The 143,417-nt window shown below is 42.5% G+C and overlaps 6 protein-coding genes across 12 annotated transcripts; 3 read left to right on the plus strand and 3 right to left on the minus strand.

Annotated features, from left to right (window-relative positions):
- Positions 1-2,252: 2,252 nt before the first annotated feature.
- Positions 2,253-49,502, minus strand: sfmbt2 (Scm like with four mbt domains 2). Of its 6 annotated transcripts, XM_022749137.1 has the most exons (22): positions 49,354-49,502; positions 44,985-45,051; positions 42,864-43,038; positions 40,454-40,548; positions 34,755-34,995; positions 30,840-30,860; positions 18,994-19,082; positions 18,586-18,835; positions 17,712-17,809; positions 16,266-16,367; positions 15,132-15,362; positions 14,482-14,608; positions 14,157-14,270; positions 13,991-14,033; positions 12,661-12,728; positions 9,048-9,187; positions 8,387-8,496; positions 6,367-6,542; positions 6,024-6,193; positions 4,224-4,496; positions 3,792-3,914; positions 2,253-3,254 (listed from the first exon to the last, which is right to left on the minus strand). In XM_022749137.1, exons 3-22 carry the CDS (start codon positions 42,952-42,954, stop codon positions 3,114-3,116), a joined length of 2,703 nt encoding a protein of 900 aa, XP_022604858.1. In that variant the 5' UTR covers positions 42,955-43,038; positions 44,985-45,051; positions 49,354-49,502; the 3' UTR covers positions 2,253-3,113. The 6 variants fall into 6 exon arrangements, with proteins under 6 accessions (XP_022604858.1, XP_022604856.1, XP_022604857.1 ...); XM_022749135.1 differs by lacking the exon at positions 44,985-45,051; XM_022749136.1 differs by lacking the exon at positions 44,985-45,051 and having other exon boundaries at positions 49,040-49,502.
- A 3,500-nt stretch (positions 49,503-53,002) lies between these two features.
- On the plus strand, positions 53,003-64,095 carry LOC111224592 (store-operated calcium entry regulator STIMATE-like). Its single transcript, XM_022749141.1, has 8 exons — positions 53,003-53,545; positions 56,040-56,088; positions 56,523-56,618; positions 56,707-56,828; positions 57,865-57,977; positions 59,189-59,272; positions 59,396-59,527; positions 61,923-64,095. The coding sequence occupies exons 1-8, from the start codon at positions 53,356-53,358 to the stop codon at positions 62,049-62,051; spliced, it is 915 nt and encodes a 304-aa protein (XP_022604862.1). The 5' UTR covers positions 53,003-53,355; the 3' UTR covers positions 62,052-64,095.
- A 687-nt stretch (positions 64,096-64,782) lies between these two features.
- itih5 (inter-alpha-trypsin inhibitor heavy chain family member 5) lies at positions 64,783-79,233 on the minus strand. Its single transcript, XM_022749090.1, has 14 exons — positions 79,090-79,233; positions 78,965-79,009; positions 78,120-78,283; positions 77,192-77,278; positions 75,636-75,889; positions 75,091-75,260; positions 74,394-74,510; positions 71,858-72,029; positions 71,256-71,565; positions 68,589-69,271; positions 67,520-67,573; positions 66,522-66,638; positions 65,954-66,331; positions 64,783-65,042 (listed from the first exon to the last, which is right to left on the minus strand). Exons 1-14 carry the CDS (start codon positions 79,219-79,221, stop codon positions 64,783-64,785), a joined length of 2,943 nt encoding a protein of 980 aa, XP_022604811.1. The 5' UTR covers positions 79,222-79,233.
- A 1,577-nt stretch (positions 79,234-80,810) lies between these two features.
- On the plus strand, positions 80,811-90,280 carry itih2 (inter-alpha-trypsin inhibitor heavy chain 2). The gene is made up of 21 exons (XM_022749163.1): positions 80,811-81,039; positions 82,218-82,250; positions 82,552-82,590; positions 83,553-83,725; positions 83,814-83,918; positions 83,999-84,161; positions 84,252-84,359; positions 84,801-84,929; positions 85,044-85,160; positions 85,305-85,473; positions 85,594-85,719; positions 85,902-86,083; positions 86,249-86,434; positions 86,553-86,692; positions 86,975-87,147; positions 87,271-87,426; positions 87,524-87,637; positions 88,233-88,431; positions 88,522-88,694; positions 89,339-89,450; positions 89,602-90,280. The coding sequence occupies exons 1-21, from the start codon at positions 80,944-80,946 to the stop codon at positions 89,747-89,749; spliced, it is 2,841 nt and encodes a 946-aa protein (XP_022604884.1). The 5' UTR covers positions 80,811-80,943; the 3' UTR covers positions 89,750-90,280.
- On the minus strand, positions 89,836-92,704 carry kin (Kin17 DNA and RNA binding protein). The gene is made up of 12 exons (XM_022749164.1): positions 92,465-92,704; positions 92,278-92,372; positions 92,147-92,190; positions 91,943-92,065; positions 91,604-91,788; positions 91,458-91,506; positions 91,315-91,366; positions 91,089-91,215; positions 90,868-90,996; positions 90,676-90,775; positions 90,476-90,576; positions 89,836-90,144 (listed from the first exon to the last, which is right to left on the minus strand). The coding sequence occupies exons 1-12, from the start codon at positions 92,576-92,578 to the stop codon at positions 90,085-90,087; spliced, it is 1,179 nt and encodes a 392-aa protein (XP_022604885.1). The 5' UTR covers positions 92,579-92,704; the 3' UTR covers positions 89,836-90,084.
- Positions 92,705-93,303: 599 nt separating this feature from the next.
- atp5c1 (ATP synthase, H+ transporting, mitochondrial F1 complex, gamma polypeptide 1) lies at positions 93,304-97,874 on the plus strand. Of its 2 annotated transcripts, XM_022749774.1 has the most exons (9): positions 93,304-93,395; positions 93,958-93,992; positions 94,684-94,815; positions 94,921-95,128; positions 95,533-95,676; positions 95,787-95,851; positions 95,937-96,092; positions 97,074-97,170; positions 97,731-97,874. In XM_022749774.1, the coding sequence occupies exons 1-9, from the start codon at positions 93,355-93,357 to the stop codon at positions 97,732-97,734; spliced, it is 882 nt and encodes a 293-aa protein (XP_022605495.1). In that variant the 5' UTR covers positions 93,304-93,354; the 3' UTR covers positions 97,735-97,874. The 2 variants fall into 2 exon arrangements, with proteins under 2 accessions (XP_022605495.1, XP_022605494.1); XM_022749773.1 differs by lacking the exon at positions 97,731-97,874 and having other exon boundaries at positions 97,074-97,174.
- The last annotated feature ends 45,543 nt before the right edge of the window (positions 97,875-143,417 follow it).

The raw sequence follows: 143,417 nt of genomic DNA on the forward strand, positions 1-143,417 counted from the left end.
AGTAAGTCTCAAAAACTTAAAAAACAACATAGTATAGTAAGGCATAAAAAGTCATATTAACAACATATTTTAGTAAGGCATAAAAAGTCATAAAATATTCATAGCGTAGTAAGGCTTAAAAACTCAAAAGCACGACATATTATAGAATGGTCTAAAAATTCTAAAAAACGACATGGTATAGTAAGGCAGAAAAAGTCCTAAAAACATCATAGTATAGTAAGGTATAAAAACGACATAGGATAGTACGGCACAAAAAGTCATAAAAAAGTCAAGGCATAGTAAGTCTTAAAAACTCAAAAAACGACATAGTAAAGTAAGGTATAAAAAGTCATAAAAACAATATAGTATAGCAAGGCATACAGAGGCCATATTATAGTAAGACATAAAAAAGTCATAGTATAGATTGGCTTAAAAACTCCAAAAAACGCCATAGTATAGTATGGCGTAAAATTAAAAAAAAACAACATAGTATAGTAAGGCATAAAATCGACAGTATAGTGAGGTATAAAAAGTCATAAAAACGACACAGTATAGTAAGGCATAAAATCGGCATAGTGTAGTAAGGCCTATAAAGTCACATTAACGACATATTATAGTGAGGCATAAAAAGTCAAAAAAACGACATAGTATCGTAAGGCATAAAAACTACATACTATAGTAAGGCAAAAAAACGCCTTAGTATACAGTAAGGTATAAAAAGTCATAAAAAGGTCATAGTATAGTAATGCATAAAAAGTCATAAAATCATCATCATATATCAAGGTATGAAAACACCATATTATTGTAAGGCATAAAAAGTCACAGTACAGTAAGGTATAAAAAGGCTCCTGCTAGCAGCCTGACTGGTTGCCTACAGAAGACAGAAGCCAGGGTTCGCTTGTTAGTTAACACTAGCAAACATGGTTAAATAACATCATTTGTAATTTTTCAACAGTGGAAAGGCTGATGTTACGTACCAGTACGATATTCTCACATGACGTGAGCCCTTAGATAGCCATCGCCCTTGCATCAATCACTTGCTAGCATGCCTAAATCGGTTGTCTTGGAGACGTAGCCATTGGGAGGGCACATTGGAAAGATCTGTTATGACTTCTCTTCAAACACAGAGCAAACGAGTTCACTTAAATGTTGGTAGGGAGAATTCTGTCCTCCCAAGATATCGGTAGGGACATTTCCTTACCGTCCATGTGCAAACTTATGACCTTGGACCTCTTAAGGTGGTTTGGTTGTAGTGTTCATTTGTTACAGCTGACATACTGTAGACATACTGTACGTATGTGTGTTTGTGTGTGTGTGTGCATATATGTATTCATCCCCCTGAGAATCACTGATACTGCACTACTCCTTCCCTGTAAAATAACAATATTAATCAAATTTAAAAAATAAATACATTTAAAACATTAAGAATGCATATTAATACAGATTGAAAGCACAGTTTTCTGTTTCTATCCATTTTCCATCCATTTTTATTTTAAGTAATTCCAAAGCCATAACAGTTAATTAAATGACTTGGTTGTCACTTTACTGTATTAACACTCTGTTCGGAACAGTTAATAATTCAACTGTAACGTCTAAATGAAGGAAGGTTGTGTTTGATTGTTTCAACAGAGCAGCAGGAAGGTGTGTGGTTTCTCTTTAAGCTGTGACTCTGTGCATCGCTCTGCGTTTGTTCTGTTAACCACAGTGAGGCCTGACTTCCTATATCTCACCATGCAGCACCGTCAACCCTTCCCCCTCCACACAGCTGTGGCTTTAAATATATACATATATATATATATATATATAAATGTGTAGCTGAAGATGTATCTTTAGTTTCTTTGGGGTAATTCTGTTCAATGTAGTGATACTTCAAAAATAATAAATATTCATAAAATAGATAAATGTGTTTGTACTGTTGCTAAAAGGCCCAATATATATAATTGACTAAGAGGCTGCAAAACATGATAAAATGTTAATTAATTAGAAGAAATTTGAACATTTACATAAACTTGAATCATGATAAATTACATTACATTTGAAATCCTGAATGTTTTGTCAAATGTTCTTGTTCTAATGCTTTTATAATTTATACCTCATAGCTAATAATGAGGCTCAGTGCGTCATCCTGTGAGTCACTTTTGCAGCGACTTCATACAAGAAATGCAAGTAAGTGGCCTTTGAGTCACAAACAGTAATGTGAAATGCACACAATTACATTTTCCTGCAGGTACAAACAATTAGTGGTAAAAGGAGGAAGAAAAGACAAAAAGAGATAAAAATCAATAGAAATTTATTTTCTTACTTATCAAAAATATCTGCGACACCTTTGCATAGATGGACACAAAATAGCTTTCATGATTGTTTCATGTGATTGTAACAGTGAGAAGAAGCACTGGGTTTGGATTATTTTGGAGGGTGGTGACATGGGACATCTTTCTTTTCTATTTTTTTTCTTCTACAAACAGAAACTGAGATGTGAATCTAAACAAACACAGATAGTGGCTTGTGTTTGTGAAATAACATGTATATCATTATCATTATTTTCTCTGCATCCAAATAGACAGATTCCTCCTTATAAATAAGGATTACAATAAATATTCCAAATATATTACTTCTTGGGTTGTTAAATACTTTTCAAATATATATTTTTTTTAAACCAATTGTGTCACACAAAAAGGGGAAAAGTCTTTATGATTCATTATTATTTTAACTTAAATGCTATAATGCTCCTCTATCACAAATAAAATGGGAATGAAAAGTAAGAAATAAACATAAAAGTCTTCAGAAACAGAGTCTGCAGCTTCTCAAAATGACTTCTTCACAGATCAGGAAAGCACACGGATCCATTCCCATGTGTTTGGTTTGAAGTTTATGTGGGTTCTGCGTCACATTCTCACACCGACAGCGCCCAAGAAATGAATCCTTCAGCTCCTCGTCAGAAAACGTCCTCCAGCAAATTCACGTTCCCAAAAACAAAAAAAAAAAAAATCCTTCTTCTTGCAAAGTTGGAAATCCGCACAAACTCCACAAGTTTTCCACCAGGAGGAGGGAAGCTAATCCAACACACATTTGTCCACGTCGTGCACAAACACAACTTGTCTCCTCTCAGCTGAGCAGCAGACGTTCAGTGGCGCTCAGTTGGCGTACTGTCTGTAGAAGGCGACTTTGACGCGCTCAATCTGGTGACACAGTTTGATGGCGGGGCCGAGCTTCAGGTCCATACACTCCTGGACTGTGGGCAGAGTCAGCAGCAGCAGCGCCTGACCGTCGATGTCCTGCACAGGAGATAACAAATCCAACTTTCTTTAATTGCATTTTTACACTTTTAAAACTAAATTCACAGATTGTTTTAAGAGAAAAAGATTCTATTTACAGGAACCTACGTAACAAAGGGAGATAAGCCTTTAAATAAGTAAGAAAAACCAACAATAAAAGAAATATGTTGTGGTTAAAATCCAGTTTAAAAATCAAAATACCGCCTGACAAGTTTTCCAGAATTCTGACATTTATTTTTTTTAAATGAAGCAGGAAAAAATGAGCTGTAACCATCAAAGAATAAAGAGGATTTTGATCGTCGTGCTGCAACTGATTCATCTGACGTCACGAGGTGAATAAATATCTGATCACACACGACTCGACTGAGCGCCTGAGATCTGAGCGCTGACACAAGACAAATATTGGCTCAACGTGTTGTAAGGTGGAAAAGCAGAGGAAAAAGTAAATTTACCTTTTCCTGCTTAGTGTGTGTGTGTGTGTGTGTGTGTGTGTGTGTGTGTGTGTGTGTGTGAGTGTGTGTGTGCGCGTGCATGTACCTGCTCCTGGAAGATGTTTGCCAGCGACGCACAGTCAGTCGAGTTGATGAACTGAACCACTTCGTCTACCGTCCACTCGAGAGGGTTTCTGTCCAAAACCAGCTGCCCCTCCTCCTCCTCCACCTGACACACACACACACACACACACACACATATTAAAGACACACTTACTTACACAATAACATGCCAACACCTGTGCAGCTGTTCTTTGCACATAATGCTGCTGCCTGTCGACTGATGTACAGTTAATCATAGTGATTAACCTATTGATCATCACAGAATCGCCACCAGATGAATATGTTGTTGTGTGTCATGGACTCTAATGTTCAACCAGTAAACGATAATTAGTCACAGATTTTATCCTTCACTTTGGGATCAGGTTAACGTCTGCTGTAAGTGTTTAGAACCTGCGTCTCACTCCTCCTGTCTCACCTGCACGTCTTGTCCTTTGGGCGGCTGGTACTTGCTGTCGCTCTGGTTGTAGGCCGACAGCGAGCGGGTCGACCTCCGGCGACCCTCGGAGGCCTCCTGGCTGGACCCCGTGGCGTTTACCATGCTGACGGCCCTGCGCAGCGTCGCGGCCCGGCGAGGGCGGCTGCTGGTCACCTCCACCGAGGAGGCGTCGGTGTGGTCGTCGCGGGGCTCCGAGCTGTTGCCCTCACTGCCCGACTGCAGCGCCTCGTCCTCCTCTCCCTCGTCGCTGTCCTGAGGGAAGTCAGACGGCTCAGAGTCAGAGAGGTGAGGCCACAACCTCAGACTCCGCTCACTTCTTCATAACTGTGTCAGGAGCCACTTCAGCTCGTTTTAAAAGTTTTAATTAAACGTTTAGATTCAGAGATTAGGAGCTGTTAAAATAACTTAACTAATTACACTCGTTAACTATATTTTTATTCATTCAACAAACAATCAAAATAGATTTTCATGAATTCTCAGAGACTTTCAAACCGTTAGTGTTTTGTGACATATTCTCTGTACACTGTCTATAAACTAGCTGATGCTTATCGTCATATATGGAAATGCCATAATCTCATTTCTATTGTTGTTCCATTATGAACCACTTTCACAATAAGAGCTGCACATATTTCAATATTATCGTGACAACATGCAGCCAACCTGTCTCTGCTGACACTGAACTTTGTGTCTGAATAATAAGAAGTTCGCTTGAATCTGAACAGGAAGTGAGTGTGAGCGTCTTCTTCTGTTTTTTTTTGTCCATTTGTTTCTACATTAATCAGTTTCTCGTCCCATGAACAATGTATTTCTAAATCTTTTTATATGATGTTTGTTAGCGGTCACGCTGACGGTCAAACCTGACCACTTCCTCTGATGTCACACAGGAGGAGACATTTGAGCTGGACACACACACACACACACACACACACACATACACACACACACACAGGTCTGGAGTCTGAAGTTCCCCGTCAGTGACGTTAATCATGACTCATGTTGTCTTCAGATTTTCAAGTTTCCGCTGACTCGAGGATCTAAAAGAGTTCTGGTTCCAGTCTGGTCGGATTCTCACATTCAACAAACTGCTCGTCATTAAAAATGTACAAAAACACTTTAGTCATTTAGTGGAAAGTAAATACAAACAGGGAAAACTTGTTTTGATTCTTTGAATGTTAATATTTAAGTTGTTAAGTTCTTAAATATGAAGTTTATGATTGATAACTCTCGTTGTTAAAAACGGATGAAAACTGAAAACTTTAATACATGTGATGTAGGATTCGTTCAGTTAAATCCACCTTTTCTTGATTGATTGATTAGTTCCTTGGTCTTTCAAATTAAAGCGACAACTACAGATGTTTCGTTTTTATCCAAAACACAAAGATTCAGTTTGCAATAATATAAAACAAAGAAAAACATTTTCTAGCATTTTTGAGCTAAAAATGACTCAAATGTTTAATTAATACTTTTTTGTTAATCAGCTAATCAATTAAGGGACTAATCATTTCACCTCGACATTATTTTAGAGACCCAAGATCAATACAATCAGGTGCAGCTCAGCTCCTGATTCATCTCAGATTTGTTGAGTTCGAACTTTTTCTTTGTACAACATCACACAAAAAAACCCGAGCACATATTGAAACTGAACTTCCTGCCTGCGCCGCTCCTCGTCCTCCTGCCTGTGTCGTATTTATGGGTGAGTTTGTTTATATTTACACACTGTAATGTGACGCCCGCTGACACAATCCGAGAGAGGAAAGAAGACGAGACGTGTTATCTAACCTGCGGTGAGCCAGCAGGAGTGTAGTCCACGGCGGATGAGCGTCTCTTCTTCTGCACAAAGATAGCTTTCCTCTTCTTCCTGCGGCGCGTCGGCTTGGCCAGCTCCCCCTCCGCCGCCTCCTCTCCTCCCATCGGCTTGGACAGCTTCCTCTTCTTCCCATAGTAATAAGCACTGCGCACACACACACACACACACACACACACACAGACAGCAGACGTTTAAAAACAATGCATCCCAGAAACAAAACTCAGCCTCTCATTCATCAGAGGCAATTACCCTCTGATTTACGGCGTCTTCATAGCTGTGGCGAAGGAAGTGATGCGTGTAATTACAGAGACTCACTGTATTTGGTTTTGGTCTGAACGGAGCAGTTCTCCGGGCACTTGTCGGTGACGAGGACGGGGCTGAAGAGGTTCGGGCAGCACTGCAGCTTCACACACACCTTGCGGCAGAAGTCCGGGATCTGGTCGGCGAGGCGGACTATCCTGATGGTGGAGCGATAGGTTTTCCCTTTATATCTGGGAGCGAAACAGAAAAGGAAGGAGGAGAGCGAGAGGACGTTATTTATGAGAACAATGGATGGATAATTAAACAATCTGTAATCCATCATAGCGCTCAAGAGTGAGTGATGACCGCCTGTGAAAGTGATGCTGTGAAAGTGGCTGACGGTCTCGTTGATGAGGGCGACACAGGAAGAGGGGGAGTGACGCAGGGTCAATGTCAGAGCTAACGGCTAAGGTCAGCTGAGCTGAGCCGATCTGTCGGCGCCGATCAAGGACGAATCTGATGCTTTTCTGAAGTCGGTCTGAACTCAAGCGACTTCTTCAAACTGTAAATAAATTCCCACGAGAGGAGAGATTACATCCTGTGACTGAACCTTTAACAACACAAAGTTTTAAGAGTGAGTGCGCAATAAAGAAGAGAAAGAAAAGAAAAGAGCGATTTGATGAAAACAAAAGAGTCGAAATGGAGAGAAAATTATTAGTTGCTTAATTGTTCAATCAGAAAATAAATCAGTATTCTATTTAAAATAAAAGGTTTTAGTCATTTTTCAGGCAAGAAAGTCAAATATTTTGAAAAAAAAGCTAATATCTGTTAAAGTGTTTGCTTTATTTTGAAAATTTTCACAGCTTTATCTTGCCGTCAAACAGCCCTTTACTTTGAAACTACATTTTTTTCAACCCTTGAACTACCGTATTCCTACGTTCTGTTCTGTCTGATGGGCGTAGTAATACAGTAGTTCAGCGGCTGGGAAAAATGTAGTTCCAAAGTAAAGGGCTGTTTGACAGCAAGATAAAGCCGTGAAAATTTTCAAAATAAAGCGAATACTTAAATTGATATTTGCTTTTTTTTTTTTTTTTTTTAAGTGAATCTACTGCAGGTAATCTACTGACTATAGATAAATTACCTCACACAACCCCACATCTAATATCCCCAACTCTCACTTCCACCATCCGGCCGTCAGGTCACACCAGATTTCCAGTTTCTATCATGTGGGTATGAGACACGTTGACTCCCCGGCCTCATCACATCTGAGTAGACTGAACAGAACTTGGAACCTGGTTCAGGTTCCTTTGTAAAAACAGCTGAAAATCATCTAAATATTATAAATGGTAATCAAAAGGAAAGAGGACAAACAAACTAATTATCCCATCACGCTGATACTGACAGATATATTTCCCTCTCATGTTTGTTTTGTTGGGATGAATTGAGTTGTGTACTGAGCCTCCTACACCGCAGACACCAGAGTCAGAAATAAATTGGCTCTTTGGGCCATAAATGCCCCAGAAAATTAAAAGCAGCCCTCTTTTTTTGTTGTGAAATCAAAACATTCATGCATGAATGTGATCACTCTGCTCCGCAGGCCACCGCAGGTGACTCACTACAACTTGTTAGCGGCCGATTCTTATTCGTTTTCAGCCGGAAAAACGGGGCCAGTTTTTGATTAGAAAACACCAAGCGTGCAGCCTGAAGCTGTGGAATAATTTGGCTCCGTGCAGCTGGTGGTCGCGGTGGTGGAGGGAAAAACGCAGACCTCACACAACAACAAAAATCAAATGATCAAAAAATTAAATGCTAAAAGGATTTGAAGGGACGAAGAGTAAAAAAGACAACAACAAAATAAAAAAGCAGGTTTTTCTGTGAGGTCTGGTAATGATTTTAACAGTGGGAAAGATGTGATGGTTTCTCTGATTTATTATGATTTAGAAAACATTAAGCATGAAAACCAATAGGGGGTGAAATTTTAGGGCTTCATAGTTGAATAAAATTGCCCCAGATCCAGTGAATCTCCAAATCGAATGGGAAAAGAATCTGTTCTGGCCTGTCGTGGTGCTCAGTGTTTGTACTTTGGGCTCCTCACTTGGCTTTGAGGGTCTCCTCTTGGCAGTCCCAGCTCGGATCCTCCAGCTCCTGCAGCTCCTTCAGGACTCGTCCGGGCTTGTAGGCGGCGTTGATCAACATGCTCAGCAGCTGAGGGCGAAAAAAAAAGAAAGAAAGAAAGAAAAACGAAGCACAACTCAGATTAAAAGAAATAAACTCCTCGTTCAACTCAACAACTTTCAGGAAGAATCACGAGCGAGCGCACACAAACAAACTGGAACGGACACAAACACACAGATCACGCTCGTCTTTACAAAACTGCAAGCTCGCTCACACACACACACACACACACACACTCACACACACACTCACACATAAACAGAAAATGCGAGTGCACGCACAAACACAGTCTCTGGAGAAATTAAGAGGTTGTTTTGCTGAGCGGTGGTGATGGTGTGTATGTGTAAACACACTTGACTGACAGCTCCTCACATTAAAATGAAGGCGCCGCTGAGAAACGGCAGGTGGTTAACAAGACATCGCCGTCTCGCCCTCCATATTTCACCTCCTCCCCCTTTCAATCTCCGCCGGCCCTCCTCTGCCTTTGAAAGTGTCTAACTGTTTTGATTAACGCTGCTCCGTCTCCTCCCCCTCCCCCCCCCCCTGCCCTCCCCCCCCTCCCTCTGCACACACACACACACCTCTTTGAGGACCAGCGTGCATTTTCCGGGTCCGACGGCCTGCGGCAGCTCCGCGATGCGTCCTTTGTTGAGGTAGGGTCCTGAGAAACAGCGGTGGTTGACAAAGATCTTGGAGCAGCAGTATCGGCCGTTGGCGGAGCCTGAAAGACCGTGAACAGGACGGTTAACCAGCAGCAGGTCATTAATTACCCACCCTCCCCCCCCCCCCTTACCTCCACATCATCGCACCTGCTTTATTATCATTAAAGGTGAGTCACGTCGAGTCATCTGAAATAAAGAGTCTGGGATCTGAGACTAAAATGAAACAAATCTTTCTGGTTATTTGGAATAAAGATTTTGTGTTTTATTTGAATATTTAAAGACAGCTGTTATACTCATATTATATTTTAGTTCAAGCCCTTCCCTCAGGCTTTACCGGTTCAGCTGCAATAGGACTAAGAACTCCTTTATTCTCATCCTGTGTGCAATAACCCGGCTACATGTGCACATGTAAATAGTCTTTTTAAACTGTTGTGTGTTTTATTGTGTTGTGTATATTTTGTGAATTTATGTTTTTTTCTTTTTTTTAATCTGTTCCCCTGACTGCGAATCAAGCTTTGGGCGTCTTTACGTCGAGCGGCCTTGGTGCAGAATCTCACTTTAAATGCTCCGAAATATTAAAAAAAAAAAAAAACTGAATTCTTCTTTTCTTCTTCTCTGGATAAAGCGAGAAGTTTAACAATACAATCTTCTTTTTGAAAAAAGAAAAAAAACATTTCACTTGAATGTGAAAGAATCTGACAGTAGAATAGATGCTGAATATCTATGAGGTCCTTGGCTACGGAGCCTCTTGACAATGGGACTTTCCCGTCCAGTGCCACAGTGGATTTGACTGACAGACGCTCAAAGACACTTTGTCTCATCCTTTTCTTTTCTGTGGAGCTTAACTTTATTTAAATGAACTGGCAGAATGGTTTTAAATTCATGCCGTCATTTCCTGTTTTAAAGCCTATGAAGTTGTATGTCTTATTGTTTGTTTTTTGTTTTTTTGTAAGTAATTGTATTTATTTCTATTTTTGTTAATATCATTAGTATGTAACCCGTTTCTGTGACTTCAAGGGTCGACTGAATGATGCTGGCAGCCTCCCGACTACCTGGAAGCGCACCACTACTGCTGGGGGTGAATAGTAATCAGGTGAGGGGATGAATATGCATGAGCGAGTGGGTGGTTTTTAAACAGGGAACTTGGGAAAGAGGGCAGGGGTCTCACGGAAACACTGCTCAGCCCCTCTGCTCTATTTGTGCTTCAACATATATGTTGTTTATTACATGTAAATGTACCACAAACACAACACTGTGTCTTCTGGTTTCAGTTGCTCACATGCATCCAGAAATACACCTAGTGTCCACCGCCAATCTTCTAAAGGAAATGAATCATTTTTACTTGAGGTTTGTTGTTTGTTTCTATGTTGTTGTTTTTATTTAAGTTTAATATGAGATATGATGGATAGAAGTATAAAAATAACACTGAAGTTGTTTTTTCTTTAAAGAGAGATTCATTTTAAAACTCCCCTAGTCTAAAGGTCTGTGTCCATGTGTAGTGTGATTATAGATCAGCTCTAGCTTCTATATTAATACTGTGAAAGTATCAAAGCCTCAGTCCACAGAGAAATGCACACAGCCTGTATTCAGAAACTGAGCCTTAAAACCAGCCGTCAGGACTTCTGGAACTTTGTGATGTCACAACAAAGCAGTCACCAAGCCCCGCCCACCTGGACCCACCATCCAAACCTTTACAGGATTTGGTTTCTCTGAGTGTTTTTACCTGAAATCTGCTATATTTTTATTGGATCAGAAAACAGTCAGCCAATCAGAAGAGAGGCTCAGAGCCTCCTCTCTTCTGATTGGCTCACCGACCTGTTGTTACTAGAGCTGCAGAGAGAAGCCTGAGAGAGGAGATGTGAAACTACACTGAGATGGTTTTTGGTTCTTAAAACCACAAATATATATACAGTATCTATCTATTAGATATATATATAAATTTATGATATCTTCTTAAAACTTCAAATAAAAACAGGAAATGTGTAAAATATGGACTTTTAATACACTTTAACATGGTTGGAAAAAAGAGATGCTGCATCCGTGCCTCTCTATTTTTTCCTTATTTATCTTTATGTGGGTGTATTTTTCTTGTTCCAGCTGATAGGAAGCCAAATACAGACATAGTAGTTTCACTACAGCTACAATAACATTTCCTGGCAGAGAAATGTTTCTGTTCTCTAATGTATTAGTGACAAATGAGGATTTCAATAAGCACACGGGGAAATGTTCTTCAGTTGTGCCAAGTAGTTGGACAGTTACACATTTAATCCTCTTCAGGCTCTGTGTTGCAACACGTTTAATTTGACATAAATTAGTATATACTATAATAAAGTGCCATGTCTCAGCTTTGGTTTTGAGCAGGTTTACGTCAGTGCAGAAAGAACTGTGTGAGAGATATAGATATAGTTCTGTTCTGTTATTTTTATATCAAACTGAATGTGCTGAAGCTGCAGAAGAAGAAAAACAAACGTCTAACTGTCCCAGTGAAGAGGAAATGAGACTCAACTGGCCACAGTGCAAAATACAGCCACAAGTTGCATCTTGTTGTAGCGTCTTCAATAATCTTTTGAACTGAATCAGGAATGCACAAACACTCCTTTTCTTTGAACGAGATGAATTACTTCGCTGTCGGTTTGACTTTCATCGTCCTGCATGTAAACAACGGTTGTTTCTCTTTTGGGTCGAGTCTGAATAAGTCACTTTTTTTTTTTTTTTTAACGTGGAAACAACATGGCAGAAGTCTGGAGTGAATGCAGTCAGACTGATGTGAGATTACAACAGCTGAAATACACAGAATACACAAGGAGCACGTCGCTGTAACTTTATCACCTAATTATCATCAGCTTTGCACAAAGGAACTAAATTAATTTAATGAAAAACTGAACTGTGATATAGAGGATCAGTCTATGAAATTACCCCCCCCCCCCCGTGTGATGATTTATTTATTAATTTATTGATTTAATTCAATTACATTTTAATTACCACTGATTAACTTGCCAAGCAGTTTCTTTTCACCACTCCCTGTTAATGCCTCAATCCCACACATGTTAAAACAAGAACGTCTCCGGCCTCTTTAATGCTTCATTAGTGGGTTTGGGATTTTAGTTTAGTTTAAATTATTTATATATATTGTATTTATAATATAACATGTATGTTTAATGTTTAGTTTTGCACTTTACATGTTTTATTTAACACAACAATGAAACTTTTATCTATCTATCTATGAAGAGTGAACGTAGGGGACAACCTCTCTCTCTCTCTCTCTCTCTCTCTCTCTCTCTCTCTCTCTCTCTCTCTCAGTCATTGTCTCATTGATTAAGGGGCTTCAACAGTAAAATAGCTTTTGTAAATCTCGTCAATAACGCAGCCCAAAAAGGATTTTGAAGTTAAAACACAAACTAAAGACCGAGCAGCACAAACCCCGAGGATGTTTAAGAGCGTCTGAAGAGCGGGGGTTTCCCGCTCCCAATCACAGCAGCTCATTAGCGTTAATTACTGGAGATAAATCATGTGCGGCGTGGCTTTTGATTACCTGGATCCATGGCGACAGGCTGGCAGTGGTTGACGGGAGTCATCTCCAGCGGCTGGGACGGCGCCGACCTGCGGGAGAAAGGCGATCAATCCGGTCAAAGTAATCAATGAAATTATCCAACTGATGTAACCAAACAGGAAATAACAGAGGGACAGAGTGATCGCTCGGTCAGCTGATCAATCGACACGGCGGCTGCTACAGTTAGTGTAGGATTTAGAGGCAGGTGGGGGGACGAAGTGATGGCAGAGGGGGAGGGGGGGGGGTATTGATGAACAGATTCCCCTGAAGGTGAGAAATGGAATCAGAGGTTAGACGAGAGAGCTGACAAAGTGCCGGTGAAGACCACATATTTCTCCCGCTCTCGGGGACCCGCCATTTCCTGCGGCCGGCGGTGTAACATGTCATTTGTCAACAAAATCAATCAGCGCCCCGGGGAAAGCAATTTCTACTTTAAAGAGCCACTGTTTCAATTAATGGCTCCGGAGCGACAGAGAGGGAGAGACGGCGAGAGACGGCGAGAGACGGCGAGAGACGGCGAGAGACGGCGAGAGGAGTTTCTGAGGAAAAACCTTCACTCAGGTTTAAAAAAAAAAAAAAAAGACAGAAAACAAAGAGGCGTGAATGAAACTATTTTCCAGCCTCGTGATTAACTGTCGTTCAATACGGGAACAGTCAATTTTACCAGTGTTGAGTAAAAACACAAAGACGGAGGAATTATCACAAAACGTCAGTTTAAGTGTTTTGATGAACTCAGACTCTGTGATCATACAAGGTGCTCAGAGCTCAACCAGAGGAAGCTACTGATTCTTTTCATTCATTAGTCTTTTATTCATCTTTTATTAAACTGTGTCTTTATTTACTCCATAGTGCTCAACGTTAACTGTCCGCTCGGGTTGTGGCGATGGACGATGATATCGACGATCGCTCGTGAATATCAAGGCGATATTTGACTTGTTTTCCCATTAATGTAGTAACTTATTATTTGTTGCATTACATTAAAATTGAAACATATGATTAAAGTCATGATATAAATGGAGATAAAACTATATTATATCTCATGGTATAGAAACTGTGTAGACTTAATGATTATTATCCTGGGTTTTAGTGGATAATCTGAACCGATGGTGCACAGAACTTAATCACTTTCTATGTTGTACTATCTCACACAGTTGTAGCTTCATCTGTAGATACAAAGAAAACAAACCTCTGAATCGCTGCATTTCAGCCTTTGAGACAGTCCAGTAACAGACTCCTGTCTACCTCCAAAAACCCACATCAGTCTTTCTGCACCTGCAGCAACTTTGGGGAAATAAACGTTTGTTTTTCTTACTGTTTCTCTGGCTGCACCACCGCGATCTTCTTCTGCTTCTGGCCTGTGGACGAGACAATTAAAGTCAGACGGAGTTTGTATCGAGGCCGTCGCTCGCTGGGAAATATACAGTGTGTGTGTTTGTGTGTGTGTGTGTCTGTGTATGTGTGTGTGTGTGTGAACATACAGACAGGTTTGAGCGGAGGGGTCAGAGGGTAAGCGTTGGCCTCGCACCAGCCAACAGGGAAGATGTCCATGGAGTCGACGTCCACGATACACTCTGACAGGGGCTTTGCCACACCTGGAGACAGGTGGACAGCAGAGAGAGAGAGAGAGAGAGAGAGAGAGAGGACGGGTGAGGGAGCTGTCACACACAAACACACACCCACACACATACGCACACTGCTTTTTACCTTCACTCTGAGACACACAGCAGGAGTCCTTTGACACTTAATCCTTCTTACACACTCAGCCACACACACACACACACACACACACACAGACGTCTGTACCTTCCAGTCGGAGCCACAGCAGGCGTCCTCTGACCTGTGTGATCTGAGCCACACACACCTCCACCGGCCGGTGAGGGTTCACCGCCTCCAGCCACATGTCCTTGGCAAAGCCTCTGCTCTGCCATGCCTGAACACACACACACACACACACACACACACACACACACACACACACACACACACACACACACACACACACACAGGAGAGACAGAGGTAGAGTTTACTCCACGTCCAGGACAGTGATCTAACCAGGCGTAACCTAAAACTGGAGTCAGATTACAAGATATTCAAACTGATTTAACCCTGATTTTCGCCTTGAAGGCTTTAATACAAGCTGCCGGTTCACTGCGTGTTGCGCTGCGCCAGAGGAGGCCCGACCACGAAATCTTGGTCACCATCTGTGTCGGACCGTACAGTGTCAGTGTTGAGGGAGATTAAGGTTGTGTGATGAGAAGCTGTTTGCTTTGCTCTATTGGCAACATCAGACCTTATCAGACTTGTTTCTGTCGTTGCCGTTTTCACAGACTTTTACCACAATGGAGACGTTCTACGAAAATATGATCACCATCATCCGTGTGGGCTTTTTCTAAATGACCAGGACACTGAAACAAAACGGTAAGAGCGTAAAGTCCGGTCACGCCGCTCTTACGTCGGGGAAGCAGGCGTCAGGAGCTGCTTCGGTCCCGCTCTGCTTCAGGTAGTCGGCCCAGTCGAAGTCCTGGCCCTCGTATCCTCGGGGCCTCTCCAGGCCCACGCCGTTCTTCAGGCACCACTGGACGGGCAGGATGCCCGGCGAGTTGGCGTGACACACCACAAACCGTGGCTTGGCATCGACGGAGAGGTCGTCCAGCGTGACCTGGAAGTAGATCTCGTTGTAGACCTGAAGAGGGAAAAAGACTTTTTAGACATTTTTAAATCAACGTCCACAGAAACATAAAGGTGTGAATCTGCTTCTTCCTTATTCTCCTTCATCTTCTTAAAGAGGCACCTGCTCGAGCTCGGAGGTTACAGGTGTAGAGGAAGATGTTTTCAAGGTGCATCATGGGAAATGGAGCTCGACTCTGGTCTAAAAGTCAGGATGTCTCTGATGACTCTGCTGCTGAAGTGCAATACTAAATATGCACTGAAGCAAACAAGGGCCATAAAAATATAAAATGATAATAATAAACAAAAACTTAACAAATTACAATTTTTAAAGCCAGTTGTACAGTTTCAAAAACTTCTTTTTCACATATTTTTGTGTTAAATTCAAATGTGTTTTATTTAACAGTATTTTTTCATATAATTAGCACGTGTAAATGTACAATCCCTGATTTGTGATGGTTCAAATATCCCAAAATAAATCACCAAACTTTATATTTGTGTTCATTACGAATACAGCATAGGAATACTTTTATTAATCAAAAGTAAACTGCTCAATTATCATTTACAGAGTGATGATGACACGACGATGAGAAGAGCGAGGCCAAAATGTGCTGCTGCATTAATAAAGGCAGCTGAGGAATGCAGGAGGGAGGAGTCCGCTTGGTATTCGTGCCTCCCCCGAGGACATTATGTTTTCACCCGTGTCTGTCTGTCTGTTTGTTTGTTTGTTTATTTATCAGCAGGATTGTGCAAGAAGAAGAAGAAGCCAGAGAAGAAGCCGCCACATTCTGGTGCAAATCTGGTTAAAGAGGCGGATCCAGGAATTACCACTTACGAGAAAGGGCATTTTCTGCCTCGGGGGAGGTATGTGCTCCGCTGATTGCCATTCTAGTTTTAGATATTGTTCTGTGTGATTCACCTTGGTGACAGAAACGGGGCAGATCTTGAGCTGCTCCCACGGAGAAACCATCTCCAGCTTCATCCCCATCTTGAAGGAGTGCTTGGGCAGGTCTACGTGGTCCTGACACAGTAAAGTCAAAACTTTCAGATGAATGTGCTCCACTTCTGATAATTCTCTCTCTCTCTCACTCTCACACACACACACACACACACACACACACACACACACATGCACATGCAAGATAATGTAGGTCACGCATACGCTGCTGGGTGGGCCTGTAATGAAAGAAGCACTCGCTGAGGCAAAGTGTTATTCCCCCGTTTAATGGTTAAAGAAAAGGCAGATGAAGCGACGCCAAACTAAATGTTAATAATTCCTTCCTTTATTTTTTAATTGATAAATCGATAATCTATGATTTAGATTTTGTGTTTCATTGTGCTGCGATGTCTTTTTCCTTTCATTAGGTGTTGACAGAGTTTCTGCCGTCTGCGTCTCCTCCCGCCAATTACCTGATTCTTTTTCTAATCATTTTTAAACCAGCTGCAAAACGTAAACACCACACTTCCCGTATGACGCAGACTTTTGTTTTGTTTCAGGAAAGGCCTCCGGTCTCAGACAGTGAGTGTGCACAACTGTGAGGGAGATAAATAATGATTTTCTTCCTCAGAATTAAGGTGATGATTCATAGGGAAACAGTGTCTTAATGAAAATAGAAACTTACACAACTACTTCTTTTTTCTTTTCTTTTTTTTTATGCCTTTGAGATTAATTTTTTTTTTCTTGTGGTAGGACTGAGTTTTATCATTTGTTTTCGTTCTTATGAAGCTTTTTGTTTCACCATGTTACTCATTCATCTCTCTTGCACAAGCTAGATTTGTCTTGTGCACAGCTCAAAGTTCAGGAGTGTTTGCTTTAATGCAGCAGGTCTCGCTGCTAACACACAAGGTCTGCATGTCAGAATGAGCTCCTGTGTATTTTAATCTTGCATTGCTACTGGCTGATGCTGCTTATATGAAATCAGTATGTTTTAAACACTAATTCATTTATATAGAAATCTTTGTTTTTTGCGCCTGTAATTTCCATTTCTTTGGAAGTTTCCGTATAAAATGTAATAATGATAAAATCTTAAAGGTAAACGTACTATTCACCTTATTTTTAGAATGAAACTTCCCATAATGAATTAAAAAGGACAAAAGGAACAACAGACTCTTGGTTCAGATGGAGAAGTTCTTTCATTGGGGCGTTTTCCAGAAAGTGAAGTATGTGTGAAGTGCGAAGTAATTTACTACAAAGTTCTTCGAAAGGAAACCTTCAATTACCGACTTGTTAAATAAAGCCTCACCGTTTATTATCCACTTTTCACATCATAAATCAATCACCGGCAACAGAGGCAGTAGTGAGTGACACAGTCCTGCAGGCCGGCCGAGCGCCGCACGCCGTTTCTGTGACGGGACGTTCACTCACCTTGAACACCTCGAGCGGCAGCGGGCTCTTCTGTGCGTCCAGCCGAGCGTCCTCCAGAGCCTGCTGCCAGTCGGCGGCGCTCTTCACGGACCGGAGCTCTGAGGGTTAAAGAGACGAGAGGAGAGGAGAGGTTGATGAGCTAGATCGCAATTCTCCTTCTGATACTCAGCAGCTTCTAAGAAACTTTTCCTTTAAATTACCAAGTTTATTTAATGTGTTTTTTCTGCATCTGCTTGTAAACATTCAAACTCTATAGACCATGTTTTTATTAGTTGCACCTTTAAATTCTTTAACTCGCATTTTATGCATCTTTTTTTGTATGAATTTCTCCAAAAGACAATTTTTTTTAAGCACAAATTTTGTTAAATTTACTCTACAGCTGAAATTTATCAGTTTTATCCATTAGCTGAAATGAATTCGGACAAATTCTGCAAAGTGATTCATCATTTAAGTTAATGTTTGGAGCAAAAGTGTGGAAAGATCCACTGGTTCTGATTTCCATGTGTAAATATTTGGCAGTTTTCTTAGTCGTCCATGATAGAAAATAAATCTATTATAAATCTAGTAATCTGAAGAAATTGGGATTCTTCACAATTTTCTGACGTTTCATGGACGAAACTATTAAGAGATTAATCATGAAATAATAAACAGATTAATAGTCCTTATTTAAAGCTGGTGTTAATAAGATCCGACTCCTGTTGGAAGTCTGGGCCAACATAAATAATCAAAAAAAAAACAAAAGACTCATTAAGTATCATTAACTTTCTCATACACTCTGTAATTAGGTTTTGGGTAAAAATCAAAGTTCCCCCTTGTCACCACGGCGGTTTGAGGCTGATGTAAATGAAAAGGTGTGAGCAGATTAGACGATCACCTGTGGGCGGTTCCAAGGTGAGACGGTTCTCCGGGGCCCAGCCGAGGGGCCGGAGCCTGACGTCCAGGTAGAACAGCCAGGTGTCCTGAGCCTGGAGGTCTTCAGAGAGGCCGGCGTAGCGCAGGCGAAGCCTCCCTCCGACGTTCTGGATGACTCGGACAGGCCAGTACAGGAAAGGGTCGGAGACGTCCTGAAGCTCCAAGACGGAGCCCTCGACGATCAGGTCTACTGTGTTCTTACCTCGGAGAGGCTGAGAGAGAGAGAGAGAGACTCCAGATCATCTCATCATCTCAGTCTTTTACTACCATAACATCAGGCAATTAAAATTTGGGGAATTGTCGCAAAATATGAATCTCGGTTCCGTCATAAACCGACGCCCGTCTTCCCCCGTCAGATATTCTCACTCACCCCCTCCAGCAGGTTGGCCGGCGCCGTCCTGGAGCCAGTCAGGTCCTGAACGAGGAACTCTGTCCAGTCGCTGTATTTCTCCTTGATGGCTGCAAAGAGACAAAAAAAAAATAACAAAAAAACAAAAAAAAAAACAAAAAAACAAAACACAGAGCAGAGACTGAAAACACGCAGACAATCGCAGCGTGGAACGTGAGCACATCTTTGTGTCATGTTGAATTATTAAATGTGTAACCACTACAGAGCAGTGTTAAGTGTGGTCACCAGAGAACAGCATGCGTGAGCTCAGTGCATGCGTGTACTTGAGAACACAAACACACACACACACACACACACACACACACACACACACAGCGTTTCTACTGATGCATCTTAAATTAAAACTGCATATGTGCAATATTTTAACACTGAATGTTCATTTTTATGCAACTCAGAAAAAAATTATTCAGTGTTTTTTTTTTTTCCCTGGAAAAGCATCTGAAGCCTCAATGGCTTCATTCACACTGAAAACATTAAAGCTCCTCCAGTGTAAAGGTCTGTGTCCATGTGTAGTGTGATTATAGATCAGCTCTAGCTTCTATATTAATACTGTGAAAGTATCAAAGCCTCAGTCCACAGAGAAATGCACACAGCCTGTATTCAGAAACTGAGCCTTAAAACCAGCCGTCAGGACTTCTGGAACTTTGTGATGTCACAACAAAGCAGTCACCAAGCCCCGCCCACCTGGACCCACCATCCAAACCTTGCAGGATTTGGTTTCTCTGAGTGTTTTTACCTGAAATCTGCTATATTTTTACTGGATCACTCAGAAAACAGTGAGCCAATCAGAAGAGAGGCTCAGAGCCTCCTCTCTTCTGATTGGCTCACCGACCTGTTGTTACTAGAGCTCCAGAGAGAAGCCTGAGAGAGGAGATGTAAAACTACACTGAGATGGTTTACGACTTAAAACCACAAATATATCTTCTTATGGATCAACACTTATATATAATAACATTATATTGTATATATATTACAAATAAAACACAGGAAAAGTCTAAAATATGGGACTTTTAATGCTAAATTTAATCCACATGCAAAAGAAAAGTAGGAAAAGACATCATGTCTGGCAGGTATCTGCACGAGCAAACATCAAAATCAAAAACACTATTCGATGCCATATTGAACTGTGTCGTCTCAGTGTTAATGAGCCAAACAACAGCTGAAAAATAAACTTTTAAATGTGTCTATTTGTGGATATTTCTGCGAGGTCGGTGGTGGGAAGAGAAACAGAAGTTTCATCCAGACTTTCGGGCATCGGAGGTCGTCAGGTTACTTGTAACTTCCTCTGTGAGCAGTAAACGGTGCATTCATTCAAAGTCACTGTTCAGGTCACGCTGCCACGAATTAGATCAGAGCTGAAAATGTCAGATTCACCTCATACCGCAAAATAAGACATGACATATACACGTATATAAACACACATATTTGTATGGGCTAGATCTACATGTCAATATATGAAATTATTCCAATTTTATATACACTTTTTGAATATGTTTCTATTTTTATATGTACTATATTACATTTGTGTGAGGGACAAATGAGGGAAAAAAGAACTGCAACCATGACTGATATGAAACTAATACTAATATTGATGGAAATACTTGTAAAAATGACTAGCTAGACAAAAGATGAAAAAGATGCAAAAGCATTAGCCGAATTTAAAATAGCTCACGTTAGGGTTTCCCCCCCCAAAAAACAACCAGAGCAGTATTAACAGGGCCAGTAGGTTTTGGTTTTCATGCGTCAGAATGAAATATGTTAGTGAATCTGTTTATTTTGAATATTAAACTTTCACACTGTTTTCTGCACTTCCAATTACTGGAAGATTTTTTTTTTCAGCTCCCCTCATCACATGACCTTGTTTACAGTAAAGTGCAGTGAGAGCTTTCACACAGATAGTGAACTATATTTGGGAGCAGAGGGCACTAAATGAGGCAGAACATTTAAATCAGTCTGCTCGTTTTAAAAGATAATATATATACTTGGGTAACGGTCAGAAAAACTAAAAGTGGAATGATGCAACAATAAACATGATATTAAACCCATTATATGTCCATGATAGACGGATGACTGGACCAGATTTGACCCTGAAATCAGGCCTCATGTGTCTCTAAACTTAAATCACAAAGACGAGGACTTTAGACTTGGTCTTGGCTTTTATGAGACTTTAAAAATAAAAATAAAAATATACATACTGTACGTGCAAATATTAGACTTGTGCACTGAAACTAACAAGCCTTGCAAACAGAAATTCATTTTCACTTTGTTATGCCTTGACTAAAGTCGACCTGACTCGGCCCTCGACCCTCAACAGTGTGACTGTGACCAAAGCTTTTAACAACAATGGCTGATGTTGTGGGGACCGGCTGTTTGAGGTGATTCCTCACAACGTTACCGCAACACGAAAGAAATTTGTGTCTAGTTAATATGACTGATAGCACACACACACTGACATACACATATGTGTATATATATATATATATATATATATGCCAGGTGGAGCGGAGCCAGGCTGAGAAGCCAAGTGCTGCTTCCTGTTTCCCATAATGCAGCAGAGTTATATAATTCCTGCTTTGCTTTTCATTTGCTTCTGACTCCTGTTTGTCCTTTCCACTCCTTTTAAAGAAATTCAAGGAGGATGCTGATGCTAACCTTCAGTGTCCTGCATGTTTTATTTTTTTCTTCCTGTTAGTAACTTGGAAAAAAAAAAAAAGCATCCACAAGCTCAGACACTTGCAGGAGCCACTGAAACGTTGCCAAATGAGTCACAGTTACAGAATGACTCCAACACGCTGTGAGAACTGACGTTCCCTGCAGCATTGATTAGCATCAAGCTGAAGTGAAAGTGAAATGCAGTCTGTGTACTGTGAAGCACGCCACCGCTGAGACTGAAAGGAACTTCTGGATTCGAGCTTCTTTGGAACTGTGAAGTGTTTTTGTTGGAACATTTTTTTTTTTTTTGTGTTGTATTGTTTTGTTTGGTTTTGCTGGTGATGAAGATGAGTGGGTGTGTTTCCATGGTAAAGAGCCAGGAGAGAGCACTAGTGTTTGAGGATGTGTCCTCGGTTTACCATGTTTATCGAGCTCCTGTTTGTGTGTTTTTTACTTTTCTAAAATCTTCAGTTAACAGTTAACAGGGAAAAACACCAACCAACATGTTGAGTGGGATTTTTTTTTACAGCAACAGTTTATATTAGGAGAGGTACTTGAAATAACGGCCGGTCAGTTCGTTAAACTGTGGAAAAAAAGATGTTTATTTGATGAGGATTAATAGTTCTTCACTGAAATGTTGCTAAAAAAGGTTTGTTTTGACTTTTTCTACAAACATCTTTGATTCAGTGTGACATTAACGCCCAAACAGAAATCTAATCTATGACATTTATGCCCCTTTATAGGTTTATAACACATGAAATACCCACAGTAAAATTACGCATATATGAACATATATTAAAAATATGACCAATTTGTATATTGTATAACATATTGTTGGCATATACAACATGTTAATATATATTTATTTATATATGCAAGGTTATTAAAACAAGTATTTATATGTTTATATATGATTTTATTAATATCTATCTTGCCATTCTCTAAATGTTTGGACCCTGTTATTTGAAAGTTTTTTAAAAGTTAATTTAATGAGTATTTATACTTCTTAACTGAAACTAACTTTTTTTTAACTTTTTCTATAATAATCTTCAGCTGATAGCAGTTGATTTTGACGCTTTTACTTTGGTAAGAGATCCTGGGGTTGACCCAGAACACACTGGAGAGAGATGACATATCTCCTCCGGCTCGGGAACGCCCCAGGGATTCCCCACAGGATGATTCAGAAGTTGTTTCGGGGGAGAGGTGTGATAAGATAAGCTGTGGCAAAATGAATGGACGGAGATGGACTTTCACTTTAAAGCGTGATTCAAACACTGTGCTTATCAGCGTCTGAAAGCTACATCAGAACTGGGTGGGGGGTGGGTGGTGGGGTGGTGGGGGTCAACAACAATTTTCCGTAACTTTCCAATCTAACAATCACACACTTCACACAGCATCTGGCCAGCTGTGCAGAGGCAGGAGAGAAGGAGGGGTCTTAAACTTCTCTCTACAACTTTCATTCTGTCGCTTTGTCTTGCACACAAAACAAACGCACCTTTTCGAGGCGGGTGGGGTGGGGTTAAATAAAGCGCCATCGTCTACAGAAGTCATATCTGATAAGTGCAAGAAACGATCGTATGATTATGAGATCCAGATCTCACAGCTATCGAACTAAAGCACGTAGGTCAAATTCCTAATCAGGTCACAGAACACCTGTTTCCAGATGTTGCATTTACAGTATGAGACACTAAGTCATTATTATGTTGAATTTGATGAATGCAAATCACTTGTGTAATTATTTGTAGGATTAATCACTTCCTGTCTCTCAGAACAAAGACGTGGTCGTACAACATGTTGTTTACGCTTCAAACCCCCGTCAGCGCTTCAACTCCAACTGGAACCAACATTTAAAGAAACGATTGTTATTTTGTTCACGTCTTCAACGTCTAACTAACCTCCGACACGACCAGCCACCTGACCTTTGACCATTCACCCTCATACTCACACCAGCAGGTAATCCAGAATTCGCAGAGGAGAATCTCCACACAGAAAGGTTCCCGGTTTCCAACCCAGAACCTTGTTTGCTGTGAGGCGACAGAGCCAACCACTGCAACACTGTGCCGCCAAAACTTTCTCTCTTTAACTGCTGTCTTTGTTTTTTTGTTTTTGTTTTTGTTTCCGCGACATGTTTACTTGAAGGTGTGACAGATGTGATCACCACAGCGAGAAGTTGTGGTAAATAAGAAAAAACGAATTCTCATCTTTCACACACACGTAGAGCTTAAACATCGAAACGTTCTCACAAACGTTCTCTCTCTGAAAAAGTAAATATCGAACACGCTGGAGTTACAGTTTCTAGAAACTGAGGGCCAGATGTTTTCCCTCTTTTACACCGTGTAGTTTAGTAAATGTCAGCGACAGCTGTTTCCAAAACAAACTAGAGACGTTCAACAAACCTTCTTACTACAGTTATTATTATTATAATCCCCATTTAAATCACAGATTCCAGTAAATATCTCTGACACTCAGCTCCTCAGCGGCTGCTGAGGATTTTAAACATATAATCGACCAAATCAATAAAACCTCTAACTCACGGCTCCTGACTCCACATGTCCTGCCTGATTCAAACTCAAATCAACAACCGTGGAATTATTCCAGCAAATAATTTGACGTGTCGACACGGGAGAAGCCATTTTTCCTGTGACGCTAACGTGAACGGCGAACGTCTCTGTGGCCCAGGCGCTCACTGTACGGCTGTTTAATAATACTGTTTTTTCCTGTGAGACTATTTTCTTTCTTCGCTGCTGCTGCTGCTGCTGCTGCTACTGCTACTGCTACACACACACACACACACACACACACAAGCTGTACACACACTGCTGTGTTGATCTCGGGTGTGCAGAAATAGATAAACTATTTTTACAGATCCTGCTGAGATTAGTCATGAAGCCAGTTAGAGCTCAGCCGAATGGTTGCAGCAGAAGCTAAAACATGCAAACTTCAACCTCCTTCCTTCACCCCCCCCCCTTCAGCCCTCCCCCCCCCCTCCTCCCCAGCTTGCGGCTTCATTTTGCTGTAGTGCTGCTGTGTATATAAATAATTATCTATTATTCTTCATTTCCATCCTGAAGGCAGCAGACACGCAGAGGTGAAAGCCTGACTTTCACATAACAATAAGTGCATAATTAACCTTGAGGGAGGAGAGATCTTTAAAGCCCCCCACCCCCCCATCCTCCCCCATTCTTCTACAACTGTCCCGGTGCCAACCTCACCCCTCCTCCTCCTCCTCCTCCTCCCCTTTCCCAGAGGCCCAGGCTGCACCAAAGCTGGCTTCAGTCTCCGAGCAAATATCTTAACATTAAAAAACAAACAAGAATATATGAAAGTTGCATATTTGCATATTCCCCCTCTCTTCTCTGTAAACAACCCGGGCTTATTTAAAAGCTTTACTTTAGATAATCAATGTTATAATTAAAGGAGAGAAAATCGTCTCGGTGCTTCAGCCGCGTGATCGCAGCGGTGCAACAGATTCTAATCAGAGTTAATGGGAGCAAATTGCGCCTGATTCCTCGCTCCGTCTTATCCAGTCATTACGCGGCGGCATAGAGATGAGCTGGAAAGCCCTTTGTAATTTAACTCCATTTTAACTGACAGGTTTTCCAAATAGGCCGCGAGCACGTGGGCGCGAGGAAAAAAAAAAAACAACAACAAAACAAAACAAAAGCCTTGTGTGTTTACTGAGCGACGTCCCACTGTCGTGTTGCTGTGTTTGGCCGGGGCGGTTTCATAAGCAATATTGTTAACATTTTTATAGTCCTGTTCATGACAGGGCAGGGAATATTACTGCAAATCTGTGTAAGTATGAATTACCTCAGCGACGTGTTAGCGCTAAGTGCTAAAGAGCCCCGCAGTGGTATTGTCATGGTGTGTGTCTGTTTTGACGTAGACTTCCTTTGATTCTTTTCTCCATTCACGAAAAAAAAAAAAGGTTCTTTTAAAAAGGCGCATACTGCTTATGAAAATGAAGCCTATTCACACACACACACACACACACACACACACACACAAACACAAACAAAAGGCACAAACACACACACAATCTTCTATAGTATACAAGACAAACACAGAACCATAGTGAGGTTATGCAAATGTAGAGGTTGCAGCAGGGAGGGCTGCTGAAATGTGAAGCAGACTAGAGCTGTGTGTTGTGTTGTATCAGGCGCTGCTGCTTCCAGTGTAAAGTTAAAACAGGCGCTGGGTGACGGTAGAAATCATGACATTACTGAGAGAATACTGTATGTGCAAGTCAATATACAGTATATCACTTATGGCAAAGATGTGCAAAAGCTCATATCAAATAAGCGTGGTGAAGTTTCCCACTGTCAGACACCAAAGATATATGTATTAATAATAATAAAGAAGAAGTGGAAGAAGCAGAAAATTAAGAAGAAGAAACATAATAAAAAATTAAGTAGAAGAGGAAGAAGAAAAATATACGCGGTGTCCCTGAGAGCTCACAACATAATGGAAGTGTTTCCAGGGGACACAAAGAAGTGACGCACTTGCATGGATTCATTATAATACATGTGCTATAAAACGTCCATGTGCACTTGTTGTTCAATGCTTTTAACTTCAAAAGTCACAAAGCATCGAAACAGCAAGTGCGTCCCCCTGGAAACACTTCCGCTGTCGTCGGTGCTACTAACGATCTGCGATCTCCTTCAAGTCCCTTCTTATAACTCACTTTTATCCGACAGCTTTTCCTAATTTTACTTTTCCCTTGAAGTGAAGTTTTATTTCTCTGTACTCGTTTTTATTCCCTGATTGTTTTACTTCTATTTGAAATCTACTGCCTTTGTTAAGAATTTAGATTTTGAAAAGAGGCTCTATAATTGAAGATTATTATTATTATTATTATTATTAGCTTGTTTTATGTGCTTGTGTTTTCTTCAGTTGCAGTGCACTGAGCTCTCAGGGCCACCGTACGTAAAGCCCCTCTCTGCACGCTGCCCACTCATTCATTACAACAGCACGTCTGTGAGCTTGTTGCAGCAGAACCAGCTTCCACAGAAACCTGACTCTGGCTCAACGTCTGCTGCAACACCATGTGGCAACGAACAACTGTGTGTAAGGCAAACACACACGTACAAGAATAATGCACATCATGAAAAATATTAAGAGGTTTTGACTGTCGGTTTATGTCTCAAATGTGACTTTAATTATCATTTTTCTCTTTTTGAAGGTGGCAGTTATTGTTGTAGGATTACTTGTAGGGTTTTTGTGCTTGTATGTGTTGGTGTTGTGTTGTTACTGTTGAGTAATATTTATATCTCTGCTTCTTTCTACCTTCACTATGTTCCTACTGTTTTTTGGGACAACAGTGGAAAAGTTTATCTTAAATCCTTAAATCTTAAACTTTTTGGAAGTTTTTCACTTTCAATGCAAATTATTATCTTAAATGGTCGCGATGCTCAAACTGAATCAAATCAAACGATTAGTATTGTTAGTGCACACTGCAGGACTGAGCTAATCTGCTGTTTACCTGCAGAAGTACATGTCTTGCTGCTGCGGACATTTACACTTGGACTGTTGCAAGAGCTGCGATTGGTCAGTACAGGTTTGAAAGTTCAGGGGAGATTACTGATCAAGTAAATTGAGGAAACGCTCAGATTTAGAGGCAGTGACTGCGTGAAAAGTCAAAATTAAACCTGTTTGTTGTCTCTTTATACCACAAAGTAAATCAGAGAATGTAAACAGCTTAGAGTTGAAACCATTAGTCAATTAATCGTTTAGTCGATCGACAGAAAAACTATTTTGAAAAATGCCAAACATTTCCTTATTTTGGCCTTAAGGACACTGTCAATAGGTATTTTATTGACCAAATGATTAATTGAATACTCAAGAAATTATTCTTAAAACACATTTGTACATTTTCTTTGCCGCCGAACGTGGTTTCTTGCCATTGTGTTTACAAGACAAGAGGTTATAATACGCCCTCCGAGCAGCGCCGTGTCTTCAGGGCAGATTGGGAGCTACAGTGACTCGGTATCGGAAAGTGATGAGACAGGCTAGCTGGTTAGCGTGCTAACTAAAGCAGATAGAGACAAGATTTAACGTTGGCATTGGTTTCCAGCTCTTGGTGAGTAAAGGAATAACTTGCAATGTTTCTTCTAGACTAGTAAGTAAACAGCTGCTAATGCTAACGCTAGCTATGTAGCAATAGCAAACCTTACATATACCTCCTTATAAGCAAAGTACGGCCTAATAATGCACCAAATCAAAGGTAAAATATGACCTTTACACTGGAGCTAGAGGCATAGATCCACTTTTCCACATCAGCTGATAAAAGCAGTGTGTCTGGGTTCAGGGGTCGCAAGGGTCACACCCAAACTAAAGCAATGTCAGTCTGATTACAGCGAAACACCACAGCACACCACACTACACACACACACACACACAGAGCAGAAGAAGAAGACAGGTCTATCTGAGCGCGTCATCTCCAGCAGGCACGGTGAATTCATTATGCAAATGAAATCTGTTCGACGAGCAGCTACCTTACCCACATGACCAAACTTGTGATGTAGCCTCAAAAAGATAAAAATATATAAATAACCTCTTTACATGAGCGGCTGAATGTATCACACACACATACACACACACGAGATACCAAGGGAATCCACAGCAGCTCGAATCCGTCTGAACGAGCTTCACGTGCACTAAAAACACCATAAATATGCAAAGTAGGTTGAATTACACGTCACTGTCTGGATCTGTAACCGCTGTTAATTTAACTTTCTGACTTACCTGCCAGAGGATTAGAGAGAAAAAGATTTATTTTCCGAGATCTGCCTTCGCTCGTCAAAACTTAATTTACATTTCTCATGCACCTTCCTGCTTAAAATCTTCGTAATAAAAACACACAAAAACACGAGGTTACCATGTTTAAATTAAGAGTTATTCTCAGCTAATAATCCAAAAGCAGGAGGGGGCATGGAGTCATTACAGGCGAGGTGGAAAAATCAACGCTTTAGCCTGTAAAAATGACTTTTTAAATGTCGAAAAATGAGCAAATTACACAACAGAAGTGCTCGCAATGCTGCAAACGGAGACGCTGATTAACTCGGGCGCTGATTTGATGAGCACAAGCACTTTGCCGAACGCATCACTTAGCAGGGGAGCATCTGAAGTGGAGTGTGTGTGTTTGTAAGGGTGTGTGTGTGTTTGTAAGGGTGTGTGTGTGTGTGTGTGGGCTGAGTTCTAGGAGCGAGTGAGCAAGTTTGACAAGGCGTTTAGGTGTGTTCGTTATATGTGGTTTAGTCCAATTGAAACACTTTAAAACAAATCTGTGTTCTGGTTTCGCACCTTCTCACAAAAGCGAGCAAATTCTGAAAACGGACTGCGGAGTGAGCAGGGAACCAATCAAAAGCCTGCTGTGTACAGTCATTGTGAAAGTCTTACATCTCTTCTTAAAGCTCAGTCTGGTGTGAAGGGTTTATCTTTTTTAAAACTTTTTATTTGACGCTTTTATTCTGAAACAACACTTTCAAAGTGTTTTAAATGTGTTAAATATAAAGTTTGTATTATGTTATAATTCATTTAAGTGATTGACTGGTTGCAGCTTGTGAGATGGTTTTTCTTTTTTGTGTGTTTCACAGCCTGAGCTTTTCCTTAACTGGTTCACCCACATTGTGAAAAATAAAAAACATCTGATGTTATCCAACCGTGAAGACAGTTTTGGTTTTATTTGCCCTGATATCTGAATGAAATTTTTGTGCTGCACACAGCTTTGAAAAACAACTTAAAAAAAAAAAGAGATAAACAGGAACAAACAGAAACAGTTTCCCTGTTACTTCATTAAAGCTGAAGCAACACAGTGATATCAGCAGGATTCACGGGGATGATATGGCGGCGCTCACATTCGTATTCATAAGTGACATATGTGTAAACTGCCCGGCTTCAACTCAAATGTGAGTCGCACACGAACAAGAATCAACAACAATAACGTCGTTTGTGACAGAGCTGCACAAGCGAGCGCGTCCCGAGAGGTCAGCAGACCATACAGATGATAAGGTCGTGTCCCATTCGCCCAGATTTGGTTTGTTCACACTTCAGTTTGGGTCACTTCAGCATTTAATGTGAGTTTTATCTGCGTGGGTCGAAAAGGGCGAACTGAGCCTGTCTCTTTAGCTACACACATCCACAACTTTAAATATCCTCAAACTGCTGGTTTCCAAGGTCAAAGATCGACCTTGAATCTTAACTTTAAGCTAACATGCAAGATTAGCTCTTTAAATACAAACAAGTTAAACATCTCAGCTTTAGCCGCTGAGGAGGAGGATTGTGGGAAACTATCACAAGGTTTGGAGCTGCTACTAACTGAACTACAAAACAAATACAACACTGCTACAACCAGGAGTCCTGAGACGTCCTCTGAAAAATATGTTATGGCTGTCGGGAAAACACGCTGGTCTCATCGGTATGTCTTTTTTTTCTTTTAAATATGATTTTCAGTCATATGACAAACCCAAACACACACACACACACACACACACACACACACCCAAACATGAAAGAGGACAAACAATACACGCAGAGCAAACTACCCTACACATCATTAACATGTAATTGTGACTCTTTTGTAAGTTACACAATTAACTGATTATAAAAAGAAACATGTGTTTATGACAGTTTAGCCACTAAAGAAGTGATAACAGAAACTTCTCAGACACTTTTGCGACACATATTGATCTTATCTGCTCAAACACATTTCACATCCAGCCCGTCTTAAACTCCTGGACCAGTGACCTTCTCTTCCCCCGACACACACGCCTGTTTATCAAAGCGTCACATTTCTGACCGAGCTGCTGCATTTTGCACTAGTTATCATACGAGCACAGCTTGGTCTTAGCAGGCAAAGGCAGCAGCGCGTGCGTGTGTGTGTGTGTGTGTGTGTGTGTGTGTGTGTGTTATCGCTCTGCTAAGACACTCAGCTAGAGAGGAGTCACATGCAAGAAAGATGCAAGGCATGACAACTGAGCTGTGAGGTCACTTCCTGTAGAGAGATGAAAAGAGGAAGAGGAAGAAGAGGAGGAGGAGGAGGAGGAGGAGGAAGCACACTGTACATGCGGCCTAACGTTGACACAGTGTTGATTCGATGTTAGCCACTAGTGAGCCGGGCAGGCGAGTTAGTCAGAGGCGCTGTTAGCGCTGCTTACCTTTTCTTAGGTAAACGTTATCTGAGAAACAAAAACACAAACAAAAAGGAAACAAATAAAACAGGTAACTGTAACACAGGTGTGAGCACTCAAAAACACACACACGCACACACACACACACATAACGCTGCTCTCATATTCCAGATGACTAAGCAACACACACACACACACACACACACACACACACACACACTCACACACAAATATGCATAAAATGATGCAAAGCCTTGAAATGAAGCAACAATTTTTATTTTTTTTTGTGGCCATATTAATAAACTGACAGTATGTTGCAGCAGCCTCTGTGGGGAATATAGAGCCGCCTTCATTACATGATTTATGCTTCGGTTTGCATCATTAAACACGCAGCACTGTCAGCTGTCCATTATTATTATGGAGAGGAAAAGAGGGGAAACAGCGAAGGGAAGAGCTTCCTGAGGGACACAGGAGGAGATGGTTAATAGAGGTGGACATTAGTGGACAGAAACAGCTCATTTTTACAGATTTCTTTTCTTTAACTTCGGCTGAAATCCCTTTTCTCAACTGATATTATGAAAATTGGTGATATATTGACATATATATAAATGTACGTGAGTAAAAAAATACAATATCTTTTACTTTTTTTGGGGGTTTTTTATTTCAGTAAACGGGTGTTTTGACTTTTCTGTCTCTCTCTACTGTCGCCATCAAATAAAAAAGAAGAAATGCAGATGTTGGAGTTGTTGGGATGATTTCAATCTAATCTACCTTCCCTCTTACTTCAATCTACTGAGCGGGTTTCGACTTGTTTGGCACACCTACAGAACGGCTGGAGGATCACGTCGTCGTCCAGTCGACTCTTACAAGGTGCGTATCATAATACACGCCAACAACTTCCTTCACCAGATGTGTTTTGGACGAGCCGTAAATGCTGCCTCACCTGCAGAGAGGCGAACGAGCTCAGGTGTGATTTGGAGACGTTCACACGGCTGTTTTTCTTTTATATATTTACATGGTTTTTCTGTCTTTTTCCATTTCAAACCCGCCTCTGTGAATCTGTGAATGTTTCTTCAGATGAAAACGTCGTCGTTACTTTATATGAGTGTTAATTTTAAGAGAGATTTTCACCTTACGGCAACAATTTCATCACTTGCTGTGCACAAACTGAGAGGATGGAGAGTTTAAACACAAAGTGAAGCCTCATCACTCATCTCTGCTGAGCGTAAACACATTTAAAAACACCACCGCTCAACAAATTAATACTTTTCTGACAAAATCCTGACAATCTGAACTCTTTAACGGATGTGATTTGACATATTTCAATTCTCCAGTGTGAAGCTAAAACAATTAGTCAGTTAATTGACAGAAAACTAATTGGAAAAATCTTTTTTTAGCAAAAAAAAATTTCCAGCTTTTCCCTTCCTCTTCTCCGACTGTAAACTGAATATATTCACGTTTTTTTTGGACAATTAATCAAACAAAACACGTCAAATTGTGATGGGCATTTAAAAAAAATAAATAAAAATCATCCAACAGATTGATTGATGGTAAAAGTAAATCACTCCCTGCTGTCATGTCGTGCTTGGTGACTTGAAATACAAAAATAAATAAATAAATAAATAAATAAATGAAGGCGACTCCACTGCTGAATGAACGTGTCGTTTCCCTGTTTGATAGATAATCCACGGAGACGTGAAAACAGACGTTTATGAATCACCTGCTGCTACAAAAGGGAAAAATGAGTGAGTTGGTGAAGGGGACATATGGAGGCCGGCGTGAGGGCGAGGACGACCGAGTCAGGTGGAAAACATATCCAGGTCGTCTCACCGTCTCCACAACAACAGAGACGCGGGCTATCCATCAGCGGGGGAAAGTGTCGAGTAAAACAAATGGTCTGAACGAGGCTGGAGAAGGTGAGTCATCTATCTAGTGGGGGGGGGGGGGGGGGTGGACGGAGGGGTGGGGGGTGAGTTGGAAATATCACTGTGAGTGAAAAGCTTTGGCAAAAAGTTGTGATATTGTGAAAGGGACAGCAAGAGGAAAAAGGAGATGTTAAAGGTGACGCTTTATTTTGGTGAGGAGTGAGAGGTCCCTCTTTAGAGGGGGGTGGGGAGAGGAGAAGACCCGTCTCTGGCTGTGACCTGGCTGGCAGGTGGAATGACGCTGAGCGAATGTGATGGCGAAGGGCGTGATGTGTCGGTTAGAAAACTGGCAGCGACAGTCAAAGCACTTCAAGGAAAACCTGTCTTTCCGCTCAGTTTATTTAAAGCATTCTTTGTGAGGTGAAGATGGGAGGTGTTCACATGTTTGTGTGTGTGTGTGTGTGTGTGTGTGTGTGTGTGTGTGTGTGTGTGTGTGTGTGCGCGTGCGTTACGGTTAGCTGACCTTTGGTGCGACTACCTAAAAACCCTTAAGTGACTCAGTGTCGTGCCGCAGATTTTCAATCGGATTCCTTCAGGATGGAAAAGATTTTTTGAAAAACCAACTATACGGTCACACCATGTTACGAGCGCATCATCATCAGTGCAAGAAAAAATAAAGTTAAGACTGTTTTTTTTAAGCTACAATAATAACCGCGTGGTGCATATAATAAAGACACAAAACACCCAATTAAAAAGGCAGAAAATCCCCCCAAAAAATACTGGAAAAAAAAATATTTTGCGCAGATTTTCTTCACATCTAAAAGACACTTTTCACCCCTGTTTACAGTAAACAAGTTAATGATCCAACAGGCACGGCTCAGGAAACTGTCTTTTGCTTTTGTTTCTGTTGCCACAAAATGCAAATTGAGCAGTAAATTATCTGACTGAGTCTCTCAGACTCAGTCAGATAATAATTCAGTATTTTTTAAAAAGGTCACATTTTGTATAAAGAAAACCAAAAGAGTCCACCTGCAGTATTTTAAGGAAAATTTACCATTTTCACTTGAGGCTTGTTCTCCTAAATTTTAGCTTTTAATTTTGATTTGACCAGAGGTGAAAACAAAAGACAACGCGCACAAATGTATTTGTACCTGGCAAAGGTCAAAGTGACTGCGGATGATTAAAAACAGGTGAAAATGTGAACATATACATTAATTTTCACTTCTAATATATTATGTACAGTCACTGGTTTACATAGTATGTTTAACCTGAGGGACTGTTTGCATTTGTTAAGTTGAATAATAGATATAATGGATAAAACTACAAAAATAAGATGTGAAAAGTTGTGAAAAAATGTTTTTTTAAAGGTCCATCCAGTGTAAAGGTCTCTGTCCATGTGTTGTTTGATTATTGATCAGGTCAAGGTTCTATATTAATACTGTGAAAGTATCAAAGCCTCAGTCCACAGAGAAATTCAGAAACTGAGCTTTAAAACCAGCCGTCAGGACTTCCTGTAACTTTGTGATGTCACAACAAAGCAGTCACCGCCCTCAGCCATGCCCCAAGCCCCGCCCACCTGGACCCACCATCCAAACCTTGCAGGATTTGGTTTCTCTGAGTGTTTTACCTGAAATCTGCTTTATTTTTATTGTATCACTCAGAAAACAGTCAGCCAATCAGAAGAGAGGCTCAGAGCCTCCTCTCTTCTGATTGGCTCACAGACCTGTTGTTACTAGAGCTGCAGAGAGAAGCCTGAGAGAGGAGATGTAAAACTACACTGAGATGGTTTTTAGTTCTTAAAATCACAAATATATCTTCTTATGGATCAACCCTTCAGGAGCTTTAAGATCCAATTATCACCTTGAATTTTGTTGTTGTCTTGCAAACAATAAATATAAAACCTGATAAATTTCCAGAACATAACGAGCCTTTCATTTAAGTATAATAAAGCTCTGTATCCTCAATTGATTTTGCAGCAAAAAGTTGTGCTAACTTATTAACTGCATGAGGAACCTCCTTCCTATCAGGGATTTCATGTGGCGGCCTGATGCTTCAGATACATGTGTTTTCCTCCTACCTTCAGGGGGCATGAGGGCCTTGTCGTTCTGGGCGCACCAGCCCACCGGGTGCAGCTCGGCCGTCATGACGTCGCACCAGAAGTCGGCCTTGCGGTCCTCGCCATAGCCGCTGAAGCGCAGCAGCAGCAGCTGGCCGCACGTGGTGATGATGGTGGCCACCCAGTACGTGTCCGGGCTGCTCTTATTGGCCACTTCCAGCTTCATACCGGGCTGGAAGCTGCTCTGCAGGCTGATCTCCACCTGGGAGGAGACGGATTGTTAAAGGAAAGGTTGGCGCTACATCGTTGCTTCAGATGTGGAACTAAAAAGGTAATAATCCATCAAAACGTTTGTCACCATTCGCCTTCATATTGATGCTTTTGGTGCTTTCTGATCAGATTTACACAATAGGAAACAGATGTAAGGTATAAAAAGGGAACTCCACTAATTTTACACATAAAGGTCAGTTTATGGGAAGTAATACGCAGCCTGTGGAAGCAGATGTCATCACGGTTAACTTGTTTTAACAGACAGTCGGAGTTACTAGCTGTAACGCAGGATCATGTGTTTTTGGAGCTTGACTCACATTTGAGGCTAAAAGTCGAGATATTTTTGCCTCTGCTGCTTCGTTTTTGCTTTTTCATTTTCAAAATCTCTCCCTATAAATTCCACTAAACTACAACGGTCAAATAATCTTGGAACTAGAATCACCGCCTCGTGGCTGTTCCCTCCGCCGACCCGCCAAGTTGTGGTAAATAAGGTCACAATGTCTCCTTCCTGAGTTAAAGCATTGACTAATAACCAGCGGGGCTTTTGCAGAAAATTATGATGTCACAGTGAAGTTGACCTTTGACCTTTTTGGAAATAAAATGCCATCACTTCATTTTATCCTTATAGACACTTAAGTCAAATTGTGTCATAATTAAGTAAGTGTGAGAATTTGTGAGTTATGGCCAAAAAACGTGTTTTGTGAGGTCACAGTGACTTTTGACCTTTAACGTTTGACCACCAAAGTCTATTCAGTTCATCTTTGAGTCTAAGTGAATGTTCGTGCCAAAATTGAAGAAGTTCCCTGAAGGCGTCATCAAGATATCTCCTCCGGATGCATGAAAATAGATCCTTTAAACTGCAATTCTACAAAGACACTGAATTGCTGTTTTCCACTGTTTTATATGTGACTGTAAACTGAATCTTTTTTTTTTTGTTTGTTTTTCGGACCGTTTTCTTGAGCAAAACAAGCATTTCAGAGACGTCCGTGTGTGGGAATTTTATAGGCTGAACAGTCGATAAACTGAAACGATAAACCAATAAAGAAAATAATTGTGAGATTCAGCCACAACCACACGATTTTAAATCAGAGGAGAACTTTACCTGAGACAGTTTTTAATTCGACTGCAGGCAGCGGTGCTATGAACCGCAGGTGAGAGTTTAATAATCACCGAGCAGAATTAACGAAGACTTTTTTTTTTTTTTTGTCCCCCAAGAGCTGACTGGAACCGGTCCCAGACAACAGCCTTTCAGTTTCTCCTCGCACTGATTTATCGCTTTCCCTCCGCGAGACACTGAATGCAGCACAGCACATAATGCATTTCCACCATAGCCACAGGCTGCCATACAATTCTCGAGAACCCTACGAGCCCGACAGGATGTTCACATTCTACACTCAACACAGACGCACACACTCTCTCGAGTGAATGGAAAAAGCCAAGATCTTAGAAATAAACACAATACAAATGGCCCCGTGACTTCCTGCTGCAACAATGCAAACGTGCTGTATCACTCCGGCTGGCTTATGTAAGAGAGCTACGGGCAGCCTCGGCAGCAAACACTGACTGTGTGTGTAGTGTGTGTAGTGTGTGTAGTGTGTGTGTGTGTGTGTGTGTGTGTGCAGGCCCAAGAGAAATCACTGTTTCAATTTGTCCAGGCACAGAGAGAGAGAGAGAGAGCGAGAGAGAGTGAGAGAGAGTGAGAGAGAGACGAAGGGCTGCACTTTACTGAATCACATTTTTCTGGGGAATTCATGGTCTGTTTCCCAGTGACTCAATCCACTTACCAACAAGGCAATTTAGCTTCCCAGGAGACCTGAGCCGCTCAAATCACCACAGTTTGTCCGACGCCGGGGCCTCGCTCACTAAAAACCAACAGATTCAAATCTCAACCCTTATTACGCTCATCGCTCCGCGTGACGTAAAACACTGAAACACTGACACACTTCTTTAAAATTTTCTTCTTTAGTTATTTAAACCACGGAGCAGACAGACAGGTCGCCGGGCGCCGCCGAGCCTCACCGGGACGGACAGCTGCGCCGTCGGGTCAAAGACGGAGAGTCAGCTGAGGTGGATAAAGACCTCGCATCCAGGATCAACCGCGCTCGTCCCATCTGGCCCTCTCCTGTGATGTAACATGGTAATGGAGGCAAAGCCTGGTAATTGTTTGGTAACGGGATGAGTTGTTTTTCGGAGGAGGATTGAAACTAAAATGACATCAGAGGAGTCTGAGTGTTTTTTAATGAAGTGCTGCGGCTTCACATCGTAACAGGCCAATTAATAGAAACCGGATCAATAATCAGTTACCCAAGACAAATCAAATCAAATCAAATCATGAAGAAATAACAGAAAAAAAATCAAAAAAAATCAAAGACAAAGTAGATTCTGTATTACACCAATCAATCAATCAATCAATCCATCTGTCAATCAAACTGTATCCGCACAGCAGCTCCCACACAGGTCTGTGCACTTCAAAGACCTTCACAGGCGTCGAGACGAGCCAATGATGCGCGTCGAAAATATAAAAAACAAAACATTACTGGAGCTCATGCACACGGAGAAAGAGAAAAGTGAATGACTTAAATGCACAGAGGTACGGGACGTCCCCGCCCCTGAGCTCAGCTTCCAAATCAATACTTTATCTGATAGTTAATATATTCATTTTCTTAGTCTCAATATGTTTTTCTATAAAATAGAAAATAACAAAAAACTAATCAATAACATCAATTATCACGCCACATACATCCACACACAGCATCATTTTGTATTTTAGTATCTTCTGGGATTTTTTAAATCTTTAGTAGAATCTGAAATGGAGCACAGTGGATTAAACCAGTTTGTAATAACTGGCCTGCTGCAGGTCAGAGAGGTTTAAGAGGCTTGAAAGAGAGTTAGTAAAAATAAATAAATAAATAAATAAAGTAAAGTAATAAAGCTGGAGGACAAAACTGAAAACACTGGATCCCACAAACTTCCAGAGAGGACGCTAGCCTTTCATTAAAACCCTCCTCTGTTTGGTAACTCAAGTGATGTCACCCGAGTCATTTCCTCAAGACATGACGTGAAGCTCCACCGGAGACAGAGAAGTCGTCATTCACCTGGTGAGCAGTCAGCATCTTACGTCTAGTGGCACTTTGAGGGAAAAATGATGGAGTATCATACAACATAAATAAACGAGGGAAATATCTAAAGAAGACAGAATGTGACCGTGTTACAGTTGCTGCCCCTGATCCTCAAAACAACAACGGACACAGAGTCAAAATAACATCTGGCCACTTATATATTCAAGTAACTTCAGCTTTGCCTCGGGAAGTTAATTCATCATGATTTTGGCACAGCGGCCGTTCTGCTGAGCTCAGCATTCAGATGACGAACAACAACATTTAGAAGAAAGGGAAACAAAAAAAAACAAACAATTAGCTGATTCAGTATTATTTTTGGAAAATCCCCTTAATTCAGTTACTCAGAACACACACGTGTTGATAACATACAGCAGCTCTTCAGTTGAGCCCAGATCAGATACTGAAGAGAAAAAAACAAGTAAAAACTAAAAGGAAGTATAGATGTCGATTTCCTTCTTATAGATGTTGATTAAGCAGGTGAGTTTTAACTCGTTGATGGCGACACGCGGCTCAGCGGAGCCGGACCGTGATCATCAGTCTGAACTAACTCTGCTTCACTTTGGTATCAGACAGTTTCAACCCGGTGAATCAGAGCGGAGCGCAGATGGCCTGCAGAGTTGTTGCCAAAGGGGGGGGGGGGAGAAGAAAAAAGTACCTCACCCTTTCACGCCACCTCCCCACTCTGCATTAAAGTTTTACATGCAACAGTCTCAGCTCTGATCGAGTGGATACGCTCATCAATACATTCCAAACAAGTTTTAAGTTGTGCGTTAGTTCTTTTCTATCTGATGATTCAGTTTTCTAGAGAATTTAAGCGGCTTCCTGACTCAGATATCAGAGATAAAGATCAGCGGGGGCTGGTTGAACAAAACACCTTTAGTATGAGAACTTGAGGTTTAATTTCTCCTTAGCTGAGCGAGTTACTTGAGGGAGTTGCACAGAATCTCTTAAAAGGTTTTCCTTAATTTTAAACAAAGGGAAAAAGGTGGTAAAATTCTACCGTTTCCACGGAGACCGTTGCTTTGCTGCCGTCAGCACTTGTGATACCTGTTGCCATTTTCTTTATTCATACAAGATAAAGTCAGAGGTACCTTTAGTTTTTCTCTCCTTACTTTGGTCGCTAAGGTCTTTTGTGCAACAGCAGGAGGATGAGATAGCTGCTTCAACAAGTGCTAATGGCAGCTAATCAGCGGTCTCCATGGAAACAGTAGAATTTTAAAATTGTAAAATCTCTTTTACTGCTGTAAATAACTTAACTTTTTTTCTTAACTAACAAAACACCCTTAAGTAACTCCCTTAGCCGAGGAGAAATTAAACTAAGTGTTAAACTTAAACTCCCCCCCCTGTACTTAACCAAACACACACACTGTTAGTTTATTCTGACCCAGATCCACACACACACACACACACTGCCCTGCTGCCCCAAATACTCGCTAGACCACCAAATGTGGATTAATCCGCCGTTGAAAATAGTCCCCTGCGAACACACCATTTCCTCCTGTTTCAGTCACGTTTCCTGAAAAGCTACAGGGCCCAGCTGACTTAGGAAATCACTGCAACCCTTTTAAAAAGTGAAAGTACACATTTGTAACCTAGTTAGTTTGACTTATTATTCTTTCAGAAATTCTCTTTGTGTCTGCGGCAACTGTTAGATGAATACAACCACAACAGAGAAGACAGGCATTCAACAACAACGTGCTCCACAGCAACATCGCCAACACTCGGGGATTAAGTACAATAAATGCAAAAGACACACCTCTCATAGTTACGAGATCGGTTTAACCGAGCTCTACTTGAAGGATTAAAGGATCAGTCAGTGAAAAATACCAAGCAATAAAGCCAAAACTTAGAATATTGTCCACAAATGAACAATAAAAAGGAACCATTGGATGCCTGCCTACTGTGATATATCTAAGCCACGCCCACTTGAGAGCAAGGAAACAGAAAAAGACAGAGGATGATGAGGAATGCTGAAATTAAAAACCATGATCATTTCATCCGACTCTGGAATTTCTGTCTCTAAATATTTTAAAACGACCTTGCCCTGTTTTTGTTTTCATTGTGTTGCTTTGCTTTTGTGCTGCAGTAATTACCCACAAAAAGTGTTTACAGAAGCCCGCAGAGGTTGTCAAACGACTTTTGCGTCACGACGGGGAACAAAGCCAACGGGAGCGCTCCATTGAGCAGCATCATCACCGTGATGCCGAGGCCTGGCTCGCTCCAATGTGTCGTTAAAGGATTTCTGCATATGGTACTTAAACCGAGAGGCTGTATTTAAAGGATCACCGTGGCGATGGGATTGTAAGGCGAAGATGATACGCGGTCACTCACGTGTTTGAAGGTGGTGTGAGGGGCGGCGTTTGCCCCCGTCTCCTCCATGTACTCCTCCCAGTTAAACTCCGCCTCCTCCTCCATGGACTCCGCATCTGGATGAACAAAATGTCCCGTCAATCAAACAGACCTTCGTTCAGGGGAGGGCACGCAGGTGGCAATTACACACACAGGCTTCATGTTTTGTAAATGTAGCCGATCTTACCAAAGCATCGTTGTGTTTCTGTGTGTGTCTGTGTGTGTGTGTGTGTGTCTCTGGAGACTCCTCAGTGTGAAGAGTGTGGGACTGAACCTGCTCTGTCTAATGAGACGGCGCGGTGGGAAGCTGATGTTTTGATTGAGTTTGTTTCTGCTCACTTCTTCTCGTGAACATACACACACACACACACACACACACACACACACACACACACACACACACACACAGACACACACACACACTTACACACATTTGGTAACAAACAGAGCTCAACTCTTATCATCCTGCCGACACATTGTGTGTCAAACATGGCACATTTTCTTCTCAGTTAATTCAAGATGTCAGATACGAACTACTCGAATGAACACCACTTGCTTCTGTGTTGAGGAAAATGTTCCTACAAACTGTCAAACTTTTTTTACGTGATCTTGCAAAGAAATTCAGAAGTTTTCCTTTTCTTGATTGTTTGATCAGAGTGCAAATAGGGACCGTTTGTAGATAATAAACAAGACTTCTTATGGTGCACATTTACCAAAATGTAAAATACAGGCTAAAAGCAGAACTATGTTACTATATACTGACTGTGTGTGACACAGTAGTTGTAAAACAGTCAGTATATTAATATCAACTTACTTTAGCAGGAAATGATAGAATCTACAAAATGTTACTTTGGCAAGGCACTCCCACTTAAACGACATCCAAATATAACGCTTCAAAGGTCCCATATAATATATAGGTCTCTGTCCATGTGCTGTGTGATTATAGATCAGCTCTAGCTTCTATATTAATACTGTGAAAGTATCAAAGCCTCAGTCCACAGAGAAATGCACACAGCCTGTATTCAGAAACTGAGCCTTAAAACCAGCCGTCAGGACTTCTGGAACTTTGTGATGTCACAACAAAGCAGTCACCAAGCCCCGCCCACCTGGACCCACCATCCAAACCTTGCAGGATTTGGTTTCTCTGAGTGTTTTTACCTGAAATCTGCTGTATATATATATTTTTTTTATGAGATCACACAGACAACAGTCAGCCAATCAGAAGAGAGGCTCAGAGCCTCCTCTCTTCTGATTGGCTCACAGACCTGTTGTTACTAGAGCTCCAGAGAGAAGCCTGAGAGAGGAGATGTAAAACTACACTGAGATGGTTTTTGGTTCTTAAAGCCACAAATATATCTTCTTATGGATCAACACTTCAAAATAAAACACAGGAATAGTGTAAAATATGGAGCTTTAATAGTTTTTTCTTTTTAGATTATTTTTGGAGTTTTTTGCCTTTATTCAATCGTCACCAGTAAAGAGGCAGGAAGGAAGATCCACGGCCAGAATCGAACCATGGTCGTTGTGGTTACGTGGCATGCAGTCACCAGAGCGTTCCTAAAAGCTGCTTTCTTAATTCAGGATTGTAAACAAAGCTGTTTTACCACAATCCAGAATTTGTTTTCATTTTTTCAGCTGTGGGCATTTCCTCCATTCCCTCTGTGCAATGCATCATGGGGCATACGACACAACTTATGATCCACCGGCTTTCTTTTTGTAAAGGTAGTGCCAAAATTATATATTATTTTAATTACATTCCATCTTCACCTGAACTGAAAAAGAAAAAAAAAAAAAACACACACTGGTAGTATCTCATAGTGTTGCATCATTTGAACCATATTGATCATTGCCTGTGACACAGTGTAATTACTGAAGGTGTAGTCGCTGGGATTTACCGATCCAGAGAGGGACTCTCATAAAACCACAGCTTTTCTGGAGACTTGACACGAGCTGATGCTGAGAAATAAGACACTAACGAATCCTGATGAGCTGGGGCTCACACAGAAACCTATAGTTGAGGTGTTTCAACCTGTGTGTGTGTGTGTGTGAGAGTGTGTGTGTGTGTGTTTTTCCTCTGAAAACACAGGGACGAAAGGGACGACACTCAAGTTTTTTTTTTCCTAAAAATGCTCCATTAACATTTACAGTACCACACAGTGCTTATGCCATAAGCCTGCAAATAAAGGTAATTAACGCCAATAATAGAACAGCCTGATGCAAAACCTACAACTTCAAAATCTACAACAGACTAAACAGTCAGAGTAACACAGTGTGGAAACAGTGATTTATAGACGAATATCAAACATAGTCTTTCCAGGAGACAGAGATTCCTACGTCTACCTTATCATTCACCTGATCTTACGAGGGTAAAGATGAAGCTACAGGGCCTCACCTGTGTTCACCTCTTCTTCTTTCCCATTGGTTGAGTTGTACGTCTTGACCGTGGCGAGGGCCAATGGCTGCTCCTGATTGCGAGACTGCATCCTCCACTTCCCCGGCGAGTGTTAACTTCAGACCTGAGGCTTTCCAGTTCTTCCTCAGTGCATCCCTCTCTTTCCTCGACGCCCCTGGAGGAGGAGAAAGGTCAATTAATGACCTAATTTGTCCAAGATACTTGATGAGAAACAGTCTCCTCTTACAGTGAAACAACAGTTCATAAAGGCTTTAAAGGGTGCTCAAACAAACACCCACTTCTCAAGTTAGAATTTCCTTGGAAAAGTCATCTGGCAGACAGGAAATGATGCACTTTGCATCTCCAGTTTCTTTAGAATAAACAAAAGAAGAAGTGGGCGGTTTGCATGAGCGGCGGTGGTCACTGTGGCTGCAGAGGGCAGGAAGAAATGAATACAAACCTCCAGAAACTTTAACTCAATCAACACAAGAAGCAGCTGATCTCTCAGAGCAGAGGCCGAAGCGAATAAAACCAAAACAAACAAGTTGTAGATTTCAACACACAACACTCATTTTCAGCATCATTCAAAAAGCAGAGTGAAAAGCCTGTTCCTCTGTCTTCTGCGTTTTGCAATTTCTACCAATGCATACCGTCTGCCGGCCACGTGTATTTGCATACCACAGCAAAAAGAAAGAACGCCGTCAAGATGACCAATCAGAGTCCGACGGAGTAGAAAAACTGGAACGACACGAGCGGGAGAACGAGGCTGGTGAATTAAGCGCGATTTGAAAATGAGGGGAGAGAGAGAAACGCAGAGCTGCAGAGCGACAGCACTGTAGCTGAATACTGGCGGTAAAAGAGGAAGTGTGACAGTAAATATGTATTTGTGACACACACACACTCGAAGGACTTGTCTCCCTGTAAACAACACGATGATTTAAAAACCACCCCCATTTTCTTCTGTCTAATCTATGTGCCATCCCTCAGAATGAAGCAGCTTCCACTCGGTTCTAACTCACTTCAACATGATGGAGAAAAAAAAAACTGGTGATTATCAAACCGACCAATCAACACCTGATTGGGACTGATTGAGGTTGTTAGTCTCTACTTTCCCCAGCAACGTTTGATTTTCATGCCGCTCTGATTAATCACTGTGAGGCAAACGTGTGATGTGATCAGTCAATCAATCGCTCGCAGAGCAGAGCTCATGTGTCTCGTCTCCTAATTAATGTAGTTACAAGTTGGCGGTTCAGTCGCTCTCTCACTCTTTCTCACTTTTTCTTCTTTCCTAGATTCATCTTGTGGCCCATTCGAGGGTCCCTGAACCCCAGGTTGGGTATCACTCATCTACATCTCTTGTGTATAATATTACTTGTAAGTATTTTGAGGGTGTTTTTCTAACTTTTATTCATTAGAGATGGTAGAGATGAGAGAGGAATCAAACTGGAGACGTTGCATCAGGGCTGCAGTCGATTATTTTCATTACTGAATAACCTGCAGACCATCTCCTAGAATCATGCAAGAGTCCTTCTTCACTTGTTTTGCAAACCAACCGTCCCAAATGGGAGAAAATTCAACAACAAATCCTCACACTGATGACAACTTTCGCTTAAACAATCAATTTTTTCTGATCGATTATCCTGTCAGCTCTCATTGCAATCATGGTAAATGTTACAGGTCCAAACCACCATGTCACCAGAAGCCAGAGCACGTCAACAAACCGCACGTGCAATAAACAAAACCGAATGAAACCCAGTGTGTGTCTGAAACTGGCCGGAGTGATCAACACAACGTCAATATGTGAAAATCAGCACCTTCACAACAACAGACCTTGTTTGTCACTTGCCTTGGCGGTTGTCCTCGGCCGTGGAGTCACATCACCAGTGACTCACTCACCGACTTCCACCCACTTTCATCAACCTGGCAATTAACGCCGAGGCTCGCTGCCATCGCACAGCGATCCTCAAAAAAATAAATACATTTAAAAAAGAAAAAAAAAAGAAAATCAAGCCAAAAAACCAGATCCAGATCATCGGTCGTCACGCTCGACTTTGAAATCAATATCCAATAAAAGAGCGGGAAGTATCCTTGTTTTTGATCAGGATCATTGCTGGTATTTACCCAGGCGGGAAAAACAGAAGGAGGGAATCCAACGATCCTCTGATGAAGGTGGAATAAAGTCCTGCGTCTGAAAAAAAAAACACCCTTGAAACCCTGAGAAAATTAAAGCACACAAAACACACTGAGACGGCTCCCGCTGCCGAGTGTGTTTACAGAACTGTGAGGCTACGAGGGCTGTGACAGCCTCCACAACCACCCGAGTGTGTGTGTGTGTGTGTGTGTGTGTGTGTGTGGTGTGTGTTGTGTATGCGTTGTCACCTCTCCACCCCCAGACGTGCCCACAAGTAGCTCAGCATAACATCCATTGCGTAAAAACAACAAGCTGAGAGTAAATTTGGCGTCAGCAGTGACACACTATCGTATTAACCGTCCCACGTCCCTTTCTATCCATCCTCTCCCCACTCTCCCCCACCCCCTCTTCACAGCCTATCACTGTTTCTCAGCTACAATCTCCAGCTGCATTGACACATCACTGTTGTCAGCATGCAGCTCTCATTGAAAGTCACCAGAGTCCACTCAAACGTTACGAGGAGCAGCTCTTCAACACGGTTATTCCCCTTAAAATCCCCCTTAAGTGACTGGTTTTTTTTCCCCCCCCCTTACACTATTACACACACACACACAGATCTTGCGCATCTGCTTCTTCCAACACTAAGTGTGCTACAGCTATGAGGACCAACGTATGATTTCATCAAGCAGAAATTGATGATGAAACAATTAGAAATGTTAAGCTTCTGAAATGTGACAATTTGCTGAGTTTTTCTGTGTTAACGATAAATTTGAAGACGTCTCTTTTGGCTTTAGGAACATTATTCACTATTTTCTGATGTTTTATAAACTAAATAATTAATTGATTTATCAAAGATATAAATGAGTAGATAAATAAATAGTGATTAAAGTGGCTGCAACCCCAATATTCATGCAGTCCTGGTGGAAATTCACAACATTTTGGATTGTTCTGGCTCCACACTCCAGCACATTGGATTTTAACTTCAACAATGACCACGCTGGGTCAAGTGCTGACTCAGAGCTTTAATTTGAAGGTTTCAACAACCACATCAGATGAGCAGTGTAGGAGCTGCAGCCCTGTCATTGTCCTCCTGCGCTGTCCATAAACCGGTCTACTCAATACAGATGTGAACACCATGAAAACTTCCAAATCCAGTGCAGAGCTCCGAGCTCCGAGCCAACAAAACAGGAAATGTGTCACTGTCCAAATACTTATGGACCGCATTGGTCATTTCCCCAAAATTCACCATGACACATTTATTACATTTGCAAACTTTTTGGACGCCCTTTGGAATTTCAAAGGTCACATATTTTAGTCTTTTTTATCAAGTTCCCAGAGGTCTTAAAAGAATGTTTCACAATTCATAAACAAAGAGCTGAACCACTTCTATGTGCACACGAGCAATAAAGAGCCTTTAAAATATATTTCTGTGGGTGGATCCAGAAGGTTTACACAAAATCCACCATTCTCCTTCAAACAACTTATAATAAATCAAGGTGAGAAAATAACATTAAAGTCAACTTTAATCATCTTGTAAACTTCCTGTAAGAGCATGTTGAGTTTCTCTTCATTTGGTCCCTCACTGGTTAAACAAGTTTCATAACCCTCGGGGGCAGAAAAGCATCCACAGGCTTCTTTGTTCAAGAAGGCGGTTGTCAGTGTCGATGTGTTTGTCTCGGTCTTTATCCCTGAAACAAACCATCATTTTGGAGGATTTTTTTTTTTTTTTTTTCATTGCAATCCAGCGTTTTGCTCTTGATGAAACTCACTGGCCTTTCAGCGTCCCGGAGGAAACAGCCCAGATTGGGCACCGGGGGAGGGGGGGGGGGATTAAACTGGTCTGGGAGAGTTAATCTCAGACGCGGGACATTTGTGCCCCTGTGGTCTCAGATTGAGAGGAGGGAGGGATTTTTTTTTTTTTTTATTGATTAGCCCCTGATGGGGCGCTGGGCATCCACGTGTTGTCCTTCTGCCTTTCCCTAAACCCATCCATGCCAAAGATTTAATGGGGGATTTAGGAGATTAACTACCACTGCATGGGCTGGGGTTTTATTGCATTACTCCCTATTAGGTTCTCCTCTTTTAGACCCATCCAAGAGTTGTTTCCTCTTGGCAACAGGAGGCCTTGATGTAACAATTTGTCCTCTGTTTCCTACAGTTTTTAACATAGATGTGCGCACAATGCAGCCTGTGTCTTCCGTGCCCAATTACAACAATCTGATGCTCACTGAAATCAGCTAACTACGAAATGATGAAGGCAAACAGCAACTGCCCCTGATGGACCACAGAAAAACAGAAGAGGAAAACAGTGCAGCAGCCAAGAGAGAGAAGGGGAGTGGGGGGGGGGGGAAACTCCCTCAGCCTGGAGCTTTCTTATTTCAACATCAATGACTGGAAACACCATCCTACGACACGGTATGCACAACAACACTGTCTCAAAGCAGGAGGACAGAGGCTGAACGTGGCGTTTGCCTACGTCCTCCCCTTATTCAAATACAGGCGGCGAGTTAGTTTGCAAACATTAAAAAAAAAAAAAGAGAGAAAGAAAGAAAGAAAGAAAGCATTTCCTGTAAAGTGGCTGCTTCTTTCCTTCTCATTGGCTTGTACAACTCTTATCAAAAACAGCTAAACGATAAAAGAAAATGACTGTTGGGTGGTTCTTGTAAAAGCCAACAGCTCAACCCATCTGTAATATGCAGCAGGAGCCATATTGATCTTTACCAGTGGAGAAAATGGTTCATATATTTTTTTACTTTTATGGCCACGTTTTCATTTTTCCCCTTAAAACGTGCTCTTTTTTTGGGAGTGGGAGGGGGGAGTGTGGTGGCGGTGGTGGTGGTGGGAGGGGGGGGTACCTTTATCTCCAAGACTGCGCTCACCCACCATCCCCTATACTCCGCTCGCAGCAGCTCTAAATATCTATGGAGCAGCAACAACAACAAAAAAGAAGAAAATCTAAAAGCATGACTTATTCATTTGCACATGATGAACGTCTCTGCTTCTGCTCCGTAACGTGCAGTCTTTATTGTTTCTGTTCGTTATGGTGACGAATTTAATCTGGAGGAGGAATCCTGAGGAATAATGCAAAGCTGTAAAACCCCGGATTTGCAGACCGCACGCAAAAAAAAAGAAGAAAAAAAAAAGAAATAATTACACAGATACGCGCGGTTTAACCCAATTATCTGCTTAATCGTTGCAAATTCACCCCGTAGAGAAACAATAGCCGACACTTGGGAGGAAAAATATCTCGCCGGACTGTCCAATCATCAACATAACAATCTAAGCAAAAGGTGGACTGAAATCACCCCGGTGTTGGTTTTAATGGGTGAAAAAACAATATTAATCTGATTAAATTGGCTCCAGAAAGAGACGTATCGAATGAGCTGCAGCATTTTTTGATAAAAGTGAAAGAGGAAACGTTAAGTGCACATCAGGAAGATGAGGCGGTGAGGGGTGTAGCCGACCAGGCAGGCAGGCAGGCAGGCAGGCAGGCAGGCATTCAGAGCTGGCTCTCCGGTCATGTACTTTGCACACTCAAAACTGCAGCGGAAAAAAACTCCCACGGAGTTGCCAAATGCTCACTTTGAATTTAATTGATTAAACCTCGTGTATGTCCATCAAAAGAAACCGAACCGGGCGCGTTATCTGCCGTCGTTTTATTTTTTCCTCGTTCAAAGATTTTAAGGCGCAGTTTTCCCCACACGAGCACCATAACCCGCCATGTTGAAAGTGGTTTGACATTTTGGCAGTGTCCGGTATTTTCCGATGGCTTTTACGCACCTTAAGGTGTCGAAAAAAATCCCACATGACTCATCTATATGTCGGCGATAAGTCATTTCTAACGTTAATCTACGAAAACAACTTCACATCCAACAAAACGTGTCTTTACACGCAGCAATACAACACATTAAAATAACGTTACAGCAGTTATATCGTGCAGGTTTTTTTTTTTTTTTTTTTAAATTAACGTTATTTCCAAGACAGTTAATAACATGCTGCACGCGAAGAGAAAGGGGAAAGAAAACAACGCAATAAACGGTATTACCGAGAGTGCCACGAGACAGCGTCCTCTCCGCCGGTGAAAGCTGTTAATTACGGCGCGTGAGAGACACTTTGAACAACTTGGGCTCGCGAACGAACGCTCGCGACTATTCTCTCGTTTCTACAGAAACCGCCTCGAGAGCACTTCACGGTTTCTTTTCTTTTTTTTTTTCTTTTTTTTTCTTTTTTTTCTTTTTAAAGCGGAGGAGGAGAAAAATAACTCTCCCCGTGTTTATACCGTCGACATAACGAAAATAACAAAACGCAGCAGCCGCGGAAAAAGCCTCCCAGCACCGCCGGAGCCGTCACCTGTCTTACCTGTCCAAGTTTTTTTGTCGCCTCTCCTTCTCGAGACCCCCTCTCCTTTTTTTTCTCTCTCTCTCTCTCTCTCTCTCTCTCCTTCCTCCTCTCCTCGTTCGCGTGAGCCCGAGCAGAGCAACGCGAGCGACGTCTTTCAGCTGCTGCTGCCCCCGTTCCAATATGGCATCTCCCATCTGCGCATGTCCAAAAACATCTACAGATATTTTCAAGCCAACTCCTTCATTGACCTTTTAGTGCAGCAGCAGCAGCAAAAAAAAAAAAAAAAATCTTCAGCCTGATATAAATAGGAAACTTCAGTTCAGCAACGCACCACAGCGTAAAACTATGCAACGGAATATTAGTTTTATTTGCATTTAAGCAAATTCTGATTAACCTACAAATATTATCTTCAGCATATATCAATTCAACATTACTGGTGGTTAAATCGAAATTAAGTCGTTCATTAATTTTAGCATTTACAGGCTGTTTTATGACCCAACACCCAGCATTGTTTCTGTACCTGAGCAGTTTTAACTGGAATAAAAGCCTCTGCAAGCATCAAAACTATAATAAACGTGATAATATTGTTAAGGACAAATATAAAACTATAGCAGAAACCAAACTGTGTCGTCATTACAGCTGCTTCTGAGCACGAAAAGCCTGAAAAGCCAATAAGTTATGATTTCTTATCATCGCCTTCTGCACTTTTGACTATTTCCGTGTATTTTTTGCGTTATTTATTTATTTATTTATTTATCACTTTTCTCCAAACAGCTCTTGAGGAAATACCCAGACATTTTTTTGTTGTTGTTATTTTAATAAACCAGGACCATCTTTTTTATCAAAGTCAACACTATCCTCTAGTGGTGGGAGCCCATTGCACCACTATAGATACATGCAGGCAGTCACAGTTCAAAGGTTGTATTTTATATCAGGTTTTATCTGCTTAAACTGACGGATGATAACTAACGCCACTACCACTACAGGTAGGTTAGCCCCAGTGAGACACGGTAAAGTTTTATGGCTCATAACTGAAGTAAACCTTCAGGGTGGAGATGGCCTTGCGCCTACAGAAAGTGAAACCGTCATGACTCTGTGATACAACACGAGGTTAGTTGGGGGCAATATTCAAAATTAAGCCTCAGTGAAATGAAAGTTGCATGTTCCTCTTTAAACATGGAAGTTCACGCTTGACCTTTTGTGAGAAGTATGCGTAATATAATAATTGCTCAATGGTCAATTGTCCATTTGTTTTAAAGCGCACAGTAGAGTTTTTTGTTTTGTTACGCAGCATTTTCTTTTCCGGGAATCCCCTGAAAAATCACCAAAGTCCCCTGACTTTCACCTAAACAGCAAAGTTCATAAAACAACAAAGCAGTGAAGTTATCACAGGCTTCTATCCTGGCTTCATAACTGTATATCTTTACTGTTAAAGTCAGTAAAAGAGGCGAGCAGACAGGAGGCATGGCGGCTCTTTAAAATGGAAAGGTGAAGATACACACATGAATGAATGAGTAAATAAGTAAATAAAACAATTCAAACCAAACTGCGGTTTTAAAATATTGTTTCTCAGTCTGAGAACTAAGAGACATTAAAGAGTATTTATGTTACACCAAATTCTGTTTATTTTTTTAAGTTTTCTTTCCCAAAGTTTCTCTTTTAATTTGAAATACTGAATACTTTCACCTCTTCAATCCTCAAATAATCAATCTGAAGAGATTAAAATCACTCCAGTTCTTGAGGGATCATAATTATCCTCATTTTAAGGGGCCACGAACCAAAGAGGGATTTCAAAATAAGTAACAAGTAGCCTAGTGACACGATTATAACTGCAAGAATGGATTTTATTTTGAAACCTGTCACGGGAAGTTCGTTGTTGTATTTACGGCGGTGGATCTGATTCATTAAGACACAAAGGAATCATAAAGACAGTGGAGGAGGCGCCGGTGCCGGTGTGATGCCACTGGAGGAACAGATGGTTGAAGCGTGCGCCGCGCTCCATTAATCTGCCAGGGAAGAGGCTTTTCCAAGCGCGCGGGAGAAAGGATTATGCCTCCCTTTTGCACCCACACACACACACACACACACACAACACACACACTTGTGCATGAGCCTGCAGCCTCTCTGCACGCGGCAGAGGACGGGTTTTTTCCCCCGCTGCACTGTTAAATATGTATGCATCTGAAAGCAGGTTCATGGAGCTCCAGTGAACCATTTAGGAACGCGTAAAATTCTCCAAATCATCCAAACAACCAACCATCACCATGTGGAGTAAATATGAATAAATAATTATTTTAAAGAAATTAATGCAAATCTTAATAGCCTATAATCATAATTTACAAGGATGCGTGTGTGTTCAATTGTTGGTGACTGTGACACAACTTTACTGCATGGCTGGTTGGTTACGGAACATTTTCACCATCTTGTTTGGCATCGCAGAATGTGTTGATGTCTCTGCAGCGTGGTGTAAATGTTAAGTTTTATATTTCCCCCTCAATAACATATGATGTGTAACGATCCGTAATAAAAGCCCATTCTAAAACCCTGCTTTATTGTCATCTATCTCTTATTCTAACAAATCGGAGCCTTTATAAAAAACCGCTGATACTCTTTATTGATCTGTAAATTCTCTGGCATGTTGTTTCTGTGGCTGAACACCTGAGGCTCCAGGTATGTAATCCCCTAAAGTCTGTAGTAAATTGGCATAAATCAGATGATTTTGTCATTAGGAATCCAATAGCTACACCTTCTTTGTCTCTTTTGCCTATTTTGAACAGAATGACTGAATGAACCTAAAGATCTCCTTCATTGCATCTTCACATGAGGCAGAGATTTGCCTCGTGCGCGCCTGCCCCTGACATAAACACAAAGGGTCTGAAGCGGTCTCGCGCACATTCAAGGAATTCTGCTAGGAGAGTCGCGCGGACCTGAGTCAAACGAACCGAAACACAACAGGAAGGTTAGGCGGAAAGTCACTTCAAAATAAAACAAAGGTGGAAAACCTATAGTCATCCCTGTAGGGTGTACTTGTGTGCCTACATGCAAGTGTACGTGATTGCATTTACATATGATCTGATAATAAAAATAAAATAATTCCCCCTTAGCATTTATTATATGGAAAATAATTCATGAAAAACAATAGTGGTATTATGTAAATAAACTGGGATTTAAAGGGTTCAAATCCTGAAAATGAATGAATATTTGGTAGTTATGATCAGGACTTTAAAAGTGTTAAAAGTGTGATGTAAATTATTCTGTTGTTTATCCGATTTCTGTCTCTATGTTTCTCACTTATATTGTTTGAGCTGTATACAAATTCTTTTACCAACATGTTTGCTTTTTCTTTATTATTTACAGTCTCAACACTATTGCAGTGAATTGCAGAAATAGTCTGCTTCAATTTTATATTACATTTGAGTTCACCAGGATAATCCACTCAGTATCATTCTGCTTTCCTGGGAGCCCTGTGTTGGCCTACACAGCCTACATTAAAACAAACAATGAAACAATAAAATATATAAACTAGATGCTTAAAAACATATGAAACAGGACAAAAATGTAATCGTATAATTATTTTAAATGTTTATAATGTGTATTGTGAAATAACCTGACACTGTAAAAGGTTAATCTTTATTAATCTCTGTTGTCTATCTGTTAATCTCTACAGCCACAACCTTTTATTTTGAAGTAAAACTACCGGAAGTCGGACTTCCTGTGTGGGCTACTTGATCGTAAGTGTTTTCGTTGTCATAAACATGGATGTGAGTCAGAAAATCGATCGTCTTGTTTGTTCTTCCATCACGAAATGTAGCGTCAGCTTCTGGAAACACTGAAGGGAAACTTAAACTCGAGTCGTTCGCCGGAAAATTAAAAAAACAAAAAATCCCACGGTTTGTTTTTCTCGAGTAAAGAAGGGCTAAAGATAAGCCCCTGTTTGTGCGCCCGCCGAGGAAGTGCTCCTTTTGTCTCCAACGGCTGTTGTTGTTGTTGTTGTTGTTGTTTTTCTTTTAACGTGTCAACATGGACATGTACGGATACAGCGGGGTCTTCTTGGTGAAACGGTTCCTGGATAACTCTCCCTTTGAAGTCACAAACATGTCCGACATCAACAAGGCGAATCCGCACGGCTGCGATAACGGAGCTCTGACGGACAGGTTCGGCGTCCTGATCCAGGGACTCCTGGCCATCGTCGCCTTCAGCACCCTGATGTGTGAGTAGCAAGTTCTCGTCTATGAAAACACCTTTAACATCACCACTTTTTGTTGTTGTTTTTGTTGTTGTTGTTGTTGCGTTTATTCGGGTGGAGGATGCTGAAAACACAACATGCTTTTAAAAAAGATTGCAAGTCCACGTGGCGTTTTGTTGACGTTTGTTTTCGCGGAGCCTCATTAGCTTGCCACCAGATTCCATTGGAAAATATGCTAATTTTAATGTTTTCCTGTGTTTCGGCAATAAGACACGGCAAATAGGAAACTTCTTGAAACATTATCTGAACATTAAAGACCCGATATTAATTTCGGTGTATATTACGTGCTGTATACATAACACATTATTCGGAAAATTTTATATTTTTATGTGACTGGGGTCGCTTCAAACACCTTACACGTCCACAAAATATTCAGTTGCTAGCAGCGGAAGAGATATATGTGAACCATTCATTTTAAGTACATATTTTAAGAAAATTAAGCGGTTTGTGGCATATATATCCAAGCCGAATTGGCCGTTAAGACTCAAATGAAACATAAACAATTAAGGTAAACCATACCACACCGATAAACGTGCTGATAAGCAAAGCAGCGTCATAAATTGCGCTGTTTTTTAACTGAAGTTTCGTCAGCGTCTCAGCTCGTGGCAGAACAGCAGGTTTTGGATCCAGCGCATTCACACTGACAAAAAAAAAATCTCCATTCAGTGAAATTTAATATTCACACACATTGTGCTGCTGCTCAAGGAACATGTCATGCCATGACTGCTTTAAAGAAACTTGAGCTTCTTCAGAGGTGATTATGCTACAGCCTTGTAATCACAGCAGTGTCAGTTCTAAGTGAGATATATATAAATACATATATATATAATTTCAAAAACTTTGACGGTGTGGAGGGAGTGTCTACTTTAAGTGCAAAACAAGATTCTCCTTGCAAACCACAGTGTGGGATTATTCACCCTGAACAACGGCTATTGACTGCTATAAAAACTTGTGACTCTGTGGCAGCTGACTTGGAGAATGTCGGGCATCTCACCAACTTTGGCACCACAGGCAATGCTTAATACCCCTGCAGCAGTTGCAGCTGAAAGGTGTGATTATTCATATTTAAGCTATAGTTAGTTACTTCTTTCCCAATCACTTTCCTTAAATAATTAATGACAGCATTGATATTATGCAGCTGCCAGGTGTCTTGGCTGCCATTTGATATAAAAATAGGTCAGTTATTGGACATCTGAGATAAATGGAAATATTCACTCTATCAAGACTGAATTATATGTGCTTTATTTTTATCTTTTGTTCTGAATTCCCAACCTTTTTAAATGTGCTTATATTGTCAATTCACCTTTTGTGCAGGGTGAATTCATGGCCGCTGATATACCAAAATGCATGGAAATGAAATACAAATGCACGTGCATCCTGTTTAGATTGCATGAAATGTGTTGGCATATGATCTGATAATCAGTGTGCAGTTTTAAAAGGTCAATGCAGCTAATCAAGCAGCCGAGTTCAGAGCAGCTGAATCCTCGGAGCGGGGAAGTGTTGCAGAATTAGACCAGGCCTTGAGGTTGAGTGGGATCAATGAGCTGTAACCTCCGCACGGTTACTTATTAGTAGAGAAATCGATACCTGCCCCCTTTTCCCTTTTTCTGTTCCTCAGCACGCAATGCAAGTGTCGTTCTCGGTGTAGATACATGCATCTGGTAATACACCGCATTATTTATGTGCAGCAGAGCATTAAGAGCCCTTCAGCTGTAATCACAGTGGCGGTATGCCAAGTCACAGCCAGGCCTGCACTATGCATCCCTCTGCTGATCTCTGCTAAGAGTGCTCTTCCTCCAAGCTATTTTAGGGAGTTTCCTTCCATTTGCTCGACATTATTCCTGCACGCACACAATCCAGATACTGGCTTCATATCCAGTGTAGCTGCCACACTTCTTTAATGCAAAGTTTTATATTTTAAAACAGTCAGTTTTGAGCTTTTTTTATTTAATTTCTTTTTTGAGGAGAAAAGTTTGTAAGCCAGCAGACTTTCAGAAAAGTAAAGTTTGGAAAAGTTTAGTGAGAAGTGTGAACAATTAGACTAAATAAACAAGCAATTTAAGCTATATTAAAAAAAAACAACTATTAAATAAAAACCCTGGGAAGAGAGTGGAGTGCACAGATGTAGAACACGTCTGCGGGAAGCCCCAGTCCTGTTTTCACATGCCGAGTCACATTCACTGACCTTGTGAGATGGCGAGATAGAGGAACAGTGGGCCTCTGTTCACCCTGAGCCCGGTGGGGAGGAGTGAAGTGTTGTGGCAGCGCGGAACAAGGATGATACGTGATCATCTCGTTTCATCATCTGTCCTCGCTCCCCCGCAGCCCTGCAGACAGACGAGGACAAACACACTGCAGACAAACTGTGTTACACATCTTTGTTTTCGCAGGATAATCACAAGTCTGACGGCGAAGCTACTGATGAACTGATTACTTTTCTTTTTTTTTTTGTTTACAGTGAAGAGGTTCCGCGAACCTGTTGGGATCAGACGACCGTGGAGGATCTGGTCAGATTTATTTCCTTTATCTCTCTGTCTTATCTTTTTTTTTTTTTTCAGGCCCAGGGCCCCAAGGTGTCAGGGGGCCAAGGGCCAGAGCCCCGATGTGACTGTTGACATTTCTTATTGGAAAGTCAATTAAACAACTACATAAAAGAACCACAGACAGGTGCAAAAGAAAGAATGACTACAAAGAGACACAAAGGGACAGGGACAACAAAAAGACACGAAATGACCACAAACCCAAAATGACCAAGTGCAGAATCCAAACAATTACAGAGTTTATTTAAACAAGGGAAACGTCGGTGAATTTCTCTCATTAATTATTCTGGACAATAAAAAGAAATTAGAATTAGAGATAAAAATGTTTGGAATGATATGTTTAGACATGCTACAGAACAGAAAAGTTAAAAGTTAAACACGACCCTTCGTATCTTTTACAGGTTTTTCGACACATCCAAACAGGCCATCGGTGCTCTGTTCATCCACTTTGCCAATGTCTTCCTGTCCACACTCACCAAAGAAGACCCGTGCTCCCTGTGAGTCATTTATTACCTCAGACAGGTCATGATGAGGTGAGAACGCGGCCATCGCAAGTAATGGTCTTTTACCGTTTTACCATGTCAGGTATCTGATGAACTTCCTGCTTGACGCCACGCTGGGGATGCTGGTCATCTGGCTGGCCGTCAAGTTGGTGTCCAAGCTGGTGGAGTACAAGCAGTGGACGTTGCTCATGTTTGGAGAATATGGTGAGTGACTTCTTTGTGTTTCTAAAACCATAAAGTATCTGAATGTAGGAGCTGGAGGGAAGAAAGGGGGGGAAAAAAAAAAGAAATTTACTTTAGGCTGCAGTTGTGGATTCTGCCACCAGAGGGCGGTGTAGGCGAGCTGGTGAGCAGACAGGGAGGAGAGCCAGCGTCTCCAGCTGCAGCTGAGTGTGGAAAACATTCCCAGTGGCTTCAGAGAGAGAGAGAGAGAGAGAGAAACTCCAGGCCAGTTATTTCACTCGCTCGTCAGTAATGGAAATTTACACTGAAACAACTAAAGGGAGCGTTGTGGTCACTCCTCTCCGAGACCCGGGGTCAAGCTTATACTTGACTTTTCTGGCACTATGACTTCCAGATGGCTGTGTTACAGAAATGCTTCACTTTTCGTATATTCAACAAATGGCAAAAGACGAGCTCGTTTAGACCAGGAACTCTAAACATTAAACGATGATCGCTAGTTTGTGTTTTCGGTTCACTCTCTCTGTCTGCGTCTTTACTTCCTCCTCTTCCTGTCCTAATGACAGACTTGTCCTGCTTTGTGTCTGCTGTGGTGAGACACCTGCATAACAGACCTTTTGGATAGTAGGAGACCACGGGCAGGAAATACTATAAATATGGCCTGAAGTTTCTGTGAAATGTTGTGTTCAAATTACAGAAAAGTTGCAGAATAACTTCTTCACAAGCTGACAATCAAGAAATATTGAATTGAACAGATTTTATAGACAAATTTCATGCAAATATTTGAAATAATTTGCAATTAAAAAATCTAAAAAATCTAGAATAAAATGGAAAAATTAAGCCTTATTTGGGGAAAAAAACAAAAGAAAGTACATAATAAATAAATTGAAGGCAAATATAGATCGTGGTTAAACATAGTCCAAAACAGTTGCTAGAAATAAGAAAAGTGAATGTAGTTTTTCCTTCCTGCGTTTGGTTTAAACCACAACATTAATATGAGCTAGAAATGTTTTTTTTAATGATGTTTTCTGGTGTTTTCTTGTGTTCCTCTGTCCTTCAGGCGACCCTCCTCAGGCAGCAGCCTGGCTGGGTCAGTGTGGCATCTACCTGCTCATCATGGTGCTGGAGAAAGGTGTGATCAGCCTGGTGCTGCTCGTCCCCGGATGGTCCAAAGTAAGCACACGCTTCAGCTGTTTGTGCTGCTTTCAGGTCCTGTGGGAAAAGTGGCGTGCTGTGGCATTATCATACCTCTGGCACGGGGAAAATGTCATTGTTTGACCTGCAAAATAAAAAAACACAAGAGGAGACAGTTGTTTATGAGCATCAGCTGAGTCTGTGACTGGTTCATGTTGGTTTCTAATCAGGTTTTCAGACTTTTTATTGTCACGAACAACATTTTTACATCCAAAACAATCTTTCCATTTCCATTTCGGCTCCGTTTAGTTTGTCGTTTGATATTGATTTCTGGCATCAAGAGATGAAAGAGCAAGAATGAATAAGCAGAGGATGAAAAAGGACTTGTATTTTCATTGTAATGGGAACCCTGAAGCAGCGCTGATGTATTTAAAAGACAGTTTGTTCACATGACATCAGGGATCAAATCTGTTTATTTGCATTAGCCCTTGTCCAAGCAACAGATCCATCTAAGGAATAAAAAGCAGTTTTCTAGTTTACTTCCGGATAGAACAGAGTTGTGTTTAGTGAAGCGCTCTGTGTTATTTGGAGATATTCCTTTTCCTCCACAGAAAGGCTCAGTAAACTCTCTTTTATAAATAGTAAGTGTAGTGGAGTTGATGCTTCTCCCTCAGTCTGCATTTTCATATTTATGTGTGTTTTTGTTGATATTTCTGACACATTTAATATAATTGTTTTATTTTATACAGCGCTGTTTAAGAACTGAAAGAAACGGACAGAATAAAAATATAAAAATTAAATATGGGATATTGGGCAAATTGTTCTGATATGCTAAGAAACACATTTTTGTACCAGAGGTTCAAGCTTCATGCATATATATGCATTGTGAAGAATGTTGTTCATCTACTATATGATGGCATGAAATGATAGTAATTTTTCCAAGCAACTAAGTGTAAATATCAGATGGTAAAAGAAGAGTTATTTCCACAATGAATTGTGAAAGAAATGTGCTTTAAAAAAGTGGAATTTTCTATTAGAAAAGATGTATGAAGGAACTTTTTTAAAGCTCATAGAGTAAAAATAATTAGGAATTTATTTGAGCAGATTCTGAATAAAGTTTAAATAAAATTTCAAATTAACGAATGTATAAAATGAATTATATAATCAAGGAATTTATTGCCAAGAGAGATTATTATTATCCAGAATTTCTAATGTCAGAATATTAAACTTTTATTTTTCTTCTTCTCCAGTTGCAGGAGGTGTTGCTAAGCTACATCGCTAACCCTCAGCTGGAGCTGGTGCTGGTCATGCTCATTGTGCCTTTCATAGTCAATGTGAGTTTCACTCGTCACATCTTATTTAAAAAATAAAAACAATGTAAAGAGTTCAGTCTTATCTCTGCAGTATTAGTAACCCCCCCCCCCCCCTCGGTCTGGTCTCTCTGGCTCCCCCTGCAGTCCATCATGTTCTGGGTGGTGGACAGCCTGATGATGAGGAAGTACAAGACGATGAAGAGCCTGGACGACTCCTGCGACGGCGCGGTGAAGAAGGCGGACTCGCTGCCCTGGGTGAACAGTGAGGAGTCGCGGGTGAGATGCAGAGTGGAACAGCTGGTTATTGTTTTTAGGCACTTGGGTAATTAAACCAGCTGCTTCGTTCCAGGGATGGTTTCTGTTGAACTTCATTAGAGCTGTAACTGGGAAATTAAAACTGAGGATTAAGACATGACTCTGATCCAAACGGTGAAAGTCTCTTAGTAAAATATAAGCTAAGTAAAAAAACAAGGGTGAAAACATTAACAATAAAATGAAATTCCAGTTTTCTAAATCAATCACTAGAATTTAAATCTTAAATTATATTGAAATGCATCAAAAATTAAAATTAACAGAAGCATTTTTTTACATGTTTACTTCAAATTATCTTTGATTTTAATGTGACTAAGCGTAAACAAAAGTGTTTACATGGATTGAAAGTGAGGAATAAAATCTTATGATCAATACTCTGTTGAAAGACGAAGCAGATGACGGGGGTTATGAGATCTCTCAGAACATAGAAGAGGGTTGGATAATCCTCTCCAGGTCCATGTCTGGAACATTTAACAGAACTTTTTTTTCTACTGATTTTCTATTTCCATGTTTTGATTCTTTAGTGCAGGTCACATTAAAATGTCTTAAAGTTTCTAATAAACTCCTCAAAATAAACCAAAACATTCAAATCAGACCGACCACTCTGCTCCGAGAGCGACTCCTCGGCCTGTGACTTTTTGATGTTAGAGAAAAAAAGTTCACCGTTCCCACCGGAATGTCCACGGTGTGTTAAACCAAATGGGCCCCAAACGATAATGTGACGGTTTATTATCTTTTGCTATTTGGTGAAGAGAGCGAGCGGAGACTTTAATGTGTGTGAAAATGGGTGGTGATGGTTGATGTACCCGCACAGTCACGCTGGGTGTCAACCACACCTGTTGTTTTGGGGGGATGAACACAGTGTAAAGAGACAGACACACACACACACACACACACACACACACACACACACACACACACACACACCAATACAGCTTCTCTCTCTCTCTCTACACTTGATTTAATGAGGAACAAACCCAGAGGAGTTCAGTCCAAGAAACACTGAGTCAGACTGCCCCCCCCCCCTTGTTATTGTGGAGTTGGGAAAATCTGGTTCTTAGCGTGAAATTTTGTTATTCTTTAAAATTCATTTTTCTGTTATTTATATTAATGTCTTGAGAGAGTTTTCTTCTTAAAGCACACATTTACAATATTTTCACCAAAATCACAAAAACAACCCCTTTCTTTTTATATCCTTTGTCAGACCCGTCCCGTGTCCATTAGCTGCATTACATTAAAATAAAATAAAATAGTTTTTTTTTTCTGTTTCATGCTTTTAAAATGTTGTAATAATGTGTTTATGAGCACAAGTTAAAAACGCCAATATTTTGGCTCTTTCACTCCAGATAGACAGAATAAACTGCCATTTTTACTGGAACTACTTTCCTTTGAAAAATAAAAATTAAAAAGTCTTTATTAATCTTTTAGTAATAATTGAAATCCATCTCTATTGTACTGGATTCCCAGAAACATGGGCAAAGAGACTCTAAACTATCTGGGTTCTGTAATCTGGGTGCGTGACCCTCGTGTCCAGTGGGATGAGAGTGTTTATCCCTCCCTCCCCCCTTCTGCCTCTCCCTGGTCATCTGCCAGGCGGGCCATAAATCAAGCCTTCATCCTGGGAATAAAAGTGACATTTAGGAGTCGTTTCCACGCGCTGATGTTATGGAAAGCAGAGTGGAGTGGAGGAGGACGACGGACAGAGGAGGGCATTGACTTGGATGAGGTCTTTTAGAGGGCAGGATGGAGGAGAGCGGGTGGGGGGGGTGGAAGCTGCAGCCACAATGCTGTTTGTTGTTGTGGCTGCGGTTACATGCCTGTAACATCAAGATTATGGAGGAGATTATCAGATTCTTGGCTCTGGAGCGTTTATTAGAAATTTTATTCAAACAATTTCTTTTAAATTGTCGTAGAAATTCACTTCAGGTTTTCGGCTTTAGCAGCAGCTAATTGTCACATTTACTATGGCGCTTCCCCAGACACTGTGATGGGCGGTAACGGATGCTCCCAGCCCTGTCTTTATCCCCATATCTGAATCTGTACGGCTCCTTAAAGTGCCCTTTATATCAGCTTTTCCACATGTCATGTGCTAACATAGTGCAACACATGGAAGTTTATAATGCTGTAAATTTCTTATAGCTGTGGACTTTTGCTCCTTGTGGTATTTGAATCCCTGCTGCTGCCGGAGAGCGTCTCCACCGCGGCGGATAAACGGGGATATTTTCCACTTTAGGCCGGGAATGCAGAACCCCAGCTTTTTTCTTTTTCTCTTGGATGCAAAATCCAAAACACACAAAACAGCTGAGAAGCACTCATCTGTACTTTGTCTTTAAGCTCACGGCCTGTGCTCCTCTCTCAGGTCCTGCTGACGGTGGAGACGGACACGGACGAGGCTTCGGAGGGGGAAGAGGAGCCCGGCGATGAGGAGCCAGTCCCCCATGTGCATTACTCAGGGGGACCAGTGAGACCCAGCTGGGTGGTGGTGTAAAGCCAGGTGACGTGACCTCCTACTCGTCCACTCTTAAGAGCCTGAATATGGACAAAAACAAACTAAACAAAAAAAAAAACTTGCATCCTCATCTCCTCAGATTTAAAGGTCTAAATATCCGCGTCTTTGCAAGCACAATTAAAGGTCATATAACCTGTGAATGTGAACACTACAGCCTTAGCTGCCTTCTTCTGCACTGAAGGTGTGAATAGTTATTGTGTGCATGTTAAAAAAATCAAATAGCATTTTGGGAAATTAGAAGCTCTTTGTCCTCTCACCTCGCTGCCTCCGACATCAGAGTAACCACAACTGAAGGTGTGCGGAGAGGGAGATTACAGAGGAGCGCAGCACCCGCGGGGTGAGACGTACGGGTGGCAGTGACGGAGACTGAAATAAATCTCACTGGGGGACTTTTGGGAACGATGTTGCTCTAAAGAGACTCATTTATCACGTATCATATTCCAAAGAGGAGCAAACCAGTGAAGTATATCTATATAAATGCTCTAAAATTTTACTCCGTCTTATATAATCACCTCAAATCCACCTTTTTAATTAAGGTGTAATTATAATCATTCCTGCGTGTTCTCGCTCTGGCTGCTTACTCTCAGTGAAGATGTTGATTCCTTGGACGGACCAAAACATGTTGATAATGTGGTTACATGGAAAAGTTTTTATTCCTTTGCAACTGGCTGCTTTTAAAGATGATGATATGTGGGTGGAACATTGTTTCACGCAATGGCTGAAAAGTGATTTTTATATTAGGAATATACAACAGGATATTAGGACCGATGTAAAATTATATTAAAGTTGTAATTTTATGAGGAAAAAGTTCTAATGTTGAGAAAAAATAAAAATAAAGCAATATTATATGGGAAAAGGTCGGTTTTTATGAGCTTGATTCTCATTTTAGCTTCTTTCTTGCCCAGATTTAGATGAGAACATCGATACGTCTCATGTCAGACACGTGTAGCTTGAGCCAGATGGTTAGCTTAGCTTAGCATAAAGGCTTTAAGCTTTGAGCATAGCTGTAGCATAAATCTTTAACACATTATATCCTGTTTGTTTAATATGAACAAAAATCAAAGTGTAAAAAGGGCACATTGTGGTTTCACAGGGGCCAGCTAGCTGTTCCCCCCCCGTTTTCAGTCTTTATGCTAAGCTAAGCTAACTGTCTCCTGGCTGTAGCTTCACATTGAGATGCGAGAGTCTTGTCAATCTCCTCATCTAACTCTCAGCAAAAAGGAATAAACATATTTTCCAAAAATGGGAAACTGTTCCTTTTTAAAATTACTTTATCTGGTAAGAATGGCCATTTTGGTGGTAATATTTTCAAAATAAAACATCCTTTTTCTCAAAATGTTATGACTTTATTCTTTTTTTTTCATAAATTTAAGACTTTTTTTACATAGTTTTATTTTGTCAATATTAGAACAACAATTATTCTCATAACATTTTGACTTTTTTGTCAAACTCTCCTCTCAAATCTCATTTTCCCCCTTTAATAATGGTCCTAATACTCCTTTGTAGTAACACTCTCTGTGGGAAGATGCAGCAGCTGTTTGCAAGTTATGGCACATTTATTTATTCTGTTTATATTTTATATGTATTTGACTTTATATATTGTGGTCTGATCTGTGGTGACAACAGTGGAATATAAGGTTTTTAGTGTGCAATGTAAACGGGAGAATTTTTCAGATCCATCGCCAAACTACAGTTTTGAGTTCCGAATGAATTGAAGTAGGTGATTGATGTATGTTCCTTTTTTATATATTCAGCAATTTATCACCAAAACATTTCAATTTACCTGTTTACATTTATGGTTTAAAAGCCTGATGGTTTGACAGATTCCGTCTGTAATGTTTTATTTTGTAATCCAATGTAGCTTGTGTATATATATATATATATATTTTTTTTTTTATGAATGAAATGACAAACATGGATTAAATGGCACATCTGTCATCAGTGTCATCGACGGGCCGTAAACTGCCACGGTGCTTCTTTTACCGAATGTATCTCTTGAATCTGTGCTATGAATAAAGATGATTGACACATGAACCCGCTGTTTGGTGTTTGAATTCCTGCGGCGGCCGGGGGCGGCGCAGCGCGATGACAGACAACCCGAGCGGGACCTGGCCAGAGCACACCTGTGTGGGCGGGGCCGGCAGCCCTGTGACCTCCAGCTGATGACAGGGGGAGTGGGAGGGGGGGGGGGACTATGGAGCTGTGTGTTTGTGTGTAGTTGTGTGTTATGCCTGTTAAGTGGACATGTAGTCAGTCATTGGCGCTGGGACATGGGGGTTAGTTGCTGGGGTTGGTGTCTGTGGTAACCAGGTGTGATCTTCAGCTCAGGGTCGCCACGTTTAAGACGTGTTGACACACATATTGGGTGTGTGAGAAAAACACACACATCGCTCTGACATGGACGGAAAATTAAATTATAAATATGGTTTTTACGTCTCTGAACACAACCTCAAAACGTGTGTTTAAATGTTTTATTTATTTACAATTTAAAAATTATTTTAAAAAATAACACATATAATAAAAAACATTACATTTCTATTAGAAATAGTAAAAAAATATATTCAAAAGAGAAAACTGGGGGTAAAGAGAACTGAAATGTCAAGTTTGAAACCGTTTGGATCTATTGCAGTGTGATAATTATGGAATTATACAAAATAAAAGGAGTTAAGTCAAATAATTAAATGCGGCACTACAGTTCGTGGCTGTCACCTCACACTCTGTTTGAACCGTGCGGCCAGTCCCCCGTGTCGAACATGTGCGACATCAGATAGTCCTCGTACTGTCCGTCTATCAGCTTGGCTGCGTTGTTTCTGGCGAACCAGCAGTCCACGCTCTGCGTCCCGCTGTAGATCCGCCGGCTCTTCTGAACCACCGGCACCGAGCGGTCCTTCACCTTCAGGACCGGAGACGGTTTCGTGCCCCCCTGCGCAGGAAGCTCCGCCAGTCCCACTTCCTCATACAGGAACTGACCTGAAAGCAGATTGGATCAAAGGTGCGAGTTATTTTCAGTAAAAGCCTTGACAGTTGATTTTCTGCTGATGTCCATTCAACCATTGTGACCATTTGTTCCCACAAAGATAAAAAAGGATTCGTTTTCCACAGAATCGTGTCACAGGCAGTTAGAGAAAACTTACCCTGATGATGCTCTACTGGCTAAAATCTTGGCTTTATTGGATCTTTTCTCCACATTTCATTCTTTTGGACTTTGTGCAAATCGTGCAACGAGTGCAGGAGTCACCTCACAATGATCTCCGATATCTCAAACTGCATTAGACGTCAAAACTCACATTTGTTTTTGTTGGTTCTGCAGCTCCTTGATGCAGAATCAGGCAGGTTAAACTGCAAGTGAAGCTGCTTGTAAACTGATGCGGAAGAATCTTTCCATTCGAGATGAAATGTTTTTATTTTGGCTTTTTACTCTGGATTTATGTGAAATTCCCCTTAATTTTGGCATCTCATCCTACTATCAGGTTTTAATTTCAGCTGATGAGGCATCTCAAAAACAAATGGCTGGATTTCCTTGAAACTTTGCTGTGAGTTTTTATAGTCCTGACCTCTTTCTCAATCACCAGCCTTTCTTAAGAAGTTTCAAAACTGGCAGATTCCTGTTAAACCTCACGCTGCCCTGGGAGCTCAGTCTGGCCTTCTCATTTTCTCAAACAAATACGAATACAACCCATAAATCAAATTGAACAAATAAAAACCTGCCGCAGTTTAATACAATTCATAACCTCTTTGTTTTTGTTTCTGAACATATTTCTATCACTTAGCTGGAACTGGATGTGGAGCCACTCTTGGGATAAACACTGTTGTGATGTACTGCATATTGTTCCTTCCTCAACCATCACATGATTAAAGCTCAAACCCCAGCTGACGCTCACCCAGCAGACCGTGGCAGTTGTGGGACAACCCCTTGCTGTTGCCGATGTAGAACCCCAGGTGGTCTCTCTGGTAGGGAGCCGGGTTCTTGTACTGATGCAGCAGGATCACAAAGCTGATGTTCCCGCCGACCGTCACCGTCACGTTGGACCTCCCCACAATGGACACCGACAGCGCGCCGCTGTCCACCGCGGCGGTGGAGTGGCAGGGCAGGACGATGCGGTCTCGGCCGTCCAGGATGACTTTCTTCGGGGTCACCTCGATGTAGGCGCGCTTGGGGTGATCCACCACGACGGTGATGGTGCTGAAGTAGGTACGCTGCTGCTTGTGGCTGCCCGGCGGAGGCGGGGCGCCGATTAGCTTGCCGTTCACTGTCACACCTGGAGAACAGAAAAGTGAGATAAGACTTTTAGTGCCTTTTGATGATGTTTAAAAGAATTATGAGTCTTTTCTTTTGGCCATCTTATGTCTTTATTTGACAGGACAGGGTAGAGAGACAGGAAATGCAGCCCGCACGGTTTGCACCATAACCCCTCGGCTGTCAGGTCGCCCCGGCAACATGAGTCTTACCGGAGTGCTTGTGGTCGGATACCAGGCGAAGGATGTGTCCAGGCTCACCGTTGATGTTAAAGCACACGGTCAGTTTGCTGAGGGGGAACTCCACCACAAAGTGAGGGTCACCGTCGGCTGAAGTTGTCAAAGGGGATAAGAGACGGCTGTTTTCAAAAACACAGCTGACGACTTAAAGTGAAATGTCCCAATTTGAGAGAATCACATTTACTTAGTTTGACAGATTTCTGATTGAAACAGGCAGAGAATTCATTACACAGTGTAAACTAATGAGAAACAGAGACAGTTAGAGTTTGATTTGATGGTATGGAAAGATATTCCTGGATATAAATAAAGGCCTTGTTGTCAGTTCTTGAGCTCAGTTTATGTTCTTTATGTTCTATGTTCTTATGTTCTTAGTTCACATCTTTAGCCGGATTCTCCTCGGGCCTGTGAGAACCAGCTCAGATGAACAGAGGAGCGATGAGATGAGAGGAGATGATAGAGCGACAGTAATGACAGGGTCATTAGCCCTCGCTAACTGCCTCTGATGGGATCCCTCTCTTAACTGTAACACATGCACAAACATCCACTTCTGAACTCTTTACTCTGTCCGGTTCACCCACAGTGCGTGTGTGTGTGTGTGTGTGTGTGTGTGAACACGCACATGCATGTTTAAAGTGCCACGTAGGGCCTGTGTTGGCATTTCAATTAGACCCTGCATGTTTTTTTTTCTTCCCTCTTTCCAGGTCATGTTCAGAGGCGTCCCTGAACCCCTCGCTGTCTGTGTGATCGCTGCCGACTGTCTGACGAACATCCAAATTACAGGCCGCCCACACACAGGGTGTCGAGAGAGAATCTACTGTACATTCCCCCTCTCCTCTCTTTCAAGTGTTACTGAGGGGCTGTGTAACCGCTGCATATATCTTTACAGTACATAGGGTTCGGATGCTATCGGATGAAACAGGCAGGGAAATGCGTATAACTGTTTACATGATAGAGAGAGAATGTGGAGTCACCTGATGTTTTGGAGATGGTGATGGATTTCTTGGCCGGTCTCCTCTCTACTTTACCTACGAGGAAGAGAATATTTATCTTCTGCAAATGAGACAAAGGGCTGCAATTGTTCAGTGCTTCCTCTTTAAAAATTTCCATATGAGTAACATAAACTGTTGTTGGGTTTGTTGTTAGTGCAATACAGGGTGTCTGAGGAGAGGGAACAGTTCAATGGTTCAATCAATCTGCTTGCAGCCTTGACATGCGGCTCTACAGAGTTTGTGGTTTGCTCCTTTGCAGAGGTGTCGTTAGCTGTAGTTAGCTTGGAGTCACAACAGTTACAGTGGCTTACAAAGGTGATCCAGTCAAATGTTGGGAAAAGATAATATCATGGAAACTTCTCTGCAGCATAAACCACCTCCTTTTTATCTGTGCATGTGCTAAGTATCATGCAAATACTCATATTTTTTATCACAGTTTGGTAAAAACGTAGCTAAATACATAGCTGTAAACAGCTAACCATGCTAGCGACAAAAGATAGCTGTGTATTTAGCCATATTTTCTCCAGGGTATGGCCATACACAGTTTTTGTTTGTTGCTAGTTATACTTACACTCCTAGGAATGACAAATGTAAACAGCTAACTGTGCTAGCAAAAGATAGAAGCTGTTTATAGCCATATGTTAGCAAATTTCTTCAAACTAGCTTAATAAACAGCCTGTTTTTCGCTAGTTGGTCGTTAGCAACAAAGCTGACCATGTTAGCAACAAACAGAAGCAGTTTATTTTGCTAAAAATATGAAAATTAGCTTTATGGATTGTGTTGAAGTGGATTATGGAGGTGTTTTTGAAGTCTCAATGGATATTTTGCTCCAAGCTAACTAGAGCTGTCGTCCACCGCAACAACAAAAAAGAAAGGACCACATTTTCAGAATCAATTTGATACTAAAAATCCATTCTGGTGGAGTGTTCTTTTAGAGAAGTTGTAGGTTTCAATCCCTCAAGAGACAGATCAGTTTTTATCCCTGTGTTTGCCTTTTGTAGCAGACTTTTCACACACTCTCTACAACCACATCTAGGAGACACAACCTCACCAACTATGTTGCGCTGAGATGAAGTCTGGCTTCCTGGCTTCCTGTTGGATTTCTGTGGCTTTCCCTCCTCTGTGTCGCCTGGCAGCTCATTGGCAGTTGAGACGGCCTCACCTGCTGCTGGGTTGATGGTGGGCGCTGGAGCCATGGTGCCGTCAGCCAGGACCTCGGGCTTCTCCACCACCAGGTTGGTGAGGGGAGTGAGGAAGTGGTAGGTCAGAGAGAGGTTAGTGGCCTGATTAGTGTGGCCCTCCCTCTCCTTGCTGGTTTGGCTACGCAGCCGCGACCGCAGCCCCTCCTTGACGCTCAGGAAACCCCACACACGTTCCACAAAATCCTCTGCCACTGAACCCAGAACGTCCACAAGTCCCTGTGCACCCCCTGACCCCGGAGTCCTAGCACCGGACGCCATTGCGGTTGTAGCTGCTTTCACGTGGTTCGCGGTCTCCATTTGTCGGTGCCGCAGGGGCACGTCCGTCTCCAGGATGATGCTCTTGTCGTTGTTGCTGGCGGTCACCTGGACGTGAAGGGATTCTGCACTTTGGTTGGTGAGCTTCCCAGCGATTACGATCTCAGAACCGTTGAAGTAGTTGGTGAACATATGCTGAGTGACGTACTTGACGGAGTCCTCTGTGTAGTTGATCCTTATGTCGGACAGCAGAGGAGTTCCTATCTCGTCATAGAACCTGGAAAGAGACGAGAAGAAATGCAGGATTGCAGTAGATTGTTGCAGAGACGATAAAAACCGTTGAACGGCTTCAGCAGGGCAACAATCAGGTATCTCGTAATTCTCTAAGGGTGTGTTCAGACTGATTTCCCCTTAGAGAGTTCTGGAAACAAACGCAGAGTCATCAGGCAACTAAAACCTCTTGGTTAAGGCTAGATTGAGGTTCTGGTTGAGGTTCTGGACAGTCCAACACATTTCAGCTTTATCAGCAAACAACGTGATCTGCACAGTATCCTGCTCTTCTAGCCATCCAGCTGGGCACTTATTGGTTTTGTACCTTTGCTCAAGGGCACATCAGTGGTAGTTCTTGAGGGAGGGAAACGAAACATGGGTTGTTATTCCAGATTTCATCAAACGTCTTGGTAATCCAAACATGCCACCTTCCGGGCATAAACCTGCTTGTCTAACCCCTTTAAGCCTCTGCCACCCCACTTCAGAGTCTGTGCACACATTCATTAAGGAGTGTGTATGAAGCAGAAATGTGTGTGTGTGTGTGTGTGTGTGTGCATAAGTCCTGTGTCCCATCCTTGTTGTCACGCAGCGGTAAACTTCCTCACCTCTTAGCCAGCGTGTTTGTTCAAGCAGGACGAAGGCTATTATCTGCGGAGTCTATCTGTTAACCCCGCGTACATACCCAGACGCCGGTTTCACAACACGCACACATTCCTGCTCAACTGAACAAACACTTTGTGTGTCCGAGTGCGGAAGGGAGAGAGAGAGAGAGAGGGAAGAGGGTTGTGTGTAAAAGATAGGGCGGGGGGTCTGAGAGAGAAAGAGGGTGGCTGTTGCGGTCTGTGGCTGTCACATGTTGAAGTTGATTAAAGACGTCTGTTGTCAGCACCGTCACATTTGCGGTCTCCGTTCCTTCGCAGCTCGATGAGAGATGGAGGTGCGTGTCGGAGGGGGAGAAGGGAGGGATTAGGAGAGCTAATTGCTTAATAAGAGGTGGATTAGACTTTTATGAGAGGGGAAGAATTGGACCTTAATTGCTTATTTTAAGTAATATTCAGTTACGTCGTCGTATAAAATAGGTGTTGAGAATTTCTTTATTAATTTCTTACGCTAAATGCCTCGTGTCTAGGACGTGTTTTGTGGGATAATCCTGTTTGATTAACAACTGATTCCTGGGAAGTGCATTAAAGAGATAGAACAGCGTAAACCAGAGATGGAGACAAAAAAGGAAAATGAGGATCTTGCATGAAATTTGTGGCCAAATCTTGTATTTTTTTTAAAGAAATAAATACCTCAAAATGGGGCGTTTTAGACAGCCCACAGTGAGAGAAGGGACTTCTGGTTTCAGGCCAGTTTTAAACCAGTAAAAATCCAGAAATAAGGAGTAAAAAAATATTATTTTCTCGTCAGAAAAAGCTGATGTGTAACTGAAAAGGTAGATCTAGCATCAGGCCAGTGTCTTGCCAATTTTAAACCATTTTCAGTCCACACTGTAAAGCCAGTCTTAGACCTCGTCAGGGCGGTTTTAGACCAGACTAGTTTTATGCCAATTTTTAGACGACTTTCAGACCACATCGTAAAGCCAGTTTCAGGTCTGTTTTAGACAAATTCACACTATCTAAGACCAGGGGTTTGGTCTTAAACAAGTCTTAGTCTACATCACTATTGCTCCAGCGTTAGGCAACATTTAAATCAGCTAATAAAAGAAGCTGTCTTCATTTGTCATGTTTTAATTAGCTCTATGGGATTTAGCCAGAGGAAGTTTTGAATGTAGGTCATTTAGGAGCTGAGATAATGAACAATCCCCATTTTGGTCATTTTTAAAAATCCAAGATGGCAACCATATTGACATCTAGGAAAATGGGATTGCTCATTTTCTGAAAAAATGTAAAGGTTTGGAAAATCTTGCGAGATACATAAAACACATACTGAGTATTTGTAGGGCTGTGAAAAAACAAAAAGGTTCAGACTGAACATAAACGCGCTCTTACCCTTTGAGCATGGCGCTGGCGTCGGCCTCCTCGTGGATGCGTCTCATCATCCCGCAGTTCTCCAGGGCCATGCGCTCCAGCAGCCGATAATCCACATCGTTTCCGATCCCGATGGTGAAGATGCAGAACTTCTCCTCCACGGCCGAGCGGGTGTTCCCCAGGATCGCCGTGGACTGGATCTCCCCGACGGTCGGTCGCCCGTCCGTCAAGAAGATAATGAGGGACACGCTGTTCGGGCTGGCGTCGGGGCCCGAGAGGTAACGTCGAAGAAGAGTGGAGCCGGTCTGGATGGCGTCGTCGATGTTCGTGCCTGGAGCGGAGGGACGCCATTGGAGATTAATACTCATATGAAAATGTCAAGGACATGGAAATACGTTTTTATTGCCCTGAAGGGAAAATGAAGAAACCAAAGCTCATTAAACAAGATGTTTTTCCACTTTCAACCCGTATTCAGTGCAGATCTTCACAGTTAACCATGTTCATACCAGAAAATCCATCTCTCACGGTCCATTTAAAGTCTTCAGTCAACCTTAAATGAAACATTTTATGCGACTACAAGTTGCAGACGAAGAGGACGAACCACGAGGACAATGAAGTCTCACCTCCCGTGGGCATCAGCGTGAATATAAACTTCTTGGCGTCTCTGACGTTGAGAGGTGTGACGGGAACCAGGCGGTCGGGCTGCCACACTTTGATCTTGTTGGAGAAGCTGATGAAGTTGAAGTGATCGTCGGGACGCAGATCCCTCAGGATGGTGAACAGAGCGTCTTTAGTCTGAGGGAGGAAGAGGAAGAGTTGATGTCAAAACAGTATAAAACATGTTTAAATATGAAATTGAGCTTCTGTTTTGTCGCCTCATTCAAGAGGTTTAACGAAGAATCTCAAGGACGCTCTTCAGGCATTGTCATTTTGAAAAAAGCCTTCAGCGTATTGATCAGGAGGTTTATATAAAATAAAAATATAAAATATAGAATAAAAACATATTCAAATGAAACAGCCTTCAGCCGCTGTGTGGGAGCGTCCACAACAGCACCTTGAAACTTTTAAAAAACTTTTACTTCCAGTTAAGTAACTTTGTTCTGAGAATTAGCTTTAAACTGTAAATAAAAAACAACAAGAATTTTAACTCCTAACCTCTAAAGTTAGATAATACATTTTAACCCACAAAGTACGACGTCGTCTAATTTATCTGACTCTTTGTTCATATCGAGTTAAATAATCAAACTCAAGATGCCGTTTCCTTTGTGACGACACAGTTAAATCTAATCAAAAAGTCTCTTTGCTGGATAATTTAATCCATGTTCCTCCATCCGAGTTATAAAGTTCTGTCGGTCTCTAAGTATCGACAGGGGTTTGTAACATACACAGTCTTTGAGTCACATCTGTTTTATATCTCGTGTCGACGTATAGTGTGTGTTATATTTTGTATACACTACAGATCTTTGTACACAGCCCGGTCCTGCTCTCTGCAGTGAAGCCATGCGTTATTGTATAACCGCAGAGAGCTGCAGTGGTTGGAAACAAACCATCAGTCAAACTCTCACCGCCGCTCCACCTCCACCTGTGGAGGGTGGTGTTAGTAATGTTGGAAACTAGCGTCAGAAACAATCATACACTTAGTTTTGTTTATTTTATTTTTTTTTATCTGTCATTTAAAAAGACTTTGGTCATGCATCTGTCAGTGTTTTCAGTTGGTTCTGAATGACTTCCATATGTAATTCTTTACAAAACACTGAGACTGTGTGTGGCTGTGCGTCGATCCAAACAAACGTGAAACATTTTCTGGATATTTGCGACTTGCTGAATAATCCCGCCGTGAAACTTGACACTAGATTGTAAAAAAAAAAAAAAAAAAAAAAGTTAAAGTTTTCAGGTTTTAAAAAATGTGTAATTCGTACAAAGACTCAGAGTCGCAGCGTCTGCAGCTCTGCAGCTCTGCAGCTCTGCAGCCCCCCAAGCGTGGGTGTGATATATAATTTGGTGTATGGGCTGTATACAGCAGGGGTCAGAGCCACACTGTGACCTGCTCTGAAGCCCTCTATTGTGAAGCCACATCAAAACTCACTTGTTCTGTTCCTGCAGTTCATTGGGGGCTGCCGATGGGTAGCAAGGGGGGGGGGATCAAGGGGGTCGAGGGTGCTGTTGTCTACAAAGTTCCATTACCCCATAGACACTGACCTTCCTCCCTCACAGCGCGGCCTTGTGCTGCGTGTGTTTCCACTTTTACTCCTCAACTGAAAATCTGTTTTTCAGTTTCTCTCTCGTCTCCTCTGGTTCTGTGATCTCGGCTCATGGCAGCTGCAGGGATCAGCTCTGAGTCTGGCAGAGGGAGGGAGGGGGGAGGAGGTGTGTGTGTGTGTGTGGGGGGGGATAACCGTGCGATTGCAGATGGAGGAAAAGGTCTGATAATGATATTCCAGTGTGGGAGTGAGGAGGTGGGGGAGTCCAGTTTCGGACCCAATACAGCGATTTGAGAACACTGTAAATGTCTTTGTTCGGGAAGCGAGACCGTCTCTGAAAGTTCATCCGATCTCCCAAGACAAACTCCAGGAAAATAAAAAAGACCAAACCCAAATTATCCCTGCAGAGTGAGCGTCCAATTTACTCTAATTAAGACTCACATTTAATTGTGGAGTCAGAAAGTGTCAAATTCAAGCCAATATTTTTCCATTTACGAGAAATACTGTAAACTTTATATCCATCTTTTCAAACAGACATCTGCTAAAGATATTTAATCCATCATGATGAAATTTGGAAAAAAACAATAAAATTCTGAACTCAAGGTCTACTTACTAGCTTTTTCCAGAGCTTTCGACTGTATCTCACAGTCTTCATTAACAGGTGGCGTTTGCTCAGAGCCCCATCTACTGATGAAGACCATGACATGTCAGTCAAAAGGTCCTGAAACAGCTAGTGGACATTCAGTTGCTTGAATCGTGTGATTGCCGCGTGATAATGAGGCTAAAAGCACATTTTATTTTGAAATAGAGTTTCCCATAAGCAATTGAATGCACCATGATTGATGGATGGATGGATAGATAGATAGATAGATTGATAGATTGATAGATAGATAGATAGATAGATGTGTGTTTGCTGTAGCTTTAATCTGGCAGCAGTTTTCTGAGCGTGCTGCTTTACCTGTCTGATCTTAGTCCCCAGCATGGAGGCGCTGGTGTCGATCACAAACACCACGTTCTTGGGGACGACGGGCAGGTCTTTGGGAGCGAAGTAGTGGACAAAATGGCCGTTTAAAACCTGGGAGGGGGAGAGAGAGAGAGAGAGAGAGAGAGAGAGAGAGAGAGAGAGAGGTGCGATTGTGATTGAAGATGAAGCTCTGCTCTGAAGACGGACAGAAGAGTTTGGCAGCGGAGGGAGAGTGAAGCTGGTGGCGGGAAGCCAGAGAAAATGAATGAGTAACAGGTGGGTAGATGAGTGTGTGTGTGTGTGTGTGGGGGTGTGTGTGTGTGTGTGTGTGTGTGTGTGTGTGTGTAGCTGGATGGGAANAGAGAGAGAGAGAGAGAGAGAGGTGCGATTGTGATTGAAGATGAAGCTCTGCTCTGAAGACGGACAGAAGAGTTTGGCAGCGGAGGGAGAGTGAAGCTGGTGGCGGGAAGCCAGAGAAAATGAATGAGTAACAGGTGGGTAGATGAGTGTGTGTGTGTGTGTGTGTGTGTGTGTAGCTCGATATCTGTGCGAACGCATGCAAAATATGAAAACTATTTTTTATGCTTTTTCTGGTTGTCTGGTTTTCTTTATCAAAAGCGTCTGTGTTTATTTTTGTGCTGCAGTTTATTACAGGACTGTTGTTGACGACGTGACTCTCTCTCTCTCTCACCTGGATGTCTCCTATCCCCATGTCTCTCTGGACGTCGTAGCGGATCACGAAATCTCCCAGGATGCCGCTGGTTGTGATCTTGGCCTGCTGGACGATGTTGGGGCTGAAGGTGATCTTGCAGACGTTCTTCTCGTTTTTGGTCACCGTGGTGACGGGAGGCTCGGGCTTCGCTGGAACACAAAGAGAGGAAGTGTGTTTGTGTTTTAACTGGATCGAGAACAAAAACCCTGAGAGATGAGTAAAGTGACCGTGACCCAGGAGCGGATACAAACTGGTGCCAGTCTGAAAGATGAGATCCGTGTCCTTTTTATGAGTTTTAACATGAAAATAAGGGAATTTATTAGATTTATATTCTGTATTTCTATTTAAATTCTATATTTATAAAGAATCGTTTATGATATTTAAGTATGTAAGAGTGAAAAGAACATGGATAAAAAAAAATAGAGCAAAATAAGAAGGTAAAGCTTCAAAAATATGAAATTTATAATGTAATTCACTGATAAAATGTTAAGATGTGATCTGTAAACCTGGTGTCTTTGGTGCACTGGGCACATTTGTGGCTCCGGTGCTCCTGCCGTTGCGGAGCGGCAGCACCTCCAGGTCCGTGATCAGGGAGTGGTCGACGATGGTGACGTCCAGGCTGAGGCGGCTGACCAGCTGCAGCGGCCGCAGGCTGGTGACGTGCTCGTAGCGCCCCAGACGCCGCTGCAGGAGCTCCTCGTAGGTGAGCAGGAAGACCGCCCGGTTCCTACCCGGTATATTAACCGCCGTCCTGAACACCTCCACCTGCGGCTCAGGACTGGAGAGAGGAGGAAACATGTCACTGACAGTTTAAAGGAATAGTTCGACCTTAATTTTCCTCCTTTCTGAGTGTTAGATAAAAAGAGTGACATCATTCTGTCTGTACAGCGTGAAGTCCTGCTCTTGCTACATAGCTAACGTTAGCATTAACAGCTGTTTACTTCAGTGGCTTCAGCCATTGTTGTGTTTGCAAGACCAGAGGTAATAATGCGTCCTCTGAGCAGCTACTTCTTCAGGGCAGACTGGGCGCTACAGTGACTCGGTATCGGAAAGTGACGAGACAGTCTGACCGGGCCGGGGCTAGCTAGTTAGCATGCTAACTTCATTAGAAGAAAAGAAGTGATAGAAATAGAGGCAAAACAAGAGGGTTGATTTCCACCACTGGAGACAGATCTTAGTGAGTTTCTTCTAGACTGGTAGAAGTAAACCGCTGCTAATGCTAACGTTAGCTATGTAGTTATCCTCATTCTTTGATTTCTTAATGAAGATTTTGACTTAACTCTTTACTGTATGTATTTTATGCTTAGCTTTTACTGTACACGTGCATTGTTGATGCTGCTTTCATGACAGGCCCTATTTTAAAATCTCTTGGCTACAAGTTTGGCTTCAATGTAAAAGTTGAATAAAACTTAAACTGAAAGAGCAGCAGCTGTAAACAGAGAAAACACGACGTGTGAGAAAGAAGAGAAAATATTAGAAGAGGTGGAGCTGTGAGGCGAACGGTCCAAGTGGTGATATCATGAATATGGAAGAACTCTGCTTCTGTCTTAATCTCACATCTTCCACTTCCTCCTCCTTCCTCCTCCTTCCTCCTCCTTCCTGCCCTTTACACAAAATCTCATTTAATAAAATGTCACTTTTCTCATGACAGCTGGAAACGTGATGTCACTCCTTCCATAGATCACTTCTTAGCTCACACATTTATGTGACTGTTTGTCTCTGAAGCCATGATCCCCTCCAGCCTGTCTGCTCACACACACACACACACACACANCACACACACACACACACACACACACACACACACACACACACACACACACACACACACACACACACACACACACACACACACACACACACACACTCTCTCTCTCTGTTGCCGCCTTGGTTGTGGTAAAAGACGTCTTAGTTGGGATATTATCAATGTGTGTTTGCAAAATGGGAACATTAGAGGGAGCGAGTGCTGCTGTGTAATTAGGAGACGCCAGACCATAGGTGTGTCCACACCCACACACACACACACACACCCACACACACACACACACACACAGGTTTCTCTTACCTTGCGTCACCTGACTCTTTGTTTTTGGGTTTGCCGTTCTCCTGTTTGACCCTCTTCTCCTTCGGCCTGACCTCGCTCTGGTAGACACGCCCTCCGATGATCCTGGTTCACGGGGTCAAAGGTTGGGGATTAGAGAGCGGCGCTCATATTCAGGACCACCTATTGTCACGGGGCAACCGGGTTCTCTCCGACAAAAGACTGAATTTGTCGGCAAAATCCTGTTGCTGATTATTTATGGGCACCAGTCCTGCTCCTGAATGAACTACGGCTCCTGTGTGTGTGTGTGTGTGTGTGTGTGTGTGTGTGTGTGTGTGTGTGTGTTAACAGCCGAATAAAAGTAGTCACCCTTTCTTGTCTCCTTGCTAACATCTCCATAGCAACGGAAACATCATAAAATCCTCCCGTTGTAGGTTTGTTTCATAAAACACCTTCTTTCCAACACGTCCAAATCTGCTCAGACTGAGCGACATGCAGACGGGCGGGGACCATGTGACTCTTTGGTGTTTTACTTCTAAAAAATAAAAGGTGCAAAACTTTTTTTCTGTTACATCGCTTCCAAAAAAGATTTCTGACATTTATCACTTGATCTCTGTTTTCCATCTTAATGATAAACCTCAGAACAGAGAACAGAACTCAAACGTGGCTGTAAGTGTTGAAAACCTCACTGATAAAGATATTCACAACGTTGAGACCAACAGGAGCCCTGAGACCTGAGGGGTCACATGACGGTTAAAGAAAATATTTAGACTTTTTCCACAAATTTTTGCCCCTTTTTCCTCTGAAATACTTTTTGCTTTCACCTCCTCAGGGTTCTGAAAGTCCTTCATATTTGTGAACCTGCTTGCAATTGATCTACGCTAAGGCCATAATATGCAATGGGGGGGATCTTATTTTGATTTGAGCCTCACCACCTGCTGCTCACGTGACACTGTGCGACTCTTACATGGTGAAGTTGGAGACGTAAGCGTCCGCGGGGATCTGGAACTGGAAGACGCCCTCGGTGGCGGCGGAGTGCCGGTTGAGCATGGCGCAGTACACCGCGGTGAAGGCATAGCGGGAGATGATGGTGGTCTTGATGGAGAGTTCCTGGATGTGCGGCTTGGTCTCCTGCAGAGGAAACGTTTAAAACACCATGAATATTACGCAACCACCAACGACGCCTATAAATATACCCTGGAACTGCGCCACTGACGCTGAATCTGGCACGACGGATTTTACGCATCCCCGTTGCGCATGTTGACATTATTTTTGATAACTCATCCAAGGAAAGCTGGACTTCCTTTTAGCTGCAATTACCAAACAGTCAGAGGAATTCTGTTCCCCTGAGCCATGACCCAGCGCATTACAGCTCCTCTGGCACATCTGCGCGCTTGGCTGATCTCCGCGCGTCACGCCCATGGCGCACAAGTTTAGGATGACAAAATTCACTTCTAGATAATTCAAACTAGGTCATGCATTCTGGACCACTGTTAACAATAGAAATCTGTGTTTGATCAAACGATTTCTTAATGCCAGGAAGGTCGGTTTCTCCAAACCTGCAAACTCCTGAACTCTTAATATTTATACTTTTTTGCCAAATTATCAAACCCAAGACACCAAGATAAGACAGGACATTTCTTTTTATCCTAATTTTTAAATAAACCTCTTAAAATTTCGATTTTACCTTTGTTTTCCATTGAAATTTTATTTTAAAAGCACAAGAAAACCTTTGGATTCAAACTTTTAATCTTTAAATTAAAGGAACAAAAGTAGAATAGCGTCACATCTCTGCAGTGAATCTGACTTTACCTTGGTTAACAGAGTTTTCACCTGTCGGGGGACCCTGCGTGGTGCCTGTGGGTACAAGGAAAAACAGGTCACGAGAGGAAATCCAAACGCCAGAACGTGCTTCACTTCACTTTTAAATATCTTACAATGTCCAAATCAAATTCTGCCAAGTCGGAATCAATATCATCTTCAAACTGGGAGCCCTCCAGTTCTCCCAGTGCTACACTCGGGCTGGCACTGTTCAGTAAGGTCAGCAGCAGCAGCAGCAGCAGCAGCATCTTTCTCCAGCAGTCCCGCTCAGTGAAAAGTCAGAAACATAAATGGGACATTATTTCCGAGTCTCCGTCAGTCCGGGTCACAGATACGGAGCGGGACAGGGGAGTGACACGGTGTGAAGGAGACAAAACACGCCCACCCACCGGAGGAGAGAGATGCGCTGTCCCACTCTTGGATAAGTGGCAATTTGTGCTGCCGCCTTTACGGAGCGTCGGAATTTTTGGGGGAATTAGAAGTAAAGACCCAGAAAAAAAAAAAGGAGGAGGTCCCCACATTGTTATGTGGGTGTGAAGGAGCAGAGTGAGGAGAGGAATTTGTCTCCACTTTGATGCATTCAAGTGCTTCACGTTCGACATGATGAGTGAAAATTCAGTCAAACTCTTATAATTTTCCCTTAAAAAGATTCCGACGAGTGAAGGAAGCTGGTGGCGTTTTATATTCTGAAATATAATAATCTATAATAGATTATAATATAATCTGAAAGGAAAATCTCCCACATGCATTTCCACCAGGGGGCAGAAATCTAGCATGAACCCAAAAGTCATGACAGATGGAAAACATGCTGCGTATTGGTGCGTTTCATGTAGATTACTACATGTTTCATTTACCCTTTAACTAAAACTAACTAACCCTTTCATTAAAATACATAATCATGATGAAGTCTAAGCTTGAAGACTAATTTGAAAAAGGCATTAAAGTTTCTTTTATGTCATTACATGTGTAAAGGTAACAGGAGGGTTTGATGGTTGATGACTGGAGTTTACAAGAAGCCCTTGAAGGCAGCATGACACTGCCATAAAGCATAATGAGCTTCCATCAGCTGCCTCTAATCTGACCTGTTTCGTAATCAGTAATACAAATTTACGACTGTTATCTTAACCCACATACTCTAAACAAAAGGGGAATATGTTTTAACAACTTGTGAATTGTGTATTTAATTTAATTGGAAGTAGAAAAAAAAAATGGCACTAAACACTTTAGTACAAATTCAGTCAGTGTGGGGGAGTTATAACCTTTGTTTTTCCTTTATTCACACTTTGCATTTACACATTATATTATGTTACACTCCAAAAATCCCATAATTTCAAAACTATTTTGCCTAAAAACTAAACATCTCACAGTAAAATAAATTAAAAAATGTGCTGTTATGCAGAGGTGAGAGGTGAAAGCTTCAGCAATTAGGTTTACTTTGGCGCCATCTTGTGGCCGTCCTGCAGAATTACATGTTGCTCATGCGGATGTGTGTCATGAAAATGTTCATCTTTGTACCTCCATTTCACACAGACTTTTTTAAAAACTGCCAATTGTGTATCAGAAACACATAAGGATGATATTTATATTAAAATGCACCATTAAGGTCAAATCGTGACTTTTAATATCAGAGCACGGGATCTCTAAACAATGTGTGGGATGTGAAACCTCTGTTTAATCTATGAATAGGTCAAATGTGTCCTATTTACCCTGCCCACACTGCAGGCCAAGTTTCAAAGTTTCCTTCTCCTGTCTGGGTTACATGAAACACAACAAATATTGACTGGGGGCCTTGGGGGGAGGAGGGGGGGTTGATCAGTTCAGTGGATTTTAACCTTCAGTTTTCAGCTCAGCTGTGTTTCCGCGAGGTTCCCTGCAGAAGGACCGTCCGTCTCCCAGAGCTGTGTTTTGTTTTGTATGTGTGTGTGTGTGTGAGGATATGTGTGTTTGAGCCCACAGGCCTGGAAAAAAAGATGAGGCGTCTGCTGCTGCTGCTACTGGGGCTCCTGCTCCTCCACCAGGGCCGCTGCTTTGAGTTTGTGATAGATGGAGAATGGGAGGAAGAGACAGTGAGTCGGAGGGTGTTAACAGGGACCGGGGGATGTATGAAATCTCATACAGACTCTGTTTGTGCCACTTTTTATTTACAGAAAAGAGCTTAACCATCGACACAGGCTGATACTGATCTGAAATCAAATTGGTTTTGTTTCGTGAAGTGAAAGAAATGTCAAATATACAGTTATATTCTGATGTATATGAATAGATTTGTGTCAGCAGTACTTGGCTTTATTTTAATTATTTTAATCACTGACAAGAAGCGATGACTTTATTTAGTTTAAAAAAAAATACAATTTCATGATGGAAGTCAAATTTTGTCAAAAATAAATTCATAGAGGAAAAAAATATTTTCTTATTTCACCAGTATTGCAAGAGATTATATATTATTTATTTTTATGTATTTACTAGTTTTTATCTAAATGCTTGCTCTTAAAACTCACTCACCTTTATATGACTGACAACTAATTTTTCATCATGTGCTACTTTTTAAAAAATCTTATTTATTCCGTCTTTTACCTGACTCCTCTCCAGTTTAGATGTTTGATGTTTAAATCTGATTTTCATCATTTTCTTTCTGAATTCATTTTCTTATTGAATTTAAATCTAAATGTTTTCTTCACAATTTGACCTTTAACACTCACCGACAAATTCACCTTTGTATGTCTGATGTTTCATCATTTAGTCAATATTTTTTGATCTATGAAGTTTGTGCAAAATCTTAAAGTCTTAGTCAATTTATCATTCTAAATAAGTGTGATTGTTAAATCTAATGAGTAAAAAAACTTGACTTCTTGTGTATTATTTTTTAAATGAAATGAAAATACTTTTTTTTACCTTTAAAATTAATCTTAAGAAATTTGCATAGCAGGGACAAATGTTTAAATCTCTAAAGTCGGTTTAAATGTGATGTAAACGACATGAAATACAAAATTACAAAATGTACAGTATGTCTTATTAATCTAACCATGTTAAATCAGCTTGATGGTTAAATCTCATTTTCAGCATTAAAACAAAAACAAAAAAAACTTCCTTCTTGTGTATATGTAATTTTCCTGAAAGCTCTGGTTTGACCTTTGACCTCACTTAAGACTCACTTTTTGTCATTGTTTTCTGAGAAAAATACAGGCACCTTTTTTTCTTGAATTGTGTCATTCACTTTAAGAGTTAAGTCTTTTCTTTCTTCCACCAGTCGGATCTACGGGATCATCGGGAGAGACACAAGGTGAGATCTTTTCTTTTTCTTTAATGTCTAATTTTACAAGACAGAGCAAAAAAACCCTCTGTTTGCTTTTTTCTCACTGATGTCGCAACAGCTGCAACACACATCCGTGGAATGCATCTTACTGATTGCACAAAAATAAACAAGGCATCACCAAACAAACCGCCTCTGATCCCGATTGTGATTCTGCATCACCTCCAATTATAATTACTACCGACAATTTGTGATTTACAATCGGCCGAGAGCGCAGATTCAGAAAGTGTGAAACTGACGACTTCTCTCTCTGTGTGTTTGTGTGTTTCAGAGAGCGATATTGACCAGCGAGGAGGAGGAAGACTTTGAAGTATGACTCTGGGCTTGTTGTTGGAGCCCTCTCCACTGTGACAGAGTTTAACTTTATCTACGAATCAATACACTGCTGTTTGAAGAGATTCCCATGACTGACGGGTTATTGACTTTGGTTGCCACTAATCCTGCCCCACTTCCCTTTTCTGTCTTTCTTTACCTTAGAAATCAAATCAGTAGGACAGTCGCATGAAGTTGGTTGCATTAGTTTTTGGCTTTATCAAGTTTTTATCATCTCAAACTATGACAAAAATATTTATAATTTAAATTCAACTCCTTGAGAACAGAGGCTTTTGTCTCTATGGAGGTCACAAGACCAGGTCCAAGAGGATCAAGACCAACTCAAGACTGAGACTAGAATAAATGTAGTTGCGTGATCATCCCTAAATGGAACATCGAATTAATCAGTCTTCAATCACTTAACCGACTAGTGGATGCAACTTTATATACAGTAGTACTAAAAACTGAAATTAGAAATTCAAATTGAAGCCCGTATGTGACACTTAAGACTGTTCTCCTCTGTGGAACAAGCTACCGAAGTCTGTCCGAGCAGGAGCGTCCCTCCGAGAGCACCTCCTCTCCTAACACCTCTGACACCAGAACATTTACCTGATCTCCTTGTACTTGTTAAATAGATGTGATATTAAGCTCTTACACCAAGGTCTCCTACTGCACTGAAGCTTTAGTGACGTCACTCACTTGTAAGTCGCTTTGGATAAAAGCGTCTGCCAAATGAGTAACTGTAAACGTTACCGATGCCGAATATACCTGGGCTGCAATCAAGACCACCATAATCCGATTCGAGTCAAGGCCAGTTCCAAACAGGGTCAAAACCAAGACTGAAACAAGTCCCAGAACCCAGAGACGAGAGAAGTCCAGGTCAGAGATATAAAGGATTCAAAAAGAGAAACAGGAAAGATCCCTATAGGTCATCGCTGTTTCTGTTTACCTCCTCCACAGGCCATCCGTGGGGAAGACATCACGGTCAGGAGCTACAAGGTGGAGAGCCGCATCACGTCCCGCTTCGCCCACACCACCGTCAGGAGCTCAGTGGTCAACTCAGGCTCCAAAGCTCAGAGCATTGGCTTCAACGTCCAGATCCCCAAACGAGCTTTCATCACCAACTTCACCATGTGAGTCCCGGTACCACGCAGTACTACAAAGTACTACCTCGACAGAGAGTCTACCATTTCTCCCTTTTCCCTCGTTCTTGTTCTTCAGGAACGTGAATGGGATCACGTTCGTGGGCTCGGTGAAGGAGAAGACAGTAGCCAGGAACCTGTACGCTCAGGCTAGAGCCAGAGGCAAGGCAGCGGGCATCGTCAGGTACTGGACCGGCGTCCTGGATTTAAATCCTCTGTAGAGCTCGACAGCCTCATGAAGACTGAGATATGTCTGCTTTACAGGGCTAATTCCCAGGACATGGAGACCTTCAAGACGGAGGTATATGTTCCTCCTGGCAGTAACATCGAGTTCGAGCTCCACTACCAGGAGATGATGCACAGGAGGCTGGGTTTCTACGAGCACTCGCTGTACCTGCAGCCTGGGAGGCTGGTGCCACAGTTCCAGGTAAGAACACAACGACATGTGTGTGTTTCTTTATGCCTGTGTGTGTGTGTGTCTCTTTAAATCGTCCCTGACCCGGCCTCTCTTTTTCAGGTGGACGTGTACATCTTTGAACCAAAGGGAATTTCCACGGTGCAAGCGCTGAACACCCTGGGGTCGCAGTTTTCAGATCTCATCAAAACTACGTCATCCAAAGACAAGGTAATACTGGAAAACACACAGGACCTCTGGCAAGACTGCATGATGCAAATTTGAATTGAAAAATCTGGATCTATATAAAGATCCAGTGTCTCAAGGATTGTGTTGATGTAATAGGTGAAATACAGTCGGATTAGATTTAGATTGATTGCAATTATTCAGTAAATTTAAGGGTTAATGTAATCGATGTCAGATGCAGAGGCCATTTTCCACCTGAACGACCAGTGATGGTGTGGGATTAGGGTGGGAATCTTTATCGGCCAGTTTTGATGATGAGTTTTGTAGGAGTGTTGAAAAAAAAATGTAATATGTATTGAGAATTTTAGGGAAAAATAGGAGTAGCTTGTATGTGAATATTTGACTTTAGCCAAAAAAGTCAGAGGGAAAATGAACACATGATGAAAAACATACGCCTCTTCATAACAGTTTCCTCTGTGTCCCCAGGCTCACATCGTCTTCAAGCCCAACCTGCAGCAGCAGAGGAAGTGTGAGAACTGCACCGGCAGTGCTATAGATGGCGTCTTTACCATCAGATATGATGTGAACAGGGAGAGCAACTCCGGGGAGCTGCAGGTATCACACGTTTAACCATCCCAAAGATTGTGTATGAAGCCTCGTTGTTCAGCTGGAGAAGGTTTTGGAGATGACCGTCTCTTCACGCTCCCCCCCCCCCCTTGTCTCCTCCAGGTCTCGGACGGCCACTTCGTCCAGTTCTTTGCTCCAAACAACTTCTCCCCGCTTCCCAAAAACATTGTGTTCGTCATTGATGTCAGCGGGTCCATGTGGGGGGTCAAGATGAAGCAAGTAAGAGATTTGTTGTTTACACTCCCAGTTATGTGCACTTTGACCCTTCCAGCCGTCCTCCTGGTCCTCAGCTCTCCTTTGTGAACCGCTGCCACCGTGTGGCGATTCTGCAGAATGCGCTTTAACTCCAAACCTCTCTCGCAGACGGTGGAGGCCATGCAGGCTATTTTGGACGACTTGACTATAGACGATCACTTCAGCATCATCGACTTCAACCACAACGTGCGCTGCTGGAGCGAGGAGCTGGTCCCCGGCTCATCGATTCAGATCGCAGACGCCAAGAGATACATCCGGACCATCAAACCCAATGGAGGTGAGGCATCATGGGAAAATACTCTTTAAAAAAAAAAAAAAAAAGAATGACGTTCGGAAGACTTTGATTGCTTGTGAAACAGGTTGTACTTGGTAATATTTTACTGACCTTTCACCCCAGGCACCAACATCAATGAGGCACTGATGAGAGCAGTTCAGATGCTGGCGAAGGCGTCCAATCAGGGGATAATTGACCCTCGCTCCGTCTCCATGATCATTCTGGTGTCAGATGGAGATCCCACTGTAGGTAAGACTGACTGACTTGTACTTAAAGGGTCGTACGTACAGTACCAGTGATTTTGCATGTTTCATCTAATTTACTACAAACAAGAACTACTTTATGTAACTGCCTTGAACCTTTAAGATGCCGTTTAAGAGCTTTTGTTTTTAACGTAAACAGCTGACCCCAACATGGATTTCTCTCTGCAGGAGAGATCAAGCTCAGCACCATCCAGAAGAACGTGAAGCGAGTGATGAGAGAGGAGTTCTCTCTCTTCTCACTGGGCATCGGTTTCGACGTGGACTACGACTTCCTGGAACGTATCGCCATGGAGAACCGGGGCATGGCTCAGAGGATCTACGCTAACCATGACGCCGCAGAGCAGCTACGGGTACGACATTTCTTCATTCCCTCTCAAGCAAACCAAAGACAAGATACTTTAAGTGGAGTTGTATATAAAACAGCAGTAAAATTTCATTTAGGTTTAGACTTCCAAGGAGTTTAATGAACAAAATTTGAAGTCATCACCTCAGTTTCCACTCCTCTCCCTCTGCAGACGTTCTACAGCCAGGTCTCCTCTCCGCTGCTGAGGAGAATCGCCATCCAGTTCCCAGAGGAAGCGGTGTCGGACGTCACCCAGAACCGCTTCGATAAATACTTCAGTGGCTCGGAGCTGGTGGTGGCCGGGAAGGTGCTTCCATCTGAGAGCAACACGCTGACCAGCTTCACCACCGCATCTGCTGTGAGCATGACACACAAGCATACACTTACAACCATGTTTTGCGTCTTTATACTTGGGTTCAATGTCATGGATCAAGGTATAGTACTACCAGTGTCCTCTGTCCAATCTCGTCCCGCAGGCCCGTCTGGACATGACCCTGGAAACAGAGACCGACACCACAGAGCTGGACGCAGAGTTGGCCAAGCAGCAGCACTCGTTCACGGGCTTCGCCAGACAGATGTGGGCCTATATCACCATCAAACAGCTGATCGCCGAAAGGTGAGTGACTGGAGAGCATGCGGAGTGATACAAGAAACGTATGGAGACACAAGAAGGTCCTAAATCCAGAAAGTCCAGTGAAAAAACTAGATCCATCATTGGATAGAAATGAAAATAAATGGACAAAAAAAAATGAAAAAAATCACCTGAAATTACCTTACAGCAAAACACAAAAGTCAAACCTCGATCAGAGAACATGTGAAATAAGGTATCACTGTTAAACCAAACAGTGAATTTGTGGTATTGTCAGTATTTAACAGTTGCATTGTGGTTCTCCTGCAGGTCTCTGGCGCCAACAGCCGCCAAGAAGAGGAAGATCACCCAGCGGATCATGTCGCTGGCTGTGGAGCATCAGTTCGTCACTCCGCTCACTGCTCTGCTGGTGGAGAGCGAGGACGCCACGGAGAGGCTGCTGGCCGACTCCCCGAAGGACCCCAAGCACGGCTGCTGCTCAGGTGCCTGACAAAAGGAGCATAATGTTACACACAAAACACACAAAACAAGTAAATAAACCACGTATAAAACACAAAGAGGGAATAAACAAACATCTAAAAGCATAATCTCATGTGTGTGTGTAGGAGGAGGGTTAGGAGGGGGCTCAGCAGGCAATGGCGTGGCTCCGGTGCGAGTCGTCTACCAGCCTCCACCCTGGGTCCAGATGACCACACCGGCCCCCCCGAGTCAGGCCGAGAAGGGTCCAGAGGAGTGGGTCGTGCCTCAGCAGGTCAACTTAGGTAACATGCACATGCACACACACTCTGGTGACTTTCATCCCATCGTGACATCATGTTAAACAGTGTGAACAGTGTGTAACGAGTGTTTCTCATCCAGTGGACAACGACCCTCACTTCATCGTCCACCTGCCTGAAAGGAACATGGACGTCTGCTTCAACATCGACTCCAAACCTGGTCATATTCTCAACCTGGTGTCCGACAGCGGAACAGGTACCAAAAGTTTATGAAAAATCGATTTTTCTTTTACCTTTAAGATGCACATGCTCTGTGTTAAAGTACTTAAACATCTGATGATTTATTTGCATCATTGGTGTAAACAAACAAAACCACTGAACAGCTTTTGCAGGCCTCAATGCAATTTCCATGATGCTGGATTTGGAGGGAAACCTACATGGTTATTACATTAGCATAGTTAGCTCCATTGCACATATACCTTTGTCATGTCTGCGTGTGACAGAAAGGCTGGACAGTAAATTCAGTCTTTGCAAAGGAAATAAGTGTGTGGATGTTTTGAACATACAGCACAAAAAAAAAGAAGGGGTTAGCTAGCTAGCTGTTTCCCCCCTGTTTACAGTGTTTGTGCTAAGCTAGGCTAATCATCTCCTGGCTCTAGCTTCATAGTTAACGGACAGATACAAGAGAGTTATAAGTCCTTTAAAAACAACTATTTTTCTATGGACAACTCGTTGAGACTCAGCTATCAGGTGACAAAAGATGCTGAAATAATGTGTCACTCTGTCACCTTTAACCTCCGTGGTCACTTTATTTCCACTCCACACTGTACCTTGCGTTTCCTGTCCTGAAGGCGTGGTGGTGAACGGGCAGTTAATCGGCTCAAAGAAGACGCAGAAAGGAAACCTCAAAACCTACTTCGGCACCATCTCCATCTACTACCAGCCTGACGGAGTCAGCGTGACCGTCGGCACCGACGGCATCGCCATGACCGACGGCAGGAACAACCACTCGTTCACCTGGGGGACCACGGCTGAAATCACACAGGACAGGTAACAGTCACACCTTCTTCGATTACGGCATCTTTACTTACCTGGGCTGTACGTCTGGTTCACTTTGCCTCACACGTTTCTGTGTTTCAGGGTGAGGGTCTCCATCGTTAAGGACTCTCGTGTTACCGTCACAGTGAATAACAATACCCAGGTGATGGTGTTGCTTCACCGTGTGTGGAAGAAACATCCAGTAAACGTTGACTTCCTCGGTATCTACATTCCCAACAACAACCAGTACTCGCCTCTGGTGCACGGGCTCATAGGTACGAAACACTCACCTGCCTCACAGGCTTCGTTAAACCAAACTGAAGGGTGATCGGACGCTGATTGACTTTAACAGGAAATCAATAAGTTGAACTTTAAGTGTTAAACTGAAGTCGTCCAAAGATTCGTTCAGCGATGTCATCTTTAACCGTGGAATAGACACCTGTCAATCAAACATACTTCTATTTATATATCTCAGCTCTGTGATCAAAACACATAAAAAATAACTATCGAGTTCATAACTAAGGGTCAAAAAGTGCATAAATCACAAAAACATCTTACTTTTTTCTGTTATTCTGCAAAAACATTTACAATTTTGTTACTTTTAAAAGGTAATTTTTATTTCTGTGAAAGGTTAAACATGTAAAACTAACACCTAATGTATTCATCATATATAAATATACAAACGAAGGGAATTCTGGTGCTGGTAGATACCTTACATATGAGAAATCTTATATTTGTACTCGTTTGGGTAGCAAAGCTTCAGTTACAAGTTTAAATGAATATAGGATAAATCCAGAATATTTAAATTGTGTCATTAGGTGAATTAGTGGCGTCTGATGACAGGATAAAGTGGGTTTAATGCAGGTTTGACCTTATCTAACTGGTGTGTTTGAGCTTAAAAATGTGCGTGATCTCACAGGGCAGTTTTCTAGAGAGCCTGAGGTGAGCGTGCACGACGTCCACGAAGGAGTCGACCCTCTGAAGAAGGAGGCCACCATGGAGGTGAAGGGCAACAAGCTGCAAGTCACCAGGTACGTCTCACAGCGAGTCACGTTAAAACCGACTTCTGAGGCAACCCATTTCTCATTACAGCCATGAACTCATCTCTGTCTGTGTGTGTGTGTGTGTGTGTGTGTGTGTGTGTGTGTGTGTGTGTGTGTGTGTGTGTGTGTGTGTGTGCAGGGGCTGGCAGAAGGACTACAGGCGTGACACGAGGCGCGGCTCTAACGTCTACTGCTGGTTCATTCACAACAGCGGGAAGGGCTTCATCGACGGCCACTACACCGACTACATCGTCCCAGAACTCAACAGCTTCCTTCAGACGCTTTGAACAGACACAAACATATTGATTTCTATAGATTGATATATATATATATATTGATCTACAAATTGAGGTCATAGGTTCCAAAGACCACCTGAAGTCACTTTTGTTTATTTGGACAAAATTTACATCTGCAATGTTAAGATCAACTTGATTATTAATACAAAATTTAAAAAAAAAACAAATTGAACATATTGCTCTATGTTTTTTCTGTAACGCTTCACTGGAAATGCATTGTGGGATATGTATATGTACATGTGAATCATGGGGAAAGTAACTCTGACACAGTAGAGTCCCTCAGCCAAAAACGGCTGCCTGAGGTTAGAGCTGGAGGGGCTGCTGGTTCAGGCCAGTTTAGAGAAATCCTCGTAGGCGACGTCCACCCTCTTTCCTTTGTGTTGACCCTGAGGATGAGAAGACACGAAACTTTAATAACTGCTGCAGCTGCAACTCAGAAACTGGGCTTGACAAATACAAAAAAAATTCAACATGAAAGTGAATGCAGCAAATGGAAAACAATAAAACTAATGGTGATCTTTACAACAACTTGTCAAGTCTCATATTATATACATTTTTCAGATTGAATGAAACAGATTTTCAGATTCTGTTGGTGCATTACAGGATGATGAGTAGTGAATGTTATCAAATACGTTAGTCCATGTTCTATTTTTGGGTCAGAAAATCACATACATTTACTACTGATGTGAGAACAGCCTGAAGCCTTCAAACACTTACGGAGTCGAGGGTGAGTGTGGCGCAGAAATGTTTTTCATCGATCCCCTCCAGCAGAGCCTCGGTGTCTCTGTACGGACCGTTCACGATCAAAACCTTTTTACCTGCAGGAAATTTGAGAGCAAGAAGATGCTGAGGACGGTAGAGAAAAAAACACAACAGCTGAGGCACGTGTTGATTTCACTAAACAACCTGTGGTTTACCTGGTGCAGGTATGACGGTCTCCACGTGGTTCTGGTCCAGCTTCAGTTTGTCTCCGGAGTCGATCATCCTCACCACCGCTGTGTAATTTTCTCGCACCTCCTGCGGCAAAAAGGATTCACAACTGTTAACAACTTCGCAGCTCCTCTTCCCGCTCCACACGCTTCATATGAACGCATACAGAGCATCGTTACCGTGACGACAGCCTTCTTCTTGTGGTACTTCTCTCCCAGTCTCTTGGTGACGACTTTGACCACGATGTTGGGCTGCAGCCAGTAATCCGTCCTGACCGACTGCTGCTTCTTCTTCTTCTTCTCCTCCATCTGACGAGAAAAAACATCACACATACAATCACTAAAACATATAAAACACATATAAATACGTAAAGAAGACAAAACAGAATCATCCGCTCTACCTCTATGATCTCCTCCAGAGCAGATTTCTTCTTCTTCTCCGCTCTGGAGTCTGAACCGGAGGACGTGTCTTTCCTCTTGGTCGAGGATGCTGCTGCTGTTTTGAGAGCACTGGCACCAAGGACAGAGCTGCACAGACACACAAACAGGTTTCAGACAAACTAATCCTATTATACCCACTTGATAATTGTGGAGAAGAATTAACACCCTGCACAGAAGCTCCTGTACCTTGATTTGGAAGGACCGGCTACAGATGAAGAGGCGCCCATGTTGAAAGCAACTGCAAGAGAAAAACATTTTTATATACTTTATGACTTTGAGGGAGACAAATAGAACAAACATCCGGAGATAAACAAGTAAAAAATCCAAACCTTTCTCTTCTTCATTCTCACGTTTCAGCTCTGTATAAACTGGAGTTTCCTACAAAATAAAATACACCACAAACTATTATTTTAAATTTTGAAAAATCAAAGTCTGTACAGATCTCAGCTGAGGTCTGTGACGCTGGTGCACTCACGTCTGTCTCCTTGCTGTCCCGGCCTCTGCGGACCTGCTCCTCGATGAACCTGGCGCTCCTCTCTTCATCGTCCAGCTCCTGCTTCTTCTTCCTCGCCTGCTCCTCTTGGCGGCGGATGGTCTCCGGGTCGCGATCAATGTACTGGACGTACCAGCCTTTAGGGGTCTCGTCAACTTTACACAGGCCTGTAGGAACAACACTTAACAGATTAGTAAATACACAACATATAATCTACTGTACTGACTCTTCTACACATGTTTGGTCTGACTTTTCTACAGGGTAAGCAACATGCATCATTTTTTTATTCTTTTAAAGCATGTGTAAGTTACATCCGCTCACCTTCTCTGCCCAGCCACTTGGTGAAGTCAGTGAGAGTCTCCCACTGTGTGGAGTTCATGTGTACGTGCTCCCGGTCACTGATGTACTCGTTGTAGACAATGTTGTTATGCACTCTCTTGGTCCCTGCAGATCAAGAGGGAGTAAATGTACACACTATCTCAGTTGCGTTTATAGACACAAGCATCTGGATGAACCTGAACTCACCAAAGCGTCTTCTGAGCAGCTCCACGAAGTCGCTCTTGAACTCACTGGTACAAAATGAGGAAAACGATTAAATCAACCACCTTTAGACCACCGTTAACGTGTTGTCTATTTAAGCTAAGGTTCAGACTCACTCTGAGAAGTAGTCCATGAACTTTGTGGGGTCCTCTGAGGCCAGCAGCAGCTGCCTCTGGTGGGACTCAGACATGCAGTGGCATTTGAAGCCATTCTGTCGGCAAACACACAAATTAAGTTTAAGTTTAACACATAAACAACAGCAAAAAAACAACAACATAACACATTTAATACTGAAAATCTTACCTCATCTCGACATTGTTTCTGACACATCTGACAATACCACCGCAACTTCTGGAGACCCTTGGATTTTATCCGGTTGCTTATCGCCTTGGGAGAGAGAAAATCTGCTTTCCCCATCGCGACCAGCTACGACAAACGTAAAACACTCGATATAACGTTAAAATTCAAAGTAAATCGGTAGAAATGTTGCTCGAATCGCCGCTAAAACCCACGTTCAACCGCTACCGACATAAACAATTTCCGCGAGTGAGGTTAAAATCTCGCGATAACGTTTGCTGCGTTCAATGGCTCTACGTAAGCTTCGGATTTTACCAAACACGTCGTTGTGATTTATTACGTTCCTGAGATGTTTTATGAAATACCAGGAACAAACTTCACTTGGCACAAGAATTTTTACAACCTACAATTTGTTTCCTAATGTTTAGCTGTAATTGTCTTTGAGAAATAGGTGCTTGCCTGTGTGATTTATTAAAACAAATGTGAATATCTGAGATGCTCCCCCACAAGAATGTATTATCAATTTCTACAATATACATTAGATTTACCGCGCAAAAGTTTAGGGAGAATAGTTTATATCAAAGTAATTAGTGAACTAAATGTTTAGAGTACAATAAAATACTTACGAAAGTTAGACAAAAGTCAGAGATGAAAATGTGTTTTATTTGCCTTTTATACCAGTAACAAACGTTACATGTTTTTACAAGAAATAATAAATCTACTAAAAAGGCTCTTCACTTTTTTTGGGTAAACATTGTGGGTTCAGTCCGTTTCAGTCATGTGTGTGATCATCTTTATAACGATATTTCTGCTGGTACATGAAGGCAGCATTCGTCCATTTTGCCCTTAACTTGCGCCTGCGCAGTCCTGCGTGTCTGACCTTCATAGGAGTAACCATGTTCGCCAGGACCAGCGCGTTGGTGTTCTCCCCACAATGGTAAAGTCACAAATATATATATTGCTCCTCAACAGTCTTTAACTTTATCGTCTTTGTTTGAACTCTGTGGACATGTGTGACTGTAATGGACGTGTAACGTCTAGTCTGTAAAGCACGCGAGTTATTGAGTGCAAGGACGTGCTAACGTGGAGGCCGCGGCTAATGAATGGACAAGTTCAACCGGCCAGAAGCTAAAGCTAACTGAACTGACATTGTGCGAGTGTCGAGAGAGGAGAGTTAACATTTCACCAATGAATAACTCTGAGCTAATACATTTATAACATATATGAACGGAAGTCGGTATAACGCATCGGTCACAGTGATAGTCTTAGCTAGGGCTAACTGTCAAAGCCTCCTCTGTGCAGAGCTAGCTGATGCTAACTCACTTGCAGCGCTAACCTGTATTCCTCATTTTATAGCCAATGACAGAAGAGGTTAGCCTATGATAACATGACATTAACTCGAAGCTACTTTTAATAGTAAGCTGATAACATGTTAATAACGCTTTTACATGTTGACAATGCTTGCAGCTAAAACTCAAATGGACTATTTCTGTTCACAGTGGGCAGGTCAGGAACATGGCTACCTTGAAGGACAGTAAGTACATTTGTAAACTAATTGCACACTTTGTAATAAAAGACAACAGCACAACAACATAATGCAGGCTGTAATCTGACACTGATTACACCACAGATTCAAAATTTCAACATCCAGTGACAGCATATAATGCCAGCTGAGGGCAACATCTGAATAATTCAATAAGTACATATGTCTTTATATATCGACCCACCGGTTTGCAGTTGCTTAAAACACAATCTTGAGCTGCAAACTTCTTTCCCTGCAGCACACATTTGAAAAACTTAACCAGGTCATATCACTGTCTATTGAGGGGGGTGAATAAGCAGTCATCTAGAGGACAAATAATTTAGAGTAAAATATATTGAAATAAGTGATGCCAAATTAGTAGAGCTCATCCTAGTGACTTGTAAAAGGCTTTTATATTATTATTATTATTGTAAGTGTGCATCATTGCCAATAATATAAACAATAATCTGGTTGCCAGATATGTGAATGGGGTTCTGTGAGATGGCAGTCCTGCCTGTTGATTTGCATTATTACCTGCCAAGTTCTAATATGACCAAAGATATTACACATAATAGAGACTGTGGTGTAAACATGCAGCAAAATCTGAAAACAGCTGACCATTTTATATTGTCTCACTGTAATATTTTGTTGTCATTTTGCCCCTCCTCTAATATTCTGAGTGATAATCCTCTTTTTTCTTTAGTCACCATTCGGTTGAAGTCCATCAAGAACATCCAGAAAATCACAAAGTCCATGAAAATGGTGGCCGCTGCCAAGTACGCTCGTGCTGAGAGGCAGCTGAAGCCAGCCCGTGTCTATGGCACCGGTGCTCTGGGTATGTAACATCTCGCCTCCATGTTACCTCTCACTTGATAAATTGGATTTTACTCTCGATCGTTTCTTCAACTAAGATTCCCTCCATTTTCTCTCTGCCCTCCAGCTCTGTACGAGAAGGCTGAAATCAAAGCTCCCGAGGACAAGGCCGCCAAGCATTTGATCGTTGGTGTGACCTCTGACCGTGGTCTCTGTGGTGCCATCCACTCCGGTGTGGCTAAGGCCATTAAGAGCGAGATCGCCAACCTGACTGGTGCTGGCAAGGAGGTGATGGTGATCAATGTGGGAGACAAGCTGAGAGGCCTGCTGCACAGGTACTAATCCGCTCTGTTACAACATTGAAGGCCATGAGTCAGGCCCAGTCTTAGTTTATTCAAGGCTGAAATTCACAGTTCTCAATGTTGCAAAAGCCTCATTGACATTTTAACAATTTTATAATGCTGAAGTTTCTGCAGCAGTAAAGATCTGATTACTGTGATTCCTTTTGTTGGCTCTGGTAGCATGAAGTCTGACGGTGAAGCTCAGTGTGCTAGTGGATCAATACACAGCGCTGAAATTATTCTTAATGCCAAAATTTCTCCTAATATTACAAGTTTTCACCTGTTATTCTCTGCAGGGTGAAACAGTGTTGAGGTTTCTCTGTCATGAGACGTTAAGATTTAAAATGTGTTAAAGAATGAAAGTGTGCAGAGTGACGATACTCACCGTCTCTCGTCAGAACTCATGGAAAGCACATCATGCTCAACTGCAAGGAAGTCGGCCGCAAGCCCCCCAGCTTTGGTGACGCCTCCATCATCGCCACCGAGCTGCTCAACTCTGGATACGAGTTCGACCAGGGCTCCATCATCTTCAACAGATTCAGGTACGAGGCTTTCTTGCATAAACTGAGAGATTCACTTGTCTGTTTAAATTATCTGTAAAATACTGTATTGTCCTGATCACAAAGTCTCCCCCCCCCTTTCTCTGATACAGGTCTGTTATCTCATACAAGACGGACAACAAGCCTGTGTTCTCCACAGACATCGTTGCTAACTCAGGTAGGACGTGCTGCTTTTGTTCAGAGACATTCAGCCTCGTTTGTCCCAGTTAGACAGATCCTGAACACTTGTGTCCTCTCAACAGAGAGCATGGGCGTCTATGATGACATCGATGCCGACGTGCTGAGGAACTACCAGGAGTTTGCTATGGTCAACATCATCTACCTGGCCCTGAGGGAGTCCTCCACCAGTGAGCAGAGCGCCAGGATGACTGCCATGGACAGCGCCAGCAAGAACGCTTGTAAGACTTCGGGACTTCCTGGCGAACACGTGTCACATTCCAAACTTTCAGAAATCAGCTGATAATATACGATATGTTATGAAAGGATGTGCTGATGTGTAGTGTCTCTTTTATATGACGACTTCAGTGACATTACAGTGTTTCTGCAACACCTTAGAAACAGTATTTAGTTTCTTATGAGGCAGGTAGAAACTAAATCTCTTCTCAAAACTTTTACCGATTTTTATTTTAATCGATGCTCAAAGGATTAGTTGACTGACAGAAAATTAATTTCCAACCATTTTTGGCTGGATTTATTGTTTTGAGTTATTTATTTATTTACATTCTCTGGTTTTATCTTCACATGTGAGAGTTTCTGCTTTTCGCAGTTTTATGTGATTTGTAAAAATGAATTTTGTTTTTGCACGTGTTCGTCAGACAAAACGAGCAAAAGATGGAGACGCCACATCGGGGGCCGTGGAGCTTGGATGTACATTTTTACATAGTGATGAATTGATTAAGCAATAATGAGGATAATTGTTAGCTGCAGCCGAGCGCTTCCCATAGGCGTGAGGCGTAATTAGAGCTGCAACCGTCGACTTTTTTTAATCAAAAACCAAAATACTTTCAATTTACAAAGATTATAAATCAGAGAGAAGCAGCAAAACCCACATTTGACAAGTTAAATCAGTGAATATATGAGATCTGGGTTTAGTAATTAATCAATTATACATATATGCTGGTTATTTTATTTTCTGTCACTCGACTAATTGCTGTTGTTGAATCATTTGCATCATTTAGAAAAAAGTTAATACATTGGAAAACAGAAGAGTTTACCCGTTTTTAGATTTTTTACTTAATCTCATATCTAGGCCGCCACTTTTCACATCGTTATGATTTTACTTTGAAACGTATTCGCGATGCTCGAACATCACTTTTCCTCTTCCGTCACAAAGTGGTGTTTGACATTGATTGACGGGTTTCTGTCCTTTTCCTTTTCAGCCGAGATGATTGACAAGCTGACCCTCACCTTCAACCGTACCAGACAGGCCGTCATCACCAAGGAGCTCATTGAGATCATCTCCGGAGCTGCTGCTCTGTAAGTCTTCTTTTTCTTTTTCCACCACATCTACAGTGTTTCCTTTTTCTTTCTTTTCTCTCTTTTTATTCCCCCACTTTTCTATCTTCCTCTATTCATTTGCAGATTTCTCTCTGACTCACTCTTTCATTATGTTCCTCCATCACTTTCTGACCTCTATGACCTCTCTTCTTTACTCTCTCTCTCTCTCTCTCTCTCTCTCTCTCTTTTACCTCTCAACCATGCATGTCTTTTTTTTTTTTTTTAAATTTCCAAAAGCCGTCACATTCTTTCGTGACTAATTCTCCTCTCTGACCTAATCTGCTCCTCCTCACCCTCGGCTGAACTCAGGAACTGAGGCTTGTCTTAACAGAGGAGGTAACACTGTAGACTAGACTGTAATGTCAGGATCCCTGTGGGCTGCTTTAGCTGTAGAAGTGAGAGGAGTGTGCGCCATGAAGCCCTTGATATAATAGACTAGATGTCCTTTAGGTTTCAGCTTGTTAAACACTGTTGTCAGGTCTGACTTGCTCTTTTGTGTTCACCGTTCTCACCTTTCTTCTTCTTCTTTTTCTTTGCAGATAAACGGGCCAGGTCATCGTTTCCATTGCCTATAGCTCTTCAAAAAAGTACTTCGGACAAGTGTTGTCGAGAGTCTAAATGAACATTTGTGCTTCTATTTGTAAAATATATGGAGAAAATAAACCTCTTACACAGAACCTTCATCCTTTCCTCAGTCCCTGTATCTCATTCCTCACAATAAAACCTGACGACTGAGAAAAATGAATGTTGATGCTCTTCTCTTCTGAAGGTGTCGCTACTTTTAAATCATCAGTTTGTGTTTTTGAATTTTCTTTTAGAAAGGAATTTAGTCTCAGACGCTTAAGAGTTGGTCGACGGTGAATTATTCATGTGGATTGTAAATCTAATTATTCCTCAGTTGTGTTATTAAACAGAGGATGGACAAAATAGCTGAAACACGTTATGTAATCCAAACCATCACAATAATTCCTTCAATAAATAAATGCCACCTCTGGGCTCTACACTGGTGTTATAGTGTGATTATTAGGGACACGCCGACATGAAGGAGGTTATCGGCCCTGATGTGAGTGAACCACATCAAATACAATGTCTGTGTCTGAGCCGTCATCACATTCATTCAATCAGACTTTATCTTTTATTGTATTATTTTTTTTCCCCTGCTACATTGAACCCTAACACTTTGCAAAAACAATGAGCCTATCAAATAAAGGCCATCAATAAACGATAAATAAAGCCACTGAGTATATTTTTAAAAAGTTAAAACGCTGCTTACATGTAAATCAATGATAATTAAATAGTACAAATAAAATTTTAGGACTATAAGAGTCTATTTTGAACAAATGCTTTTGTATTTTCGCCACGTTTTGTTTATATTACGTATTTTTACTGAAGTAAGGTTTTGACTTTTACTGGTAATAATTTAAATCGTGGCTCAGATGACTTCTTCCTTCCCTGGCCTCGTGTCACTTCACATTAAAAACTCTTCCTGTGAATGCAATGCAGCGAGATATGCAGATATGCAGATTTTACATTTGGGTAAAAGCGTTGGTGTCAGTATTGAGAGAGAAAAGGTCAGAGCAGTGCATCTGTAATTGTTCAAGATATTACAATAATCAAACCCCTGGGTTGTATCTCGACTTAATACAAGAGCTACATCGGTTGTTATTGATGCTTCGACTCTGAATTATGACCTGAAGGAAGGAAACTTTTATATTCAGTACACACACTGTTAATCATCATCTACTTCTGAAACTGACACCAGAAAACTGATTTAAAGTCAGAAATCTACCGACAAAACTTGAGTTTATTTATCTATTTTTCTCAAATTGACTCCGACTTCTGATTTAAAGTTGAGTTTAATCTCAGAGCTCCTTTCTTTTTTTGTTGCACACTGACACAGCTGAGCTCGAGCAGGTCCGTACAACCAGAGAACCAATTGTTTTTCCGTTGCTGTAACTCCATTTGACACTACCTCATCTTCTGCGCCTCTTCCTCCTGCAGTTCCCAAAGTGTCCACCAGGCGGTGCTGTCTGATAAGAAATGCGGCGCCGCCTCAGTCTTCCGGCAGCGACCTGCATGAGAGTGAAAACCCCAAAGGAGTGAAGAGTTTGTCGGAGCAGAATGACACATCTTCACACTTCATTTACTGCACGATAGGCGATTTATTTCTGCTCAATTGATCCTCTATATTCAGATCCAATATCTGATCTGAGTTCAGCCTTTTTTTTTTTTTTTATATAGGTCCTGCGGTTTCTGGAGGTTGTGATGATCTGGCAACATTGAATGCCAACGGTGACGGAGAATTAGACAGTGGGTGTTTGTGGTTTGCATTCAATATCATTTCTGTACCCGAAATGTCGTCCTTCCTGTAAGTGCATGCCTGCGTGTGTGTGTGTGTGTGTGTGTGTGTGTGTGCATACATGTCCTGCAGGCCTTGTTTGTCTATTGTATTTGTGCTTGTTATTGTTTACTCCTGAGGGGAGTGGGGAGCGATTGCATCTGAACACTGAAATTACAGCGATGCCAGACTCTGATAAACACAGTCAGGGAGCAGCAGCCTTCTCATCACCCCCCTCCCACCCCCACCCACCGCACCCACCCACCCACCTTCGCTGGCAAAGGCCCCGGTGACGCAACATCTCACAGATGTGGGTGAGGAGGAAAATTTGGGACTTCTCAAGGGTTTGACTGACGGACAGATTGTGGAAGCTGACAGCAGAGGAAAGAAGAAAGAAGAAGAAATAGGAACCAGGAAGTAAAAGACTTATCTGACACTGGTTTCTTCTCCTCTGTGGCAGGACGGGAGAAAGTCCAGAAAGTTGTCTCAGCATCGATTTTTCTTCTTCTCCGTCTCGATGCTTGGAAAGCAAACAGTAAATTTAACGCAGTGATACAACAGGCACAAGGAACGAGAGCTGTGTTCAAGTCCAAGTCAGGAGTCACGGTCCAGGTCTTCACCAGGTGGTCACCATTCAAAAGATTTAAAACACTTTATTAAGAGTCGGGCTTGAAGATTTTTGAAACAGCAGCTCAACAATATTAAAATCCTCAACACTGACCAAATGAAATACGTTAATATAATTATAACTCGTCAACTAGTCACGTCTTTGATCCTCACAGCTCAGGTGTCCAGGTAGAGGTGTCGTCACATACTGATGATAATAACACACAGATGATAACATGGTGATGGCGTCAGGCCTCCGTGGATCTTTTGTTTCCCAGCTCTTTTTGTTGCCTTTTCTGGGGAAATAAATTCTTATTTCTTACTTAAAGAACTCTTCTGTTGTTTTACAGCTTGTATCTTAATGTGAATGTTATACCAACATTTGACTTCTGTTATTTCAGTTGCGATGCTCCCTGCGCAGGCTGAGGGGGAACTCCTCCTCCTCCTCCTCCTCCTCCCTCGGTGGTTGCTGAGATCTGACACCAGGGTGACGTTGCAGCTCAGTCCAGTAGAGCGGGAAAACATGAGCGGTCACGCAACCGGACAGGTTTGGACCACAGTTGAGCCAAAGCGTGGAGAAACAGCACGGGGGAAAAAACTGTATAACTACGGCAAGCACAGCGGGTCAAAAGTGAGTTTCCTGATCGTTTCTTTACCCGTTGCACTTTTTTGTTTGCGGGTTTTGTCCGTCTGTCCCATTCTCGTGGATACGATATCTCAGTGACACCTTGATGGAACCTCTTCACATTTGGCACCAAAAAAAAAAAATTTGATTTTGGGGGGGTCAAAGGTCAAAGGGCGTGGTGACCTCACAAAAGACAGTTTCGGCCTCGTGAATGAGACATCTCCGCAACGCCGAGAGGGAATTTCTTTAAAATTTGGTAAAAATTTTCATCAGGACTTAAGGAGAAACTGATTTTGGTGGCTAAAGGTCAAAGTTCAAAGGTCAAAGTCATGGTGACCTCGCAAAACATGATTTTGGCCTTGGGGAACGCAAAATATCTCCAGAATTCCTCATTGGAATCCCTTCAAATTTGGCACAAACATTCACTTGGACTCCAGGATGAACTGACTAGACTTTGGTGTTCAAAGGTCAAAGGTCAGTGCGACCTCAGAAAAGCATTATCATCTGGATAAACAGGGATGTAACCTGAAACTAGTGGCGGAGGCAGACGCCCACGGGGAGGTGATTTTCGTTTCGCCGCGTTCTGCGTGTTTAACTCGACGAGTGCAAGTGTACCATAACCCACAGGAATGATGGGTAAAAACTTGGATAATGAGACCCAAGCCAGAGCGTCAAACCATGCAGATAATACGCCAGGATTCACACCAGCAGCCGCTAACTAGACTCGTTCCAACAAAGCAGAGCAATAACACGAGCCTCGTCCTCTTTTGTTGTGATGATGTTTTATGATGGAAGTGTGTAACGGTGTTAATGTGAGGGTGGTTCGACAGTTGGCGCCATAATGAAAAGGCTCAAACATCTGCACATGAGTGACTGAAGAAAAAAGACTAATTGTGTGTGTGTGTGCGTGTGTGTGTGTGTGTCTGCAAGTGAGTGTTTCTGCATTAAGGAGTGTATAAAGGTGTGTGTGTGTGTGTGTGTGTGTGTGTGAGAGAGTGAGAGAGTGAAGACATCTGAACATTGTGTTCAGGGGGCCTCGCCGCCGCTCTGTATTAGCTTCACCTCGTTATCGTTATCGCCCTCCTCCATTGTGGCATGACGGGCGGAAAATGATTAGAGGAACAGGTGACAATGGAGGCAGAGATTTCTGCCTTTACCCGGGGCAGCGCCACTGTCAGGTACAGCAGCATTACACTCAAAAGAAAAGAAGAGGGGGCGCCGCACAAAGGAGCTCCTTTCTTACTTTAAAACACTCACATCTTCTTCAGGAGTGTTCGCGGGAGCCAATTGACTTCCTCCGTCCCTCCATCGCTCTCTCAGGTAATCACAGAGAGAAGGATGAGAGCTCTGAAAGGAGGGAGACTTTCCACTCCTCCCCCCTTCTTCTTCTTCCTCTTCCTCTTCTTCTTCTTCTTCACACTCAACTCCAGTCTCTTCCTGATCAGACAGAGGGAGGAAAAGAGGGAGAGATAGGGATGAAGGAGGGATGACAGGAAGCGAGGCCGAGGCTGTTTCCCACGGCGACGTCTGTGCGTGTGAGCGACACCGACTCTGATGTAGTAACGCCAGGGCATTATCTCATTCAACACCCCCCCCCCTTCTCCCACCATCCCCCTCTTATCTCAATGCGTTCCCCTCCCTCTTTTCTCCCCCCCCCACCTCCTCCCCCACCAGCCTTACACAAAGCTATCTGCTCCGTGGACTTTTCTGACTATTTATGTCGGACAAGGTCAGGATCGTTTAAACCGCTCTGCCTCTCTCAGCCCCTGCAGATGAGATAGCGCCGGGAGAGAGGAGGGAGAAACGATCGATTCCCGCCGCCACGCAGATTTATTCCCCTCCTCCTCCCCCACCTCTCTCTCTCTCTCTCTCTCATTTTCCCAGTAGGGTTTTTTATTTTTTATTTTTTTTGCACTGAGCCAGGAGGGAGGGTCACCATTGCCGCCATCACCACCGGGCTCATCAGTCTCTTTAACACCCCCCCATTGGCGTTTAAAATACAGTAGCAGCCCTTAAACTGGCCACTTTTCTCCTGGTCCAAATGAGAGCCGTCCTCACATCAATCTGGCCGGCTCGGGTTCTCCGGGTGGGGGGGGTGACTGGTGAGGCCTGTTGAGAGAGAGAGAGAGAAAGAGAGAGAGAGAGATTTAGACGGGGGAAGTGGCGGTCTGTATCATTCACAGGGGCGTTTTACAAATGAAGTGGGGCACTTACTCAGGCTGAAGGCTTGATTGTGAAGCGGGCTGCGCCGGGAGAGTGGGGACGCAAACTAGTCAGAGGAGAATATGTTTGCGACGGAGGACGCTGACGGTTGCTGTGAATCAGAGTTGACGAAAGCTCGTAATTTGTGCTACTCGTCAGTGTTAATCCTCCCTCCGTCATCGCGTCCTGCTGCGACGTCCCTGCACAGTAATTCTCAGGCGTCACGTGTCAGTCAAACAGGATGTTACATTTCTGTTGTTTCCTGCTTTTGGTTCTGATTTTTCTCGCCACGATTCTTCCGTTGAATTGCAGCGTTCATTAGTCCGCTTGGTTCCTAGTGAGCGAGACCTGATCCGGGACTCGGACCGGTGCGGGTGCGGGTGCGAGATCCCGTTCTATTGATCTCCATCATGGATCTTTATCATGTCTAAATACCCAGCTCTGGTCACATGATCATTGTTGATTGGTGACGTCCGACAGAGGTCACTGAGCTAACACCTGACTGTGGGTTTGACCTCCTCGTATTTTTCTACTTTATCGTAACAAAAAAAAAAAGGAATATTTAAAATGGTCTTTTTCACTACAAGGTCGCTGTGCTCAGGTTGGACCGGCAGAAAAAGGGGAAATACCACCTGAACCTGCTGCTACACTTTAAGATCCATGTGTATTCTGTGGTTTCTAAAACACATAAAAGCCTGGCCATGTGTTCGATAAATCATCTGTGGAACATCTGGAACATCTGAGCCCTTTGTCTGCTTGGCTATCGATGCTAATGCTAAACAACAACGTCTCCTACTCATCCCAAACAATATCAATACAGTTGCGAACTCGTTTCCTGTCAGTCAAATTGACTAATTGTTTCAGCTGCAGTTTATTTCGACATGTTTCAGAACGGTATTTATGCAAATGTTGAACTGAAAATCCAAAAAGCTACAAGAATTGTGTTTATCCAAGATTTTTTATCTCGTCAGAGCAGAAACTGTCAGAATCATTTAGACGGCGGGACACGGAAACTGTCCTTTGAAAGCCAAGATGACAGTGATGCTAACAGTCGAACCTATTCATGCATGTGTGTGTGTGTGTGTGTGTGTGTGTGTGAGGAATCTGATCAAAACATCTCATTGGATTCAGTTCATGTTGAGGGCTTTTCTCATAAACAGCCAGTGTAGCATGACGCAGCGTGTCGTCGGCTTTGTCTGAGCGAGTGCTCCGTTTGTGAGAATACTTACATATGTCTTCTTCACTCTGCGTGTGTGTGTGTGTGTGTGTGTGTGTGTGTGATCCCACTGCCACTCATGTCTTGGGTTACTGTGTTTCTGGCTGTATGATAGATGGCTCAGCCCAACCTCAGAGCCCCCAGCCTGAGCCACCGGATAGCATGTCACTGCCAGTTTCCGCCAACTGAGCGTGTGTGTGTGTGTGTGTGTGTGTGTGTGTGTGTGTCTGGCCAGTTCCGACCCCCCGCTGCAACAGGATAGGTGGGTAAGGATGGCCTGGCAGTGTGTCTGCACGAGTGTGTGTGTGTGTGTGTGTGTGTAGTGTGAACTGCCCAAGGTCCGTGTCCTGCTGAGTGTGGCGGCCCCAGCCCTTTCCTGTCCAGACCACACGTCTAACCAAAACCCAATGTGTGTTTACGTGTCTCTCCGTGAGTGTGTGTGTGTGTGTATAGCAGAGTGTGTGTATTCATGAGTGTGTGTGTGAGCTCTGGATAGTCTCACTGTTTATATATTTGTCTCATCATTTCACCCATATTTTCTCTCGTTATTTGATCAATAATTTAATTTATAAAATGTCAAAAATGAGAGAGAAACAAAAACCCAAACACATTTCCTCAGAGCGTAAAGTGACGTCTTCAGATGATCGTTTTCTCCAATTAACAGCCTCAAACTTTCCACACTTACATCTATTAACTTATTGATTATTTTTTTCTGATAAATTGATGAACAGTTTAGTCTTTAAAATGTCACAAAGAGTCTGCATCACCATTTATTATTATTCAAAAAATAATCGACACATTAACTCATTTTACTTTCCTGAAGCAGCTTCTAAAACAATAAATTAACGATCAGAATTGTTGTTGATTAATTTTGTTTATCGTGTAATCAACCAAATGTGTTTTTCTTTTTATCTCACTTCCTGTTTATCTTCTTCCTCGTCTCAGTTCATCTGTCCATCAGCCTTCACCATCTGAGACCTGACATGGTAAAACAAGCACATCAAGTTATTAATCACATTATTAGTCTTATTATCAATATCTTTTATTATTATTAATTGATAATTAGCCAAAAGCTCCACTACAGCTTCTAAATAGACTTTTCTTTTTTTTTGCCAACAGCTGTTTCCGGCTGTCGTGAATGAAGTCCTTCGAAGTGAGAACTCCACCTACGGAGGAAGGTCATGTGATGTGATCGAAAGCTCCAGAGCAGCTACTAAATGGACGTTTTAGTGATTTAGTGATGCATCGTTTGTTTCTTTTCCACTTGATAAACTTACGGAAAGATTTTCAAGTCTCTTTGTTCGACTTAATAAACCAATAAGTGATTATCAGAAGAGTTGCAGTAATTGATTAATCAGCTGAGTCTTCTTAAAGTTTTTTCCCGCCATTTTTTCCCATCTCACAACTTTTTCCAGCTCTTCTTCTTCCTCATATTTTTAAAAAATTTTTTTTTTGCTCTCCAACTTCTCTCTGCAAATTCTTTTTATTGTATTTATTTATTTTTTTAAATAGGTTTTGTAGATTTCTGGGCCGATAACAGACGAACGTACGGCACCTAGAGGAGACGGAAAAATAAGTCGTGAAATCCCCACCCCTCCTCCCCTCCTCTTCTTCTCCTTCTTCTTCTTCTTCCCTGTTCTTCCTCCCTCTCTCCAGAGCTGCCAGCAGACAGTGTGTTTCTCAGTGTAGTGGAGATTATAGCCGGGAATGACAAGCACGCCGTCTGATACCATATCCGCTCTGAATTACAGATCAGCCCTTTTTAAATGATATTTTAAATACTTGCTGCAGGCTGCGAGTTTTCACAGGGTCTTATTTCATTGTTATTATACTAGTACCATATTTTTGTTAGAAAATCAGTGTTGGCGCTTATTTAAATGAGGGAGAGTGGAAGCCGATATACACTCCAGTGTGTTATTTTACTGTGCCACTTTGGAAAATCCCTCAGTACACCCCCTTATACTCCTCACATACACCCACCAACCCCTTTTTTTTAATGTCTTCTTGGTGGGAATTAAAAGGGAGCACTGTGAAAAGGACAAAAGAGAAAGGACAAATTGTAATTAGTTTGATTTTGTGTGTGTGTGTGTGTGTGTGTGTGTGTGTGTGCTTGGCTGTGAGGTTGGTGCAGCCCATTAAGGGTTAGATTCCCACACAGAAAGAAGACTGAGGCTTTGATTACCTCTCTCATGTGTTGGGGGGGAGGGAAAAGGAGGAGGGGGGGGGGGGGTTGGTTTGCTCAAAACCGTGCGTGGATTTGACTTGAATTGTTTCACCGTTGCTCATTTTGATCATTGAATGTGGGATAGCAAAGAGTGTCCCTTTGTTTTTCTTTTTTTTTTCCTAATGGAGAGACAGGCAGGTCAGGATGTAGAGGAGGAGGAGGAGGAGGAGGAGGAGGAGGTGTAGTACTCGCCGTGGCGTGCTGGGTGGCGCTGTTGCCCCAGCGATTGCTCCCGCTTTTGGATAAAAGGTCCCTCGGTTTCAGTCGAAGGCTCTGAGCTCTTTGTGCTTTGGCGTTTCATGATGGGATTCTCTGGAGAGCAGAGGATGGAGAACGACACTCCTTCCTCCTCTAACCCTCTCTCTCTCTCTCTCTCTCAGTCGCCCTCTCCCTCCCTCCCCCCCTTTCTCTCTCTCCCTCGCTCTCTGCTGGAATACACCCAACCTTGACATATTGAGAATGAAAACGACGGTTCCACATCCCATGCTCGCTTGTTGACAGCGTTAACACTCTTTTCATGTGTGTTTTGATAGCTGAAAATGAACCATATTAGAGTGTTATGCTAAATTATGTTTAGTGTGTGTGTGTGTGTGTGTGTGCGCGTGTGTGTATACCAGGACATGCATTGCCTTATGTGTGTGTGTGTGTATGTGTGTATGTATGTCCACATAACTCACTATTTTAGACAGAAAATCATTTTCCTTTGCTCCCACACACTACATTCATGTGCATGTACACACACACACACACACACACATACACACACACACACACACACACACACACACGAACATACACTCACAGCACTAATTATGCTCCGTGTTTGTTTATGGGGTCTGAGAGAGAAGTATGTAAAATAGACCCAGGGGAGGGAAAATATAGCCAGTGGGGCTAAACTAACAATTTCAACCCTGTCTCACCCTCTTTTTACCCCCACCCACCCACCCCACACACACACACACAACACGACACACACACACACACACACACAACAGCACACACACACTCCTGTGCCACCCTCCTGACTCTCGTCCCTCTCTTTTGTCTCACCCTCGGTATATTCTCCCAAGTGTCAACTCCCCACATGTATACTCTTATCACCCGACACAATACATATATATATGTATATAAATATATCTCCTCCCATTCCTCCTGTATTTGCTTGTATTATCGCCCTCAACCAGACGACAGTGTCTTATTTTATTTATCAAAATACATTTCTCCACATTCATGCCAGCACAGCTGACAAACTAAACTGCGACGTGTGAGAATCCGTCTGGAGTTTAGCGACACGTTTGATGAGCAGGAGGATCTGGGTGTTCGGATGCTAATATATGTTCAGGACTAATATTTCCAGCTGGTTTATGATCTTTATCTTTTCTTCCATACCTAACAGTAAATACATTAGAAGAACTGAACACACGTTTGGCCACGGGAATATAAAACCACTCCAATCAGTTTTTAATACACATTAGCATGTTGCTAAATAACGAATCAAAAAGCTGCAAACAGCATCGGTGTTTTCAGAGAAAGCAAGTGAACATTCAGTCATTTGGAGCTTCAATTATCACAGCGACACCTGAGACACTGGTGGGAGGAGGCGGCTAATACTGACGCTTAAACTGATATCGATACTAATATTGATACTTCTCGCTTATGCTAATACTAAAACAAGCAGTAGCACTATATTTAGCATTTATAAAAGTATATGAACATCTAATAAATAGTTTCATTTAGCTGTAAGCGTCTAAATTTAGTGTTTATTAGTATTTTATATCAGCTGTTATCTGTTTATACAGGAGCCCACGATTACATGAATAAACTTATATCGGCTTGTAAGTGCATTATATTGTGTTATAAATCATTTATTAAATGTATGCGCACTGCTTATAAATTCTTAATAGGGGGACTTATTATGTTTATACTAATAATAGCACCAGTGCCACCATTACTTCTAATAAGTAACACCAGGTAACTGTAATACTGACGCCACAGTAACTGTATGTTAACTTTAATATTAATGCTTGTTCTAATTCTTTAATAATACTCCACTTTAAGGCTAATAACAGCTAATAACAGCTAATAACAGCCTGTATGTGGGAGTCTGGTTAATACACATGTACTGTATTAAAAATGGTGTCGTTTTGATGAATTCTATAATATAATATCAGAGGTCAGCCAATGGTCTCAGTGTGAGTAACTCAGTGAGTAACTACACAGTCATGTTCAGCTCTAACCTCAGGCTGCAGTGGAGTCCTGCTGTTAAATGACGCTCACTTCCCCCTTATTTTGTGTGTGTTTGTTTATATGTGCATGTGCATGTGTGTGTGTGTGTGTGCGTTGGTAGACACAAAGCATTCACAGCCACTTATGCGGCATTATGTCAACGCTTCATTTGTTGGACGGTTTTGGTTTTCAGAGCGAGGCATGTCTCATCATAATGAAAGGAGTTTGTGCAACTCTCAAAGTGTGAGACAGAGGTGAGTGTTTTTTTCCAAGGTAGTAGGTTGTGCAGTGTGTGTGTGTGTGTGTGTGTGTGTGTGAAATTTCTAAGACGATTACATTTTAAATTAGAGAATCTAAATCAGTGTTTATGTCATGTGACACAAAAACAAGCAGCTCAACTTTATCAGCCATTATCTGATATTCAATGCCCTTACACAAAGTGTGTGTGTGTGTGTGTGTGTGTGGCAATGACTCATCCATTGATTCCATAACGCTTTGTGACTTATGTGACTTGCTGAACATCAGCAATCAAATAAAGCCCCTCCATCTCCTCTCACTCACATCACACCATTTCACTTTTCCTCTTCCTCCTCCCTCCATCATCTCTCTGCCGCCGTCCTCTCACCTCCTGCTCCGAGGTTTCATTTTCCCTCTCCAAGACTCCATTTTCTCTCTCTCTCTCTCCTTTTACCTCCTTTCCTTTTCCTTATGCAAATAAGGGATGACCCCCACCCCCCCACCCCCCTCCACAACAAGCGTGAGCTTTTCATACATACACAAAACATACACATGCGTGAAAATGATTAAAAGCCAAGATGTACACTGTACGTGAACTGATACTGGGCTTGAACCGGCACATGAATGCTGCATTTTTTCGATTGAAGCTATGGATTCCCTCAAGGCCTGAAGTGAAAACCCATTAAATCGGACATTTTTCACTTTCACTTGCATATTGTCACGGCTCGGCGAGGACCCTTGAATTGAAAAAATGTCAACTTTTTTTTTTTTTTTTTTTTTTTTTAAAGAGATATACAAAAATAAAACCTAGTTTTGATGATTATCTGAATTTATTTATTTTTGAGTTTAGACGTGAGGATTGATGAGCGCTGAACGTGCAGCTGCAGCCGGGTGTCATCAGAACACAATTAAAGTCTGTTTCCATTGAGTGATGTTATGTGAATTGATTTTGCTTTATCGAATAAAACTTATATTTAATAATTATTCAAATATAAAACATCCAAACAAATCAAAGTAAAATGTAAATGAAATTACAAAAACATCACACAATAAAAGCTTGGTTAATGGAAACGCTCCACGTGTCTCTTAGACGTTAGCTTGTTCAGGAGGTCGTGCACAAACGTTGCATCTGTGTTTTTGGTTAAAGTCGTCTCTTTCCCCAAACTACAACCGTGCGCCCCGAGTTTCCTAAACGTCACCAATAAGGCTGAATTCATGCCTCGGTGAAAAAAAGTTTCCTTCTTATGTCGATTAAAGAAAACTTAATCAGCGACTTTTGCGTTTCTTTCAAACTGTGTTTTCTGTCGCACGTTCACATTAGCGGTACATCCAAGCAACTAAACAAAATCTGACAATTATATAATCAAACTAAATGAACCGTCTTCCTCTTACTCTTGGTCGCTCCAGAGGTAAATATTCAAAGCCTGTAGCTGTTCGTTCCCACACTCGCTCACCTTTTTCCCACTGCCTCAGAGAGTCCAAATGAAACAGAGAAATTCATGGCTCCTCTCCACGAGCATAAAGACCTGGACCTCCTGCCCTGGCCATTCAATTAGCCACAGTGGCCAGTGTGTGTGTGTGTGTGTGTGTGTGTGTGTGTGTGTGTGTGCACGAGCGACTGTGAGTGCAAACTATTGCCCTGTCTGAGCAGCCAACCTCAACTAAGGGCCAGGCTCAAACACCGGCTTAAAGCTAACCAGGTCACAGCTGATGGTGTGAGAACTGGGGCTGTGGACAGTTTAGTGTGTGTGTGTGTGTGTGTGTGTGTGTGTGAAACCCTCTATATATGTCAGTGTTTGTGCAGGTGTGTTGCCCAAAAAACAAAGGCTGCTACCTGCTGCCTGACAGTTTTCCCATGATGTCACTCACAGGCTGCGAAGGTGTCAAACGTGCAGAAAGACTTGAGTTTAAATGTGTTTAGTTTATTTTTATCTATATCTATAGCGAGCGGCGTGCGTACGTGCTGACTCTGCCGACGCTGCCACGTCCGTCTGTCAGCAGCAGCAGCAGCAGCGTGCGTGTGTTTGTTTTCAGAGACAGTCAGGCTACACTGATTTTCTGCTGTAGCGGTTGAGCAATCAGCCCGATTCTGTCGAACACTGGCACATTAACACGCTGTGACTTCCTGAACCTCGAGTGACACGACGGGGTTAATAAGACATTCACAGGGAGCGGTAGCACATTTATTTATCTTTGGCAAAACCTGGTGGAACAAGATCTGACTACTATCATTTAAATATATGTTTTTGTGAGGCATCAGGAAATGGTTTGAGTCCAGGGCTGAGAGGACACTGCGCTACTTTACAGAAAAATACAAAACCATAATAATTGGCCTTTGAAAATATTAATTCCGCAAGCGAGCGGACGAAGCGAGACGACGTCGGAGCGAGCAACCATGCTAACGTTAGGCTACGCTAAGCTGAGAGGTGTACGTCGCCTCCTCGTGGTCGCGCTTAAGCGTATCCAAATGACCCCACGCTTTCGACTTCCTATTCAACATACGACAAGAGTTGCCGTAAGGCGTAAATGTCGTACGTAGCGGTAAACGTGTCCGCAACTTGCCACGTCGGCGCAGTTACAGTCGGTGCGTTGGAAACACATTTCACTTTTTGGAATTAGCGCTAACCCCCGTTCGCTAACGTCACATTTGAAAACAGGAAGTGGTGACGTTAGAGGGATTACTAGAAATAAACATGTGCACAGTGACACAAGTAAATGACAGTGAAAGCTGGGGATCCTTATCTGTGTCTGTTTGAACATGAATATCAACATCCACCTGAAAATCCTGTATTGGCGGGAATCTGGATCTGGGAGCAGAATTGTGATTGACCTGATCAATGAAGGAAAGGTTTGACTAGACTTTTTATTTTTATTAATTCTTCACACAACTACTTCTATTATTCTTTCCTTTAGACATGGTTGACAATTCATATGAACTTCTTTCTTTTGAGTATACTGACACCTGCGCTACTACTGTACAAATATTTAACCCCTGAACAAGAAACTTTATATTTAAAGTTCTGGCGGAGATCGCAAAGTTTCGGAAAAAAGATGCCAAATATATCAAGCTGACTCTTTTTGGGAAGTGTGTGTGTGTGTGTGTGTATATAAAAGGATGCACCCGACATCCTGAAAGTCAATATATAGTTTAATGAAAAGTTGGAACCAGTTGATACAGAATACTCTTGTAATACTAAAGATACTAAATGGACCTTGTTTTCTCAACTGTAGTTTCCAAAGTAAAGAAACCGCAGCTTTTAAGCCAACACGGATGAGAAGTCCTTGAAGTGCACAGGAGGAAAAAAAGGGGGAAATTAAACAACTGAAAAGGCTCATTTGATTCGGATACAGAATATGTTCTATATTGCAATACAGATGCAGAAAAATATAGTTTTAAACGCCTTAAAGCTACTTAAGTGGAAACAAGTTTTCACCTGAGAGATGCAGATTTGTAGTAGTTCCTCAGAGAGATCCCTCCCTGAAGCGCTGCTACAGAAACAGTGAGGGGTAAAAAAAACTGTTTGTTTAGCGTAGGAGAGAAGTGAAGACGGTTTCGTGCCAGACGTGCGTCATCTTCTTTGGAATTCCCTTTGGTGAAGTTTGACATTTTTCTTTCCATTATCCGTCACCGCTCGCTTCCAGCTCACCCTGATCGCTCCCAGTTTCCTTCTGAGGAATCTGAAGATGTAAACTACGTAACCTACTGCGTTTTCAGGCCCCTTTAGAGACGCCGAGCTGTTGTCCGGGTGGCAAATATAAAATTGTTTTGTCTATAGTTTGAATCACTAAAGAGATTTTAATTTAAAACGCCTCACACTTTTACTTTTACTTTAACGCCCTGAACGAAGCGAGCTCGAACCCTGACACACCACCTTCCTCTTCCTCAGTGACAGGCATTTCCCACCATCAGGGACCGTATAGTGTGTGTTTCTATAGTCTGCCATTCCCGAAGTTGGCGGAGTGTGAAGACATATAATTGCTTCATGAAACCTAACTAGGTGATATGAATAATCTGTCAGTGGAGGAGGCGACCCGGCCTCCATGCCAATCACGGAGGTGTCCCGGAGTAGCGGAGCGTGGCCAAAACCATACCTGTCCATCCGGAAAAAAACATATCTGTCCCTCAACTTCCCCTTTTCCCCCCAAAGTGCTGTTATCAGACCGAAGGGATGAGTGTGTGTGCGGATGTGTGTGTGTGTGTGTGTGAAGTCACCGGAGACACTCTATATGCCACCATGATCAACTCCATATCAGATAGAGAACTAGCCACTGATTGGTGTGTGTGTGTGTGTGTGTGTGTGTGTGTTTGTTTGTTTTCCTCACTCTGATATAGGATTCGAAATTCTTCACAAGACAGCAAGAGGAGAGACAAAAAGGAAAGCTGAATGGAAACAGTTTTGATAAAGGCACCGATAACAAACACACACACACACACACACACACACACACACACACGTTCAAACTAGTTTGAGGTCAGGCTTTGGCAGAAGTTCACTGTGGACAGTTTGTGTCAAAATAGCGACATAGAAGAAGAATCAAATGATTAAAAGAAGCAGAACCAGAGAGACGTATGGAGGACCAGGGATGTCACAGGGAAAGTAATAAAGCATTTCCTTAATTTCATATTAAATTAAACATTAAAAAAAAAATTATTTATGAATGATTAATCCATAAATAAATACTGAAGATTCAAAAAATTATTTACAAAACAGCATAAAACTCATTAAATAAACTGTTTATAAATACATTTATTAATTCATGAATACATAATAGAATTTGAAAAACTATTAGAGTTGCTGTCTCCTTTTCCTATTAGCTAATCAATTAGCTTAGTTATTTAGCCTTTCTGGTAAAACCAGGATAAACAATCAGTTGGCCGCAGGATGTAACAAGCTCTCTGACTGACTGAGGGATTTACAAGTTTACCTTTACAAGTTTTTCACGAAACAACATGTGACCGGAGCTGCCTGTTCAAAAGTTATTTTTGTATGAGTCAAGACTACAACATATTTAATATATATAACAATATAATATAAAAACACAGAGATACATATATTTACCCCAACATGTACGTTTGTTATCTTTAGAAACTTGAGGGTTTTTCAGTGTGTTGTGTGTTTGTTACTCGCAGTTAGTCTCTCAATACCGCACTAATCATGTCAACAGCTTCATGTCGAAACAATTATTTCTAGATGGAAGCTGCTCGTATTCTGTGTTGCCTTTTAAAAATGCAACGGGCACACCCTCGTACATTCCTTGAAATTGTGCTGTTGTCTGGGGGGGGGGGAATTACACATGAAACTGTAACTTGCATGATTAAAGCACAATATCGTCCTCCTACTGCACATTAACAAACTGGCAAAAAAAAAAAAGAAAGAGCTGTTTTGCTCTTAAACCACATAAAACCTTCATCTCTCTCTCTTCCTCACGCTGCGACGAAAAGCCCTGTACTCTGGATTCTGTGGTCGACTTTAGGCAGTTTGCAGCGGTGAAAATTAGTGTATACACCTCCATGCTTCATCTCGTGATCCCCTGCTTTAACCACCAACACCCCCCCCACACACACACACACACACACACACACACAACCCCTGAATCCCCTCCACCTACCACATAAACCCAAGTCTGTCGGCCCCGTCTCACCGATCTTATCTAGTCTTTTTCATTTACTATGCTGAACTGGCCTCCATGTGTCATTACTGAACACACACACACACGTGCACACACACACACATACACACGTGCACACACACGAAAATCACAAATACGGGGGTACATTTGCTTTTCTGTCCGCGGTGAATGTGTGTAACATTTGCCTCATAGCCTGTGTGTATTTATCTGTTGAAATGTATGCATACCTTGTGTGTGTACATGTGTATTCAGACGTGTGTGTGTGCTTTTGTGGCAGTGTGTGTGTGTGTGTGTGTGCGTGTGTGTGTGTAGATACAGTATATAGCGTGTTTGTTTTTATCAGAGATCTTTAAGCTGGGTCATGTGTTGTTGCTTCACATTTCATCATCCTGCTCTCTTATCTGCTGTTTTCATACACAACTGCTGTAATACTGTTATAACATACACACACACACAGACACACACACACACACACACACATAATATACTACACTCCCACCATATAACGGTAAGCTGGTAAAGATAGTTTGTAGGAGGGAGAATGAAGGAGTAAAGAAGAGGCAAAGGGAGGAGAGCATTGAGAGAGGGATAAGAAGGTAGAGGGAAGCAGCTTCTATCTAACGCTGCTGCTGCTGCTGCTGCTGTTGTTCTCGTTGTTGTTGACGTTGGCGGCTGATGCGAGCAGACAGAGGCTGGAACCTGTCAGTGATGCGAGGAATGAAGTCTCTTCGATCGTCTCTCCAGATTACTTTGTCCTCTGACACACACACACACACACACGCACACACACACACATATCTCTCCCTGAACGCCCCACATAGTGTTATTTTGTCTGAAGCGTCTCTAAATATGAAGGTTTGTGTGTGTGTGTGTGTGTGTGCTCGGCCCTGAGGTGGTGGGGGTCACTGCTGGGTCATAACGGCTGATATTTATCCTGATATACAGTTTGTGGTTTGAAGCTCTTTTTACACTGAAACTCCTGAGAGAGGTAACGGAGCTACGAACATCCAACGTTAGCTTTTGAGACGTCATTTCCTGCAAAGCAAGAACAGCAACTGGGGCAAAGCAGCTGCCCCCCCCACCCCACCCAAAACCAACAACTGCTTCACTGTGCAGCAATTATTTTGTGGTAATTTCACTACAGGAATAGTTTTGTCATTTTTGGGAAACGCACTTCCTCGCTGAAAGTTAGACGATAAGATCAATACCACTTCCATGTCTGTGTGTTGTATAAAGAAGCTGGAGCCAGCGGCCCGTTAGCTTAGCCTATAGCATAAAGACTGAAAACTGGGAACAGGAATTGCGATTCTATCCAAAGGTAACAACAAATGCCGACCAAAGGCATTTACCTGAAGCTGGGTAATTAACATATATTATATCTCATTCATTAAATCCATTCAAAAACCAGGAATGGACTCTAGGGATTAAACAAATGGGATACAACATGTTAATTATTGAGCTTTCAAGGTGCTAATAGGTGGGTGTTGTTACCTTCGCGCAGAGCCCTGCTTTATTCGGAGCTAAATAATTGGCTGGAGCTTCATATTGTACGGACTGATATGAGCTGAGAAGATTGAAAAAGGAACTCTTGGCAAGAAAACCCAGTCAGTGTAACCCCCCCACCCCCCAAAAAAATGTCTAATTATTCCTTCAACTGCGACTTTGTTTGGTAATAATCATCACTCTGGAGCTACAGAAAACTAAAGTCGTCAGGACGGGTGAAAACATTTATGCATTTTCTTTAATATGCAGCATAGAAGCAGAATATCAGCTGAAACACTGAGAGTATTAAAAACTAAACAAGACTTTAAAAGACATTTGCACTGAATCCCTCTGTCTGGTCCATAGCACCAGCTTTTAGAAACTTCACATTGCTCTGGGAGCGTGTTGCTCGATGCCACCATCTCCCAGCCCGCCAAACCTGAAGGGGCCCACAAATTTATTTTTTAGTTAAATATTTTACAAACTACCTGCAAAACCTGGGGCAAGGAGGTATTCCAGTGTAGTAGAACTGGTTGGTTTCTGGGGCTCTGGCCAAAATGGTTTGGGGTATATAAGTGTGTGTTAGGGAGCCAAGTAAGAGCCCACAGCTTATATTTACCCCCCCCCCAAAAAAAAGCCCCCAGATGGGTTAATCCAGCCTCGGTCTCATGTTGTTATTGTATAGAAACAGGTGTCTCTCACTTTGTTGTCGGCCAACACTTTTCTTCCAACACAAAGTCACAAAATCTTTCCCCCTGGTACGAGACCTACTCAGGCTTTGATGCAGTTACAGGTCTGAAACTTTTGTGCAGTTTAATTTTTCCAGTTCATTTCAACACTTCAACAGTATCCAGCTGCGAAACCAGAGCAAATCCAACTATGGTGTCAATAGCTGTGATCCAATTAAAGCAGCCTCATGCTCCGGAGCCATTTCCCGATTTTGGTTTCCTCATCCCAAAACGAAAATTCATTGGCCGCCAAGTGCACGGCCCGACTAGGTTCAAGACTCCCAAGATTCCTTGCAGGTCGCTAATGAAAGCAAACAGCGCTGACGGAGGGGTTTCACTTTTTAAACGTAATTATCGAAACAAGTTTGGTGTTGTCAGGTCATCGTGGTTCGGCGCGTCGTGGTCCATAACCGCTGCGGAGGGCCACACCGCCGTAGACAGATTAAACAGATTTCGAATATAATTTTAAAAGTTCATCGTTTTGTTGTTGTTGTTGTTTTTTTTTTTTTAGGGTGGAGGAATTAGCATTGACACAAAAACTTTGCACTGAATCTCAGGAAAATGAACTATGAGATTCGTTGCTTCGACAGCGTTCACCATAAAGACTCCGTGTGCTGTTAATACAAATCATGACCTGTCTGTACCGACCGTGCCGCTCTGCTGCTGCAGTCTGCCGAGGCTCCGCCGAGACTTTCCGCCCAGAAAAATCTTCCTTTGCTTGCACTTCCTGCCTGAGCATCTCAGCTCCCATGAGCCTTTTCTCCATCAGTTTCTGTCCAACCGCCCGAGCCTGACTCATGGGAGCCTTTCCCTTCCCAACGCGCAGCTCGGAAGCTGATTGGATGATGACTCTAATCGTCGGAGGAGGGGGGAGGAGGAGGAGGAGGAGGAGGGGAGGGGAAGCCGAGTGCGGGGGCACATAATGGCTTCCGATTTTGGGGAGGAAACGAGATGTAAATGAGGTAATTATGTGTCTTAACGAGGGCAAACAGCGTTGACATTCTAGCCCTGGTAACCAACATATTTATAGCCCATAATAACCTTAAGTGGGACTGGCTGGAAGGCTGTCAAGAGAATTAGAGCTGTCTGAACAGCGCTGCTTTTGTTTTTATTAGGGTTGTGTGTTTGAATTAGCAAAGGTCTGACTTGGATTCTTCCATCAAACGGGGAGGAATGATATTGACAGGCGTAGCTTTGAGCTTTGAGACCCCGCTGACTCCTCCAACCCCCCCCCACCCCCTTTTAAAAAGCTGGTTTGATAGTTTTCCTACAGAAAGAGCAGGATGAAACTTTAATCCCCCCTGTGGAGAAAGCTGGAGAGGTCGTCCATCTTGAAGTATATACGACGAGGAGAAAATATTTTCACTCTGAGATTTTTATATTTGTGTAACTAGTTAGTGCATAAAAAGTGTTTAAGAGTCAGTTGCGAGTCAATGAAAACAAAGAGCGCTCCATAACCAGATTGAGTTTCAGTGATTTTTGGCTTCCCTTCGACACTCCTCCCTCCTCCTCCTCCTCCACACTGAACTCAGCCAGTTATGGTTCTTTTTGTTTTTAAAACATGACATGAAAAAGGTTTGATTTGAAAATGAATGAAGTGGAACCTGGTCAGAGTGGGGGGGGGGGCAGGCANGGGGGGGGGGCAGGCAGGACTGTGGGTAAATGTTTTGGCATCAGGATTGTGCCGAGCGCAGCAGAAATGCATTTCTGACGGAGTAAGCACAGGGGGCTTTGGAGTTCACCCTATTTTCATATTCTCTCTCTCTCTCCCTCTCTCTCTCTCTCTCTCTCTCTCTCTCATACATCCATTTCCCTCCCTCCACAGATTAAAAATGAGAATTTAGACAGCACTTCTGCGTTGGCATCGCACAGTAGGATTATCATACGGCGCTGAGGGGTTTTTCGGAAGAAGAAATGCGGCGATAGAGTGAATTTATTTTGAACTGCCGGACATTCTCTTGTGGGAGATCAAAGATTTCTTGTTTCTCTTAGAGGAGGGAAATGACAGGAAGTCCCTGTTTTGGGGGTGGGTGGGTGGGTGGGGGGGTTTTTGTGAGAATAATCTTTCTGTACCTGGTGAGTAACTGTAGTTACGCGGTGTTAGTCAGGCTGAGTCACGGTGAAGACGTCGCACCGAGTCAGCGGCTTCGTTTTCCACGTCAGCGAGGGCAAAGTGTCATCAGCAGCCTTACCTGAGAGCCTTTACCTGCTGCCTTCCATGGTACACATATTAAGCANCCCTCCTCCTCCTCCTCCACACTGAACTCAGCCAGTTATGGTTCTTTTTGTTTTTAAAACATGACATGAAAAAGGTTTGATTTGAAAATGAATGAAGTGGAACCTGGTCAGAGTGGGGGGGGGGGGCAGGCAGGACTGTGGGTAAATGTTTTGGCATCAGGATTGTGCCGAGCGCAGCAGAAATGCATTTCTGACGGAGTAAGCACAGGGGGCTTTGGAGTTCACCCTATTTTCATATTCTCTCTCTCCCTCCCTCTCTCTCTCTCTCTCTCTCATACATCCATTTCCCTCCCTCCACAGATTAAAAATGAGAATTTAGACAGCACTTCTGCGTTGGCATCGCACAGTAGGATTATCATACGGCGCTGAGGGGTTTTTCGGAAGAAGAAATGCGGCGATAGAGTGAATTTATTTTGAACTGCCGGACATTCTCTTGTGGGAGATCAAAGATTTCTTGTTTCTCTTAGAGGAGGGAAATGACAGGAAGTCCCTGTTTTGGGGGTGGGTGGGTGGGTGGGGGGGTTTTTGTGAGAATAATCTTTCTGTACCTGGTGAGTAACTGTAGTTACGCGGTGTTAGTCAGGCTGAGTCACGGTGAAGACGTCGCACCGAGTCAGCGGCTTCGTTTNCCCCCCCTCTCTCCCGCCTGCCTCTTTCCGATTGCACTCAGCCGTTACGTTCTCAAGGGAAGGGCAGACTGCTGGCGCCGCACTGTTTGGGCTCTCACTGTATCTCCACACACACACAAAAAACAGGGACACACACACACACACACACACACACATACACCTACCTCCGCAGGTACACAGGTACTCACACAGCAAATTAAGCGCATTGTTGCGTTGCCCTGAGCGCCGAGGGGGTGAAAAGTCATTGGGAGGCTTTGTTCTCGGTGCACATGAGGGCTGAAGCCACCAGGAGGTTTCTCTTTGTGCTCGAGGGGCTCCACAAGTTCGCTGGTCTGGGTCGAAGTGACGCTGGCGACCCCCCCCCCAAGAGAGGAATCTGTTAAACCGTAGAGCATTAAATACATAAGGTATCACGTTAGCACGGCTGAATGTAAAAAAATGATGGGTGATGTTACATAAAGTCCAGGCAAACTTTTTTTTTAACTTCTTTACATTATTGTATTTTTTTTGTTTCAGATGTTGTTTTTAAAATATATAATTATAAGCAATAATTTATTCATCACATGCCAAGTTACAACGTACAACAAGCAACGCACAACTTACTAAAAATATCATATATGGCGGGAAATATCGCGATATTCGATATTATTTAATATCATCCTGAGTCTAGTTTAAATACAGTTTCTCTGAATAACATCATCAGGTTTTCAGTATTATTTTCCAAACTAGTTGATGAGGTTCTGAAACATAATAAACAAGTGGGTTTAGATTGAAAAACAGATTGAAATATTCTCACTGCACCGCAAAGTTAAGAGTCTTTATAAGAGATTAAACTACAGATTACACAAACTCAACACTTTATAAAGTCGTTAAAATCAGCTCCACCAATCACAACAATCCTAAAGTGTGTAATTTCAAATATAACACTACAAAAGCAGCAATTCTGCCGACTGTTGTTATTGTTAAGTCGTTTTTGCTGATGATACTTTTACACTTAAGTAAGATTTTGAATGTTTTACTCTCCTTCTGCCAAGAAAACGAAACTTATCTCAGATTTCAGATCTTTACGTCTTCACATAAGAAATTTAATTTGTGTATATTTGATGCTGGAAACAAATGAAACAAAAGTTCCCAGTCTGTTTAATGACTAAACCAGTTGCAGGGGAAAATACAAACTGAACCTTTCTGGATAAACGTTTACATCATCTGTTTTTGATGCCGTTTAATAATATGCTTTCTGACAAGACAATTAATAGTTTGCATGTTTAAAACTTACAAAAAAAAATAAAAATTATGACGAAATGACTTCATGGATCTGCGGGCACGTTTGACAACCTGCAGTCAAGCTCACCGAACCCTCGGAAAAAACCCGTGTGATTTGTCTTTCTCTGAGCTTTTTCACTTTCAGATCAGATCGGTGTGTCTCTGAATCGGACACTTGTCCGCTCCTCGCTGTGTGTAAGTGGTTTAGCAGATTGAATGAGAGAGAAAATAGAAAAGTGGTTTGAAGGGAGGGAAAATATTTGACCTTCTTGTGAATCGCGGCCTCCCCCTCTCGGCTGCACAGCTCCAGAGTGTTTTTGTGGTTTGTAAAGCTTATTTGACTTTTGACAATAAGTTTAAAGTACGATGTTTAGTTGAGGTAACGCTGGATTATTTTTCCAGTCTAATTTGAAGCAGTAGGTTCTCTCTACCTCAATTTTCTCCCGGCCTCGCTCGCCCACTCGCTCGCTCTCCTCCTCTGCTGGTAATCCACCGTCATCTTGATCAGAGGCAGACGCGGAAAATTAAACAAATAAACTCTTGATGCTTTGGATAACATTCCCCTCCGATCGACCCGACCCCGTGACCTCTGAGACACTCTGGCCGGGGTCGTGACCCCGCCGTGGCGTTGGCTCTCGGCATCAGAGGGGCCTCGGTGTGTTGGTTTGGCCTCCATGTCCTGACCTGTAGGAAAACATACAGAGAAGCCTCGTCTGGTCCAACTCCAGGCCAACGCTTCACCTCCACACACCCAGAAACACCAGAGAGGAGCGAGACCAGCGGCTTCCTGTGACTTACAGTACTTCACACCGAGTGCTTTAAATACAAGAAATAAAGATACAAATATTAAGTGTTTTCCACAGAACAAACTGAAGCTCGTAGCGTAACTACCGTTACTACTGGTGCTAATAACAACACAGCAATTACTCAGTCAATCACACTCAATCAAAATGTCGCCCGATCGTTGTGTTTTCATTGTGAAGTTACTGAGGATGATAAATATAACTAATACACAGTATGTACAACTACAATACCATGTCAATACCCCTCTACATGTGCAGTGTGTGCAACTATCCCCCCCCCCCCCGCACTCCAACCTGCTGTTCAGCCCTCGTTATATTCGTTTTTAACACTTTAACACGTGTAAATCATGAAATTATTATAATATCTGAACTTAAGGTAAGCTGTTTATGTGTCATGTGACTATTTTTGATCCAATCATGAAGTAAATGTAAAAAATATATATATAATAATAATGATAATAAGCCTGAGATTGACTGATGTGGACGTGCTGTCCCTGTGCCGCAGGTCTGAACGTCTGAAATGCTGCAGTTCAGGATTCAGGGGTGTGAACCCGTGACACTCGGCAGGTACAGTTCATGACCCGGGTGGAGACAAAGCAGCAGATGTGACGGTTGATAGAGCCGGCGTGATGCATAAAGGAAGACTGATGGGAATGAAAAACACATTCATGTTCTCTCCTTGGTGTCTGCACAGATAGAGAAAAACCATTATCTTTAAACATCATTCGTCTGACGCTCCACAGAACAGCGTGTTCTCAAATTATAGGATGTTTTTTTGTGTAGTTATGAAGCTGCTCTGTACAGAGAGCGTGATCTTATAGAAGTGTACGTTACACTGTTCTGTTAGCTGCGTTTGAGCTCCTGTCACAAATGATTTTCTTCCTTCTGTTGTTATCGAGTTGATCACAGTCAGGACTTGTCCTACCACTATACGCAGTTATTACTTTCTAGAAAGCATTTGTAGGTCAGAAGTCGTTTGAATATCAAGGTGAAACCTCTTCTTAGACGTCTAGATTACATATAACCATCTTAATTCACTGGTTCCCAATTTACTCTGTTTTTTCTTCTTCTTTGGAAATAATCTTGAGAAAGAAAAATCACACTTTACTCCTCAAACGTCACTGAGGTGCAAACTGACGAGGATTCGCAGGTGAAGAGGCTGGAAGCGTTCTGTTTTAAATGATTGTATTTCTACATGTAGTTAGAATCTGTTTTATATTGAAAGAGATTTAATTTTTACTTGAATTTATCAAGTTTTAACCCTGAAATCGAGGCAGTGTTTGACTCGCAAATCACCAAGCTTTGGCTTTCTTTGCTTCATGCTTTTATTTTGAAAGTGGTCAACACATCCACTGTCTTCAATCCGAATATATATATATATATATATATATATATATATGTTTTCGTGGAGGTCAAACGGATCGTTTTGTCCTGTTCCCGCCGTGTTGTTATTGTGTGTCCGTGGCGGTGAAGCGGCAGCAGCGTGGCGTGGCGGTAACAGAGGGATCGAGGACGTTGGCGGGTCCAGAGAACCTGCCTCCGAGTCACTTATCCCTCCAAGAACAAAGCCGAGGTTTTTGGATGCGATAGGCGGCACGCATACGTGTTCTCCCCCTTATCTTGTTTATGTGATGGAGTTTTTCAAACGCAAACATTTTCTTTAGATGGCACAGTGGACCTCTGCTCTGAGATAAGTATCGAATGCAGACTTAATTGCCTGAGATAGAAGCTTATTATTCCCATTAAAACGGGCGTTCGGGGCCTCGCTCCCCGGGTCTCTCCACTGCCAGAGTCTCTCTCTCTCTCTCTCTCTTTCCCCCCTTGTCTTTCATCCCCTCTCCTCCCTCCTCCTCCCTCCTCCTCCTTTTCTTTCTGCTTGTCTCTATTGTCCGTTTGATGTGGAGATGAAGGGGAAAAAGGGCAAACAAGAACAGTTTGGTGCTGAAAAGTTGGAAAATCTGGTAACAATTGGAATGTAATGGAAGTGTTTGGAGGTCTTGTCCCCTGATGTGCTTAGCTAATGATTTTGCCGCCCTGAGTGCACCCTGCGTTAAGTGTGTACGTGTGCGTCCACACATCACAACGTTTCCCTATCCGTGTGACTCATTTCGAAGCTTTTCGAGTTTTCTTTTAAACGTCTGAATCTTTATTTTATTTTTTATCCCTTTGGCGTCTCTTTGTTGGACTCTTGACTTTGTGCAGCTTCGTCCCGACTGGCGTCCAGCGCAGGTAGGAGTCGTGTCTCCTGCTCCTCCGCCCTGACTTCCGTGCAGCGCTGCACGGCCGTTTGCCTTTCTGGGATTTGTGCGTCTCTGGCGGCGTTTTTTCCCTCGCCAGTCGGCACCGAGCCGGCATTCCTTCACGGGTTCACTGGCAATGCTCAAGTGGCTCCCTCTTAACCGCCCCCCCCTCCCCTCCTCCTCCTCCTCCACACTAATCACTCAGGGACATAATCACAGGCCACTTTGAAGTAATAGTCAATTTGCTACGAGTCCACCGTTTAACAGAACCGCTTCGACGCAAGCCGGGGCTGCGAGCTGGCCACGGCAGATATAAAGATACGGAGGCCGCGCCGGTGGAAAAGGACGCTCGTTTAACAAAAGGTAGCACACGCATGTTTGTGAAAGTGTTTGTTATTGGAGGAAGTCGTCACACGAGGCCTGAGGTTGTGGAGACAAAAGACAAAAGACAGGTGAAGTCGATAAGTGAGAAGCATAACTTTGTCTCTGCGTTGTGTGTGTGTGTGTGTGTGTGTGTGTGTGTGTGTGTGTGTGTGTGTGTGTGTGTGTTCAGCTGACGATAAATTAACAGGAAGTGTGCAGACTTCGACCTGTCAGTCAACCCTGCACGCTCCTGCCTCTGAAAGGGCCCCCGGCGATTTTGCTCACAATGACACACTGTACCTGCGATGATGTGTGCTCGCCGCCCTGGAGTGAATCAAGTCGAAAAGTTGGCCGGTGTTTATTGTTTACAGAACTCCGGGTGGCGCCAGGCCCTGAAAAAACAGGAGCTGAAAAACACTTTGTTTTGGTGGGGAGGCTGCTGCTGTGGTTTTGTAATCGCCATCACTATCAGGGGCCCTGATCGCTTTACAAAGAGGAGGAGGAGGAGGAGGAGGAGGAGGGGGGGGGGGGGAATAAAAGGTATGTTATTCCACACGGTGCACAAAGGGAGGGAACAGAGAGAGAAAGAGATGTGGGTGCTTTGGCAATGTGTCTGTCTGCCCCTTTTCCTCTTTCCTCCCTCCTCACCAACTTCTAGTTCTACCCCCCCCCCCCCCCCCCCCCCCCCCCCCCCCCCAGGCTACAGCTGACTCAGGCCAGGAGTCACTGAGACTGTCTGACTGGTCACGCAGGGTGGTCGACTTCCTGGACTCAAAAGTACGAGGCCAACCCCAGCCTTTTATTATAAGTTAGCTATTAGCTCGTATTAGCTTGTATTAGCTCGTATATGAAGGATTTAAGAGGGTTTACTGTTGTTTCTTTAATCTCACTTCATGTCACATAACAACAACAAACACTCTGTTCTTCCTTATGTAGAGTCGAAAGAATCAGGGCCATTGTCTCATTATATTGAACTTATATATTGTGTTTGTTTTAATTTCTTTCCCTCTGAGAGGAAAGTATAAAGACCTGCCACCGTTGGAAGTTCTTTTTGTCGATGCAGTGGTTTTGTATCCGGCTCTTTCTGCTTCTGCTGGCTCCGCAGCGCCAGTCATTTCCAGCGGTACGGCTGCGTGTTCTGATGTTTTGTCGGATAATGTTTGTTCAAATGTTTCTGTACCCAGAATGACTTGGAAATAATCGCCTGGTTGGAAAAAAAACTCACAAATTACTGAGGAAGGAATATTTGACGTGAAGTAGAAAGTAAACACAGTAGACATTTGGAGAAAAGAATTATAAATTCACTCCATTTTTCCTGATTATCTGAAGGGATTTGTGGCGTCCTCTCACCCTGAGCGAAGCATACAAGCAGCAGTGGGAATGCTGGGAACTTGATTTCATATTGCTTTATATTCATCATCCTCACTTTTTCCCCAGTTTTATTTTGTTACTATTGTAGTTTTAGTTGCAACTGCAGATTTTCTTCTACGTATAAAACCGTCTTTTCGAAAGGTCTGAAAGGTGAAAGTGCAGTTTGATTGGAAAGTTTGAGATGTTGCATTCAAGTGCAGTTGTATACGGTTTCCAGTTATAATTGTGCTGTTTCACAGTCGACCCCCCCACCCCACCCCCCGACTCCAATGAACCATCCACCACAAATAAACTCTTGGTGTGGGAAATGCTGCTTTAAAGGCACAAAACACTGAGTGCTAACAACTGGAAAACTAAAAGTATTAACAAAAAGTTTCTGCCTCTAAACACAGCTCACTACACAAGCCTTTGGATGGTTCGGCTGCAGAAATCGGCTTGGGAAAAAAGTCACTGGAGCTGAACCTTTGACCTCAGATCACCAAGCGAGTCCACTTAAAGGGCCAGTCCACCCAAACCACAGAATTAAAAATAAACGGCGGACGTTAATGGTCATCGTGCAGATAGACTTACAGAAGTTTTTTCTGTGAGCTTGACCCTTTAAGTTTTCTAGAAAAGAGAAAAACCGGACTGTCGTGGAAAAAAGTCCAGCGCTCTCACGGCGGCGTCGAAGCTGAAAGACTATGTTCACAGAAGCCGCTCCGCTCGGATACAGACGTAACGGGCAGTATTGTCATCAGCAGCATGTCGTCGAGAAAAGCCGCCACATTACATGTCTGCTTTACCTGTCTGTGAACAAAAGAGCAGCGTGTGTGTGTGTGTGTGGGCTGTTACGTGCATGCGTTGGTTTTCGGCCTATTTTCAGAGCCATTAGTGTGAGGAGTGTGTAATTCAGAGGGCCCGCGCCGTCTTTATTCACGCGGCGACATTAGGACGTAATGAATCATGAAGGAGGCGTATTGTTCCACGCTACTCTCACTAAAGCGCACATGCACACACACATACACACACACACACACACACACTCACAGGTGTAGAACATCATTATCGCCCAGTTCCAATTGATGAAGAGTATTATACTGCCAAATTGATTTTCCGTACTCTGCGATCACGATGACACAAGAAAGGAGAAGACGGAAGAAAAGACGCAATCATCAACAACTTTATATTCCAATCAGCATATCTGAGTACGACGAATAAAAAAAGAATTGCACAGAAAAAAAATGGAGCCGGGGCTCAAATCGTCTCAAATTGGCTTGCTTTTTTTTTTTTTTTTTTTCTATCATGAAATGTTACCGATTATCATGAAACGCGTAAATTGAATTCTTTTTTTCATTTAAGTAATAATTGATTTGACATTTCGGAGCACTTCAAAGGCAGTTTGGCCCGAAGGCTCTGCAGTAAATTACAGTATAAAGCTGAGGATTTACCATTAGCTGAGTGTCAAGTGTACGCTCGGCTTTTGCTTCCCCTCCCCATCTATCTCCACCGCCGCCGCCGCCGCCGCCACCTCCACCCCTCCTCACGTCCTCTTTCTCCCCCTCTTTCCTCTCTATCTGTTCTCCCCAAACCCTCTAAAATTCCAGTCAAACTTTATACAACTTGTCTTCACTGGGCCTGTTTGTGTGTGTTTGTGCGCCCGTGTCCAGGTCTGCCGTTTTATTGTAACACTATAAAGGCCCCGGTGTGTTTATCAGTAAATGGAGCTCCACACAGTTCGCCTGCCTCCATTATAACTCCCTTTCACTTCCTTGTGTAGTTTATATATATTTTTTCTTTCTGGAGGAAATGCCCTTATTTTTTCTGTCTGTGTCTTCCAATGCGGGGCGTGACAACAGGCGGGGGGGGGGCGGCTGTTTGATATGTAAATAGTCTGTTCAACAAAGTCCAGGTGCTATCTGTGGTGACAGAAGCTGATACTCGGGGCAGCGGACGACTTCCTGTGCTTCTGAAACACGCACACACACAATTATAAACACACACACACACACATTCAGGCCGCGATGTCACGCTGTTATTTTTCTCTTTTTTAATACAAATCAGATGTGGTCCGCTCGGTGTCAGTCCCCTCTGATACGATGGCTACAGTGCACCTCTCATGGATAAGCAGGGTGCTATCGATCAGACCGTGCAAAAAGGGGGCTCGGCCTGAGCAGATCGATACCTCGGTAATCAATAGTTTGATACTCAAATGCAACTCATTTCATTTCACTTTTTAAAATTCTGCTGTGGAACTGAAACGCAGCTACTGCACAGCTGTTTGGTGAAGATTTCAGTTGCACTACGATCAGTGGAAGTAAATGTGAAGTAAAATAAAATAAAATCTTTCAGAGGAATCTGTTTAAAAGTTGTTGGTATTTTTTAACTGTTTGTTTTTTAGAGTTGCCGAAGCAGGAGTCATGGGCTCATTAATATTAATCAGTTTAAAAGAACTGTTATCACTGATATCTGTGACACTGACGCATTAAATACTCGTATCACTCTCCAGGCGTCACTGTCCAGTGAAAACCACATGGTGTATCTGCACTTCGCCAAAGTAAAAGTAGCAGCGCCGCAGTGTAGAAATACTGTTAGAAGTAATAAGCCATGCCTTCAAAGTAAAAGTGCAAGAGTTCCCAAAACTAAAAGTACTAATCATGCAGAATGGTCCACTTCAGAATAATGTACCGTACATCATGATCCGTAAAGACGGAGCTCATTTTAATTTCCCGCCAGGATCAATAAAGTCTTCACCTTTAATAATACATAGATTACATTTTGTATCATTAATCTGAATCTGCAAAGTTTTTGTAAGATAAAACATGGAATATATGTTCAATAATAATATAATGTACTATGCTGTCATTCAAGGGCATAATAAATACTTTTACATTTGTTAGAATTAGGACTTTTACTCGTAACTGAACATTTTTATATTGTGGTATTACTTTCATGTATCTAAGTAAAGAAAATGTTTTCACACTTTTAGATTGGTCGTATTTAAAGATACTGAAATCTGCACTTGTATCCGACCTGCAAACCTATCGTGACCTGTTGAGATTCATTATGTCTTTTGCTATGATCAATAATCATGTTTATATAATGTATAAAAGACGCGGCGACTCGTCATTATTCCAACAATCATGTTTCAGCTGCTGGAGCTGCTAACTTTTAAAATCTACCTGGATACTAAATATCATCCAGAATACACGGCAGATATCCACCTTTTAATTAGTCAGACCCCAACTCACACGCACGTGCAAGACTTTATGCACACGCACACGCACACACACACACACACACACCTACTGATTGTCACCTGAATCCCGAGTTAGCTGGAGGTGACACGTATTGTCTTCTGGCCTTGAATTAATGTGCCTGTAAATACGTTTTTTCTACCTCATTCCTATTTGTTAAGTTATTCATAGAACTGCTGATTGCAGGCAGCCGTCAGAGCTAAATGAGGGCCTTTGTTATTGTTGAGTAATTAGGACAGCCATCATCGTGCTCCGAGATGACAGGGTCAGTTAAATAGTTTCTCTCTCTCTCAGTAGTCCGTGCTGATTATGGGAGCTCAGGCAGGCAGGCAGGCCTGGGAGCTGGAGCCGGGGAGGGATGGAGGGGAGAGGGAGGAGAGGAGAGAGGAGGGGAGCACAGATGGGAGGAGTGGGGAGGAAAGCAGACCTTATCTCAGGCAATTAATCAGAGACACTCATATTGCGGGACAATTATTCAAAGCTCACTCCTGCATAACTCAGCCCAAGGTTCCAGTGGGCTCACTGTCTCTTTCCATCCCCCCCGGACTGGAAGGTCAGGAAAAGTGAGAGGAAGGTGGAGCTGAGAGAAAGAGAGGGACGCTATTGAGTGTGTGTGTGTGTGTGTGAAAGTGTGTGTGTGTGTGTGTGTGTGTGTGTGTTGAAGTCAGCTAAGGAAACACAGGGTCAAAGTCGTTCAAAGTCTAGTCTCCTCTTGGGGCTTTTTTTTTTGTTTTTTTGTTTTTCAAGGAGTTTATTCCTCGTCATGTTTACATGTATTAAGTTTTTTGCCATTGGTGAAATAACATGGGCGTCGTCTGTTAGTGTCTGTGTGTGTTGTTGTGTGTGTGTATGTGTGTGTGTGAGTGTGTGTGTGCGTGTGTGTGTACTGGGGCCCGGGGCCAGCATTATCAACATTCCTCGGTGGCAGCAGGGTGGCTCGCCTGGCACCACACAAACAGGAAAAGGAAATAGCTCGACTTCACTACGGTTATCTCCTGGAGAGCCCTCAGCGTGTGTGTGTGCGTGTGTGTGTGTGTGTGTGTGTGTGTGAGCGCGGTGGGTGTTTAAATATGGATCCCAGTGGCAGTGCGACAGTAAACAGCTGCAGATCTGTTTATTAAAATCATCTTCATTAGTTTTGTTGATATTTAAAGGGAAACTGTTTAAAGGTGGTTCTGTGCGTCGCGATGCCTTCAAGGACGTCGTGTTCATCGACGACTGACTTCACAAGTTGTGACAAACTTTTTTATCCGTTCACTCTGTTGTTTAGTTTTTACCTGTTCAAGGACTCTTGGAATTTTTCTTTTCACACTCAAACCACTTGAAAGTCGAACTTAATCTGAACTTGATCTCAAAAATGTGACGTAACGAGCTGCAGCGTCATTATTCTGATCCACGATCTTTCCTTCACCTGAAGCCGCCGCGTATAGATCGACGTGATGGATGTTTTCATGCTCGTCTTCAGCAGAGGTCCCCAGATCTCAGCCGTTAAACTCTTACTGTGTCAGGAACAGTGTGGAAACTCTTAGCTCCTGTTTTACCCAAACGCAGCGTCAGGTGTGCGTCGCAAAGCTTAACATGACCATGATGTAGAAAAAAAAAAAAGAAAAGCCCACACACCCTCAGCGCCTCCCTCAGATTAAAGAAAAAAGGATCAGTTTTATTCACATATAACAAGTCGAACGTTTCACAAAATCAAACGTAAGAGTGAAAAGTTCAGCTTTTCTTCACATTTATGAGGCTCATTCTCATCTTTCAGTTAACGAACCTAAACACTGTGAAACTACTGAGTAAAAACAAATATAATTTTCATTTTCCTTGTTCTTTATGAAATGAAAAAAAATTTAAAAAATAAACCCCACAGATTCATCCACCAGCTGCCATTTGAAACATCTACAAAAGCTTCAGTTTTCTCTTCAAAAACAAACTCAAAGACTCACGACACTTCAATGAACTTGAAAACCTGGAAAAAAACAGGAACACGTTATCAATAAAACAAAATGCTTATCACCTGGAGGAGTGCATTGATACTGCGGAGATAAGAGGATCCTTTAGCACAACAGTGTTATGTAAATCGGCGACACTGATCTGCCAAAAACTAAACTATTTTTAGTTGGTTTTTTGTCGGCGAGGCGGCGAGCGCCAGCAGAATAACAGCGTGCGAAATAAAAACACGTAAACTCTGGGCCGACATTCAAAAAGCATTCACCGCCTCGCCTCTTTCCTTCCCTCTGCTCTCGTTCCAGCCCCAACCTGATCCACAAATGTCACCTCCACTCTATGTATAAAAGGAGAGGAAGACATCGAGGAGGAGGGAAGAGAGATAGATCAGTGAGCGAGAGAGAGAGAGAGAGCGAGAGAGTGTCATAAAATGCAAATGCAGCCTGCGTCCGCTTTTACAAATTAAATGTCAGGACATAAAATATTGTCAGTTTCATTTTGCCGCCAGAAGGATGACAAATCCATATTCTCCCTTAAATAAAACTCTTATTGCGGCGGAGGGGGTAATCATGGCAGAACAAAGCGCCGTGATTAACGATAGCAATTTATTGTATCTGGCGGCCCGGCGAGGCAGCGGTGAGGGAGAGGAGCAGAGAGACATCATGGTTATCATAATTCATATCGTAAATAACGGGGCCCAGCCAATCACAAGGAGCCGCCGATGTCATCCCAAATAACCTTTGATAACAATTACCATAGAAGGCAGTACAAACCCCGAAGTCACAATGTTATCTTATCCCTATTCTCTGCTTGTAGAATACAACACTATTACCATATAGATTAGACTATTTATAATGGTGCGTGTCATTCCGGGTGCAGCTTTAAGTCGTCACCGCGTATGTGTTGGAGGTGTAAGCGTGGCGAGGTTGTGTGTGTGTGTGTGTGTGTGTGTGGAGGTGAGTGCGTGGAGGGAGGGAGCGGGCGGGCGAGCGAGCGAGCGAGTGCGTGGGTGGGGTAGGTAGGACCTGTCGCTGGGAGGAGATTATAGCCCCGTCTTTATGAGGGGCTGAATTGCCCTCTCTCAGTATCACACGGCAGCACATTGCCAAGGCGGCCGGCGTTCACAATGGACGTGGTGGGAGAGGAGTCGGGCGACGACGACGATGTGTGTATGTGCGGTCAGGGAGGTGTCAGGTGGGGTGGGGTGGAGAAGTGAGGAAGGGAAAACTAGAGGAGGAGATATTAGCAGGGAAGCGTTGATAAGTGTTGAAGATTAGCGTGGGCGTATCTTGTCCCAGATGTTGTTCCTCCTCGTTTTATCTGCTGATAGAAAATTTCTGATGGAGAGCGGCGATATAATGTGGATGCACGGCTTCCCACCTACACACACACACACACACACACACACACACACACCTCCCACCCACAGTCGCTGCTTCCCGCCCATGAGAAACCTTCACTCACCTGTTTTAACATCAGTAAAGTGTTGTGCTCATTTTGAGACATTAGTGTAATTATTAAAAAGGAAATGAACATGCGTCTGCAGCACGTCGGACGCAGTCAGAGATGGATTTGGGTTCATAAATCTGCTAAATTAAAGGCCCCTCGTGCAATTTTTGACCATTAGCGGCTCGATAAAACAATGTTAAATGAGCGGGACCTCGTTTCAGCGGCGTGGCCCGCGACAAAGACGAAGAAGACAAAGACAGCAAAGGTTCAAAATGACATTTTCTTCTTCATAAAACACTGGAAGAAAACTCCACTACGGAGCTTTTTTTTAAAGACACGAGACGCGACGAGGCCGCTGTTCTTCAAGTGCAACACGGAGAATATCGGTTTCAACAGGTTTATCTTCTTCAGCGATGAAATAAAGAGTCGTTTAGTTGATTGACACATAAGTTGGTGATCAGTTAATCGTTCCGTCTTCTCGAATGTTAAGATGAGCTGCGGGTTGTTAATGTTTTGCGTCGCAGTGGATTGAATTGCATTCAGTGTTGCACTCCGAGCGGACGACCGCGTTGCCCTCCAAATTGTTGTGTCGGCGCCGCTCCGAGCGTCCGCTACGCCACGGGGACGCCGACTGAGCAAGCGCTCCTCCCACTGGACTCCGAGTGAACTACAGAGACGTACAACAACAACGTGTTCATCAGCAAGGAAGTATAGATGAGGCCTTAGATTTGAAAATGTTACTTGGGACTCTGGGAAACTACTTTTTGATATTTAACGGCCTAAACACTTAATCAATTACTCAAACATTAAATGATTATTAAAATAATCATTAAGGAAAAGTGCCATAGATACTCTGCAAGAGGTTACCAGGTGTCGTGGACAAACAGTGGACTACACATCAGAATAATATTAACGTAACAGATCCGACATCATCTACTGACTAATACTAAGGGTATTGGATCTGTATTGATTAAGCAGATACACAGTATCTAACTATAGAGACTACATACAGTCATTCTACATCTACTCAGAATATTTCTGCCTGTGTTCGGTGCGTCTTGTGCGTCCTCTTGCCAATTCAACCTGAAATAGTAAGGACTGAAACGAGGGGGGGGGGGACGAAAATAGCTTCAAAGGACACTCGAGTCTTTTACTAGAAGGAGAAGGAGGAGGAGGAGGAGGATGAGGGGAGAGGACGAGCACAAGGACGAGATAAAACAGAGCAGGAGTGAGGAGGAAGAGAAGGGACCAAAGCAAGGACAAGGTGAAGGAGGAGGAGGAAGATATTGCATTCTTATGCTCAACTTCAGAGAGGAGAAATTCACACTTGCGTGTCCCCTCGGCGGCGGAAAAAGAAAAAACCCCCGTCCAATCCCGGGCCTCTCTTCCTGACGAGACGGCTCCAGATCAAGAAACATGCAACGGCGAGACAGCACCTACAAGCCTGAGGTAGATTAGGAGAAGATAGAAAAAGAAAGAAAAAGAAGAGAAAGTAATATTTTTTTAAAGTCATGCTCAAGAGCGGGAACGAGAGGAAGACCTCTGAGGACATAAAGTGATGTTAAATCTCTAGTCAGTGGTATAATATTTGTAGTTTTTGGCATGGAAGTCCCTGTGTGGGCTCGTGAACAGTTAATCTCTCTTGACAGGATCTTCATTTGAATAAAGATCCTGTCAGCGCTCTGTGCTTTCGGTTGCTTAAGAGGAAGACCTACAGTAGCTTCTGCGAGAACTCAAATTGCTTTGACAAATCATGGCTGATGGGAGAACGGCGCCTTCCTACCTGAGCATAGCTAAAACACGCGCCATGGCGACACCTCAGTGGAACTTCAAAATCTGAAGGAATCTGGGGAGGAAAGAGGCAGAAACACATCTCAGGAGATATTAGAGAAGCTTAAAATGCAAGATTGTGCTGGTAATAAAAAAAAAATGCTGTCTTCTTTAGTTTTTTTTATTTTTTTATTTTTTTAGAGCTTTTCCTCAATGGGTCCGATGTAGAAAGCAGCTGTGACACAAACGCTGTCTAACAAGGAAATAGTTTGAATGTAGAAAATATGACGGGACATGTTTTTTTTTGTTTTTTTAGGGGGGGGTTGTATGATTTAAGTATAAATAAAAATAATAATTCATCAATCTCTGTTGTCACGATAATGAAACAGTCAAGTTTGCAGACGTGTTCAATTATAAAATCTACACAGCGGCTTTAAAAAAAAAAAGAAAAAAGATTTACATTTGCTGCAACTTTTGCATAATTTATGTATCGTGATTTTTTTCCTCTTATTTCCTCGTATTTAATAAATCACATTCAGTTTATAGTCATGTGATCGGAACAGCTGTTTCATCGTACAGGAGAGATGGGTGTGCTGGAAACAAGGTGGCTTGTAGTGTCACCACAGGATAGTTTACCAGTAAAAGTTTAGTTTAATTCCAATGAGATGATATTATATTGAACCAAAATCAACAGATCGAGTGATGGAGAGGGATGGGTTTTTTTTTTTTTCTCCTTCTTTTAATCCGTACCAAACGCCATGACAAGCTCCAATCCGCATTTTTATCCCTTAACTTTAAAGTCAGCTTCATAAATGTTGCCTGGAGATTGTCCTCAGTAGAAAAACTACATTGTGCCAATGCTTAAAGGTCCCACTGTATGAACTAAGATGTGCATGTGTAGTGTGATCATAGATCAGCTCTAGCTTCTATATTAATACTGTGAAAGTATCAAAGCCTCAGTCCACAGAGAAATGCACACAGCCTGTATTCAGAAACTGAGCCTTAAAACCAGCCGTCAGGACTTCTGGAACTTTGTGATGTCACAACAAAGCAGTCACCAAGCCCCGCCCACCTGGACCCACCATCCAAACCTTGCAGGATTTGGTTTCTCTGAGTGTTTTTACCTGAAATCTGCTATATTTTTATTGGATCACTTAGAAAACAGTCAGCCAATCAGAAGAGAGGCTCAGAGCCTCCTCTCTTCTGATTGGCTCATCGACCTGTTGTTACTAGAGCTACAGAGAGAAGCCTGAGAGAGGAGATGTAAAACTACACTGAGATGGTTTTAATATCTTCTGATGGATCAACACTTCAAAATAAAACACAGAAGAAGAAGAAAATATGGAGCTTTAAAATTTTTTGGATGGTGCCAAGAAACCAAACAGTTGAAGACTTTCTGTTTTTTTTGTTGTTGTTTCTTTTTTAAGATAATGATTGTGCCTTGTATTAACTTTTTTTATTTAGGGGTGTAGAGTACAAACAAGCTTGGTAATTATTAGACACTTTGAATCAGATTTGGGAGATTTATGTGTAAAATTTGTCCTGGAAATCAATCAGTTGCATGCAGCTGAGCACAGTCTGTGTAACACCAGATGATGCTGAAGTTGAAATCCCACTGCCGCTCTTTTCTCTGCCTCTCTCTCTCTCTCTCTCGGCTCATTTTTCTTCTTTTCCTCTCAACATTTCTCATCTCCTCTCCTAGATGGAATTCACAAAGTGATTTTCTCCTCGTTCCTCTAAATCTCTTGATCACTTTAATTTTTTGCTAGGCTGCTTCATCGGTGTCCTGGGAAAGAGAAAAGAGGAGGAAGGGGGCAGGAGGAAGGGAAAAAGCCGACGGGCAAGAGACTGCAAACGAGTCGAGAGAGAGAGAGGGAAAGAGAGAGGGAGAATAGTATAGAGTTAAGGCTTTATCAGTGAGTGCCCTGAGGTATGTGGGGACGCTGCTGAATCCAGAGAGATTAGGGGAAAAATGCAGCACATGGCAGTAAGGGGCTTACGCCACAGCTTGTATTAGTTCAGGTGAAAAGAGTATTGCTTTTACATAAAACTGGACAAATCCAGCCACAATGCATTTCCCGTTGGACCACAATGGGGTCCTCTATCTGTGGACCTCACCTCCTGTCCCCTGGGTTCCCCAAAGCTCCTCTATCTAAACAGGAGTAGAGACTGAGGGAAGGAGGAGGAGAAAACACAGATGGACAGGGGGAGGGAGGAGAAGATATGGCGTCGCACCAAACTTCATTTTCGGAGTTTAGCGGGAAGCTGGAGATGGCAAAGGGCGTAATTTCCACAGGGGATGGGGAGGGGGTTTGGGGTGGGGGGGTGGGGCTGTCATGTCCATCTCGCTTTTCAATAATCCTAGTTTTGGCGCACGACTTTTACACTTGGATTTTAATTACCCACAAAAGGGAAGCTGTCTGAATCAGTATGCAAATGCTGAAAATAATGACGAGGCTCCAACAAAAATGAACAAATAAAGAGCTGGATAAGATAAACCTTGAGGATGGGGGGATCAAGTGGGTGGGGTGGGGGGATTACCTGCAGTAAAATGGCTCAAAAGGAAAATATACATTAGCACAGCTCTATTTTCATCAGTATAACAATATAATCAGCTTTATACTCACTGATCTGACTTTGCTAATTAACAACAATATCTTCTTCTTTGCCGTTTTTTTGATCGCTGCTAACAACCAGGAAAGTGAGACAGGGAGCTGCTGAGCAGGCTTTTAATGTGAAAAAACTTTGCAGGAAATGTAAAGTTTTAGCAGTGATTAAAAAAAAAAAAAAACAATAAACAAATTGCAACTGGAGCAGATGAGAAAATTAACAGGTTTTCACACTGAAATATGATAAAAAAAAAATAGATTTAAAAAGCAGAGAAAAATAGAAATAAATGATAAAAACTATTTTCTTTACAGTTGAAGTCAATGAAGTGAATGTACAGTATTCTCAGTGAGTTCGCCTTCATTTTATCACACGTCAGCAAAAGGCTTTGAAACTCCAGTTGGGAGTTTTGTCTCTCTGGGTTTTTCCCTCTCAGGATACACACAGCTTCCCTAATCACTGCGTCTGATTGATTAAGATTGCGTGACCTCATAATTTCCTGAGAGGACGACACTAATCAGGACAAGATACCGTACCTAACATAACGAGGCGATAGTGTAAATCAAGGTTCACTTCCTGTATTTTTTCCTGACCTTTTCAATCGTATCACCGCCTGCTATCAAGTGATCGAACCTTGAATTCAGACCTTCTATCGTTACGCATCAGGTCTCCACCAGCGACAGTGTGATCTTAAGTAGGTGTGGCGCTTTAATTACAACAATCTACGCAGCATTTCTGAGGCTATCATCACGACAGAGAGAGACGTGGCATCTTTCTTTGATTGAAGAACCCTTCGTCTCGCTTCCCCAACGTAAACCTTCGCTCTCGGTGGATAGAGTTTACGAAGTTACAGAGGAATGAAGTTTTACTAAAAGCAGGAAGTGGAGGGGGTGGGGTGGGGGGGGTGAGATGAACATAAATCAGAGATGGAGAAAGACACAAAGGCTGTGGAGAGCTAGAGCAGGTTTGAGGCAAAGATTCGAGATGAATGCACTAAGTGATTGAGCAAAAGGTCTCATCCTTCTCTTTGGGCGACAGGTAAATGCTTCACTTAGACACTGAAGTCTCCTATTCTACTTTCACTGGGACTTTTATCTAAATCTTCTGTTCCTGTGGTGCGTTTATCAGCCAAGTTTTTTTCATCTTGAAATATAGGTTGAGGGGAGCTTGGCCTGCACACTTCTTTATCTTTCACCTGTCATGTACAGTAAGCCCAGGTAACAATGGCGCCTTACATTACATTACACGCCCGCTCTGTATTCACGCCATCCAGTCAGACATCCAAAGCGGCTCTGACACCCCTCCCATCCTCGCCATTATTGGCAGAACAATACCCTCAAAAAGCCAAGTTGTGCCTAAAAAGAGAGAGAGAGAGAGAGAGAGAGAGAGAGAGGAACCGTATCTGCGATGGCGCTTAACATCAATTTGTGACACGATTAATCAATTTGGACCCCCCCCCCTCTTTCTCGGTGTCTCGTCACTGTCGTCACTCTTTAAATAAAGAGCGGTGGCTGTTTGAATGGGCTCATCGCGATATGGCGCAGGTTAAGTAGGAGGCGCATGTTTTAGGATAGCGCCCTGGCGCTCCCTCTCGCCCTGAAACACTTAGCTGGTGATTAGCATAAGCTGATAGCGCTATCAGGAGTGTGCCATTGTGGTGACCCTGAAGCACCCCCCCCACCACCACCACCACCCCCACCTCCTCCTCCTCCTCCTCCCGCCTTCTCCCCTCCACCCTCCACAACCACCACCCATCCTACCCCACTCCCCCACCGCCTCCTCCTTTCTCCCTCTGAGAAGGTCTTATCGGGGATGTACAGGGCCTTTGTAGCCTCCTGGGGAGATGATGGAGGGAGGAGGCAGAGGTGGGTACTGTAGGGAAGAAAAATGGAGGGGGGGGGAGTGTTGGATAGGAAAAGAGGGAGGGGGTGATCCCATTGTTGAAAACTCTGTGTCTTTGGAAGTGTCCTCCAATGTTTTCATGCCTTTTTGAATGATAATATTAGATAATCAACTTTATAAGACTTTACAAAAACGCAGTTAGGGAAAAGCTTTAGAAATCGCCCTTTTATCTGAACCTTTTATTTCCACTTGGGTTTTTATTTTTTTGGGTGATTTTGGAAACATTTCTGTCGGTCTGGATTAAGCTGCTCGGGAGTAACCAGGGACAAATTAGCTCCTGGGGCCCTGTAGCTCCTGTTATGTACAGTTTTTAACCACACCAGCTCAGTGATGGTTGGTCCAGACCGAAAAATCTCAAAAACTATTGGATGGATTGTCTTGAACGTCCCCTGCTGATTCTCCAACCATCATCAGCTCAAATACTTATGACCAAATACCTGAAAAACTAACATTGCACTGTTTTTGAATTTTTTTTTTTTGTTGTGTAACTTCATGTGCTTATCGCTCTTTTCCATCCAAACCTTCTGTGGGACTCACAAAGGAATGAATCATGACTTCAAATAGATAATACAGAAGTAATTTAGGACCAGTTAAGTTACTCAAACCCACAGGAATCCAACATTCCCATCAGCTGCTGCCATACTTTGATGTTTAGCAATAATTAGCCAAGCTACGCTAAACAGACAAACAGTATACCTGCTAAACATCGTTAGCATTTAGCTTAAAGCACGGCTAGTGGCTGCAAGCAGCAAGCAACCCTCTTCAAGACGGGGGGGGGGGCTATAAAAGAAGTAAGGAAGAAGAATCCATGAGCATTAATAATAACACACGTTCAGCTTTGTTTTCTCTTATGAAAGAGTTAAAATAACTTTGTTTCGTTCACGGTCGTGCTTCTCTCAATGTCGGTCATTGCANAGCATTAATAATAACACACGTTCAGCTTTGTTTTCTCTTACGAAAGAGTTAAAATAACTTTGTTTCTGTTTTTGTAAGAAAACGATGGCCAGATATTCAAAAGTAAAATTCAAGTTGTAATAAACCGGATTCATGCTGTGAGTTATTAAACAGTGTGAAGAGAAGTGTTTTTGCTCTCCCTGCTCTCAACAGGAGTCCAGTTCCACAAAGGTATGAACACCTTAAGATATCCAGGCATGTCTCTGTCTCTGCGCACGTCTCTCTCCGCACGGCTGAAAGTTTCGACAGTTTATTTTACAAACTTGGAAGTAACACACACGAAAAAAAAAAACGGAATGAAAAGTCGATTCATCCAAATTTCTGGCTCTTTATATCCGTGTTACCTATTTCAGGAGGCGGCCGCATCTTCACCAGCGGCCTCTTAAATCACTCCTACGATACCTCGGTGAGACTTTTTGTGTGCGTGTGTGTGTGTGTGTGTGTGTGTGTTGTGTGAGAAAAAAAAAAAAGTATGATGAAACCACGAAACAATACGTCGCACATAAACACGAATGTGGCGACACATTTCTTGAAGGTAAGCAATTTCCATGCACGTTAAGAGCTTAGCATCGACACAGCACTATTCATATCAGTTTACCATTATGATGCAAATGATAACAGTGGTGCCTGGCTCCCTCTTTCTCCCCTTTTCTTCTGCACTTTTACTATGAACAACGCCGCACATTATAGTACAGCTGCACACCTACATTACAGTGTATGTGTACACACACACACACACACGATAAAATTCACACAGCTCCATTCCTTATCCCCTTTGTTTGAGCTGATTGGATCTGTGGCGATCACATGTTTACCCAGAGCGCTATCGCTTTGAGAAACCTCCGTCACGGGTAGCGGAGAGTAACGTTTGCCTCTTTTTGTGTTTTCCTTTTATTTTGGAGACGGGCACGCACACATGGTCTTTATGTATATATGCTAATAGGTTGGCTAACACGGTTTCACACTGTTTGTTTCTGAAAATGATGCAACTTGCCAGACATCCGTTTTTCTGCTGATGTTCACATTTTCTTTTCTTTTTTAGAGAGAGAGAGAGAGAGAGAGAGAGCATAGAGAGGAAGATGAAAAGAGAGGAGAGGAGGGAGGGGAAGGGGTGAGGGAGGCGTGTGTTCAAAATCCACAAAGGTTTTGTAATAAATGCATCGACGACAATAAAAACAAAAACATTAAAGGGAGAAAAGATGTGTTTCTGTGTTAAACAATTAGTGCTGCAGCATTAGAGCCGATCAGGAAGAGACAAAAGCTCGGCAGCAGCAGGGGTTTACCCCAGACACAAAGACACAAAGACAGATGCTCTGCAGCCCAGCCAAGCTACAGTACCACACTAGCTTCCAGTGGATCAGTATGGAACCACATCCGCAATCCCACTGTCTATAGGTCTTGTAGTAGTATAGCATCAAACGCTTTCATCCATCTGTCGACATGATCTGCTCTCAAAACCCACGTAATCGACAGTTCCCGCGCGTGTTGTCGTCTACAGCTGCGAGTGACAGCGTTTATATAAACTAAACAGAACTTCATCTAAAGTCTCATCTGTTCCTTTTGAAATAACGGCAGCAGCGCTTTAACACAGTATCATCACCACATTTGTTTCCCGTAAATCGTTAATCAAATCAATAATCTATTAGGAGGTTGACTTCACTAAATCTAAAGCGTCTGCCAACGTACCACACCGGATCTGGAGCCACTCACCCAGAAAGAAAGAGTGAAGCTGCAGTTAATTAAACACACAATTAGTTTTGTTTCACCCAGTAACCGTCAACGATTGGTAGATGACTTAACTGGTAAAATACGAGACTCCAGGAAACCATCAGACTTTTACTGTGAAGGGCCCGCCCGTCGGTTTCCTTGTTTTCAACCTGTGGTCAATGTTTTCTTTAGAAGCACGATCATGACGGTGCCTGAACTTTAACGCACACCCCACAATGTTTTCATCAGCTTGACAAACGATTTATTTTTAACCTTCTCTGGTTGTTTTTTTGTGCCTCAATCTAAACAAACCTGAACCACGGAGTTTATTACGCGTAATAAAACAGACGTATTGGTGATTTGTTTGGGATGGTACGAAGTCGTCAGATCAGGAAAAGCTCATCAGCGTCAAACAAACGATCCAACAGCGTGAAGCAGTTATTGTTGCCATGCTTTTCTACCTTCTAATACGCTTCCTCACCTGTTATCACTCCAGCTCATACTTTGATATACTTTAGTTTAATCCTGGTTAACTGTACATTGTTAAAAAGTGTGTTCAAAGCTACACAGGAAGTGATTTATTTGACGTCGATTAGGGGGTTAAAATGGATTTAATTACTGGGTCATATTGTTCTTGTCCACATTTGTTAATTCCAGTAGTTTTGAGTTTGCATATTTAACAATTAGGTAAAAATATTTGCCTTAAAGAGTCAAAAATGAGATTGTCTTGGTGAAGTCGGGGGAGAAAATGCGTTTGTTCGTTATTCGGTTGAAGCGTCCCTTTACTCAGGTCTCCCTCTCACTGCAGAGGTTCCTCCTGTTGTAATTACCTCAGCACAGTGTCTACAATAGCTCAGGATTACATAAAACTAAAGGATGTTAGTCATAAAGCTCCTGCAGCCTGTGTGGTCACACTCCCCTTTCAGCTCTCGTTTACCATCAATGTGTGTGTGTGTGTGTGTGTGTGTGTGTGTGAGGAGCCCCCCTCTGGTGCCGTCTACTCTGTACATTGGACTCAATGGCTCTAGTGTTCATACGTGTGTGTGTGTGTGTGTGTGTGTGTATGACTGCGGCACTTAACCCTGTGCCCGGTTGTGGAATGAGCTTCACAGAAATCGCCACTGAGCCCCCCCCCCCGCCCCTCTACCAAAGCACTGCACCATCGCGGTGGGTATTACCACCCCAAGAGAGGCCGACCACCTCACACACACACACTCACACTCTCTCACACACACACACACACACACACACACACATAAGCTTTCCCTGTGTCCTCCAAGACAGAGGTGGTGACGGCGTGAAGGCCTCATGTTTAGACTCGGCGTCTTTGTTCCTCCCTGATGGTGCCTCCTCTACCTGCATATGAGGGAGGAAGTCTCCGCTGTTTCCACTTTAAAGCCAGGAAGTGTTTGATTCCCTTCGGTTTCCTCGACGACTAAAAGCCCCATTTCATCTTTTTTTTTTCCTCACAAACCGCAGAGTGACGCGACACTATTATTTCCCTTCAGTCTGCACCCCCTTCACTTACACTGTGCTCTTTTGATTTCGCCGTGCGGCCACTTCATCGCGCCTCATTGTCACACACTTGTTGCACGCACACAACAGAATCACCTGCCGCAGCGTCTGATGTGTGTCGAATGAAGTCAAACAGGGGCGCCATGTGCACTGTGGGCTGTACAGGTGTACGGCGAAGGTTTGATTAATACATGGAGCCGATAATGGCCTTTGTTGTCCAGTGTTGATGTGATGGATTCCCCGCCTCACCACTACTTCATTAAACATTTTATAACACCTGCAAATGATTTTGTAAATGAACATGCGCGGATCTTCAATACAAATGTTTGAGGAAAAGCTACACACACTGACTTTTAATTTATTGTTTGTTTAAATTAAGATTGCCTCTTGCCCATTTACAGTTTATATCAGTTTTTATAACCCCAAAGTTTTGATTGTGGCTTTTTAACTGAGATGTTCATTTACATTTAAAGCTCATTGTTTTGTTGATTTTAAGCGCAAAAATATCTGGAATTTCTCAAAAGAAGTAGATTGAAAATGACTTTCATCTAGCTTTTGTCGCTGACTGAGTGACTGAGTGAAAAGGTTATATCATTGGTCAGCTGGCCGAGTGCTGGAGTTTCTTTATTGGTTGTTGCTCTTTCAAAATTATTTGTGGCAAACAAGCAGTGTTGTCGTCCCGTCTACCAACTCCTGCGACAAATCTAGAGAAGTGTTTTGGACGAA

Source organism: Seriola dumerili, unplaced genomic scaffold, assembly GCF_002260705.1.
Source record: "Seriola dumerili isolate Sdu_G_001 unplaced genomic scaffold, Sdu_1.0 BDQW01000138.1, whole genome shotgun sequence".
NCBI lineage: Eukaryota > Metazoa > Chordata > Actinopteri > Carangiformes > Carangidae > Seriola > Seriola dumerili.

Coding starts and splice junctions, on each gene's coding strand:
- itih5 (XM_022749090.1), bottom strand. CDS start 79,221: ATGCTGCTGCTGCTGCTGCTGCTGCTGACCTTACTGAACAGTGCCAGC. Junction 75,890..77,191: donor GGCAAACCCAAAAACAAAGA/GTCAGGTGACGC, acceptor TCCTCTCTCCAG/TCCTGAGCCGCAGGTGGAGG. Junction 71,566..71,857: donor CACGCTGATGCCCACGGGAG/GTGAGACTTCAT, acceptor CCTCCGCTCCAG/GCACGAACATCGACGACGCC.
- atp5c1 (XM_022749774.1), top strand. CDS start 93,355: ATGTTCGCCAGGACCAGCGCGTTGGTGTTCTCCCCACAATG. Junction 94,816..94,920: donor CTATGGCACCGGTGCTCTGG/GTATGTAACATC, acceptor TCTGCCCTCCAG/CTCTGTACGAGAAGGCTGAA. Junction 95,852..95,936: donor AGACATCGTTGCTAACTCAG/GTAGGACGTGCT, acceptor TCCTCTCAACAG/AGAGCATGGGCGTCTATGAT.
- LOC111224592 (XM_022749141.1), top strand. CDS start 53,356: ATGGACATGTACGGATACAGCGGGGTCTTCTTGGTGAAACGGTTCCTG. Junction 56,089..56,522: donor AGACGACCGTGGAGGATCTG/GTCAGATTTATT, acceptor TATCTTTTACAG/GTTTTTCGACACATCCAAAC. Junction 56,829..57,864: donor GCTCATGTTTGGAGAATATG/GTGAGTGACTTC, acceptor TCTGTCCTTCAG/GCGACCCTCCTCAGGCAGCA.
- itih2 (XM_022749163.1), top strand. CDS start 80,944: ATGAGGCGTCTGCTGCTGCTGCTACTGGGGCTCCTGCTCCTCCACCAG. Junction 88,432..88,521: donor GCTGAAATCACACAGGACAG/GTAACAGTCACA, acceptor TCTGTGTTTCAG/GGTGAGGGTCTCCATCGTTA. Junction 88,695..89,338: donor TCTGGTGCACGGGCTCATAG/GTACGAAACACT, acceptor GTGATCTCACAG/GGCAGTTTTCTAGAGAGCCT.
- sfmbt2 (XM_022749135.1), bottom strand. CDS start 42,954: ATGCAGTCTCGCAATCAGGAGCAGCCATTGGCCCTCGCCACGGTCAAG. Junction 30,861..34,754: donor GGCCCTCATGCCCCCTGAAG/GTAGGAGGAAAA, acceptor TTTGTTTCTCAG/ATAACGTTTACCTAAGAAAA. Junction 18,836..18,993: donor CGGCCAACCTGCTGGAGGGG/GTGAGTGAGAAT, acceptor TCTCTCTCTCAG/CCTCTCCGAGGTAAGAACAC.
- kin (XM_022749164.1), bottom strand. CDS start 92,578: ATGGGGAAAGCAGATTTTCTCTCTCCCAAGGCGATAAGCAACCGGATA. Junction 91,789..91,942: donor CAAGTGGCTGGGCAGAGAAG/GTGAGCGGATGT, acceptor TTGTTCCTACAG/GCCTGTGTAAAGTTGACGAG. Junction 90,145..90,475: donor CCACACTCACCCTCGACTCC/GTAAGTGTTTGA, acceptor TCTCATCCTCAG/GGTCAACACAAAGGAAAGAG.